Raw genomic sequence first — 144179 nt, 5'->3', positions numbered from 1 at the left:
ACCGTATTCACTGAGCTAGAAACCTTAGCTTTAACCTTAAAAACAGAAGTGAATAAAAGTCAAAGCAGATTACCATTAAAGTAAATATAGAAGAAAGCTCCCTACTGTGTTTGCTGCAGTGTAAGGAATTTACTGGAAGTGTTCATTTAGAGCTACAGGTTGTTTTTGACAGATAATCAAATATCTGTTGCTGAAATCACAATTTCTTTCTTAAATTAATTTGTTGTAATTGTCGGTTACTATGGAAGCAACTGATTTATATTGTACTTTATTATAAGAGCTCGCAAAAGTTTTCACCAGCTATGCAGATAAAGGGGAACTAGTGTTGCAGTAAAATTCGGTTTTCAAAACGTGTTCAAAGATAAAAAAGTTGACACAAAGCCAAGAACACATAGGGTGGAGAGTTAGCGAATGGTAAAAAAAAACTGAGGATGGGAATAAACAGAGAAATTTCAGATTTGAAGCTGGGGCTTGAACAACATCTATTTACAATCAACATACTGCTTTTCAATATATTACAGTTTACGGAGAAATCAAAACTGGATTTGAAAGAGTACACGAGAGGCTGCCAATGGCGCTGTCTATAAACAAGAAACGGCCCATCCCGACGCATTTCAAATTATAGTCGGCGATCTTAATATGTCCTGCATGAAGAAAACCCTGCCGAATTATCACCAGCACGTAATCTGTTGCACCAGGGTTCTCAACATACTAGAGCACAGCTACACTACGATAATGAATGCCTCTCGTTCCTTTCTGTGACCGCATTTTGGCAAATGAAAGATTTGGCTGCACACATGCTACCTGCAGACAGATAGATCCTAAAGAGCAAGCCTCCAGAGATCTAGACAACCAAGAGGTGATCGCAAGAGGCTGATGGACGATTACAGGATTGTCTTGAGCCAGTGGACTGGGCTGTTATCAAGAATTTATCTGAGGAAAATGTCTGAATGCCCAGCAGTAGTCAATGAAGAGCATCCTGATGTATGCACCTTTGTCATCCATATGTTCCTGCATTGACTGAAGAGCCAAGGAAATAGCATCTGCTGTGACCTGTTATGACTGTATGCAAAGTGGAGTGAATCAAAGTCATTTCTCAGGCAGGGGTTGACATGTTCATCACCAACCTTTCAAAGCACTTCACTTCAGTCAATGTAAGTGCTACTGGATTGTGAATGTGTAAGTGCTAAGTGATATTTAGCAGATTACCACATTCATCTTCGGCACCCGTGTGATTGAAGCCTGCAGTGGATACTTCAAACTGCTGAAATGTGTGGTTAAAGATGAACATTCCACCCAGTTATTCAACACTTCTCTAGCCAGATACTTTCACCCTTCTGAAGGCTGCTCTCAGGACAGCGTTTGGGTCTGAAATCACAAGGTCTTAAATCGCTGTGAGGGTGTTAGAAGGTGTATCCATGCTTTGAATGTCAAACCAAGCCCAATAGACTTATCTGGGAGCGAAGCCTTGTTGTCATCTACATATGTACAAATGTACCTGCACTTCAAATAAATTATGAGGATTATTATTGCATTTTATATTATCCTACACGTGGTAGAAATGAAGGAGCTACTCCTTCAATGATTACAGTTTTCTCTCTTGTTGTGGGGATACCAGATTAACAAACTGAATCACTTCTGAAGATTTGTTTGTACTACACGAAACGAGATATTGGTTACTTGACCAAATTCTGAAGTTTACATACAACTATTTTACAATAGATACAGAGTCACAAAGTCATAAAATACAGCACAAAAACAGACCCTTCAGCCAATCTAGTTTATGCCAGACTATTAATATTGCTATTCCCATTGACCTGGACACAGACCGTCACCCTCCGTACCCCTCCCATCAAAGTAACCATTCTAATTTATCTTGTATGTCGAAATAACGCACATACACTATTTTTCTCCTATTTCTATAGGTCTTCAGGTCTCTTATGGAGCTTAAGCACCAGCATGGTCTAAATCTATCTCAATGGTATATAGTGCAATGTAATATCTTTAGGATGTTTCCAAAAGGTGAGGGAAGATAGTAATTCATGTCATTTGCGCCTGTACAAAAATTCTGTCTAGTTATCCTAGTTTTAAAATCTTACTTGATCCAAACTCAGTGGTCTGAGAAGAATGACTTATGGATTTCTATTACTCTCCAGTTGAAAATGTGCCTTCTGGAAACAGTTCTGAATGGCCTTGCTCTATTTTTAAATCTATGCTCCTTTGATCCAGACTTTCTTAGACATCAAGTTCTTTAATCATTTCCCTTAGTCATATTTCATACAAGGAAACATGTGTAGTAGGTGCAAGTGATCCTCATTATTTGCCCTGTTTAGCAAAATTGCCTCTTTGATGAACCTACGCACACACTTAGGTGTTCTTATATGCATTGACCATAATTAAGCAATGGAGATATTTTTCTGGATACAGTAAGCAACCAGACACAGCAGCTAAGGACAGTTGATAGGAACTGTGAAGCTCAGTGTAGAGAAATGCACGGTGAAAGATGACTAGTCGTGTCTATAACCTCGCAAAGCTCTCCATTTGGTGCTCTTAGCTAAGGATGACCTCTAATCATTTTGTTTTAATTCTAGTTAACTGTGATCTTTATAAAAACCTCTAATAACAAGCCATCAACCGGAAACACCTTCCATAGATGCCACCTGAACATTTACAGCATTTTGGCTTTTCCTTCAGATACACAGCATTTTTCAAAATTTTCAGATGTTTTTTAAAAGTCCTCACATGTAGAATTTTACACACTTAATTACAAATTAAAAAGGTAGTAATTTGAAAATAAGGTTAACTCAGTGCCTATCAAACACAGACACATTCTGGGGGGCACTGAGCAGCTGCTAAGATATGTATCTCACTTTGTGTTTGATTCTCCCTCACACTTTTTGGGCTGAAAACTTGTATGTCATTTACAAGATCTCTGTGGTTGGAAATTTAACAGCTCGTATATAGATTTAGAGAATAACAAAATCTCCCTGGAGACTCTGCTCTTTAAATATCAGTGGTAAAACCTCATTCACTGTGGTTAGTGAGATCTGTGACCTCCTGCAAACTCGATGCAACCTGGTTTGTGCCTTGACTGCGTTGGCCGTGGAGGTCAGAGTACAGTCACCCCTTCCTGCTAGCATTATTATCATTCGAAATTGCCACTGCCAATGACTTCTGCCCGCATCGTAAGAGAAAGATGCTACTCAGGGAAACAATAATTTCCCTTCTTTAAGTGAGCCCACAGGAGCACATTCAATAAGCATACTTATATTGGAGGCATCCCCGAAGTACAAGCATTCAAATATGACATTCAATTCCTTTAAATCCCCCCCCCCCAACCGGTAAGCTGTCACCATTTTAAATTGTCAATTATGTTAATAATTTGCAGACTTAAGTGGTAAACCCTACATGACAATTGTTTCATAGGTTCGTGGCAAGTAAATCTACACATGTATATCTTTCAATGCTCGGGAATGAAACCAGGTTTCCAGCAATTCTGGCAATAGTCTACCGTTCCTTTAAGCTGTGCGAGTGCCCAGAAAGCTCTTTTTTTTCTGGAAGATACAATTATTGTAATTTGCAAACATTGGTGACAACAGTGTTTTCAACAAGATCAGCAACTTATTATGCATACAAGTTGATTAACAAAGGTTTCCCTCCTCAGCTTGCAAACAAGCCCAGGAAGAAACAGGATAACTCAATACCACACAGGATCCTCAGGTAAATCAACTAATGTATTTAGAGTCTTGTGTTATAAACCTGGCTGTTTGATTCCTGAACTGGGTAACTGTTAACAGAGGGAAAGGGAATGAGCAGTCAGTACAGAGTACCCCTGCGTCTATTCCTATCAATAATGTGTAGCATTTTAGATACTGTTTGGGGGAAGAAGAAGTAACATAAAATCAGAAGATGTAGAATCCTTGTGGGCAGAGTTAAGAAGCCTCAAAGCTAAAAAGACCCTGATGGGCTCCAGGCCTCCAAATAGTAGCCAGGAAGCCAGGATATGTGTTACTAATTACAAAGGGAGCTGGAAAAGGCATGTGAAAAGGGCAATGTTACGACAGTAATAGGGGATTTCAATATGCAGGTAGATTAGGGAAAATGAGGTTGTTACTGGATCCTATGAGAGAAAATTTGTAGAATACCTACGTGTTGGCTTTTTAGAGCAGCTTGTAGTTGAGTTCATTGGGGAAAAAGCAATTCTGGACTGAGTGTTGTGTAATGAACACAATTTGCTCAGAGAGCTTAAGGTAAATGAAGGCTTATGAGCCTTATGTGACAGTACAGTATTATGATTAAATGCACCCTGCAATTAGAGAGTGAGAAGATAAAGTCAGCTGTATCACTATTATAGTGGGGTGAAGGGAATTAGAGACATGGCTCAGGTGCTGGCCAAAGTTGATTGGAAAGGGACATAGAGCATAAGGTCATAAGTGATATGGACAGAATTAGGCCATTCATCCCATCAAATCTGCTCTATCATTTCATTATGACTGATCTAGTTTTCCTTTCAACTCCATTCTTTTGCTTTCTATCTGTAATCTTTCACACCATGGCTAATCAAAAATCTTATCATCCTCCACCTTAATGCACACGATAATCTGGCCTCTACAGCCACCTGTAACAATGAATTCCAGAGACTCACCACCATCTGGCTACAAAAATTGCTGTTTATCTCTATTCTAATCGGATATCCCTCTATTCTGAGACTGAGTCCTCTGGTCTTAGACTCCCCCATGAATAATCATTTTCACGTCCAAGCATTTAAGCATTTGATAGGTTTCAATGAGACTACGACCACCACACCCCCCAGCATTCTTCCTAATTACAGTGGGTACAGTCCTAGATCCATCTAACGCCCCTTACACAATCGCTGCATGTGGCACTAGAAGGGACGATGGCCGCAAAATGATAGATGGACTTCCTTGGGGCAAATGACAAGGCGCAAGGTAGATACATCCCAAAGATGAAAACGTCAAAGTTAGTGTAAAAGCAAAAAAAAGGGGGGGCGGCATAGAGTAAAGCAAGAATTAGTGGGAAGCTTTTAAAAACCAACAGAGGGCAAACTACAGTAAAAGAAAGGGAGAGAAGATGAATTATGAAGGAAGGCAAGCTAATAATATTAAAATCATACCAAATGTTTTTTTGTTTTTTTTTTGCAGATATGTAAAGAGTAAAAGAGAGGCAAAATTGGATATTGGACCACGGAAAAATAACACTCGAGAGATCGTGATGTGGGACAAATTAATAGTGGAGAACCTAATAAATAGTTTTTGTCACTCCTCACTATGGCAGACACTAACAGTATACCAGAATTACACGAGGGTCATGGGGCAGAACTGAGTGCAGTTGCTATTACTAAGGAGAAGGATATCAGGAAGTTGAAAAGTCTGAAGGTAGGTAAGTCATCTGGACCAGAAGGACTTCACCCCAGGATTTTGAAAGAAGTAACTGAAGAGATTGTGGAGGCATTAGGAACACTTGGACTGTTACGATACCAGAGGATGCGGAAAATGCATATGTCGCCTTACACTTTAAGAAAGGGATGATCCAGAAGAAAAGATATTATAGGACAGTTAGCCTGACTAGCATGGTTGGGAAGATGTTGGAGTCCGTTATTAAGGATGAGGTTTCAGTGTACTTGTTGGCAAATGATAAAATAAGCCAGAGTCAGCAGGGTTTCCTACTAGGCGAAAACCTTGCCTGAAATATTTGCTAGAATTCTTTGAGGAAATATGAATTATGAAGAAAAGCTAGTTTAAAAAAAATTAAAGAGGATACCAAAAGAATTTTTCAGATATATTAAGAGTAAAAGAGAGAGAGAAGTTGATATTGGACCACTGGAAAATGATGCTGGAGAGAGGGGACAAAGACATGACCGACAAACTTAATGAGTATTTTCTGTCACTGTTCAACAAGAGTTTGTCACAAATTTGATAGTGTCACAGGGCAGAAGTGAATGTATTACTAAGGAGAAAATGCTCAGGAAGTTGAAAAGTCTGTAGGTAGATAAGTCACTTGGACTGGACGGACTTCATCCCAGGGTTCTGAATGCGGTAGCAGGAGAGATTGTGGAGGCATTAGAAACAGTTCGTCTGATGTTTACAGAGTACTGGAAAATGCAAATGTCACTTCACCCGTTAAGAAAGGAAGGACACAGAAGAAAGTAAATTATAGGGCTGTTATCCTGACTACCTAGGTTGTGAAGATGTTGGTTCATTATGAAGGATGAGGTTCCAAGGTATTACAAGGCACATGATAAAAGAGGACAAAGTTAGCATGTTTTCCTTAAGTGGTAAACCTTCCGTGAAATATCTGTTGGATTTATTTCAGAATATAGCAAGTTTTCCTTTCAAATTAGTACGAATTACAGGTTTCTGGACATAGAGATCAATGCAAATTATTTTCACTGCAAGTACTTAAATTGGAAAAGTACGTTCATTGGTGTACTGAAGAAATAAATTAGCATTTATTATTGTTGAGAGAGAGAAATAGATGATAACAAATGGGAAGAGTGTCAAGTGAGAAGTGTTTTGGGTCGAGAAAGCCTTCTGTATATTCTCACTTAAAATAGACAATTCTGATAGGTCAAAAGGAAGGATGTTTCCATTGTGTGGGTCTTGAAACAGGGGTCAAATTTCCTGGAGCTCTGGCAAAACATTTGGGACTGAGAAAATGAGCATTTCCACTCCGCGGTTAGTGAGCTTTTGGAATTCTCAAGGAGATGATGTATGGAATCCAAATTACTGCTTATATTTAAGATAGAAAAAGAGAGGTCTACGGAAACGAAAGGCATCATGAGAGAAAATGGGAAGATGTATTGAAACGAAGGATCATCCATGATCTTGTTATCTGATACCACACGATAAAGGGGCCAAGTCAAAATGCTCCCTCAAGTTTTTTTACAACTGTGTGGGCCAATCATTGTTCTGAGCAATACATTTCTACATGGCCTGAGACATGCGTGGCACTTTATATTCGCATTATATAAAAGAAAATTCCAGCTGTGCAGCAATAAAGGCTATGTACATAGGGAATAGTTCAATTACTACGTGACGGCTCAGATTAGAGGGTACAGTGTCAAGCGGTCTGCTTCTGATCCTCTTTCACTACTTTTCTATGTAGACTGCAATTGGACCAGAAATAGCAGGTTTTATGCTAAGCAATATTCATTGCATTTTTAACCTAATCTCTGAACCTCAGATTCATATTCAAGGATTCTACCACTCATGTCTCAGTTATTTATTTATTTTTTTGTGTTTGCACAGTTTGTCTTCTTTTGCACATTGGTTATTTGTCAGTATTTGTATGTAGTCTTTCATTACTTCTAATGTATGTCTTTGTGCTACTATGAATGACTGCAAGAAAACGAATATCAGGGTATACATAGTGACATTTAGAAAACTTAATAATAATATTTCTTTTAACTTTGCTAGTGATAGGATAATGCTGGAGCAATGTTATTTTTACAGTTGGACTATAGCACCATTGTAGCAACTACATACCTGTATTGTTTTACCCTACTTAGCCAACACAAGGATTAATATATATGCAAGAATAAAGTTTGGAACTTGCTGAGTTAGAGATAAATGAAACAGAAATGTTAATAGAGATTAAACAATCTTCAAGTCCACTGCTGCATTCCGCCAATACAGAATTTGAGAATTTGAAAGAGCTGAAACCTCCTGACCAAAGAAATTGACTGAGTTGAATAGTAGAGTTATATTTTGTATTGTCATATAATAGTATAGGTAAGGAAGGACAGAATAGTATAGTATATGAATAGTATATGAAAAGAAGAAAAGGCTACGCTTGAGATATTGGGATGATCGAAAACAGAAGGTGACTGCAGTAGAACGGAAACAGTAGCACGGACTGGTTAGACTGCAGGGTGTTGTGCTCCATATCATATTTATATCCTCAGACAAACAGTACACTTTCATCGAATGAGGAATGCATTTCATCAATAATTCATGCTACATTGACAGCATATTGATCGGTTGGAAAAGTGCTGGAAGAATAGTATTGCAAGAAACAAACTGCAGAAGACAAACGGGCACACGCAAACATTTTGCTCGCATGGGACATGCAGTGCCGCCCTTCGATTCCTTAAACCACAGATATAATAAAAATGTATATAAAGGCTTTCTTTACTGCAAAATAAAGCAACATTTTTTTTTACAATCTGATAGAAGTAAGATATCTTCAAGGAAATGTCTTTCTCCAGCTTGGTGTCAGCTGGACAGTTGCAAGAGTATGTGACATTATCTGATATGTTCCAAAATCCCTGCAGTATTTGGCGGTAAATAGTTATAACAACAACTATATATTTAGAAATTATATCTTTGACTTTTATTTTTAAAGATTAATGTTTGAATAATTTTGAACAAGTTTTCTAAAATGATTCATTTATTTCAATCCTTCTGTTATGGTGTATTAATAGTAAAACAGTAATGCATCTAAATAAGCAACAGGAGTCATCGTTTTTTTCCCTGAAAAGATTGGCATTCGAGATTTGTTGAAATATGTAGCTTTAATCCTAGGGAATGATATTTTGATATAGTAAGTGCTATGAAGGGATGAAGTACATGTTTAGAAATTATCATTCGGTTTAATTATGTTGAGAAAATCCCAAATCAAGGAAATTTTCACTTGTCACTGTCTATAGAGAAATTAAAGCATAAGGAGAGTATTTCCCTTTGAGGTATTAACAACACATCTAACTCTATTATCAGCACTACACTCATTAATGAGATACACTAGGCTTCTGTATACACAAAAATATGTTCCTGCTCATCTAGTATTAATTTAAAATTTGTTGCACATATGTTCTAATCAGTGCCATCAGAAACAATGCTTCGGTTGTAATGTTTCTCTTTCTTTTTGACAAAGTGCAAGAGAGATAATAAAATGATTCAACTGATTTTTTTCGTAATCAGATTTGATTGATTTATCATCATATAAACCGAGGTGCGTTGTAATTCCTTGCACACATGAAACTGCAATTAATACCGCTGGGAAGAATATATTTTTTTTCAATACAGTCGATACAAGGAATGGTTTATTATCTGATTATCTGAATAATGTTAGAGATTATGCTCACTTAGCTCAGTCAAATATCAGATGTTTAATTCTTTGGTGCTTACATAGCCATATATGTTACAGATATTCTTGTATTCAGCATGCAAGAGACCTTCTCTTTGTTTCTAGTTTCCACCTGGAGCTCATATGAACTATGCAAATTTCAACTAATGTCTGCCCACAAAATAACTGACAAAATACCAAGTGAGAAAATACGAAATATACAGCATATGGGGGTGGGGGGGGGGAGTTAAACGTTTTCATGTAGATTAAGGTACTAAGAATGTAAAGGGCAAGCATGGAAAGTCAACTGTGAAATTTGTAATTGGTAACTTTTGCATTGAATGTGTTTGCAGTGTCTAGTTCTGGTTATTTGTGTGACATAGCGGCACATTTTACTGAGCTTTTTTGTATTGGCTTTTGTTTCATCAGATCTACAATATTGTGCTCTTTGATGAAAAGTGATCCGACCCATTTAGACGAATAAAATATTTGGTTAGTAATGCTAATGGGACACCACGGTAGCGTAGCTGTTAGTGTGAGGCTAATACAGCATGGGGTATCAGAGTTCTGAATTCAATTCTAACGCTCTCTGTAAGAAGGATGTATATCCTTCCTGTGAGTGTGTCTGAGTTTTTCCTGGGTCTCCAGTTTCTTTCCACATAACAAAAGCATACCAGTTAGTAGGTGAATTGATCATTGTATGTTGATTGCAAGGTGGTGTAACTTTTTGGGCTGGTATTTAAAACAAAATAATAAAATTGAGCATTGGGTTGTCTTTCAAAGAGGAGTAGTGGATTCAGGTACTAACTTACCTGTGAATACGAGTAAGGGTATCCACACAGATCTTTATGGGTGGTTGACAAATATAGAGATTGAAATAATTTAGAAAGCAGGTTATTATAACGATGTTTCTTGGTGTAGGAGTCAGCTAAAACAGTATAAGAGAGTAGTAGAGTAAGAGATAAGGAGCAAAATTAGGAAGGATGCATAAAAAGAATGTATTTTAAATAGTACTGGTCTGAAGAAATATCCCCCATTCAGGATGAGACACAAATTTGACGTTATTAGGGGAAGAAATGATATCTGTGATAGACTTTCGATCCTCTGTTGACAGTTTGGCTGAACTGCTAATGATAATTTAGTCATGCCTTTCAATCCTCCTTGGATGAAATCTCAGTGGACTGGAAGTATTTAAATACTATGTGCTCTCCTAAAACAAAAACGGTAGAGTGATAAAGTTGTCATTAACAGGTGAGTCAAGATTTATCAGTGGTGAATAAATAGTTATAATCAATATAATGAGTCAAAATTAATTGTAATATATTGGCAGGTAGCTAAAATACAGTGCAGATTCATTAAGAGCAACCTATGGTTTACTATCTCGATTGATATATTTGTTGAAACGAGTGAAAATATTACTGGGGCTATGTACTTGATATTTATTTAGAAATTCAAAAGAAACTGTCATAATTTACAGAAGATAGACAGAGAGTAGTGGTGAACAGTTACCTTTCAGACTGCAGGGGGCATTGCAAGAATGATATACGTGGATTTTCAGACCCTAATTGAAGTTTGGAAGTTTGGAAGCAAATACAGCAATGCGGATAGTATTAGAATGGAGATGAGGAGGGATTTTTTAAGCCAGAGTGTGGAGAATCTGTGGAATATGTTATAAGAGGTGGCTGTGAAGTACAAATCACTGGGTATATATAAGGCAGAGCTTGATAGATTCTTGGTTAATCAGGGCATGAAAGGATACAGGGAGAAGACAGGAGTTTGGGGCTGAAAGGGGAAATGGATCATCCATGATTGAATGGTAGAGTAGGCCGGATTGGCCAAATGGCCTAATTCTGCTCCTTTATCTCATGGTATTATTATATCCGTACTGGCAAAATGGGCAGATAATGATTGCTTATATTCAATGTACAGAAGTATAATGTGATACATTTTTCTGGGGAAAATTAGGTGAGGAAATATAGAGTAAATGGAATTTATTTAAGGAGCGTGTAGGAGTGGAGAGATCTGGAGGTTAATGTAAACAAACCAAGAAAACAAATGAAAAACAATATTGGATCCTTGGCTTTACCTTTTAGAAGAAACAAATACAGTAGCAACCATATTATGGCAGATCTGAATACTGGTTCATTTGCCAGCGGGAGGGTTGTGTTCACTTCCGGCTCCCACACTTCTGGAATATGACTATCCAATATAAGAAAAAAATTCCTGAGAATGAAGGGAATAAATAACGCTAACAGTTTGAGAAATTGCTGTGAGTCATGTTAGAACAGAGAAGTTATAGAACATGAAACATAGAATAGTACAGCACAGTACAGGCCCTTCGGCCCACAATGTGGTGCCGACCCTTAAACCCTGCCTCCCATATAAGCCCCCAACTTAGATTCCTCCATATACCTGTCTAGTAGTCTCTTAAACTTCACTAGTGTATCTGACTCCACCACTGACTGAGGCAGTGCATTCCACGCATCAACGACTCTCTGAGTAAAAAACCTTCCTTTAATATCCCCCTTGAACTTCCCACCCCTTACCTTAAAGCCATGTCCTCTTGTATTGAGCAGTGGTGCCCTGGGGAAGAGGCGCTGGCTATCCACTCTATCTATTCCTCTTATTATCTTGTACACCTCTATCATGTCTCCTCTCATCCTCCTTCTCTCCAAAGAGTAAAGCCCTAGCTCCCTTAATCTCTGATCATAATGCAAACTTTCTAAACCAGGCAACATCGTGGTAAATCTCCTCTGTACCCTTTCCAATGCTTCCACATCCTTCCTATAGTAAGGTGACCAGAACTGGACACAATACTCCAAGTGTGGCCTAACCAGAGTTTTATAGAGCTGCATCATTACATCGCGACTCTTAAACTGTATCCTTCGACTTATGAAAGCTAACACCCCATAAGCTTTCTTAACTACCTTATCCACCTGTGAGGCAACTTTCAGCGATTTGTCGACATGTACCCCGAGATCCCTCTGCTCCTCCACACTACCAAGTATCCTGCCATTTACATTGTACGCTGCCTTGGAGTTTGTCCTTCCAAAGTGTACCACCTCACGCTTCTCCGGGTTGAACTCCATCTGCCACTTCTCAACCCACTTCTGCATCCTATCAATGTCTCTCTGCAAACTTTGACAATCCTCCACACTATCTACAACACCACCAATCTTTGTGTCGTCTGCAAACTTGTCAACCCACCCTTTTACCCCCATATCCAGGTCGTTAATAAAAATCACAAAAAGTAGAGGTCCCAGAACAGATCCTTGTGGGACACCACTAGTCACAATCCTCCAATCTGAAGGTACTCCCTCCACCACCACCCTCTACCTTCTGCAGGTAAGCCAATCTGAATCCACCTGGCCAAACTGCCCTGGATCCCATGCCTTCTAACTTTCTGAATAAGCCTACCGTGTGGAACCTTGTCAAATGCCTTACTAAAATCCATATAGATCACATCCACTGCACTACCCTCATCTATATGCCTGGTCACCTCCTCAAAGAACTCTATCAGGCTTGTTAGACACGATCTGCCCTTCACAAAGCCATGCTGACTGTCCCTGATCAGACCATGATTCTCTAAATGCCTATAGATCCTATCTCTAAGAATTTTTTCCAACAGCTTTCCCACCACAGACGTAAGGCTCACTGGCCTATAATTACCCGGACTATCCCTACTACCTGTTTTGAACAAGGGAACAACATTCTCCTCCCTCCAATCCTCCGGTACCATTCCCGTGTACAACGAGGACATAAAGATCCTAGCCAGAGGTTCAGCAATTTCTTCTCTCGCCTCGTGGAACAGCCTGGGAATATTCCGTCAGGCCCCGGGGACTTATCTGTCCTAATGTATTTTAACAACTCCAACATCTCCTCTCCCTTAATATCAGCATGCTTCAGAACATCAACCTCACTCATATTGTCCTCACCATCATCAAGTTCCCTCTCATTGGTGAATACCGAAGAGAAGTATTCATTGAGGACCTCGCTCACTTCCACAGCCTCCAGGCACATCTTCTCACCTTTATCTGTAATCGGTCCTACCTTCACTCCTGTCATCCTTTTTTTCTTCACATAATTGAAGAATGCCTTGGGGTTTTCCTTTACCCTACTCGCCAAGGCCTTCTCATACCCCCTTCTTGCTCTTCTCAGCCCCTTCTTAAGCTCCTTTCTTGCTTCCCTATATTCCTCAATAGACCCAAATGATCCTTGCTTCCTAAATCTCATGTATGCTGCCTTCTTCCTCCTGACTAGATTTTCCACCTCACTTGTCACCCATGGTTCCTTCACCCTACCATTCTTTATCTTCCTCACCGGGACAAATTTCGCCCTTACATCCCGCAAGAGATCGCTAAACATCGACCACATGTCCATAGTACATTTCCCTGCAAATACATCATCCGAATTCAAACCCGCAAGTTCTAGCCTTATAGCCTCATAATCTGCCTTTCCCCAATTAAATATTTTTAATTAAATTAAATATAACTAGGTTCATTACCTAGTACTAGATCTAGTATGGCATTCCCCCTGGTCGGCCTGTGCACATACTGTGACAGGAATCCATCCTGGACACACTTAACAAATTCTGCCCCATCTAAACCCTTGGAACTAATCAGGTGCCAATCAATATTAGGGAAGTTAAAGTCACCCATGATAACAACCCTGTTATTTTTGCACCTTTCCAAAATCTGCCTCCCAATCTGCTCCTCTGTATCTCTGCTGCTACCAGGGGGCCTATAGAATACCCCCAGTAGAGTAACTGCTCCCTTCCTGTTCCTGACTTCCACTCATATTCACTCAAAAGAGGATCCTGTTAACATTCTGTTAAGATTTTCTCTGAGTGTTCCAAAATTTAAAAATTTAATAATTTTGATAAATTAAATGTTATCTCTCCTGCAGCTAAAACTAGTTGCCAGTAATGGTGTAAGGAAGTATGATTTCAGATCAAATCGTTAGTAATAACGAAAAACAAAAAAGTTAAAGAAAAAATTATCTAAAAGAAAATGATGATATTCACATGAAATAAGTATTCAATATAGGTTATAGAATAATAACTACAGTAGTAAGCACAAAACACAACCTTGAGCCTTTAAAAAACCTTCATCGTACGGTGGCAAAAACCTTTATCTGCTCAACTTGAACAGCATCGCCAAAGCCTTGATCAAGATTTAAAATCAATCACGGAATCTTTGAAATCTCTGGATTGCGAAGTTCAAAAACATGGACGTAAAATTTCTGAACTGGATAGTAAGTCTCAGAAGACGGATTCAAAAGTTGAGAACCTAGAGAAGAATTTAGCTTCGACTACTAAACAACTGCAACACCTTAAATCCAAAGTTATCGATTTTAAAAATCGATCGAGAAGACAAAACTTACGCCTAATTCGCTTACCCGAGGATGTTGAGGCTGGGGGCCCTGCAATATTCTTTGCTCAACTATTAGAGGATACGTTCAGTTCACTCTTTCCCAACGACCCTCCATTACTTGATCCTGCTCATCGTATACCGTGGATAAAGTCGGCATCGGCTGTATCTAAACCGAGACCAGTTATTCTTCGTTTCCATTATGTTAATGTTGAAGAACAGCTTCTCCAGGCTGCTCCTCGACAAGGGATGATCACGTATCGCCAGCATTCCTTCAGGATAGTTCAAGATTATAGTCCGGATGTGATGAAGGAGCGACTGACTTTTAAACCTCTAACGTCGGAATGTTATCAAAAAAATCTCAAACCGGCACTTTTGTACCCTGCACGTCTCAGAATTTCGCTCTCTGATGGATCTCGCCATGTCTTCCAGTCCATAACCGCCGCTCGAAGCTTTTTGGATGATAACTACTCATCTGACACAGATACCCTTCTTTAATTAATGCCCAGTGCTTTCTGCACCAGCCTTTTTCTCTGATGTTTTTCTTAAAAACAAACTTTTGCCACCGTACGAGGAAGTAGGATTTCAGAAAGTAACATTCAACCCGGAATATATTTTGTTTTATTGATGTATTTCTCTCAATGCTGCTCTTCCTGGAAAGACCATCCCTTAATGTCCCTGAAAGAAAAGCTGTTTTATTGAACCAGCCAATAATTCTGGTGAAGTTTTTTATACAGTTCTGTTGGTTAGGGATTTCCAATGTTTAGAAACAATCTTAAAATTGGACAAGTGTAAAAACACAATAGAAAACTCAAGGAACATTAAATATCATGGAACATTTGAATAACTCTTCCTTCAGATGAAATATCAATATTGAATGAAAATTTGTAAGCCGGTGTTTGTTCACTTTGTTGGAAAATGGTGATTTTTACGGTGCAGTGGTGCCAGACAGTCATGGGTCATTGACTGCAGCTTCTATCTCTGCAATTAGGACCAAGCAGACCTTTAAAATTGTCCAAAAAAGCAACAGCAGCAGAAAGAAATTGAGTGCTGGAATGATTGAATCCTTGCGAATCACTTGGTGAAGCTTCAGCATTACATCATTGCTTTCATAATCTAGTCCTATAACCATATAACCATATAACAGTTACAGCACGGAAACAGGCCATCACGGCCCTTCTAGTCCGTGCCGAACTCTTACTCTCACCTAGTCCCACCAATCTGCACTCAGCCCATAACCCTCCATTCCTTTCCTGTCCATATAACAGTCTAATTTAACTTTAAACGATAACATCGAACCTGCCTCAACGACGTCTGCTGGAAGCTCGTTCAACAGATATACCTCTCTCTGAGTAAAGAAGTTGCCCCTCATGTTACCCCGAAACTTTTCCCCTTTAACTCTCAACTTATGTCCTCTGGTTTGAATCTCCCCCACCCTCAAGGGAAAAAAAAACGGTCCACGTTAATTCTGTCTATCTCCCCGCCTCATTATTTTAAATACCTCTAACAAGTCTCCCCCCCCCCCAACCTTCTACATTCCAATGAATAAAGACCCAACTTGTCCAACCTTTCTCTGTAACTTAGGTGATGAAACCCAGGTAACATTCTAGTAAATCTTCTCTGTACTCTCTCTATCTTGTTGACATCTTTCCTATATTTCGGTGACCAAAACTGTACACAATGCTCCAAATTTGGCCTCATCAATCCCTTGTGCAATTTCAACATTACATCCCAACTCCTGTACTCAATGCTCCTCTTGAAATGATTGCTAACATTCATTTTCCTTCCTTACCACAGATTCCGAAAACTTTGGCAGCAGTCCTGCAATCTATAGAGAACCACTGGTCTACACTTTTGCCCGCCGGGTACATCAAACCTGGAGTTAGCAGTCATGGGACATCAAGATGGCTACAGCAGCCACTTAGTCATCATTCATACCCATGTACCCAAAGCATTTGCTCCTCACATAATGCATAAACCAGCTGACACATTGGGATTCAAAAACGTGATCTTATTGCAGACATTAGTATTTCAAAGCAAAGCAAAGAATAGTGTCAGTTCGACAACAGATGGGTAGCAGATGCAGGGGAAGCAGTGCATTGTGGTAGGTTTATGATCTGCATGAAAGCTGCAGAAAAACCAAGAAGTTCTGTCAAAAATGTTAATCATGGCAGTAAGTTTACTTTTCATTAAACTATTTTGCATGACTTTAAGGTGATTTTCTGTCCATGTGGGAAGCTAATGTTGAGTAACAACCTTTACGTAACTTAATAATTTCTATTCATCAGTTGCAGACTGGCAACTCAACTTGTGCATCCAAGTAAGTACCCCGGTTAGTACAGATGAAAGTCTATCCACCGTCTCCAAAAACCAAATCATGAATGCAATGGAATAGTCCTATTTTATCTGCATTCCTCCAATTCAAACAACGATCAAGAAATTTACGCAAACACGAGGAAATCTGAAGACGCTGGAAATTGAAGCAACACACGAAAATTGCTGGTGGAACACAGCAGGCCAGGCAGCATTTATAGCAAGAGATACAGTCGTCGTTTCGGGCCGAAACCCTTCGTCAGAACTAACTGAAAGAAGAGATAGTAAGAGATTTGAAAGTGGAAGGCGGAGGGGGAGATCCGAAATGATAGAACACAGGAAGCGGAAGGATGGAGCTAAGAACTGGAAAGTTGATTGTTAAAAGGGATACAAGGCTGTGGAAGGGAGAGGATCATGGGATGGGTGTCTAGGAGGAAACCGATGATCCCTTGTCCCGTCTTCAGCCCTCTTCCTCTTCATGGACCCCCAGCTCTGGTCTTCTGCCTGCTCCGGATGTCTTTATTGCTAACTGCCGATGGGACATCAACAGTCTCGACTTCACCACATTTTGTTCCAATTCCAAACTCACTCCTTCCGAACGCTCTGCTCTCCACTCCCTGCGCACTAATTCTAACCTTACTATAAAAGCCGCCGATAAGGGGGGCACTGTTGTAGTCTGGAATACTGACCTCTACCTTGCCGAGGCACAGCGAAAACTGGTTAATATCTCCTCCTAGTTACCCTCGATCATGAACCCACTAAGGAGCACCAGGCCATTGTCTCCCACACCATCACCAACCTTATTAGCTCTGGGAATCTCCCATCCACTGCCACCAAATTTGTAGTTCCCACACCCAGCACTTCCCGTTTCTACCTCCCGCCCAAGATCCACAAACCTGGTTGTCTAGGTAGACCCATTGTCTCAGCTTGCTCCTTCCCCAACGAACTCATTTCGATATACTTCGACACTATTTTATCCCCCTCCCCGCCCCCCCCCCGCCGTTCAAATCCTTCCCACCTATGTTCCTGACACTTCTCACACTCTGAATTTTTTCAATGATTTTAAGTTCCCTGGCCCCCAGGGCTTTATTTTCAACATGCATGTCCAGTCCCTATATACTTCCATCCCCCACCAGGACGGTCTCAAAGCTCTCCGCTTCTTTTTGGATTCCAGACCTAACCATTTCCTCTCTACCACCGCTCTCCTCTGCCTAGTGGAATTAGTCCTTACTCTTAACAATTTCTCCTTTGGCTCCTCCTACTTCCTCCAAACTAAAGTTGTAGCCATGGGCACCCGTATGGGTCCCAGCTATGCCTGGCTTTTTGTTGGATTTGTGAAACAATCCCTGTTCCAATCCCATGCTTGTATCCCTACCCCACTTTTCCTTCGCTACATTGACGACTGCATTGGCGCTGCTTCCTGCACGCATGCTGAGCTCGTTGACTTCATTAACTTTGCCTCCAACTTTCACCCTGCCCTCAAATTTACCTGGTCAATTTCCGACACCCTTCTCCTTCTTGATTTTTCTGTCTCTGTCTCTGGAGACACTTATCTACTGATGTCTGCTATAATATACGGACTCTCACAGCTACCTGGACTACTCTTTTTCCCACCCTGTCCCTTGCAAAAATGCCATCCCTTTCTCGCAATTCCTCCGTCTTCACCGCATTTGCTCTCAGGATGAGGCTTTTCATTCCAGGACGAAGGAGATGTCTTCTTTTTTTAAAGAAAGAAGCTTCCCTTCCTCCACGATCAACTCTGCTCTCAAGCACATCTCTCCCATTTCACGCACATCTGTTCTCACCCCATTCTGTCTCCACCCCATTAGGGATAGGGTTCCCCTTGTCCAGACCTACCAACCCACCAGCCTCTGGGTTCAACAAATAACGTCGGCCACTTCCAACGGGCACCACCATGAAGCACATCCTTCCCTACCACCTCCCCCTTTCTGCTTTCCGCAGGGATCGCTCCCTACATGACTCGCTTGTCCATTCGTGGCGCCCCCCCCCCCCCCGCGCTCCATCCCTTCCCACCGATCTTCCTCCCGGAATATTTTAGCGAGACCTGACGCAAGGCTGGGAGACGGTTTCGCTGAACACTTACGCTCTGTCCGCCAGAGAAAGCAGGATCTCCCAGCGGCCATACATTGTAAATCCACGTCCTATTCCCATTCTGATATGTCTATCCACGGCCTCCTCTACTGTCCAGGTGAAGCCACACTCAGGTTGGACGACAACAACTTATATTCCGTCTGGGTAGCCTCCAACCTGATGGCATGAACATTGATTTCTGTAACTTCCGTTAATGCCCCTGCCTTATTTATTTATCTACCTATCTATCTATCTATCTATTTATTTATTATCTTTTTATTGTTTCCGTTCTCTCTCTCCCTCTCTTTCTCTCTCTCTTTTTTCTCCCTCTGGCCCACACACTTTAACTCCTTTCCGGCTCTCCATCTTCCTCTGGTTCTCCCCTCCCCCTTTCTCCCCACCAGTCACCCGTCCCATCATCCTCTCCTTTCTCCAGCCCTGTATCTCTTTTACCAATCAACCTTCCAGCTCTTAACTTCATCCCTCCACATCCTATCTTCTCCTATCATTTAGGATCTCCACCTACCCCTCCCATTTTCTAATCTCTTACTACTTTCAGTTAGTCCTGACGAAGGGTCTCCGCTCGAACGTTGACTGTAGCTTTTCCTATAGATTCTGCCTGGCCTGCGGAGTTCCATCAGCATTTCGTGTGTGTTTCATCAAGAAATTATCACTATCCTGGTCAAAGTAGCCATTTCATTGACACCTCAAACCACCACCCCACAGCTTGTCCAAGAAATGTAATAGGGATAATACTGAGAATTATAGTCTTACATTGGTGTTGGGTAAACTCCCGGAAAGGATACATAGAGGTGGAGCTCAGGAGCATCTGGAGAATTATTGTGTTATTTGAGATAGTCAGTAAAGCTTTCTGAGGGTCAGGTCACGCTGCAGGAACCTAATTGTGTGTTTTGAAGAGGTAACAAATCAAGCCGGTGAAAGTAGCTTGGAGGATGTAGAATATATAGATTTTGGTAAAGGTGTTTGACAAGCTTCCCGTTGGTAGGGATATCCAGAAAGTTAAGAGGCATACAAACATGGCTGTGTGGATTTGGAATTGGCTTGCCCATAAAAGGCAGAATGCGGTAGTAGACGGAGCATATTCTGCCTGGAGGTCTGTGACTAGTGGTGTGTCGCAGGGATCTGGTGTAAGAACCTCGGCCTTTGTGAAATTTATAGATGATGTCAAATGGTGATTTAGTTATTTTCCAGTTGACACTTATGTTGGACGTGTTGTGGATAGTGTAAAGGGTTGTCATTCGTTACAAAGGGATACAGAGAAGACACAGACAAAGGTGATGAAGTGCAGATGGAGAGCCATTTGGAAAAGTGCGATGTAATACACTTGGGGATATTGAACTTGAAGGTGGAGCACAAAATTAAAACCAGGATTTTTAGCAGTCTGGAGGAATATTAGCATCTTAGGGTCCAAGTTAATGTTGCTATACACGTTGATAGGGTGTTTAAGAAGGTTTATCCTGTGTTGGCCTTTATTTGTCCTGGGACTGAATTCAAGAGCCATGAGGTAATGATGTAGCTCTGTAAAACTTTGCATGGACCACACATGGAGTATTGTGTTCAGTTCTGGTGCCTTTCTGGAAGGATGTAGAAACTTTGGAGAGGGCGTAGAGAAGATTTGCCAGGATGCTGCCTGATATATGAGGATAGATTAAGTGAACTTGGCCTTTTTACTTTGGAGTGAAGGGGAAAGAGAGGTGACTTTAGAGAGCTGTATAATATTATGAGAGGCATAAGAGTTTGAGAGCCAACACCCATGATTGCAATGGCTTATACTAGAGGACATGCACCTAAGGTCACTGGAGAGATGCCAGAGGTAGTTTTTTTTTTAATACAGAGAGCAGACGGCGCCTGCGATGCATTTCTAGAGCTGGTGGTAGAGGTTGACATGATAGGTACATTTAAGAGACTCTTAGATATGCATGTAGCTGTAAGAAAAATGTTTGGAAATGGGCTGTGTAGGAGTGAAAGGTTAGATTAATTGTGGAGTAGTTTTATATCGTTTGGCAAAACATCATGGGCTGCTGGGTCTGTACAGTATTGTACCGTGCTGTTGTACACACACTGTCAACTTTATTAGGTACTTCCTGTTCCTAAAAAATTAACCTTTGAATGTACATTTGTATTAGTCTATTGCTGGAGCCCATCTACTTCAAAGTTTAATATGTTCTGCATTCAGAGATGCTCTTCTGCACACTTCTGTTATAACGTGTAGTTACTTCAGATACTGTCGCCGTTCTATCACCTTGAACTAGCTTGGGTATTGTGCTCTCACCTCTCTCATTAACAAGGCTTTTTTTCTACTCACTTAAGTGTTACTCACTAGATGTTCTTTTCTCACCGTTGGAACCATTCTTTGTAAGCTCTAAAGATCATCCTGCAAGAAAACGCAAGGATATCAGCAGTTGCTGAGATCCTGAATCTAGCCTGTCTGGTACCAATAATTCCAGAATCAAAATCGCTTATTTCTTATTTCTTTACCATTCAGGTGTTTGGTCTGAATGAACATTTTTAACATGCTTTAACGAGGAAGTATGTAGTTGTGACTAATAAAGTGGCCACTAGGTGGATGTTCTACCATCTTCATTCCAAAACACAAGGAAAATGCAATGTATGAAAATAGGAGTAGGTTCAGACCAACAGCACCTTCAGTCCGGCTCCTGTCATTCATTATGATCATGAGCTATGTGAACATATTTTACCGCGTGTCTCTGGAGATGCGTTTGGATAGACCCTGGCTAACAGCCATCAGACTCAGCGGTGAGAAAACCAACTGTGGGCAAGCTCTGTACGTCTAGGTTCAATATGACTTGGGTGTGATGTCAGACCCATTTGAATCCCGATCTGTGTTAATCCTTTGTACCTACTGTCCCCATGTAACTGCCCCTCGGCAAGAAATAACAGATTGTACACTACATACAATTATAAATAAAGTGTATTTATAAATGTTAACTTAACCATAGTATATTAAAGTAGAAAGAAAAAGAAGTAAAAAACACAAAAGGGCTCATCATAACTAAGGCATGCTAATATGCACAGGTTGGAGCTGACACATTCCGCAAGCTGATCTGTCTGATGTACTCACGGAGCCAACTCCTATTCCCTGATCATCAGCTGGATTTCCCCTCCTGGGGTCCATCGAGTCATGCATTCCTGTTGGATCGAATCCTACGGTCGGTTTTCTCGAGCTACTTCTCTCTCCGTCTTCTGCTCAGAAAAAAAAACATTGACTCAGTTCAGTGTCCGTCACAAAGCTAAGTGTTCTCTGAAACTTTCTTCCAATTCTACTCTCCTATTTGGATGAAATGACATTGCAAAGCACGAACATCACAACCCCTTATTTTTTGGCGGTAACTCAGACACTACCGGCAGAGCACACTGGTTCTACCAAAAGCCATTAAATGAAATACTATACAACTTTAGCAGTAAAATCTTAACAGAGTGTTACATATGCTTCCCTTAATTCCTCTTCAGTGCCATTTTTCCCTACATATGCTTCCCTTAATTCCGCTTCAGTATCATTTCTCCCTACCCTTCCATTCACTGTTCCGTCAATCTAAAACTTTTCTTTAGTCTATCAGTTCCACTTTAAATGCTTCTAGTCATTCAGTCTCAACTACTCTCACACCAGCTTATTTACTACCTTTTGTGTATGTCTATTTTAAATGACCGACACCTTATCTTGTTTTTATGTCCCTTTTTTATTCAAGACTCGCACATTTGTGAAAGTGTCCCAACATCTGCCCTGTCAGAACTTCTTGGGATCATACGTATTTTCTTCTAAACTCCAAACAATACAGGCCCAAATAATTTAGTCCCTCTTAGTTAGGTAAACCATTTATTTGTATTTTACCATACCATATAACTTTTTGTTCATAAGTGCACCGCTTCACCTGATATTAGTGGTTAGTAAGCCAATTTTTAAGGAAGAACTTTTGGAGTATCCGGAGGCACACGATAACATACCCCATCAGGGGAAACCTTGCCTGAATTATCTGTTTGAATTCACTGACGAATTTACAGCTGGATAGACAAAGTAGAGTCACTGAAGGGATCACTCCTTCCGTGATTTTCTTGTTCATTCATTCCTCACCAGTAATCTCCCTCCCAGCTCTTATCCCTGCAAGCAACCAAAATGCTATAATACTCAGTCACCTCCTCCCTCTCCTCATTCAAATCCCCAAATAGTCCGTTCAGGTCAGGCAACACTTTACATGCAAATCTGAGGGGTTGTCTCCCATGGTTCACTCTCCTATTCTATCATAATCTTTCCTCTACCGACCGTTACCTTTACTACTCATCTGGTTTCACCAATCACCTTCTAGCTATCCTCCTTCCCCTCCCGATTCGGAAAATAGAAGTGCAAGGGAATTTAGGAGTCTTACTGCAGAATTCCTTAACGGTCAATTTACAGGTTGAGTCAATAGCAATGAAGGGAAATGTAATGTTGGCATTCATTTCCAGTAGACTAGAATATAAAAGCAAGGATATAATTCTGAAGCTTTATAAGGCATTTGTCTGACCACATTTGGACTATTGTGAACAGTTTTGGAGTTATATCTATGAAAAGAAATTGTTGACATTGGACAAGATCCTGAAGAGGTTTATGAGGATGATCCTGGAATGAAAGGGTTAACATATTAGGTTTGCTGAGGCGACTGGGGAGAGTTTATCTAGAATTCTTGGCGGGGGGTGGGCGGGGGTGTCGGGTTGGAACCGAACTGAAGAGATGGAGGAACGAGCGGTTGGCTCCCAAATAGAGAAAGCTGAGTGACGATGTGAGAGCGAGGATAGGCAGGTGATAGAGAAGGGATACACTCAGACTGTCTATTTTAATGCCAGCAGCATCATGAACAAAGCGAATGAGCTTAGAGCGGGGATCGGTACTTGGAACTGTGACGTTGTGGCAATTCCAGAGACTTGGATATCTCAGGGGCAGGAATGGTTACTTAAAGTGCTAGGCTTTAGATGTTTCAGAACAGACAGGTCGGGAGGCAAAAGAGGAAGCAACGTGGCACTGCTGATCAGAAATAGTGTCACGGCAGCAGAAAATGAGGAAGTCATGGCGGGATTGTTTACTGAGTCGCTGTAGGTGGAAGATAGAAAAATGGGGGGTTAATAACTCTACTGGGTGTTTTTGTAGACCACCCAAGAGAAACAGGGACATCAAGGAGCGGATAGGGAGACAGGTTCTGGAAAGGTGCAATAATAACAGGGTTGTTGTGGTGGGAGATTTTTATTTCCCAAGTATTGATTGGCATCTCCATAGAGCAAGGGGTTTAGATGTGGTGGAGTTTGTTCAGAAATGTTTCCTGACACAACATGTAAATAAGCCTACAAGAGGAGAGGCTGCACTTGATCTGGTATTAGAAATCAACCTGGTCAGGTGTCAGGCCTCTCAATGAGAGAGCATTTCGGAAATGGTCATCACAATTCTATCTCCTTTACCACAGTATGGCAAAGGGATAGGAACAGACAAGTTAGGAAAGCGTTTAATTGGATTAAGGGGAAATATAAAGCTATCAGACATGAGCTTAGAAGCATAAATTGGGAAGATATGTTCTCAGGGAAATGTACAGCAGAAATGTGGCAAAAGTTCAGGGGATATCTGAGTGGTGTTCTGCATAGGTACGTTTCAATTAGACAGGGAAAGGATGGTAAGATACAGGGACCATGGTGTACAAAGGCTGTTGATAATCTAGTCAAAAGAAGAGAAAAGCTTACAAAAGGTTAATGATACAACTGGGTAATGATAGAGATCTTGAAGATTATAAGGCTTGCAGGAAGGAGTTTAAGAACGAGAATATGAGAGCCAGAAGGGGCCATGAGAAGGCATTGGTGAGCAGGTTTCATACTGTTACTGTTACATACTTAAATACGGTTCGGGTCAAATTTGACACGTTTTGACATTTGACAGCAGTAAGAGCACCCTAAATGCCATTTTTAGCCTAAGTTTGATGACATTTCCTAAAGTGACCCAAAATGTGCAAAAATGAAAATATTTAAAAAATGTTATACTTTTGTACAGGTGCTACAATCTTTTGTACATCGAGGCTGTCCCGGATCAAATTTGACCCGTATATATTGAAATGGATTTTAGATTTCTGAAACATTAATTAAGCATTAACCACGCATTTATTAATGTCAGATAGGCTATGTATATATTCTAAATAGATCTGTGGTTCAAAATTGGTGTAAAGACTTCTTATGAGGGGATTCTTGGCCCGGGTAAAAATTAACCCGGACAATACTGTGAAGTTATAGAATATGAACAGGTTGCCTGGGTTAAACAGGACCAATCAAGTTTGAAAGTGGAAAAGTGTATATGGGACTAGAGGAGACAACAGAGGTATTTAATAAGTACATTGCTTCAGTATTCACGATGGAAAATGATTTTGGCGGTCGTAGGGATGACTTACAGCTGATTGAAAACCTTAAGCATATAGACTTTAAGAAATAGGATGTGCTGGAGCTTTTGGAAAGCATCAAGTTGGATAAGTCACAGGGACCAGACGAGATGTACCCGAGACTACTGTGGGAGGCAAGGCAGGAGGTTGCTGATCCCCTGGCAATGATCTTTGCATCATCAATGGGGACGGGGGAGGTTCCGGAGGAATGAAGGGTGGCAGATGTGTTCCCTTATTCAAGAACGGGAGTGGAGATAGCCCAGGAAATTATAGACCAGTGAGTCTTCCTTCAGTGGTTGGTGAGTTGAAGGAAAAGATCCCGAGAGGCAAGATTTATGAACATTTGGAGAGGCATAACAATGTTAAGAATAGTCAGCGTGGCTTTGACAAAGGCAGGTCTTGCCTTAGGAGCCTGATTGAATGTTTTGAGGATGTGACTAAATATCTTGATGAAGGTAGAGCAGTAGAAGTAGTGTATATGGATTTCAGCAATGCATTTGATAAGGTACCACCGAAAGTAAGCATGCATAGGAGCCATGGGGACTTTGCTTTGTGGATCCAGAATTGGATTGCCCACAGAAGGTAGAGAGTGGTTGTCAGAGATTACAGCGGGACATCGATAGGAGGCAAAACTGGTCTGAGAAGTTGCAGGATGAGTTCAATTCAGATAAGTGTGAGGTGGTTCATTTTGGAAGGTCAAATATGATGGGACAATATAGTATTAATGGTAAGACACTTGGCAGTGTTGAGGCTCAGAGGGATATTGGGGTTCGAGTCCAAAGCTGCTGCGCAGATTGCCTCTATAGTTAAGAAGGCATGTGGTACATTGGCGTTCATCAACCGTGGGATTGAATTTCAGAGCCGAGAGGTATGTTGCACCAAGAGAGTACCCTGTTCAGACCCTACTTGGAGTACTGTGCTCAGTTATAGTCACCTCGCTACTGGAAGGATGTGGAAACTACAGAGAGGGTGTAGACGAGATATACAAGGATGTTGCCTGGATTGGGGAGCGTACCTTATGATGATAAGTTGAGTAATTTGTTCTTTTCTCCTTGGAGCAGTGGAGGATGAGAGATGCCGGATAGACGTGCATAAGATGATGAGAGGCATTGATCGTGCAGAGATTCAGAGGCTTTCTCCAAGAGCTGAAATGTCTAATATGAGAGGGCAAGGTTTTGAGGTGCTTGGAAGTAGGTACAGAGGAGATGTCAGGGGGGAGTTTTTTTTAATGCAGAGAGCGGTGAGTGCGTGGAATAGGCTGCCAGCGATGGCGGTGGAGGCGGATACGATACGGTCTTTTTTTGAGATTCCTGGATAGGTAGATTGTGCTTAGAAAAATAGCGGGCTATCGTTAACCCTGGGTAATTTCAAAAATAAGTACATGTTCAGCACAGCATTGTTGGGTGTAGGGCGTGTATTGTGGTGTAGGTTTTCTATGTTTCTGTGTTTCTATATGAGGAGGATTTGATGTTTCTAGGCCTGGACTTGCTGGAATTTAAAAGAATGAGGCGGTTCTTCTTGAAACCTAACAAATATTGAAAGGCCTGGATAGAGTAGATGTGTAGAAGGTGATTCCAGTAGTGGCAGAGTCTAGTACCAGATGGTGCAACCTCAGAAAAGAATTACCTCTATTTAGAATGGAGATGGGCAGAAATTTCTTCATCAGAGCGTGGTGAATCTGTGGAATTCACAGCTGTGAAGCCAAGCTAGTGGGTATATTTAAAGTGGTGGTTGACAGATACTGAATTAGTAAAGGCATCAAAGGTTATGGGGAGAAAAGAGGAGTATGGAGTTTAGTTGGAAAAGAAATCTGGCATGATCAAATGGTGCAGAAAACAATGGGTTAAAAGAACTTATTCTGCTTCTATGTCTTATGGTCTTATGGACCAAAACTTCTGTTCTTCTTTTCTTAACTGAAACGCCTATGTCATGAAGACCAAAACATCTTCTGCCACCCGGCTACCTACTAGTCTTCCCTGCAATCATTTTATGATTCATCCACCGGAACTCCTACGTCCTTCCGCATTTCTCCCAGTTCCATATTGTCTCCATTTACTGTAAATAACAATATTCTTCTTTTTGACTTGCCTTGATAAAGTGCATGTCCTTTTACTTCCTGTTCTTAAACTTCATTTGCCAGTCTTGTACTTGTTGCTGAATCTCTCCATATTGCAGAATCATAGTATCCTTATTACAACATATCCTTCCCTGCACCTTTGGCAGACACTGACTACTGTTAGCACCATTCACAAAACACACAGTAATGATTTGCTTAGGTTACGTAGACATTACCCTTGATCATATGAAATGAATTTTTGCAGAAGGGGAACACCGCCACCTGCAGGCTCAGCCACAAATTAAACATGCTGACTGCAGTTTGTTCCGTACCAGAAGCACTGCAGCGTCTTCAAGACAAGAGGGTGGCTACTGCTACCTTTGCAAGAGAAATTAACAAGGACAAAATAGTATTTTTGTCTTCAAGATTATGTTACAACAATAAATAAATTCAAAGAAGAATATTTCTACTAAATCACAAAAAATCAGGAAACCTGAGAATATGAATGACCCCACCAGCCCAGGAATTTTCTCTTCTCCAGCGCAGACAAATTACTCAGCAGATCAAGTAGCACATACGGAAATAGAAACATCGAAACATAGAAAATAGGTGCAGGAGTAGGCCATTCGGCCCTTCGAGCCTGCACCGCCATTCATTATGATCATGGCTGATCATCCAACTCAGAACCCTGTACCAGCCTTCCCCCCATACCCCGATCCCTTTAGCCACAAGGGCCATATCTAACTCCCTCTTAAATATAGCCAATGAACTTGCCTCAACTGTTTCCTGTGGCAGATAATTCCACAGATTCACCACTCTCTGTGTGAAGAAGTTTTTCCTAATCTCAGTCCTAAAAGGCTTCCCCTTTATCCTCAAACTGTGACCCCTCGTTGTGGACTTTCCCAACATCGGGAACAATCTTTCTGCATCTAGCCTGTCCAATCCCTTTAGGATTTTATATGTTTCAATAAGGTTCCCCCTCAATCTTCTAAATTCCCACGAGGATAAGCCTAGTCCATCCAGTCTTTCATCATATGAAAGTCCGGCCATCCCAGGAATCAATCTAGTGAATAAACAGTCAATGTTTCGGGCTGAAATCCTGCTGAGTTCCTCCAGCAGATTGTGTGTGTTGTTTTGAATTTACAGCATCTGCAGAATTTCCATGTATAATATTTTATCATCCCTTATGGGAGAAGATACAAAAATCTAAAGCAGGTTGTGGTCCTGTTGTTATAATACCATTAAATAATCCTGAGCAGGATAAAATGGACTCTTGACCTCACAACTTGTTACGGCCTCCACAATACTTCATTCTGCATTCTATTATTGATTTACTTTGTACGACCTAAATGCACTGTTGTAATGAATTATTCTGTATGAAGATTATGCAGGATATATTTTCACTCTACCTTGGTATATGTGAAAATTATAAATCGATTTACCAATATATGTAAACCAAGTTGTTATGTGTGAGAGTCAGGGGCTCAGAGATCCCGAGTCAAACATAAAAATGGGCGTAACCATTAAAGCCACATGCAATGACTGTAGAAATGCAATGCCAGAAAGCATCAGCCCCTCCGTGGATACAGTTACTTCTGTGTAAGTTTTAGCTTGTAACATTTAGCTTCAGCTTTCAGATGGACCTACTCATATCGCTGAGCACCTGTGCTCCAGACCCTGAACCCTGCTCTGACTACACAGCTAGTCCACAATGTGGGCAGATCTCAGGCTCCAATTCTACCAACGTTCCGGATCCTCAGTGTTGCCAAACTCAATCCCAGCTCTGACTGCATCTGCAGCAAGGCAACGTATGCAATTCATGTCATGGCAATCAGGACTGCACAGAAAGGGGGGCAGGAGATATGAGGCATTTACCAATGCTCCCAATAATACATGGCCAACCTCTAGATTCATTGATTGTAAATTAGTGGATAACAAAGACTTTGAGGAAATAATGGTTGTGACGAGACCTATAGTTGTATATGAATTGGAATGTTAGTTTGCAGCTGTCGAAGATGTTGCTGAGAGTGCACTTGGAGGATTAGACACCGTTTAGGTTGCCGTATTGTTGGGGAAGCATCATTAAGGTCAAGGAATTCAGAGAAGATTTGAGTTTCATTCAGTTGTTTCCTTTTTCTGCCTTATGCTATGGATGTACAGATTATCAGGCTCATTTGTTACCAGTGTGTTAGTGCCTTGTGAAATATGGAGAGAGTTAATAGGAATGTGAGGACAATAAATTCGGATCAATGAATAGGGGTGTTTGGTGGTTGGCATAACCCTGATGGCTGAGGGGCCTATTTCTAGGTTGAATGCCTTTGGACTTTAAGCCATGTAGCTCATTATATATGTGCCTTGTGTGGCGAATGATGGAAACAATAGACTTTAACCAAAAATCAAACACTTACATAGTCCACTCACATCCAGTCAAAGATTTGCGTTCCTTGGACAAGGACAGTGGCATTGCAACGGTCCCTCAGTGATTTAACCAGTTAAAGATTCTTTTGAGTTTTGACCATGCTTCGTAAAACCAACAGATATTACGACAAATAAACTATATCCATGTAAAGCCACATGTTAGCATTCCAAAAACAGAATACAAGCAACATATTTGCTGAAGGCTTCAGACTTGCTGTATGCTCACTTCTGATACTAAGTCGTGTATACTCAATAGCCACTTTATTAAACACATTACACATTCACTCATTAACGCAAATACCTAATCAGCCAACCATGTTTCAGGAACTCAATTCATAAAAGCATATAGACATGGTAAGTCTGGATTCATCTTTGTAGTACCACAAACATCCGAATTTAATTCTGCGGGATACATCGACAAGCCATTTTTGTTTTGTTTCGAATGCCCGGGCACTTTATATTAGACGATGCAACTACCTCAGAGATGATTCAGTGGATTTAATAGTTTAGAAATTCAGACAGATTGTCATCATTGTACGGTTGAAATAATCTTTTATTTTGTGCCAAAAGCAAACGAAATAGGATACCAGGCTATGAATAATGCTAAGGACCATATAGCCCAAGATTAGAAGACTTCACATTTAAATGACAGTAAACATATTTTTCACAAAAGTAAAAGGATATTTAGCAGAAATTGCTAATGCTTCTCTGAACTTAGCCTGAGCCACAGCATAAATAAATGTATTTGTGCACGAACTCAGGCACTGAAGCATGTGTGCTCCATGGTGGCAAAAGGAACATTATAATCCGTGAGCATAAATTGAATACCGACAAGTTGTGTGCATATGAAATGTATAAATGTAACCAGCCACAGCAATAAGAAACAGCTTGATATAGAGAGCAGCAATATGATCGATTTTCTGCGATTCACAATTTCCGGATCATTATCATCTTCGAGACTCCCTTTTTCTCTTCGTCCTCTGCTTATTCTAGCGGCCCGTAGAATGTGTCTGGTTGTCAGCGCATTAAGCAGCGCAACCAACAGAAATGGTGCCAACGGTGTTAATGTAATGTCAACGAAAAAATATGCAACCCATATCGTTAAACTAGAGATATTTCTGACTTTGCAGAGATACGGTATATTGTGAATAATATCCAAGTGTTCGTTTGCAAAGAAAATTGGAATATTCTGTATAAAGCTTAGTCCAAACACATTCAAAATAACTTTTCTCCCACTCCGTTCTGTGCAATATTTGCTTCTCAGCTTCTGACACCCAATGGCGACGAATCGATCAACTGTGAAGGCAACAGTTAACCAGACGGAGCAATCGATGGCCGCAAAGACTAAGGCGATGTTAAGGCTGCAAATAGGTGTGTAATCCAGAATGAACGCGGAAAATACATGTCATTAACCTGTGACGAGAATACACATAAAATTAAGATGTTTGCTGGCCTGGGTTAGCATCAGTGACATCAGCAAGTGGTCTGCCACCTGCCCTCAGGGGAAGGAGAGATAAGGAACAATGGAGCAGCGTCTGGAGATGTGTAATGAAGGGACGGGGGAGAGAGAGCTGTCTGGAGCGGCTCCCCCCTTTGAACCCTGAACTGTTTGAAGTGGTGGACAGGCGATGCCCCAGCAGGGGGATAAAAAGGGACAGGTTCGCTAAGGCAGGACACACGCCACCCGAGGTAACGAGACCTCGGGTGGCGCAACTCACGAGTCGGTGGGCAGTACCAGACAACGGCCAGGGTGGAAAGGTACGATCAGCGGGAACCCGGTGTGTGTCCGCCCTTGCCTGGGTGCCGGTTTCACTGCAGAGGATCGACCGCATCTGGAGGAGGGGTCACAGTCGGTGACCTCAGGTGACATCACCAAGGACCTGCCCAAAAGCTGCTTGTGAGCCATATCGCCGGTCTGTGAGTGAAGCCGTGTCTGAATGATCAGTTGTTCCTGTTCCCTCTCTCTCTCCCCCCACGTTGTCCATCGCCATGGCAACGATTACTGCGAACTGAACTACTAAACTGGACTGAACTCTGAGTCACTTGGAAATTTGGTCATTTACCCCTAGACAACGATAGAGCTTGATTGATGCTGTTATCTTAATTCTGTGCACATGTGTGTTTATCATCGCTGAACTGTTGCATTTATTATCCTTTCGATTACTGTGTTGCTTGTTTCTTTAATAAAACTTTCTTAGTTCTAGTACTCCAGACTCCAACTGAGTGATCCATTTCTGCTGGTTTGGCAACCCAGTTACGGGGTGCGTAACATAAGTGGGGTTCTCGTCCGGGATTTTGAACGCTAAATTTGGGACGGAGTAAATTGATTGGGTTAAAATTCCCGAAAGAAAGAAAAGACAAGCAGCAGAAATGGAGGCTGAGGAATTTATAAAGGCGCCGACCTTGGAGGCATTAGAGGATGCCAGGAAATCGGAATTGATAGCTGTGACCAAACGGTTGAATCTTGCTAAGGTGAAGTCGACAATGAGGAGAGAGGAGATACACAGAGCTATTGTAGAGCACTATGTATCTAAAGGTGTGTTTCCCCAAGGTGAGCTGGGGGTGGTGTCTATTGAAAAACCTGCTGGAGACGCGGTACAGGTACAGCTTGAAAAACTGAGACTCGAGCACGAGTTCCGGGTACGACAGTTAGAACATGAAGAGAAGCAGTTAGAAAGGCGGGAGAAAGAGAAAGAGAGAGAGAGACAGTTGGAGAGAGAAGAGAAAGGGAGAGCGAGACAGTTAGAGAGAGAGGAGAAAGAGAGGCAATGGGAGCGAGAAGAGAGAGGGAAACAGAGGGAAAGGGAATTTGAGCTGGAGAAGTTAAAGATAAGGGCCGATCAGGGGCTCGTGCCGAACCAAGGTGGAGGGTTCCGGGCGACCCAGGAGGTTAGGCTGGTTCCCCCATTTGACGATACCGACGTGGATCGGTACTTTCTCCACTTCGAAAAAGTGGCTATAAGTCAGGACTGGCCGAGGGATAAGTGGGTTGTTTTACTTCAGAGTGTACTGAAAGGGAAAGCCCAAGAAGCTTACTCCGCTTTGTCCGCGGAAGATGCCCAGAGGTATGAGGTGGTGAAAGAGGCCATCCTCAGGATTTATGAGTTGGTCCCGGAGGCATACCGGCAGAGGTTCCGGAATGCGAGGAAGCAGTGGGACCGCACGTATTTGGAGTTTGCCCGAGAGATGCAGACATATTGTGAGCGTTGGTGCGCCTCAAAGCGGGTAGAGGGGGATTATGACAGACTGCTACAACTGATTCTGATTGAGCAGTTTAAAAGTTGTGTCCCTGAGGGTATGAGACCCTACCTCGATGAGAAAGAGGCAGCCACGTTAGCCGCAACTGCTAAGTTAGCGGACGAGTATGCGTTGACGCATAAAATGAAGTTTGCCCCGAGTAAAGGCTACCAAAAGGGTCGTCAGGACGGCGGGGAGAGTCCGCCGGAAAAGTCAGAAAGTAAGCCGGGGACTAGTGAAAGGGATAAGGTAGACCGGGAGCAGTCTGGTAGGAAGTCTCCTGGGGTCGTCTGTTATAATTGTGGGAAAGCCGGACACTTTACGTCCAGGTGCTTTGCCCCAAAGAAGGAGACGGGAAAAGGAAAAACGGCAATGTTGAATGGCTGTATCGAGCTGTTAAGCGAACCGCTAGGGAAGGACAGGTCTGAAAAAGTCCAGGAAGGGCGCGAGAGGTTTATCTCGGCCGGATTGGTGTCAGTGAAGGAGGGGTTAAAACTAGTTCCAGTGCGGATCTGGAGAGACACGGGAGCGTGTCAGTCACTAATACCGAAGAGTGTATTAGAGTTTAGCTCAGAGACCCAGACTGGGGAGGTAGAGGTCAAAGCTGTTGGGGAAGGGACAGAGTCAGTCCCTTTGCACCAGATACATTTACAGAGCAACCTGGTCTCTGGACTAGTCACGATCGGGGTGAGGTCCGAATTACCGATGAAAGACGTGGAAGTCTTGCTCGGTAATGACATCGCCGGAGGAATCGTGTTCCCAGTCGTGAGATTGACAGGTCAGCCTGCCAGCATTGAGGCCCCGCCCATGGACTCACAGGTTCATCACGGGACCGCGATAGTGAATTTAGCTGAAACGTTTCTGCCAACCTTGTATGAGACGGGGTGTAGTGAGACAAGAGGTAGTGAGGGAGCTGGGACGGACGTAGCAGTAGCCAGGAAAGTATTTGTGCAGACGCAGGAGCGAGACGAGGGGCTGATGGTTTTGGCAGAGACAGCTCTCTCTGATACAGACTTAACAAGGGAACTAGTAGGCTATTGTGCGGAGGAGGAAGTGCTAAGGAAGAAAGGGAAATCAAGTACAGTACCCGCAGATGAGGAATGGGGGGGTGGTGCGAAAGAGTTATGGGGATGAGGTTTTTAACATGGCCCACGAGGTACCCCCCGGTGGACATTTTGCGGTGCTTTAGGAAACAGTTGGTGGAATCATGAAAGAGATTTACCGGCTGCCAGGGGGAAGAATGTTATTGATCATGACCGACGGGAACTGAGACGGTCACCGGCTTTTGTATACTAACAAACCTAGTCGGTGTTAGCGTGGAAATCAATGAAGCTAGGGGCCCCCTGATAAGAGGAAAAAAACATTTTGAAAAGATTAGTATGGGATCGATCAGATGGGAGAAGGCTATTGTTTTGGCCAGGTCTACTGATAAGGTCTCTCCCTTAATCCCTGAACAAAGCGAATCTTTAGAAGAAGTAATTAAACGACTCGCACCCGTGTGTTTGATTGTCCCGAGGCAATGCAAAGAACTGGGACGTTGGGTGATTGTTGTTACAATAATTCGGCCTAGTAAACAACACTCATATTTAATGGTTAATTCAGTGACTAAAGGGCTGAGGAACACAGAGGTGTGTATTGGCAATTTAATACGGCTGTCTGAAGCCAGCTTGATAGTGAACCTTGAAAAAATGAATTCGGCCACACGAGGGTCACTTACCTGGGAATTGTGGTGACACAGGGGCAGCTGGCAGTGATGCAAGCTACAGTGCAGGCTATCGCTGACCTCCCAACCCCGACAGACAAGAGGGCTCTCCGAAGGCTCTTGGAGATGGTGGGGTACTGCAGGAAGTTTTGCAATAACTCTGCGGTCAATACCCGTTCCCCTCCTACTAAGCCATTGCGAGAGAAAACTGAGTCGAAATGGGACGACCCTTGTTATTGTGGTGCGGGACAAAACCAAATGAGAGGTTACATTGGTCGCAATTCATCAGTGTTTTTGGCCACTATGAAGTTTGCTGAGTTGGAGCCTGGTCTAAGGGATTATTAATAACACGTGTAAAAGGAACAGAAAATGTGATGACTGTCTGTCAAGGTGTTGACAGCTTCAAACTCGCTGTGTTAGCCAAATAGCTGATAAAGATGTATATTTGTCTGTCTATCAAATAATGTATTCATGTTTGTAATTTTTAACTCCCGGTAAAAAATCCTTAAAGGGGGGAAGTGTGACGAGAATACACATAAAATTAAGATGTTTGCTGTCCTGGGTTAGCATCAGTGACATCAGCAAATGGTCTGCCACCTGCCCTCAGGGGAAGGAGAGATAAGGAACAATGGAGCAGCGTCTGGAGATGTGTAATGAAGGGACGGGGGAGAGAGAGCTGTCTGGAGCGGCTCCCCCCTTTGAACCCTGAACTGTTTGAAGTGGTGGACAGGCGATGCCCCAGCAGGGGGATAAAAAGGGACAGGTTCGCTAAGGCAGGACACACGCCACCCGAGGTAACGAGACCTCGGGTGGCGCAACTCACGAGTCGGTGGGCAGTACCAGACAACGGCCAGGGTGGAAAGGTACGATCAGCGGGAACCCGGTGTGTGTCCGCCCTTGCCTGGGTGCCGGTTTCACTGCAGAGGATCGACCGCATCTGGAGGAGGGGTCACAGTCGGTGACCTCAGGTGACATCACCAAGGACCTGCCCAAAAGCTGCTTGTGAGCCATATCGCCGGTCTGTGAGTGAAGCCGTGTCTGAATGATCAGTTGTTCCTGTTCCCTTTCTCTCTCCCCCCACGTTGTCCATCGCCATGGCAACGATTACTGCGAACTGAACTACTAAACTGGACTGAACTCTGAGTCACTTTGAAATTTGGTCATTTACCCCTAGACAACGATAGAGCTTGATTGATGCTGTTATCTTAATTCTGTGCACATGTGTGTTTATCATTGCTGAACTGTTGCATTTATTATCCTTTCGATTACTGTGTTGCTTGTTTCTTTAATAAAACTTTCTTAGTTCTATTACTCCAGGCTCCAACTGAGTGATCCATTTCTGCTGGTTTGGCAACCCAGTTACGGGATACGTAACAAACCTCATAGAATATTATATCAAATACTATCACCAGCAATTCTGCCACAGCCATTGCAACCATATAACGAGTGATGCATTTGGAAAGACCACACGTCCCACGAGAGAGAATCACAATAGCCTTTAGATTGCCCAGAAAAGTAGACAATATATAATTATACTGTACAAGAATCATGAGAATAAAAGCTTACAGAGGAATAGAACTTCCGAGATTAAGTCTTTCGTATTGTCATGCAATTTATTATCACTTTGCATCGGGTAACAGTGAAAGCGAAGCAGAATTCCCCGCGAACTGAGACGTAGTTTTACATAGTGGCATTTTCAAAGTCGTCATAAATTGAGGAAGCTTTTCCACAGAAAGTAATTGACATTCCTTGATCAGCATCACTGGCGAGGATTAATTGTGGCTAGTAGAAGTGAGAAGGTCAATCGTAAATTTGGAGTAGTTTGGGGTGTTGCTTTGGCAGAAGTGACAAATTTTGTACGTATTTTAATGCAAGTTGTGTCAAAATCAAGCGAACTATAAAACTGAACAAACAACAATCACGGGCAAAACTGTACTAATGAAATTAATATCGTTAATTGGTGCACTATCACAACCAACAGAGCACTACATTTTGCAGTATTTGTGACCTTATCAAAAATTTAAATATTTTTGGGTATCGCATTTTCCCGTCTGATAAAAGTTGACTAATGTTCTCCACTGGATGCTATGGCGGAAATTACTCACTGAATTCCCCTCTTTAATTAATGTCTATGCAGTAGAGATTACTGAAAGCAATACATCAATTTACAATTAATGGTGCCGAAAAGATAGTTGAATCTCATACTCCGATCTGTTTATAGAGTGGCTAAATTGCCAGAGATTATTTTCGCCATTTTAGTGAGAGTGCTTTGTGTACATCTAAAGAAATTACATTCCCCATATTTACAGCAAAATCAGTGATATATCCAGCCTGCAAGAGAATATTATCAGAGAACGATTTCGAACTTACTAGGAACTCCAATCAGAGCAAGAATGGGATAGTAAATTTTCTCAATTTGTGGGATTAGAGGCTACGCTATTTCGTCTATCAGAGACTGTTTTAGTATGATTGTAAGTGGATGGGTTAGGTTATAATTATTGCATTTTGTACGTTCGATTGTTAATACATGACGTAATAGTGACTGCATTAACCCGTTCAACCAGGCGTGGTGAATGACACATTAACCACACTTGCTTGAAGAAGTTGATGAAGAGGTTATTTTTATTCCATTTCTCAAAGGGAAATTAAACTTGGTTTGCGCAAATTCGTGGAGTCCTTGAGTAATACAAACTGGCAAATATAATTCACTGCATTTCATTGGCTTTGTATCTGTACTCGGCACAATGACAATAAAGTTGAATCTAATCTAATCTAATAATTCTCTTCACTTTTCGAAATTAAACAGAGCCTTGAACAGGTAAAATTCTCCTCATGAATTGCGCAAACATTGACACCAATAGATGTTTATTGATTGAATTAGTTTACTTTGTTGTGAATATTTACGAAACCACAGTCCTCGCCAGGAATATTATTTAAACTCCTCTGAAAAATTTAGACTACACACTAAAGGTATAAAGATGAACTTTTCCCACTGCCAGTCAATACGAAATGAAAGCCATCTACTTCAACGAAAATGCAAAGGTAAAAGGAGGTGTAATTAAGAAAATCGACCTTCAAGATGGAATTTCCTTCCCTCATCCTCAGATTATAACTCCAATACTGACTCTTAAACGGATGAGTGAACCATTGATTGACCCAACCGTCGATGCTCACTTAAAGGAAGTCGTCCGCCAACACGAGAACAAAACCCAGATGCAGCAGGAAACCATCTGTCGGCCATTTGCATCCGTCAGCAACGTCGCGCCAGTCATCCCCCTCCCTCTGAGCCCCGGTTTCGCGTGCTCCAAGCCAATGCCGCAACTTTCTGTCCCGGTGCGTCTTGCACTTTGTGCTCAATATGTCTGTGCATTCATCAGATCGAGCCTTCCTCATCTCTCCCTCTCTTAAGTGGGCGTGTTCTGGCCTGGATCACTGGTAACTGGGGAAATAAGCCATCTTTTGCATCAGATATGAGCATATCACAACTGAGAAGCGCAGGGCAAGCCCATTAACATCACAGCCATTCGGAGCGCTGTAAGACCCTAGAAAAGTCCACCCGACAACGAAAGCCTCTTCATACTGGCTCTCCGTATTTACAAACGATTCCTGAAAAAAAAACCTTCGGATCATCTGCGAGGCACTATGTTCTGTTCGCAGAACCAGTTCAGGCTACAGGACCACCAGAACGCAGACAGATAAAGAGAGCTTCAGTAACACCCAAGGCCCTCAACACCGGCCCCTGCCATTCCCATCCTCTGGATCTCGAACTGCGGAGCAGCCGCCCACCAGTGCATTAAATGCTCTCTGCGTCCGGGAAAACGACGCCTCTCGGTAGAGACGTGGACTAGATTTAGCGCTTTACTAAGAAGTTGTTATTCGTTGTTCTAATTCATGAATGATATAGATGCGTGGGAATTTGGAAGTGTTCTCCTCTGCTGTTCTATTGGAAGAAGCGTTGCCTAGCAAAATTAGCCGGCTTTTATCCCCCCTATATCAGTCAGGTTCTGGGATATTGTGGGTCAGAACATAGAATTCCAGTTCATGTGGACTCCACGAAATCCAAACATCCGTAGCAAGCCAGAAGTTAGCAACAGCAGAAGGCGCAGGAGTCGAAAGTCCTATATTAACAGCCCCTTTCCTTACTATTCAGTTCTTCAACCAATCGGAAACCCCAACCGTTACATTTTTCAACAACACTATGTCTTAGTTGACCCCTTGTGTACTTTGTATACCAAAATGTACTTAGTTGTCTTTATTATAATTGTTTTGTTACGAAATACATATAATGCATGATTAATTTATGTATTTTGATGATCTCTTTTGTCTGTTGTAGTTCGAATGCTTTCACGTAGAAATTTTCTGGAAAGATCAATTCTAGCGTTTTATGCTTGCTTAATGCACTGAACGATGAGCCGGTGAGAAAAACACCTCCCCCCTTACCACCGATGATTAGGCAGTCTATTTGGCCGCAGCTGATATGAGGAAGACCCGAGCCAGGTCAACCGATGTAACACTGCTGATCTTGATAACGTACATGTCCGGGTGCTGAGGGACGGTGCAGCCTAGTTAACAGAGGTTCTAACGGATACCTTTATACCTGGAAGTGTCCAATGACAGGATGTTGTTTACTGACTTCAACTCAGCGTTTAGTGCGATAATTCCTCAGAAGCTGGTGGGTAAACAGTCTTCCTTGAGTCACAACACACCTCTCTGTAACCCGATCCTGGATTTTTTGACAGAAAGGAGAGTCAGTCGGTGTTGGTAGAATCTTCTCCAGCTCTATCACGCTGAGCACTGGCACTACCCAGGCTGCGTGCTCTGTTGATCATTTACACAGCAGACGCGCGACTGTACTGCTAGATCCAGTTCACACCGAAATATCAGATTTTCTGAATACACAGCAGTGTTGGCTCATCAATAACGACGATAAGACTGCGTACAGAGGTGAGGTGGAGCGGCTGTTCGAATGGTGCGAGCACATCATTTTGAATCCCAACATTGTGAGGAATGAAAAGAGATGATTGTGGACTTCAAGAAGGTGCAGGCGGACCACTCATCACATTACATATACAGTTCATATGTGGAGAGAGCTAGGAGCACGAAGTTTCTGGGAGTGCACATAACGGACGATCTCATCTGGTCCTTCAACAACACCTCTTTGATCAAGAAAGCACAGCAGCGTCTACAGTCCCTGGAGAGACTGAGTCAGTGAGATTCCCAACACCCATGCAAATCAAAGTTTACAGGAGAAACATCGGAAGTGTTCTGACCAGTTGCATTACAGTTTGGTACGGGAATTGCAAGACACCCGACCACAAGTGTTTCGAAGGGATGATCCGGACTGCTGAGAGAGAGAAAGAGAGGGGATAAACAGTGTCTGTCTCCCGGTCATCAGACATTTATCGGCAGCAATGCGTACGGAGGGTCCTTAGCATTGCCAATGATCCCTCCTATACGTCCAAGAATCTATTTCACCCCTCAGGAAGGAGGTACTGTAGCATTAAGACAGGAAATATTAGGTTGAAAAACAGCAACTTCCCCAGGCCGTAAGACTACTGAACTCCCTTTCACCAATCAAGTGTCATCACGTACGAAGAGCCACTTTACTCTTTTAACTTGTGTCATAAATGCACCTTAGTGCTTGTTACTTCATTTGTGGTAATACTACTTTTTGTGTTATGTCAGTGAATTGTATATACTCACCGTGTTGTGCACTTGGTCTGTAGAAACGTTGTTTCGTTTGGCGGTGCACATGCTTATGGTTGAATGACAATAACCTGCACATCAACTTGAACTACAAACGTTTGTCGATTAACCCAGATGGATGCTAACCTTTATATGCTGCATACTGTAGTAGGAAAGAATATTGAAACATACCAATTATCAAACTGAAGGTGGTAAGAAATACAAGGACACGATGCAGCTGGATTGGTTCAAACATTGTGAGATAAGATGTTCCAAAATTATTTTCACTGTTCTATTGTTTTCCAAAAAAAAACGCATGCAAAATCTTGAAGGGCAGTGAGATATATAGGTCAGGGAATTAAGAAATGTCCAGAACTGCGACATTACCTGAGTTGAACCCTGCAGTCCCGGATTTCAGTGAGGAGTCATTCTCCCGGTAGTTCCATTTTTCGGGTTGGGAACACACGGATTAACGCATTGTTACACAGCCCTCTGCACACTTGCGGATAACGTTCACTGCGGTCGACAAATGGAACAGTTGCTGAATGGAAATACGATAATATGGGAAATCCATGGACTCAAAACTTCAAATTCTAGTTTACTGTCATCTGACTATACCTACGTACAACCAAACGAAACACCTTTCCTTCGGACCACGGTGCACCCACAAAATATATAGCAGACACAGCACATAAAACAAAATATTATACAATAACTACGTTAATAAAATACAATTCAAATGCATGTAATAAAGGTCAACTCAGGTAAACAGTAAACAGTATGGTAAACAGCTCACTGTCTAAGTGACGGATACCTCCGCGATTGAGAGCCAAAGTGGCTGCTGCGTCCATTGGCGCCATTATCTTTTGATATACATCTGGGGGAATAATGGTAGACTATTGATTCTGGTAATGGCTAATGATGTCCTGAAATCTTTGCCTGAACGTTCTCGATTGCGTGCCAAAACCAGAATTAATTATCAATAAGTATAGGAGGAGATGCATCGGCATTTAGGTTGTTACAAACCAGTGGGAATCATTTCAGGAGCAGGCAACAGCCAAATCGTTCAACGAACTATGCTTCTACTGTGCCTGTCGTGGCAGTCTTGGCCCTAAACGTCGACTCTTTATTCCTCACCATAGATGCTCTCTAACCCACTGAGTACCTTCAGCGTCTCATGTGTTTCCCTAGTCTATTAGCTCCTTTCATGTAAATACATGTTAGCTCCATTCCTTGAATTTCAATTCAGTTCAATGTCGCTGGAACATTAAACAGATTTCCCAACACTACGTCCTGTTACGAGGCACTTCATCGAATGCAATATAAGCTGACTTGATTTATTAAATACAGAAGCAATTGCGAACTTGGATAAAACAGAGTTTGTAATGTGTGTGTTTGTGTGTGTGTGTGTTTGTGTGTGTGTGAGTGTGTGTGTGTGTGTGTGTGTGTGTGTGTGTGTGTGCGTGTGTGTTTGTAAATCTGTTGAATTATAATGCGCCCACCTCCCTTTTACTCCATCTTGATGTAAACTGGATGCATACCTGATATGTGCTGTTTCCCGCAACAGCTGCTGTGTTTTTGTATACATATCCTGTTCCAACGGAAAACTGATAGGATGCAAAACTGGGCTGAGAAGTAGCAGATGGAGTTCAACCCAGATAAGTGTAAGGTGGTTCATTTTGGTAGGTCAAATATGATGGCAGTACAGAATATTAATGGTAAGATCAGGGGGATTTTGGGGCCCGAGTCCATAGGACACTCAGAGCTGCTACGCAGATTGCCTCTGTGGTGAAGAAGGCATTGGCCTCCATCAATCGTGGGATTGATTTTAAGAGCCGAGAGGTAATGTTGCAGCTATGTAGGACCCTGGTCAGACCCCACTTGCAGTGCTGTGCTCATTTCCGGTCGCCTCACTATAGGAAACACGTGGAAAATATAGAAAGGGTGCAGAGGAAATTTACAAGGATGTTGCCTGGATTGGGGAGCATGTCTTATGAGAATAGGTTGAGTGAACTCGGCCTTTTCTCCTTGGAGCGACGGAAGATGAGAGTTGACTGGATGGAGGTGTACAAGATCATGAGCGGCATTGATCGTGTGGAAGTCAGAGGCTTTTCCTCAGGGCTGAATCGGCTAGAACAAGAGGGACCAGCTTTAAGGTGCTTGGAAGTAGGTACAGAGGAGATATCAGGGGTAAGCTTTTTTATGCAGAGAGTGGTGAGTGCGTGCCTTGAAAAGGGCCACTTTTAACATAGTTGTATAAGGGCTAAGAGTGTTTTAAAAGCGAGCCTGAAGACTTTGTGTGTCAATGCAAGGAGCATTCGTAACAAGGTGGATGAATTAAAAGTACAGATTGTTATTAATGAATATGATTTAGTTGGGATCACAGAGACATGGCTCCAGGGTGACCAGGATTCAGGGATATTCAATATTGAGGAGGGATAGACATGAAAGAAAAGGAGGTGGGGTAGCATTGCTGGTTAGAGAGGAGATTAACGCAATAGAAAGGAAGGACATTAGCCGGGACGATGTGGATCGAGATGGGTAGAGTTGCATAACACTAAGGGGCAGAAAACACTGGTGGGAGTTGCGTGCAGGCCACCTAACAGTCGTAGTGGGGTTGGGGCTGGTATTAAACAGGAAATTAGAAAAGTGTGCAATAAAGGAATAGCAGTTTTAATGGGCGATATCAATCTACGTATAGATTGGGTGAACCAAATTGGTAAGGGTGCTGAGGAAGAGGATTTCTTGGAATGTATGCGGGATGGTTTTTTGAACCAACATGTCGAGGAACCAACTAGAGAGCAGTCTATTCTAGACTGGGTATTGAACAATGAGGAAGGGTTAATTAGCAATTTTGTCGTGAGTGGCCCCTTGGGTGTGACCATAATATGGTGGAATTCTTTATTAGGATGGAGAGTGACATAGTTAATTCAGAAACAAAGGTTCTGAACTTAAAGAAGGGTAACTTTGGAGGTATGAGACGTGAATTAGCTAAGATAGACTGGCAAATTACACTTAAAGGGTTGACGGTGGATATGCAATGGCAAGCATTTAAAGATCGCATGGATGAACTACAGCAACTGTTCATCCCAGTTTGGCAAAAGAATAAAACAAGGAAGGTAGTGCACCCGTGGCTGATAATGGAAATTAGGGATAGTATCAATTCCAAAGAAGCAGCATACAAATTAGCCAGAAAAAAGTGGCTCACCTGAGGACTGGGAGAAATTCAGAGTCCAGCAGAGGAGGGCAAAGGGCTTAATTAGGAAGGGGAAAAAAGATTATGAGAGAAAACTGGCAGGGAACATAAAAACGGACTGTAAAAGCTATTATAGATATGTGAAAAGAAAAAAGATTGGTTAAGACAAATGTAGACCCCTTACAGACAGAAACAGGTGATTTGATTATGGTGAGCAAGGACATGGCAGACCAAATGAATAACTACTTTGGTTCTGTCTTCACCAGGGAGGACATAAATAATCTTCTGGAAATTGTAGGGCACAGAGGGTCCAGTAAGATGGAGGAACTGAGGGAAATACATGTTAGTAGGGAAGTGGTGTTAGTTAAATTGAAGGGATTAAAGGCAGATAAATCCCCAGGGCCAGATGGTCTGCATCCCACAGTGCTTAAGGAAGTAGCCCAAGGAAATAGTGTCTGAATTAGTGATAATTTTGCAAAACTCTTTAGATTCTGGACTAGTTCCTGAGGATTGGAGGGCAGCTAATGTATCCCCACTTTTTAAAAAAGGAGGGAGAGAGAAACCGGGGATTTATAGACCAGTTAGCCTGACATCGGTGGTGGGGAAAATTCTAGAGTCAGTTATGAAAGATGTGATAACAGCACGTTTGGAAAGCGGTGAAATCATCGGACAAAGTCAGCATGGATTGGTGAAAGGAAAATCATGTCTGACGAATCTCATAGAATTTTATGAGGATGTAACTAGTGGAGTGGATTGGGGAGAACCAATGGATGTGGTATACTTGGATTTTCAAAAGGCTTTTGACAAGGTCCCGCACAGGAGATTAGTGTGCAAACTTAAAGCACACGGTATTGGGGGTAAGGTATTGATGGGGATAGAGAATTGGTTAGCAGACAGGAAGCAAGGAGTGGGAATAAACGGGACCTTTTCAGAATGGCAGGCAGTGACTAGTGGGGTACCGCAAGGCTCAGTGCTGGGACCCCAGTTGTTTACAATATATATTAATGACTTAGAGGAGGGAATTAAATGCAGCATCTCCAAGTTTGCGGATGACACGAAGCTGGGCGGTAGTGTTAGCTGTGAGGAGGATGCTAAGAGGATGCAGGGTGACTTGGATAGGTTAGGTGAGTGGGAAAATTCATGGCAGATGCAATTTAATGTGGATAACTGTGAAGTTATCCACTTTGGTGGCAAAAACAGGAAAACAGACTATTATCTTAATGGTGGCCGATTAGGAAAAGGGGAGGCGCAACGAGACCTGGATGTCATTACACAGCAGTCATTGAAAGTGGGCATGCAGGTACAGCAGGTGGTGAAAACGGCGAATGGTATGCTGGCATTCATAACAAGAGGATTTCTGTACAGGAGCAGGTAGGTGTTACTGCAGTTGTACAAGTCCTTAGTGAGACCACACCTGGAGTATTGTGTGCAGTTTTGGTCCCCTAATCTGAGGAAAGACATCCTTGCCATAGAGTGAGTACAAAGAAGGTTCACCAGATTGCTTCCTGGGATGGCAGGACTTTCATATGATGAAAGACTGGATCGAGTAGGCTTATACTCGTTGGAATTTAGAAGATTGAGGGGGAATCTTATTGAAACATATAAAATCCTAAAGGGATTGCACAGGCTAGATGCAGGAAGATTGTTCCCAATGTTGGGGAAGTCCAGAACGAGGAGTCACCGTTTGAGGATAAAGGGGAAGCCTTTTAGGTGCAAGATTAGGAAAAAATTCTTCACGCAGGGATTGGTGAATCTGTGGAATTCTCTGCGACAGGAAACAGTTGAGACCAGTTCATTGGCTATATTTAAGAGGGAGTTAGATATGGCCCTTGTGGCTAAAGGGATCAGGGGTTATGGGAGGAAGGCTGGTACAGGGTTCTGAGTTGGATGATCAGCCATGATCTTCCTGAATGGCGGTGCAGTCTCGGAGGGCCGAATGGCCTACTCCTGCACCTATTTTCTATGTTTCTATGTTTCGATGTTCAAAAAAGATAGTACTGATAGTCTGGGTAATCATAGGCCAGCGAGCCTTACATCTGTGGTGGGAAAGCTGTTGGAAAAGATTCTTAGAGATAGGATCTATGGGCATTTAGAGAACTATGGTCTGATCAGGGACAGTCAGCATAGCTATGTGAAGGGCAGGTCGTGTCTTCCAAGCCTGATAGAGATCTTTGAGCAGGTGACCAGGCATATAGATGAGGGTAGTGCAGTGGATGTGAACTATGTGGATTTTTTAAGTCATTTGACAAGGTTCCACACAGTAGTCTTATTCAGAAAGTGAGAAGGCGTGGGATGTGTGGCCAGGGTGATTCAGAACTGGCTTACCTGCAGAAGGCAGAGGGTCGTGGTGGAGGGCGCACATTCGAATTGGAGTGTTATGACTAGTGGTGTATCACAAGGATCAGTTCTGAGACCTCTACTTTTCGTAATTTTTATTAATGACCTGGATGTCGGGGTAGAAGGGTGGGCTGGGAAGTTCGCAGACGACACAAAAGTTGGTGGTGTTGTCGATAATGTAGAGGATTGTCGAAGATTGCAGAGAGACATTGATAGAATGCAGAAGTGGGCTGAGAAGTGCCAGATGGAGTTCAACCCGGAGAAGTGTAAGGTGGTACACTTTGAAAGGACAAACTCCAAGGCAGAGTACCAAGTAAATAGTAGGATACTTGGTAGTATGGAGGAACAGATGGAACTGCGGGTACATGTCCACAGATCCCTAAAAGTAGCCTCACAGGTAGATAGGGTAGTTAAGAAAGCTTATGGGATGTTAACTTTCATAAGTCGAGTTTAAGAGTCGCGAGGTAATGATGCAGCTCTATAAAACTCTGGTTAGGCCACAGCTGGAGTACTGTGTCCAGTTCTAGTCACCTCGAGATAGAAAGGATGTGAAAGCATTGGAAAGGGTACAGAGGAGATTTACCAGGATGCTGCCTGGTTTAGAGAGTATGGACTATGATCAGAGATTAAGGGAGCAAGGCTTTACTCTTTGGAGAGAAGATGGATGAGAGGAGACATGATAGAGGTATACAATATATTAAGAGGAATATATATAATGGCTAGCCAGCGACTCTTCCCCATGGCGCAACTTTTCAATATAAGAAGGCATGGATTTAAAGTAAGGAGTGGAAAGTTCAAGGGGGATATTAGAGGAAGGTGTTTTACTCAGAGGATAATTGGTACGTGGAATGCACTGCCTCAATCAGTGGTGGAGGCAGATACACTTGTGAAATTTAAGAGAGTACTAGACAGGTATACGGAGGGATTTAAGGTGTGGTGTTCCATGGGAGGCAGGGTTGAGAGTCGGCACAACATTATGGGCCAATGGGACTGTAGTGTGCTGTACTAATCTATGTTCTATGTTCAACCCGACAGAACCTGGGATGGCTACTCAGACAAATATTTGTCCGGTCTTATTCAATCAGCTGTCTAGCATTTATTGGTGTTCTGTTTTCTTGACTCTCTATTTGGATGTCAATATTAACATAATTTAGACTTGATAGCAAACTTTGAGTTATATCTTTTTTCCTCTTGTTCTTGAGAAAGCAGTAAATACACTATTTACCTCATCACGATGTCCAAATGCAATTGCTTCAGCGCATTTCTTGATCACTGACTCTTGGAGCTGCTATAGTAGACTTTGTACTTGGACAGTGAATGCTTACATAACGTGAATATCACGAAATAATAATGATTTAAGTAGCAGGAAAGGAATTTTTTTTTTAAAAAAAGAGAAGTACTGGAAAAATAAACACGTGATATTCTGCAGGTGCTGGGAAACCAGAGTAACAAACACAAAATGCTGGAGAAACTCAGCAATCCAGGCAGCATCGATAAGGCAATCCCCCCAATCTACATCATTCTCCTCCATGTAGAAGAAGTCGCAGCTGGAGCACAGGATGCAGTAGATATCCCCGAAAACTTGCAGTGGAAGCGAAGTGCGATGAGGTGCGAGAGACTGAAGAGAATGAGGAACAAATATCATTTTTCGGCGACACCCAATCAGACGACAGATAATGAGGAGCTTTTTCTTCTATCTGAGGATTAGTGATCTGCATAACTATCAGTTTGTGGACTACATTTATCCTCTGAGAGGCAATGCAACAGGAAAACGACTCATGAGAGCAGACAAGAAATGGGCACCATGCGGAGCATTTATGATATCTTTGCTGAAGTGTTCCGGGCCAAATCATCGACACTTCATTCATTTCATCGATGCCGACAGGCTTTTTGTGTTCCACCAGCATTTTGTATGTGTTACTTTTAATTGCGAGAGGTTCAGGTGAACGAGGAAGATTAGTCTGACCTTAATGGCCTGGAAGATGCTGGAGTCTTCTATTAAGGAACTGGTGTCAGGGTATATGGAGGCATCTGCTAAAATAGGCTGTCGTCAGCATGGTTTCTTCAAGGAAAAATCTTGCCTGACAAACCTGTTGGAATTCTTTGAAGAAACAACAAGCAGGACAAACAAAGAAGCATTGGTGCATGTTGTGTAATTGGATTTTCAGAAGGCATTAGACAAGTTGCCACACATGACGGTGCTCATGAAGCGAAGCGCCCTTGGTATTGCAGGAATTATTCTAGAGTGGATAAAGCAGTGGCTGATTTGGAGGAGCTAAAGAGTGGGAATAAACGGAGCATTATCTGAATTGGCTGCCAGTGATTAATGGTGTTCCACAGGGGTCTGTGTTGGTTCAGGTTCTTTTTATGTTAAATGTCAATGATTTGGATGATGAAACTGATAGCTTTGTTGCAATGTTTGCAAACGATATGAAGATACGTGCAAGGGTAGGTAGCGTTAAGGAAGTAGAAATGTTACGGAAGGCTTAGACCTGGAGAATCAGCAAACAAATGTCAGTTAGAATATAGTGTCGGGAAGTATATGGTCTTGCATTTTGGTAAACTAAATAAAAGGGCTGATTATTTTCGAAATGGAGGGGAAGTTTAGAAAAAACTGAGGCGTAGAGGAACTCAGGAGAACTTGAGCAGGGTTCCCTAGAGGTTAATTTCCACGTTGGGGCTGTAGTGAGGAAGAGAAACGCAATGTTAGCAATCATTTCAAGAGGATTAGAATATACATGCAGGAATCTTCCCTGTGGCACCATGGGCTCTGTTTTGTTAAGTAGCCTAATGCGTGGAACCTAGTCAAAAGCCTTTGAAAATCCAAATGCAAACCATCAACCGATTCTCCTTTGTCTATCCTGCTTGTTATTTCGTCAAAGCAAGATTTTAGTGAATAACGTTTGCCACTTGATTGTGGCTGTGTAAGTAATCAGTTTGAGTTAAACTGCTGAAGTATCCTGTAATGTGTGGGATTGTTTCTGCTTTCTCACCGTATTTTCTGCATTTATTGTCTGGAATTTTTTGGTATTTGATTATGTATTTTTGACTTTTGTGTTAAACACTTGATATTGTATTGCAACAAGGAACCCTTCTGTTTCCAGGATTAGGTCTCCAACTCTGACCTAGGTGGTCGACACTTCCCTGTGGACATCAAGATTGCTCAGATTAGTTAACTTTTTCTTCTATAGTTCTAATTTCTTCATTTTCTGGGTTGTGCTTTCATTTAAAATTATTGGTGTGTACTTGTTATCGGAATTGCATATGCTCGCGAGGAGTGCGAAATCCCGTTTTTTTTATGAAAGTATATCCTTAGAAGTTTTGTTGTGTACCTTTTATGTTTGTTTTTTCTTCCCCTCTTCTAGGTAGAGTTAATTTATCGCGTTTGCTTTTACACCGTTGTTTTCCAAAAATGTCCTTTCCGTTCTTATTCTTCTGTGCAAAATTTTCCAGATCGGTTTCAGGCCAATATATTATGTCAGGAGAGGGAGATGGTGAACTGCTGCCTGCCGTCTCTGCCCGGTAAGGATCATGGAGTTAGGTAAGAAATTAATTCGATATTTCCAATACTAACTCTGTATTGGCGAACAGAACTGAAATTCTGTGACTTTCTGTAAGAACCCATTAATTCCTGCAAGACAACTTCCACACAAGTTACTAGCCTCTTTAATTCTTATTCATATTCCCATCCATATCTCCTTCGATTTACGTAGCTTCCCACACTTCTGTAATGAATGATGTAGAAACGAAACAACATCTCATTTGTATATTGCAAATTGCGTACATACTAATTTCTCATAATCGTAAGTTTCATGTTGCATCAAAACTAACAAGGGCTGACAACTTGTAATAATAACCTTTATTTGGGGTTTATACATATTCTACTTGATTTGTGAAGTATTCAAAGCATTTTCTTTCGTCTGAAATGTTCTGTATTTGTGTGCATTTCACTGAGAAATATTGCGCAGACGTCACGCCCGACCCTTTTGCAAACTGGTACTTCCACTGGATAGAGCGCCTGCAACTGTAAAATATTCACAGCGATATCTGAGCTGACATCAGCCCTACGTATGCCATTCTCAATCTCGATGCTAGGCAGAAATACCCTTTATGTGCCATCCACTTCCCTGCCTTTACAATACTTCAAAATGCGTTGGACTTTTAACCAGTGTAAAGTAAGTTCAACAGCCATGAATATTAAATTTCATTTGTCCATGGAAATTGTGTAGGATGCTGAGATCGCAACCATAGTTCCCTCCAGGCTCGACAAGAAGCTCAGAGACCTCGGCCTTCACTGTAACTTATGTAGCTGGATTCTGGATTTCGTGTCAATTCGCCGGCAGGTGGTAAGGGTGGGCTCCCTCACCTCTGCGCTCTGACTCTCAAAACAGGTGTCCCCAGAGCCGGGCTTTAGGGGGCCGAAATACAGAGGGGTCCAAAATAGGTAGCTATCATCACGGCGGACAAAAATAAATAAATAAATACGAATGTGGAGCACAGAAAAGAAAAAAATAAACAAGAAAAAGAGGACCGCGAGAAAGAAACATTAGCAAAGACATTGCAATTGATAGAATTTTTTTTAAAAAAAACTGTTCTCGATGATGCAGCAGTACCATTGCTCTTGTCACAGTCTTTCTTGGAAGATTTCCTGGAATGTATGCGGGATAGTTTTCTGAACCAACATGTCGAGAAACCAACTAGAGAGCAGGCCATTCTAGACTGGTATTGAGCAATGAAGAAGGGTTAGTTAGCAATCTTGTCGTGCGAGGCTCCTTGGGTAAGAGTGACCATAATACGGTGGAATTCTTCATTAAGATGGAGAGTGATATAGTTAATTCAGTAGCAAAGGTTCTGAACTTAAAGAAGGGTAACTTTGAAGGTATGAAACGTGAATTAGCTAAGACAGACTGGCAAATGATACTTAAAGGGTTGTGGGTGGACATGCAAAGGCAAGCATTTAAAGAACGCATGGATGAACTACAACAATTTTTCATCCCAGTTTGGCAAAAGAATAAACCAGGGAAAGTAGTGCACCCGTGGCTGACAATGGAAATTAGGGATAGTATCAATTTCAAAGAAGAAACTTACAAATTAGCCACAAAAAGCGGCACACCTGAGGACTGGGAGAAATTCAGAGTCCAGCAGAGGCGGTCAAAGGGCTTAATTAGGAAAGGGAAAAAAAGATTATGAGAGAAAACTGGCAGAGAACATTAAAACTGACTGTAAAGGCATTTATAGATATGTGAAAAGAAAAAGATTGGTTAAGACAAATGTAGGTCCCCTACAGATAGAAACAGATGAATTGATTATGGGGAGCTAAGACATGGCAGACCAATTGAATAACTACTTTGGTTCTGTCTTCACTAAAGAGGACATAAATAATCATTCGGAAATAGTAGGGGACAGAGGGTCTAGTGAGAGGGAGGAACTAAGGGAAATACATGTTAGTAGCGAGGAGGTGTTAGGTAAATTGAAGGTATTGAAAGCAGATAAATCCGCAGAGCCAGATGATCTGCATCCCAGAGTGCTTAAGGAAGTAGCCCAAGAATTACTGGATGCATTAGTGATGATTTTTCAAAACTCTTTAGCTTTTGGATTAGTTCCTGAGGATTGGGAGGTGGCTAATGTAACCCCGTTGTTTAAAAAAGGATGAAGAGATAAACCGGGGAATTATAGACCAGTAAGCCTGATATCGGTAGTGGGGAAAATGCTAGAGTCAGTTATGAAAGATGTGATAACAGCACATTTGGAAAGCGGTGAAATCATTAGAGAAAGTCAGCATGGATTTGTGAAAGGAAAATCGTGTCTGACGAATCTCATAGAAATTTTTGGCAATGTAACTAGTAGAGTGGATAAGGGAGAACCAGTGGATGTGGTATATTTGGATTTTCAAAGCCTTCCGACAAATTCCTACACAAGAGATTAGTGTGCAAAACTTAAAGCACACGGTATTGGAGGTATGTTATTTATGTGGATAGAGAACTGGTTGGCAGACAGTAAGCAAAGAGTTGGAATAAACGGGACATTTTCAGAATGACAGGCAGTGACTAGTAGGGTACCGCAAGACTCAGTGCTGGGACCCCAGTTGTTTACAATCTATATTAATGACTTAGACGAGGGAATTAAATGCAGCATCTCCAAGTTTGCGGATGACACGAAACTGGGCGGCAGTGTTAGCTATGAGGAGGATGCTAAGAGGGTGCAGGGTGACTTGGATAGGTTAGTTGAGTGGACAAATTTATGGCAGATGCAGTTTAATGTGGATAAATGAGGTTATCCACTTTGGTGGCAAGAACAGGAAAACAGATTATTATCTGAATGGTGGCCGATTAGGAAAAGGAGAGGAGCAACGAGTCCTGGGTGTCATTGTGCACCAGTCATTGAAAATTGGCATGCAGGTACAGCAGGTGGTGAAAAAGGCGAATGGTATGCTGGCATTCATTGCAAGAGAATTCGAGTACAGGAGCAGGCAGGTACTACTGCAGTTGTACAAGGACTTATTGAGACCAGACGTGGAGTATTGTGTTCAGTTTTGGTCGCCTAATCTGAGGAAAGACATTCTTGCCATAGAGGGAGTAGAAAGAAGGTTCACCAGATTGATTCCTGGGATGGCAGGACTCTCATATGATGAAAGACTGGATCGACTAGGCTTACACTCTCTGGAATTTAGAGGATTGAGGGGGGATCTTATTGAAACGTATGAAATTCTAAAGGGATTGGACAGGCTAAATGTAGGAAGATTGTTCCCAATGTTGGGAAGCCGAGAACGAGGGGTCACAGTTTAAGGATAAAGGGGAAGCCTTTTAGGACCGAGATGAGTAAAAACTTCTTCACACAGAGAGTGGTGAATCTGTGGAATCCTCTGCCACAGGAAACAGTTGAGGCCAGTTCATTGGCTATACTTAAGAGAGAGTTAGATATGGCCCTTGTGGTTAAAGGGATCAGAGGGTATGGAGAGAAAGCAGGTAGAGGGTTCTGAGTTGGATGATCAGCCATGATCATACTGAATGGCGGTGCAGGCTCGAAGATCCGAATGGCATATTCCTGCACCTATTTTCTATGTTTCTATGTTTCTATGTCAGAGACCGGAGGACAAATGGAGACTTGTTCAACAGCTAGCTCTAGAACCAGTGTTAGCACAAGACCACCGTCCTTGCCACAGTCAGCAGCTTAAGTTGAAGAGGAAGAGAGCATGCCTTTGGGATTCCCGACCACAGAGGCCTCCAAACTACCAAGTTGGGTCGCCATTAATGTTAACGTTACCGCTACTGAGGATGGTTACAGCACTGATCCTGCTCGCTGGGGAAAGGAAACGTTAGATGATTCAGTCCGAGCATTCTGGGCTAAGAAAGGGCCGGAGCCCTGCCAGTATAAGGATGTGGATATCAAAGCTTCGGAACGAGTGTACAAACAGCAGAGACGTTTCTTTCCCCCTGCAAATTTCACTTCAAATGCAAGCTCGTAAATGGTGAGTACATATCAAGGCAATGACAATTACATTCCCCTTCTACAGGCATTACATTCTTTAGCACTTTGAAAGTGCAAGTGTTGCATTGCAAGCTGTAAATCTAGACCTGTATAATGCTGTGGACTTGGTGAGTTCACTAGCGGATACACGGCAAGCTTGCGTGATCAATTTGATACTTTTGAGATCCAGGCTAAAACTATGTCTCCAACAGTCTCACAAGTGTACCAAGAAGACACCCAATGGAAAAGAAACCGTAAAGCCTTTCCGGTTGAATCCAGAACACCTGAAGTTGACTTGTCAGCCAGAAAAAATTATTCAGCTACTGTTTTTTTTTTGTCATGATGGTTAGGTTACTTGCAGAAATTGATTGCAGATTTGCATCATATAATGCTCTTAGCAACACATTTGGCATCCTACACAATATCCGTACTCTCTAGGGTTGCCAACTGTCCAATATATGCCGGGATATCCTGTATATTGGGCTAAATTGGTTGGTCCCATACGGGACCGCCCTTGTTCCGTATTTCTCTCGGTAAGGTAGAGCGTCCCTATGAAACCTTTCGTGCGCAAGTGGCGTAAAGCGAAGAAGCAATTACCATTAATGTATATGCGAAAATTTTTCGAGCGTAACCAGACCCAAAAAATTACCTAGTAAATCATACCAAATAACAGATAAAACCTAAAATAACACTAACAGATAGTAAAAACAGGACTGATATGATAAATACACAGCCTATATAAAATATAAATAATGTACGTACAATGTAGTCGGGAAGATTAAGGCAAAACCGATTGGGGGGGGTGGAATCGGCACGTACGCGGGTGCGCAGGTTACATATGCGCACACAGGTGCCCGTGCAAAGCTTCATGGTCATTGTGGTCTAACACAAGTGTCCTGTATTTGACTGCTACTTTTGTCCCCTATTTGAGAGCGTGAAATTTGGCAACCATACTTCTCTCTCTGTACAAGATCTGCGCAAGAGAGCATTTGATGTCACAAGTGCAAGTGGTGAGCGATCTTTCGCCAAGCTCAAGCTAGTGAAGATAGGCTCAGGTCCACAATGGGACAGGACAGGCTGAATCATCTTACTCTGATGTCACTTGAAAGAGATGTTGTTCAGAAACTGGATTTTTGTGATCTGATCAACGACTTTGCTGCGATAAAATCCAGAAGAAACAGACTTTAAGTTTGATAAACAAGCATCTGACTTTGTAAATAGCTATGCGTGTGTGTCAGTGCTGTTCCTGTTTTTGAGGCAATAGGCTAATAGTTGACTGTTTACAAACCTAGTATGTAATAAGTGGTCTTTACTTTGCAAGCCACACAGCACAACAATAGGTTAGTCTGTGCTAGATCTCATTTTTCAAAAAGATTGTTGGAGTATTGTCAAGTTTCCCAGTTTGCCACAGTGCCATCTCTTTTTGCCTTTTTGTCTCTCATTTCCATTTTACTTCCTCAGAATACACGGTTGAGAAAAATACCGAGATAAAAATGCTTTGGCATTGTTTGAGAAATAAGGCCTATGGTATGTGCAGCAATAGCTAAATAAAGATTTAAGATTGGGTACATCATACTTCGTCTCCCGCATAACTTTACTAAGCCAAGTAAGCCTAGATCAATTTTTGAATGCTTTAGATGCTGTCCTTCAAACTAAGAGTCTGCATTACTTTCTGTCCTCCCTCTTAAGGCCTGAAAGTTTATAGCCTTCGTATTGTACTAAACCAATGTCTTGGTCCACAGCTTTGATACTTAGACCAGTACAACCTTTGCTCTTGTTCTTGCCTTTTTGGCTTCATACAGCAGCATTTTACGCTGTCGACAGGGGCCCATCAGGGCCTCCAACCCAAGGGCCCTGACCCCACTAAATCCGATCCTGGGTGTCCCTCAGGGCTATATCCTCAGCCCCCTCCTTTACTCTCTGTGTACCCCAGACAGTGTCGCCACCCACAGCTCCAATCTGCTTATAAATTTGCTGACGACACTACACTAATTAGTCAGTCAGTCAGTCAGTCAGTCATACTTTATTGATCCCGGGGGAAAATGGTTTTCATTACAGTTGCACCATAAATAATTAAATATTAATAAAACCATAAATAGTTACATGGTAATATGTAAATTACGCCAGGAAGTAAGTCCAGGACCAGCCTATTGGCTCAGGGTGTCTGACCCTCCAAGGGAAGAGTTGTAAGGTTTGATGGCCACAGGCAGGAATGACTTACTATGACGCTCTGTGTTGCATCTCAGGGGAATGAGTCTTTGGCTGAATGTACTCCTGTGCCCAACCAGTACATTATGTAGTGGATGGGAGACATTGTCCAAGATGGCATGCAACTTGGACAGCATTCTCTTTTCAGACACCACCGTCAGAGAGTCCAGTTCCATCCCCACAACATCACTGGCCTTACGAATGAGTATGTTGATTCTGTTGGTGTCTGCTACCCTCAGCCTGCTGCCCCAGCACACAACAGCACACGTGATCGCACTGGCCACCACAGATTCATAGAACATTCTCAGCATCGCCCGGCAGATGTTAAAGGACCTCAGTCTCCTCAGGAAATAGAGTCGGCTCTGTCCCTTCTTGTAGACAGCCTCAGTGTTCTTTGACCAGTCCAGTTTATTAATTAGCCTAATCTCAAATAATAATGAGGCAGCCTACAGAGAATAAGTAATCACCTTGACACAGTGGTGTCAAGAAAACAAAGTATCCCTCAACGTCGCAAAAACAAAGGATCTGGTTGTGGACTACAGGATGAATGGAGACAGGCTAACCCCTTTCCATGGAGCTGGGGATGAGAGGGTGAACAGCTCTAAACTCCACGGCTTCACCGAGGATCTTACGTGGTCTCTTCATACTAGCTGTGTGGTTGAAAAGGCACAACAGCGCTTCTTCCACTACAGACAGTTGAAGAAGTTTGAAATGAGCCCACAAATTCTGAAAACTTTCTATAGGGGCACAGTTGAGAGTATCCTGACTGGCCGTATCACAGCCTGGCATGGGAACTGTACTTCCCTCAATCGCAGGACTCTGCAGAGTCGTGCCGACAGCCCAGCGCGTCTGTAAAAGTGAACTTCCCACTATTCAGGGGATTTACAAAGACTGGTGTGTAAAAAGAGCCTGAAGGATGGTTGGAAACCCGAGTCACCCCAACCACAAATTATTCTAGCTGTTACCTTTCAGAAAGTGCTACTGCAGCATAAAAGACAGGATCAACAAGATCCAGGACAGCTTCTTCCACCGGACCATCAGGCTGCTTAATCCATTCTGACACAGCTGTATTTCTATGTTATCTTGACTATCCTGTTGTACATAATCTTTATCATAAATTACTATAATTGCACATTGCACATTTGAACGGAGACGGAACGTAAAGAGTTTCACTCCTCGTGTATATGAAGAATGTAAGTAATAAAGTCAATTCAATTCAATTCATTTATTTTTTATTACGGATTCAGCTTTCCCTTTAGTCACCTGGGGAAATTCCTCTCTCTAATTGAAATTGACATTAAATATAAATTGCCCTAGAACAGTTAGGTGCCCCTGTATCATTCTTTTTAATTTCCTGAAATTTGATATAACATTGCTTCCAATATCTAGCAAAAGATAAATGCGCACGACTATTTCAAATCTCTGAGGATCTAGTCTGGGCCAACAGATCGACGCAGTTATACAGAAGGGGAGCCAGCTGAAGTTTTCCATGAAGCGTTTGAGGATATTTGGTTATTCACCTGAAACATCCGAAAACGGCATAGCCGTACAGTGTAGAGCTTTCTGACGGGCTGTACCATCGTCTGGTATTGGGGGTGGGGGGTGTGGTGGGGGGGGGGGTGCTACTGCACAGGATCACCTGCTGCAGAAAGTTGCAAAATTATCCATCATGGGTTCCAGCCTCCCTAGTATCCAAGACGTCTTGAAGGAGTGGTGCCTCAGAAAGGTGGCGTCCATTATTAAAGACTCCCATCACCTAGGAAATGTCGTTTTCTCATTGTTTCTCATTTTCTCATTGTGGAGATATAGAAGCCTAAAGGCTCAAGAACAATCTCCTCCCCTTTGCCATCTAACTTCTAAATGAACGTAAAACCCATGAAAATTACCTCACATTCATTATTTTTGTTTTTGCATTGTTTTCATTTACATATTTAATTTACATATACTGCATGTAATCTTAGGGTAATTCATTTATTTTTCTATATTTATCATGTATTGCATTGTACAGTGCACAGCTCAGGCTTACGATCAAGCATACTTTCTTCTGCCAGTGACTGGTGTATTAAGTATCAAGGCCGACCTGGATGGGAAAGGCAGTTTCCCGGAGCAAATATCTTTCACCACATTGCGTCCAGATATAATCGTATGGTCTGACACCAGTAGAGAAGTGGTTATTGGTGAACTCACAGTCCCCTGGGAAGACAACATTGATGAAACCCATGAGCGCAAGTTAACCAAGTATGCAGAATTAAGAGTGCAGAGACAGAGGGTGGAAAGTCTCAAGCTATCCATTCGAAGTAGGCTGCCGTGGGTTTATTGCGTTCACTTTCCAGATGCTGCTGCGTGACCTTGGCTTCACCAGAAGAGAGATCAGGTCAACAAGCAGGGCTGTAGCTGATGCAGCAGAGAAAGGATCAGCATGGGTGTGGACCAAGTATGTCCAGAGGGGCAGATAGTCAGACAGTGTACATATATCTTGCAAACCCTTCAGTAGTTGCATAGACACCTGAAGAGCAGACTATCTGTTGGCAGGAAGTGACCAACAACTCTGATAGAGGCAGAGGCCAAGTTTTTAAGCTCACCAGTGGGAGGTGGTGATTTAGCACTGCTGGCCCACCACCTGGAGGGAGTCTTGATCATAAGCAGGCCGAAACTCCTGAAGCCAGGTGGCAGATCAACTGATGATCCCACAGGTGATAGCACAGGACAGTCAACATCTTAGTCCACGTGTATTTTGTAACTCTACATATACTGCATGTAATCTTACTGTAATTCATTTATTTTTCTATATTTTTCATGTACTGCATTGCACTGTCGTGCAAAGTTAACAGATCTCACGACATATGCCGGTGATATTAAATCTATTTCTGACTCTATTTCAGAAACAAATAACAAAATAAATTATCTTTTTTTTGCAGATACAATGAGTTGATGTCGCAGCATGCCCTCATTATAGACTGATTTGTTGCAAATGTTCTGGGCTGGGCTTCCAGAAGTCACAAGGTCTGCCTACCAGACGCTTCCAGAGTTGGCTGCCTGATGAAACAACGCGATGTCTAAAAAGTCCCCTACCCTCCGTGTATTGAGACCACCATGATGTTTTTAGTAAACAGATGGCAGCAACGCTACAGACCCATCGGCGCGATGATTACGACAGAGTTATTGCCAGAGACCTGTCCATGACGAGAAAGAATATTTTCCCTAACAGGACTAAAAGTCGAGCCACGAACATGGGAATGCAAAAGTCACATGCCTCAGGATTCTTCAGAACCCCACCCCCCGCCCCCAACCGCTCTGCCGGGACCAGGGTTCTTTTTTTTTTGAAACCAAGGAAGATGGGAGACTGAGGTTTGGAATAGATCACAGGGACTTGAGCAAAATAACAGCTAAAAATCACCATCACTTCCTCCGGAATTAACACAGCCTTTGAATTGTTGCCAGAAGCAACTATTTTCGCAAAAGTGGACTTCAATTTGTATTTGTGAACTGGACGAGTAGAAGGCAGTTTTTAATACCCCGAAAGGTCAATAAAACACTTATTGAATCTCTGGGCTGGTAAACGCTCTACTTGCCTTTCAGACATTTAGTAATGACTTTCAGCGGGAAATGCTTAACTCGATTCTTTTTTTAAAATTTTCATTTTTATTGAAGGAATGACACAATACAGAATATATAATGATCTACGTTTTCCTCCATTTTGCTTTAGTATCGTACCCCCAAAACAAACCTCCTCCCCACCCGCCCTCCCCAAACATATCATGCAGCTAATATATTAACAACACAACAATTCACAAATACAAGTACGGACGTTTCACAACCGTACCCTCACACTACTTCAATACGACGGCTCATACACATCTGCAACATGTCAGATGATCCAAAATACACTCATATTTACAATTCATCAACCACCCTGTGAGGTAAATTATAAGCGTGTTAAATGGGAGGCAACTTCCCAAGTACAATCAAATGCCCTCAACTAGTAGGTAATTTCTTAAGACTCCCAAAATATGATAAGAAAGGTCCCCATTTCGAATAGAACTTTTTCACAGACGGCCTCAAAGTGAATTTAATCTTTTTCTAATTTCAGAAAAAACATTACATCTTCTAACGAAGCAGCAGCAGTTGGGGGAGTGGCAGATTTCCAAACCAGCAAAATTCTCCTACGGGCCAATAGCGATGTAAAGACAATGATATCCGATTGGCTTGCATTTAAACCCAAATCATCATCTGCCACAGCAAATACAGCTATAAGCGGGCAAGGTCTCAGTGTCACCCCCAAAACCTCACTGATAATTTTAAAAACCACTGCCCAATAGTCATCAAGCAGAGGGCATGACCAAAATGCATGTACTAAACCAGCCGGAGAAGGAACACCTGTCACTGCCAGCGTCTGTCCCAGGGTATATGTCTGCCAGTCTGGCTTTATTTAAATGTACCCTGTGTAAAACTTTGAATTGTATCTGCCCCAGTCTAGCACATGATGATGAGAAATGAACCCTATTCAATACTTTTGCCCAATATTCCTCCGCAAGGTCCATACCGAGGTCGTCCTCCCACCTCCTCTTAGTTTTGTTTAGATCTTGATTTCCCAAAAAACATCAGCTGAGAGTATAGTTCAGAAATCAGCCCCTTATTGTTAAAGCTAAGAGTGAATTTTTTCCCATAATATAGCAGGTGGTAGAACAGGAAAAGAGGGAAATTTTTCCTTACAAAGTGGCGAATCTGCAGGTATTTAAAAAATGATTATGCAGAAGGCCATACTTACTGCGCAGGTTATCAAAACTATCAAATATATTATCAGTATACAAATCCTTAATGCGCATAAGACCGTTTAAACCCCATTGTCTAAAAGCTGAATCGAATGTGGAGGGAGAAATAAATGGTTTTTACGAATGGGGCCCAAAACTGAAGCTGATATGAACCTATAGTGGCAGCGAAATTGATTAAAAATTTTGAGGGTGGACAGCACGACTGGGTTAGATGTGAATTGAGAGGATTTCAATGGTAAGGAAGAATACACCAAAGCTGGGAGAGACGAGGAGTGGCAAGACCGTGACTCAAGCAGGCACCAGATTATATCTGGCTGGTGAAGCCAAAATAATACTTTTTGAATGTTCGATGCCCAGTAATAATGAATAAAGCTGGGAAGACCCATTCCACCTACGTCACGACTTCTTTGAAGAATGCGCTTATTAACCCTTGGACCTTATTTTCCCAAATAAAGGAGGTTATAGCTTGATTAACTGATTTAAAAAATAACTTAGATAAGAAAACTGGCAAACACTGAAACAAATAGAGAAATCTAGGAAGTATAGTCATTTTCACTGACTGAATTCTCCCAGCTATAGTAAAGGGTAAACTGCGCGATCTCTCGAAATCAGCCTTCATTTGGCTAACCTGAGGCCTGTAGTTAGCTTCAAACAGAGATGTAAAAGAGCGAGTAATATGTATTCCTAGGTATACAAAAACATCTTGAGATAAAGGAAAGAGCAAGGATTCCTGTCGGATCTGTAGGGCCAAGTTAATAATGGGAAAGCATTTGCTTTTTTGAAAGTTCTGTTTATAGCCAGAGAAGGCTCCAAATTGACCTAATAATGACACAATAGCAGGACTACTACCTATAGGGTCGCTAACATAAAGTAAGAGATCATCAGCATATAGGGAAACACGGTGTTCCATGTCCCCTCTTCTAACACCTTGAAATAATGTAGTTGACTTAAGTGCAATAGAAAGAGGCTCAATTGCAATTGCAAAAAGAAGAGGGGACAATGGGCAGCCTTGGCGAGTGCCACGTGTTAATGGGAAATAGTCAGATCGAAAATAATTTGTCTGTATACATGCTAAAGGCGAGTGGTATAATAGCTTAATCCAAGCTACAAATATTCTGCCAAATCCAAATTTCTCCAAAACACTAAACAAGTATACCCATTCCACTCTATCAAATGCCTTCTCTGCGTCCAAGGCGATAACAACTTCTGGACTTGGAGAATCACTGGGTGAATAAACCACATCAGCCAGTCGACGGTTATTTAAAAAAGAATAGCGATTGTTAATAAAACCTGTCTGACCATCTGAAATTATCTTGGGAAGGGGACGTTCTGAACGACATGCAAGAACTTTAGCCAAAATTTTCACATTCACATTCAAAAGTGAGATGGGGCAATATGATACACATTGAGTCGGGTCCTTGTCCTTTTTAAGGAGTAGTGAAATAGCTGTCTGTGAAAGAGAAGGGGGTAAGGAGCCGTTCTCCAAAGATTCCTGAAACACTTCTAGAAGGACTGGTATGAGCTTATCCTTAAATTTCTTATAAAATTCTATTGGATAACCATCAGGACCTGGGGACTTACCACTATGCATAGCCATAATGGCATTATTAATCTCTTCCTGCCCAAGAGCCCGATATAGGTTCTCCACTTCCTCTGGTTCAAGAGCTGGTATTTCCAAATTATCTAAAAAACGTTCCATATTTGTTTTATCTGAGGGGAACTCTGAGGCATACAGAGAGGAATAAAAAGTTGTAAAGACGCTATTAATCTCTTTTGGATTGCTTGTCAAGTTCTGCTGCATGTGTCTTATCTGGGAAATAAGTCGTGATGCAGCTTGACGTTTCAACTGATGAGCCATAAGCCGGCTCGCCTTGTCACCATATTCATAATAGAGGCCACATGTCTTAAGAATTAATTGTTCTGATAGGTTTGTAGATAGAAGATTAAACTTCACTTGCAAATCAACCCGGCTTTTATATAATTCCGCAGTGGGTGCCTCAGACTATTTTCTATCCAGGTCCCAAATAGATTGCAATAACACCTGCATTTCCTTCCTACGCTCTTTATTGGCATGTGAAGTATAAGATATTATTTGACCCCTCAAGTAAGCTTTTAAAGTTTTCAAAGTAAAGAGTACGATACCGACTTAGTTTTGTTAGTCTCGAAGTATGTGTCAATGTTAGCCGATATATAACTACAAAATTTCTCATTAGAAAGCAAAAGGGGGTTAAGTCTCCACAGAGGCCGTTCTCTAACGTTTAAAGGAAAACATAGGTCCAGTTTCACGGGTGAGTGATCAGAAATAACTATAGCAGTGTATTCAATTTGTCTAATCATAGGTATCAAGGAATTATCTATAAAGAAATAGTCTAGCCTGGAACAGGAGTGGTGAACATGAGAGAAGAAAGAGAATTGCCTAACTGATGGATTCAAAAATCTCCAACGATCCATTTAACCATTTTGTTGAATAAACGTCGAGAAGGTCTTTGCCATACCAGAAAATGTTCCCCTAGGGCAAGACCTATCAAGCAGTGGGTCAATAGCACAGTTCAAATCTCCAGAAAAGATTAGCTTATGTATATTCAGGTTAGGTATTAATGACAAAACCTTATTTGCAAATTGGACATCGTCCCAATTAGGAGCATAAACATTTACCAAAATAACAGGTATCTGAAAGAGAGAGCCAGAGACTATAATAAAGCGACCATTAGGGTCACTGATTACATCAGATGGTGTAAACTGCATTCTTTTGGTGATTAATATTGCCACCCCCCTGGACCTACTATTAAATCTGGAATGAAAAACCTGACTAATCCATGTTTTACGAAGTCTATTATGGTCCTCCACTCTTAAACGTGTCTCTTGTAGAAATAGTATATCTGCTTTTAATTGTTTCAGATGAGGGAAAACTTTAGCTCTTTTAACCGGACCATTGAGCCCCTTTACATTCCAAGAAATAAACCTCACAGGGTGGCCTCCATCAGCTGCACTCATGTTAACCATATCAAAAGGCACAGAGGGCCTACAATCCAAAACAGTGCAAGGGTATAAGTTGCACACGATAACGCACAATGAAAAGAAAGTCTGATCAATCCGTAACACACAAAAGAATAAACTGCCATGATAATCCCCCAAAACACTCCCCCACCCCTTTACACAAACAAAAAAAACCCAATTAACCCCCGAAACCTAGATCTACCTCCTCAATTGAGGATGATCGCAGGCAGTACCCAACAAAAAACTTCCAAGGTGTTCCCCATACAACCCAACTTTCAATCTAATCGAGGGTGGCTCCCCTCCTTAACATTTATCCTATCACTTATACTACCTTTAATATAACATATATGCTAAAGATGACACAGGTCAAGCTAAGCATTAAAAACAAAAAAACAAAAAAACACTGGGCAACTTAAACACCCGAGATATAAATCCCAAATATTTACATTTTGCTGGTTGAAAGTTTTTGTTAATCAGTTTCGGCAGCATAGCAGTTCGACCCGATCGCGTTCCACAAATTAAACTGGAAAAAATGAACAAAGAAGTGGATTGTGAAAATTAACAGTTTGCCTGGGCATGAGGCCCCTTCCATGCTGCATGAATAACCTTAAAAAAAAAGTCATTGCTCTTCTCGTTCTTCTTCTCCCCAGCGTGAATGGTAAAACTCTTTGGCCGCCTCTGGTGTATCGAAATAATGCTTTTTACCTTAATACACGACCCGGAGCTGGGCGGGATACAAGAGGCCAACCCTGACCCCTTTCCCGTAAAGCAGGGATTTCACCTCCTTGAAAGCTGCTCGGTTTTTACACAGCTCCGCACTAAAATCTTCATAAAAAAACACGCGGTGTCCGCGGAAATACAGCTCCTGCTTCCGCCTGTTGATGATGCGCTCCTTATCTTGAAAGGAGTGAAAGCAAACTAGGAACATTCTTGGTCTCGTTTGCTTAGCTCCAGAGACACCCGATGGTTTACGTCCGTCTCGGTGAGCACACGAAATTATGAGAGGACTTGGGAAAAAAATCTGTCCTCAGCACTTCGTCAAAAAACTAGGTCATAAATTTAACAGGGTCCGAACCTTCCAAATTTTCAGGAATGCCGATCACTCTCAAATTGGATCTCCGCGACCGATTTTCGAGGTTATCTAGCTTTCGCTTCAAAAATGCGTTTTCGCTCTGCAACGCTGCAATGGCGGCTTCGGCTCTCACCAGTCGGTCACTGTAATCATTCAGGCCGTCTTCAACCTCACGAATGCGTTTGTCGTGTGACTCGTAAGCAGACATAATTTGTTCCATGGTAGCAGTCTCTGGTGATAAAGCATCTTCAAGTTCTCTTTTTAAGGCAAAATGCACCGCTTGTGTCATGTCAGTAATAAGTACTAAACGAAGCCTCTCCAAGTCATCGGGTAGGGCAGGTCCGGGTCCAGCTCCAGCAGCGAGCAACGGCGCCATTACTGTAACATCCGCCTTCTTGCTCGAGGCTTCGCTATCTTTTTCCCCAGTTTTACTTCGAAGGTACATTCTACTGGCCATTTCAATGTCCAGCTATGTCCCGCGTTGTTCACAATGGTAAATATTCAGTTATCTCGAGCATACGGCGAAGATAAACAGGTAGATTTTCAATAAAAATCGGGAGCCACACTCACACGCACCGACTCGCTCCATACTCGACCCCGGAAGCTTAACTAGATTCTGTTTGTGTACATCGATGACAATTTGATTTTTTTCGCACTCCTATCAGGAACAAGTAACACATGTACATACAGGACGAGACTGACCCCCATCTACTTCTGTTAAATTAGTTTAATAGTTTTTGGAGTTCCCAATTTTTTTTTCAGGTTCATTCGAAATATTAGCTCAATAGCCGACCCTCTGAAGAAATTGGCCAAAAGGGCATCGTGCTTTTCCGTTGGTACCCGGAGGCTAAGGCAGAGGCAGATTTTAAAGAGCTTCACAACGTTCTGTTGCTACCACAATTCTACGTCCATCCGATCCTGAACGACCCTTCGATGTTGAGGTAGATGCCTCTGATATTGGAGTGGGTGACGTTTTATCTCAGAAATGTGCAGCTGATCAGAATCGACATCCCTGTGCCTATTTTTCACGATGTTTGTCATCAGCTGAGGTGAATTACGAAATCAGGAGCTTGGTGGCGGAATTAGCTTTGGAAGAGTGGCGGCATGTGGACGGATGATAAAACTTGGCTTATCTTTAGGAGGCAACAAGCCTGAATTCTCGGCAAACCCGGCGGTTATTGTGTTTGATTTAATCGTTTAAATGTTATTATAACACATCGTCCTGGGTCTAAAATTTAGAAACCTGACGCCTTATCAAAACAAGTCGAGCCACCAGATCTGCTGGAGAGGTTGGAATCCATTATACCGGGAGAAAGATTAGTGGCCGCCTTCCCGTGGGATGCAGATTCTCAAGACAGACAAACTCTAGAAACGAATAACCAGGTTTGGGAAGGTGGTACACCTCGTCGATTATTTGTCCCGCCTGAGTTGCAATCTGAGTTTCCGAAATGGCGTCACACTTCGAGGATATCGAGTCAACCCGGCATCTCATGAACTGTAGAGATAAGAAGAAGATATTGGTGGTTCAATATAATTGTGCAAGCTTGTGACCTCTGTGCCCATAACGAAGATCCTAATGCCCCTCCTCAAGACCTGCTTCAGCCTCTTATACACTCCTTTCCGCCCCTGGCCTCCCCTTTCTTTAGATTTTAATATCAGTCTGACAGCATCAAACTACTTTACCACTGTTTTAGTTATGGTGCACAGATTTTCAAACACTCGACGATTCGTTCCTCCAATCAAAATGACGCCAGCCCGAGAGACCACAGAATTTCTAACGCCCCAGGTTTTCCGTATACATGGTTTTCCCTCTGATATTGCTTCGGACACCAGACCCCGATTCATCTCTTAAGTCTGGCAACCATTTTTCGTGTTGATTGAGGCTGCTGCTAGTTTTTCCTCGGGGATTCATCCTCGTACTGTGGAGGACTGAGAGGACGAACCAGGACTTGGAGCGAACCCTTCACTGCCTTGTTTTCGGTAAATCGGTCACTTAAGTGACCATTTCGTCTGGAAGGATTTCGCCCACAATACCCTTCAACTTTCAAGATTAATATGATCTATTTTAAACATTAATTTTGTTTTCAGGCGGCAAAGGTTGGGATCCTCTCAGCTGAACAATTTGTTCAGAGATGCAAACAAAGGTGGCTCAAGGCTAAATTGCCTCTGGCAGAGAATTTAGCCCGGCTACAGAACAAGGCTAGAGAAAGAAGCAGCTGGGTCTTTCTTTCTATATTGGTCAGCGAGTCTGTATTGGTCCAGTTTCCATTTAAACTGGATTCGCGGAAACTCACCAATCGCTTTATGGACCCCCTTAAAACCATTGACTGCGTAATGTACATGTTACAACTTCGCAGGTAATTCGTTCCACCTTTATGATTCCAAATTAAAACATTTCCTTTGTAGCTCCTTGGCCCCGATACCCTCCGTCGTCCAACGACCACAGACGGCGAAACTGTCCACACAGTCGGTAGACCGCTTAGTTTACGGAAATTAAGAGGGCAATTACAATACTTCGCAGACTCGGAGGTATATGGTCTGGAGGAACGGTGTGCAATTCCTTCCAGGGATATTTTGGATCCTGCTCTTATCTGAGAATTCCATCAATTACATCCAGGTAGCTCTGTGCAGTCTGGTGCCTGCCTTACGGAGAGAGATTTTGTCAGGTCGACCTGTCATCGGTAGAGCATTCTGAGGGCTCTGAGTTCTTTATTATTTTCTCTGCGTTTTATTAAGTTTTATTCTAATGTGTTTTGCCCTTCGGGTGTTTTATGTCTTGTAGTTAAGCGGTGTCTAGTTTACATTAAGTTGCAATTGTCCTCGAATACTTATAGATAATTCTCCCCGAGTCTTTGCAGGTGCTCAACTGAGGAATGTTGAACTTAAGCTGTAAATAGAATGGATATTATTAAGTTTATTAAGACTCTGGTATTTAATCTTCTGGGCACAGATTCCTTCACGCAGTGAAACGTATGTAAAGGAAAAGTGCTAACCCCCTCGTTGCTCCGTCCTCCTGATTCCTTCTGAGATATGTTCCTGCCAATTTGATCCGAGTTATCCAATGCACTGTAAGTTCCATTGGGTTTGAGTCTCTGTTGTTATTAGAATTTTTAATTTTGGTTAACCCATCCGAGACTCTGTGTGATCCTGCATTTGAGTCATAAGACCATAAGACCATTAAATATAGGAGCAGAAGTAGGCCATTCGGCCCATCTGGTCTGCTCCACCTTTCAATCACAAGCTGAACCAATTCTTCCAGTCATCCCCACTCTCCTGCTTTCACCACATACCCTTTGATGCCCTGGCTAATCAAGCACCTATCTATCTCTGCTTAAATACACCCGATGATGTAGCTTCTGCAGCCGCTCGTGGCAACAAATTCCACAGATTTACCACCCTCTGACACAAAGTAATTTCTGCGGATTTCAGTTCTAAAAGGGTGTCCTTAAATCCTGAAGTCGTGCCCTCTTGTCCCAGAATGGAATATCATGGGAAATAACTTTGCTATATCTAATCTGTTTAGGTCTTTTAACATTCAGAATGTTTGTATAAGATCTCCACTCATTCTCATAAACTCTAGGGAATACAGCCCAAGCGCTGCCAGACGTTCCTCTTACGGTAATACTTTCATTCCTGGAATCATTCTCTTGAATCTTCTCTGAAACCTCTCTAATGTCAGTATATCTTTTTAAAAAATAAAGAGCCCAAAACTGCAAGCAGTTCTCGAAGAGTGGTCTCACAAGTTCCTTATAGAGCCTCAACATCACATCCCTGTTCTTATATTCTAACTTCTAGAATTGAATTCCAACATTGTATTCTCCTTTTTCACAAACGACTCAATCTGGAGGTTAACGTTTAGTGTATCTTGCACAAGGACTCCCAAGACTCTTTGCATTTCTGAATTTTGAATTTTCTCCCTATCTAAGTAATAGTCTGTCCGTTTATTTCTTCCACCAAAATGTGTGACACTTTCCAACATTATATTTCACTTGCCAGTTATTTGCCCATTTCCCTAAGCTAAGTCTCTCTGCAGGCTCTATTTTTCCTCAACACTACCCGCTCTTACACCCATCTTTGTATCATCGGCGCAAAGATGTAGCATTACAAAATGTCAACTTCACCTCACATCTATATACTGTGTACTAGTAAAAGGAGATACAAATCTCTCGAATTCTCTACCCCAGAGATTTGTGATGGTTAGCTTATTATTTGTAAAGTAAACATGGATATTTGTTTGATTCTTAGTTACTCTAGATCCCAAGAGATAGACCGACTTCAGGCTATGGTGGAAAAATTTAGAATTCCAGAAACACACACAAAATGCTGGAGAATCTCAGCAGATCAGGCAACATCTGTGGAAAGAGATAAAGACCCCACGCCCGAAACGTCGACTTTTTATTCCTTATCGCAGATGCCGTTTGACTTGCTTAAATCCTCCAACTTTTTGTTCGTGTTACTCTGGATTTCCAACATCTGTAGATGTCTTATGTTTAAAGTTTCCATATTGTTCGTTTTCTCTTTGAAAGTGTTGGGTGTTAGGTTGCTTAAGATTGATTGAAATATCGATTTGAAATGAATCTGAGCTCGATCAGTCCTCCAGTGATCAACGGAAAAAACTCAGACCGTCATTCCCTCTCGTTCCCCCTTGCCAATGTAATTAAGGGTGGAACTGTCCTGAAATTGTTTTCAGTGCAATTCACACCACTGCAGCTTGAACCTCAACGGACACCAGCCTCATTCTGTCATCATGTCCTGCGTACTGCAGCAGTGATAACACACTAAAGATATTCAATCACAAACGTTTCGGCCATCCAGCAGTATATGGCTGGTTAGTTGCATTAATGCGGACATTCATTTGTCACGTTTTTTTTTTCTGATATCAGGCTGAAAGCCCATGAAAAGTACAAATGGTTAAAACAGATCTTACCAGTATGTCGCCTAGGTTGTACTGAAGCTATAGTCAGCGTTCCAGGAAGTAAAATTACCGTAGTGTCAGGACTCTGCTCATAGGGTTAAGCAACGCCCATTCATGAATATAAACCCGGATGTTGATTTGTTGAGGGCAAAGAACACCAAAAGTGTCCTGACCTAAATTCAATGTATCTTAACACCTAAACACAACCTGCAGAAAAATGCAACTTGTTGAGACTTCTGGAAAGGGCAACCCCTTTCTTTTCATTTTTCTCTTTGTTGTTAACGGTAAGAACTTCCACGTCTGACATATAAGATTATATATTTTAATACTTCTTGAGTATTTAGATGTGTTCATTGGAGTTAATACTATAATACGTGATCGACGTGCTGTTCTGGGATGAACTGTCAATTGAATAAATAGAACGGGTTTGCTAAAGTAACATAATGTAGAACTGCAGGGAAACGAGCGGGCGTGCGTGTCGGGGATGGGGAAGGCAGCTATCCTAAGCCGAAAGGTGTTTCAAATAACTATACCTGCTGGATAGACCGATTGAACTCAGTATGTGCTTTTTTTTCATTCCGAACTGAATCACTGAATCACAAATTACTTAATCAACACTGTCTAGAATAAATTAGGGACCTGACTGCGCACGTTATCAGTTTAGACAATCTCAAAACACCGTCGCAAGTTTCATGAGTTGATGCATACGGGAAATAATTTGGTATACCGTCAGGAATTAGGTGCCACACTTAACGGTCTTTCCATTGATTTCAGTCTATGATTAATAATAAATATTACTAGTGTCGGAGAACGTCTCAGCAAGTTCCACCGTAAAGCTCATCGGAGCTAAGAACATTACGTGGTGATGAAATATATGGAATGTTTGTTGTAGTTGGTTATACCATGGAATAAAGTATAACTTCGTTACGAAGATTTTGTTTATTTATACTAAAATAATTACTATATATCCCCCAGTCGCTGTAACACTGAGAGAGCACCCGAAACGTGTGAATGGGACCGTTGGCCAGTCCGTGTTTTTCTCCGCCGCTCATATAGTTTCAGATTTTCAAGCGTATATGCGGATCAGATTGTTCAGAAAAGGGATGACAATCGCGAATTATCGTTGCCCGGAGAAGAGAAACGATACTTTCACTGGATGTGAACAGGCTCCTTCCATTTCTGATGATTATAAAACTCGTATTGTGCTTTTTCCGGAGAATGCATCCTTGCTGCTGAGAGATTTACAGATCAGCGACAGCGGGATTTATGAATTATCCATCAGCCACTCAAAGGGTCCGGAAAATTGCAGCTTCACATTGAGAGTCCTGCCCCGGAGTGGAACCGACATAGACGGCAGGTCCCAAACTGGGAATGGAACCGACATTGGAAATACTAAAGGTTGGTACCTTTACTAGTAGTGAGGTAGTTCCATTCAAAGACCTTTTCAGCCCTTTGAGGCTGCTCCTGCATTGAATATGATCATGACAACTCATTTTCCATATCCCACTTTTCCAGCAAACCTTTGATTCACTTAAGAACCAAAACCCGACGGATCAATCTTCATTGCATTGGGTGGAGGATACTGAAGCTTCGTGTCCCTATTAGAAAAGCAATTCCCTCCTACAGCTCTTCGGGATGGGACTAGATTAGACATTCCAAACAGGGGAAAAAAACGTTTCTGCATTCATTCTGTCCAGTTCCATAGAAGCCTACTGAATATGTTTCGCTGTGATGATTTAGTGTTCTTCTAAATTCCAGCGTAGGCCTAGGCTGCTTAATCTCTCATCATATAACCAATCTTAAGGATCAGTCTGATAAACATTGATGAAATCTTTTCATCATAGGTCGTTATAGAGACAAAATCTCTATTCAATATTCCAGATGCAGTCTCACCAGAAATCAGTGGAAAAAGAATGATTTGTGTGGATAGGTGTCAAAATAATTGGCGGATTTATTCTGTTAAACCATAGTGGATGACATCTCTTTGTCCAAAGTTTTGAATTTTTTATACTTTGTTCTCCGAATGCTGCGAGAACTTTTCAAACACAAGGCTTTTTAAACTTTTCTAACACATATCCTTTCACAAATCCATTGTGGTGTATGGAAAGCAATCTGCATGAAAGTAGAATAATTTACCTCTTAAGTATTTTGATCGGATTGAAATGGAATAAATAAAGTTAATTTTACCTCAGAAAGAGCCATTTGGCGTATGATTTCTGCGTGAACTCCTTGAGATTAAATTCTTTGTTACGGCCCTTTTCAACAGCTCTGCGAGTGTTTCAACATCCTTTTGAAAATATTTGAAAATTGTTTAATTCTATCTTCACCACCAATCTTGTTCTACATATCTTTCTGCAAAAAAATGTCATTTTTCCTTATTTACTTTGTGAAATCATTTAAGATTCTGAGCATCATTTTCCATTACGGTAGGAAAATTAAGAAAAACGCAAACCTTAAAGGAACTGACTCCTTTGTTCCAGGGAACGTTTTCAGAATTCTTCAACACCTCTCAATGCTTTGACATTTTCCCTAGATTTTTGTTCTCAGACCAGAACAAATTCATATGTGTCTGGCCACTGTGCACAAATTTTGTTTGTTATCCTGCCCTGTAAATAAACCCAGAACCTTACAACTTCTCAATTTCTCCTGCCTCTTCAGATATTTTTCTAAATTACTTCTTTCATCTCTGTAATCTTGCACTATATTTAAAATGCTACCTTTCCTGCTTGCTTTTAATATTTCTGTTACATGTCATCTGCCTTGTTTCTGCCCGTGACGTTTTTCTATGTCCTTGTGCACTTTGGAACACCCCCTTGTTTATCAGATTCTCATGTCTTCTGTCTTTTGTGGACTTTGCAATCATGACATAATTTAGAAAAGGTATACTGACATTGGAGAGGATTCAGAGAAGATTCCTGAGAATAATTCCAGGAATGAAAGGGTTACCGTATGAGGAAAGTCTAGCAGCTCTTGAGCTGTAATCCCTGAAGTTCAGGAGAATGGGGGAGGGGGAGGGGGTCTCACAGAAACATTCTAAATGTTAATAAAGCCTGAACAGATTAGATATGGCAAAGTGATTTCCCGCAGTAGGGGAGTTTAGGACAAGAGAGCATGACTTAAAGGACATCCATTTAGAACTGAGATACGGAGAAATTTCTTTCTTCAGAAGGAGGTAAACCTGTGGAATTTGTTGCAACAAGCGGCTGCGGAGGCCAGGTCATTGGGTGCATTTAAGGCAGAGATAGGTAGGTTCTTGACTAGTCAGAGTATAAAAGGGTATGGCGAGAAGGCAGGGGAGTGGGGATGACTGGAAGAATTGGATCAGCCCATGATTAAATGGCGGAGCACACTGGATGGGCCGAATGACCTGCTTCTGCCCCTGTATCTTATGATGTTATGGTCTTATCTGATGGTTTTATGCTCACGTAAGCTGTTAATATACATCAAAGTCATTTTATTCTGCACACGAAACTGTTGGAATGTGCGCTATGTTTTAATCCAATTGTGTGATACCATAACCATATTTAAGCGATATTTACAAGATACCTGAACAGTTAAAATGAGGAAGGTACAGATCTAATGTGGCAAATGGTATTGTTGTAGATGGACAAAAACTTTCGCGTAGATATGGTGAGCTGAAGAGCCAGTGTCTGTGATACATCACTCTATCACTATTGTAAAATCAGTCTACATATTTGAAGTAAAGATTATGATTACGTGGATTCCACTACACTTGATAGTGAGCAGTTTATCGATTAGTGCCTGGAATATAAGTGAATTTGGGTTTTGCAGAAAGAAAGATGCTGTAATGAAGATAAATGAGCTTTGCTGGAAAGTTAATCCGTAACTAACCCTCGAGATATTTATGACTCAGTTAAAGAAGGGCAGAGGATTGCCTTAAGTTCAACAACATTGCATAATTAATTTTCTTTATACATTTAGGCATAAGTATTCACCAGAGAAAACTTTGTCAGAGGATTTATGCAGTTTTTTTTTGTGGTAGAATGAGATTTGTTTTTCCGTTGTCGTTGTGTTCCATTTTCTGGATGTCTGAGGCCTAATTTAATATTGTGTTCGCTATCATTGTGTGATAACTTGCAAATTTAATTCCGCTAACATATTTCCATTTTTGTGCCAGAAGTTGTTATAAATCTTTTTTTAAAAAACAGTGAATAATTGTTAATCAGATTAGCATTAAAGTAAATGCAGATGAAATGTAGGCTCAGTCAACGACGGGAACCCAGTACTCCGAGGAGGTTACTCGCATGTCGGGAAACCTTGTATAAAAGGAAAGTTTCTCGGGCGTTCGGACATTCCGGAGAACCAATCAGCGTCGGGAGCAGAGCGCTTCGAATCAAGGGACTTCGACAAGAAGAAGTTAAGGCCAAAGAAACAGATTGAAAGATTTGGTCTTGGTTACCCATTGTACAGGGCAGACAGTATGGCAGATATGGCAGTGGAATACTCCTCCTGTAGGTGTGGGAATTAATGGAAGCTGATAGTCTCCTCGGTTACTACACCCGCGGGAAGTGCAGCCAACTCCACCTCATGAAAGTCCGCATTACGGAGTTGGAGCTGTAGCTGGATGACCTTAGGATCATCCGGGAGGCATAGCAGTTGATAACTACGACTTCTAAGCAGGTGGCTATACCCAGAGTACAGTATTCTGAGACTTGATGGGTGTACACCGAGAGAGGTAAAGGGAGAAGGAAGTCAGTGCGGGGTACTCCTGTGGCCATTCCCCTCAGCAACAGGTATACCCATTTGGATACTGTTGAGGGGGATGACCTACCTGGACAAGACAGCCGCAGTCAGACCAACAGCACTGTGGTCGGCGCTGAGCCTCAGAAAGGTAGGGTAAAGTCAGCCGGAACAAAAACATAGCGGATTCGATAGTTAGGGGTTCTCCCAGATGCTAGGGTCTCGCAGTTGCAGAATAGTCATGAAGGAGAGGGCCTTGATACATGCTGGTACCAATGACATAGGCAGGAGAAGGGTAGAGATCCGACATAGTTTGTTTAGGGAGTTAGGGAGGAGGCTGTACAGAAGGTCCTCCAAGGTGGTAATTTTCGGATTACCCTCGGTGTCACTAGCTCGTGGAGGATAGCGCAGCTGAATGTGTGGTTGAGGAGATGGTGCAGGGAGGAGGGTTTCATGTTGTTGGATTATTGGTACAATTACTCGGGGATGGGTCATTGTACAACTGGGATAGGTTGCACCTGAACTGGGAGAAAAACAATACCCTGGGAGGGAGGTTTGCTAATGCTATTAAGGGGGGTTTGAACTAGATTTGCAGGGGCTGTGGGAACTGAAAGGAAGAGGCTGAGGATGAGGCTGTCGGCGCACAAGTACAGACAGCTTGTAAGATGTTTTTGAGGAAGGATAAGCAGATGGTAGATTAAAGATGCACTCAGCCAGATGGTTTAAAATATGCCTATTTTAGTGCAAGGAGGATTATAAGCACGACAGATGAATTTACAGCGTGGATCAATCTGTGGACCTATGATGTTGCGGCTATTACAGAGACTTCAGGGCATGAATGACTGCCGAATGTGACGGGCTTTAAATGTTTCAAAAAGTTCAAAAAGGAAAGGGAGGGAAGCTAAAGTGCTGGGGAGTGGCATTGTGTATCAGGGATGTTATCACGGCTGCAGAAAAGAATGAAGAAATGGAGGGATTGTATACTGAGTCATTATGGGTGGATGTCAGAAACAGGAAAGGGGCAATAACTTCCTGCTTTTATTGTCCCTCCCCAATAGTAACAGAGACATTGATGAACAGGTAGGGAGGCAGATTCTGGAATGGTGCAATAATAATAAGGTTGCTGTGATGGGTGATTTTAACTTTCTAATATTGACTGGCATCTTCTTAGAGCAAGGTGTTTAGATAAGGTGGCATTTTTTAGGTGTGTTCTAGAAGATTTCCTGACGCAATATGTAGATAAACCAACTTTGTCAGAGGCTGTACTTGATCTGGTATTGGGAAATGAACTTGGTCAGGTGTTAGATTTCTGGGTGAGAGAACATTTTGAAGGTAGCGATCACAACTCTGTGTCCTTTTACCGTACTGATGGAGAGGGATAGGAACACACAATTTGGGACAACATTCAAATGGGGTAGGGGAAAATATGGCGCTATTAGGCAGAACCTTGAGAACATAAATTGGGAACAGATGTTCTCAGGGAATTGCACAGCAGGTATGTGACAAATGTGCAGGGAACGTTTGCATGACATTGTGCATTAAGGCGGGAGAAGGACGGTAGAGTAAAAGAACAATGGTGTACAAAGGATGTAGAAAATCTAGTTTAGAAACGAAATGCTGACACAATGTTACAAGGGTGCCAGGAAGGAACTTATGAATGAAATTAGGAGAGCTAGTAGGGACCATGAGAAGGCCTTGGCGAGCACGGTTAAGGAAATCCCCAAGGTGCTGTACAAGTATATGCAGAGCCCGAGGATGAGCCTTTTGGGCGTAAGACCAATCAGGAGCGAGTGTGGAAACATGTGCATGGAGCCGGAGGAGGTAGCAGAGGTACTTAATGCTTCAGTAGTTCTCCAGTAAAAAGGACCTTGGCAATTGTGCGGATGACTTACAGTGGACTGAAATGTTTGAGTGAGCAGAAATAAAGAAATACGATACGCTGGAGCTTTTGAAAGGTATTAAATTATACCCCAGGCTGCAGTGGGAAGCGAGGGAGGAGATTGCTGACCTCTGGCGATGATCTTTGCATTGTCAAATGGAACAGAAGAAGTACCAGAGGATTGGGATGTAACAAACATTGTTCTCTTGTTCAAGAAAGGGAGTAGAGTTAACCCAGGCAATTTTAGAACTGCGAGTCTTACTTCAGTGGTGGGCAAGTTCTTTGAGATGATACTGTGAGGCAGGATTCATGAGCATTTGGAAAGACATAATTTAATTAGGGATGGTCAACCTGGCTTTGTGAAGGGCAGGACATGTCTTACGAACCTGACTGAGCTCTTTGAGGATGTACCAAAACACATTGATGAAGATAGAGTAGTACAGATAGTGTACATGGATTTCAGCAAGGATTTTGATAAGGTTCCCAGTGTGAGGTTCATTCAGAAAATAATGAGATATGGGTTCCAAGAAGACCTTCCATTGTGGAGCCAGAATTGGCTAGCCCTCAGAAGGCAAAGGGTAGGTGTAGATGGTTCACATTCTGCATGGAGGATGGTGACCAGTGGTGTTCTGCAGGGATCTGTTCAGGAACCCCTCCTCTTTGCGATTTTTGAAAATGACTTGGATGAGTAAGTAGAAGGATGGGTTAGTAAGTTTGTTAATGACACCATCGTTGGGGGTGTTGTGGATGGTCTGGAGGGTTTTTAGAGGTTACAGCGTGACATTGATAGAATGCAGAACTGGGCTGGTAAATGACAGATGCAGTTCAACACAGATATGTGTGAAGTGGTCATTTCAGAGGGTCAAACTTGAAGACAGAATATATTACTATGAATCATAATACTATGAATCTTGGCAGTGTGGAGGATCAGCGAGTTCTTTGGGTCCGTGTCCATAGGACACTCAAAACAGCTGCGCTGGTTCACAGTGGGCATATGGTGTATTGGCCTTCATCAACCATGGGATTGAGTTTAAGGGCCATGAGGTAATGTAACAGCTATACAAGACCCTAGTTCGAGACCACTTGGAATACTGTGTTCAGTTCTGGTCACCTCACTACAGGAACGATGTGGATATGGATACAATACAGAGAATGCAGAGGATATTTTATGGATGTCGCTTGGATTGAAGAGCATGCCTAATGAGAATAGGTTGAGTGAACTTGGCTTCGTCTCCTTGGAGGAATGGAGGATGAGTGGTGTCCTGCTAAGGGTGTATAAGATGATGAGAGGCATTGATCATGTGGATTTACAGAGACATTTTCCTAGAGCTGAAATGGCTAACACGAGGGGGTGTAGTTTTAAGGTCCTTGGAAGTAGGTACAAGGTGGATGTCAGAGGTAAGTTTTTCATACAGAGATTGGTGGGTCCATGGAATACATTGCCAATGATGGTGGTAGAGGTGGATATAATAGGGTCTTTTAAGTGACTCTTAATAGGTACATGGAGCTTGGAAATATAAAGGGCTATATGGTAGGGAAATTCAGTTTCTAGAGTAGGTTACATGGTCTACACAACATCGTTAGCCGAAGGATCTGTAAAGTGCTGTAGAGCTCTATGTTCTGCGTTCTCAAGCTTCTTCCCTACTGTATTTGCTGCAGATGAATTAAATTATTGAAAGTGTTCATAGAGAAACCATTTGAAAAATAAAATATAGAGATTCTGTTGCTGAAATTACAATTTCTTTCTTATATTAATTTGTTGTAATTGTCCGCAATGGCTGATGTCAGGAAAACGGCTGATTTCTGAAATGTTGTACATTATTATACAAGTTCTCACAGGTTTTTTCACCAGCCATGCAGATATAGGGGAGTTACAGATGCAGGCTAATTAGATTTTCAAAATTGATTCAATAATAAAAAGGTGAAATACAACTAGGAACTCGTAGGGTTGAGAGTTAGTTGATGGTAAAGAAAAATGTATGTGGGAATTAACAGAGCAATTACAGATTTGAAGGTGGGCTTGAAGAACATCTGAATCAATATATTTCCTTTCAATATATCAGAGTTTGCTGATAAAACAAATCTGGGTGTGAAAGAGAACTCTGAGAAGGATGCATCTAGGTTATAGAGTGAACAAGATATATTTCAAGTGTGTGAATAACAATGACAAATGGTGGATAATGCGCGCAGTTGTTTAATTTGATAGGAAGAATGGAAAATAAATGGTACATTTTCATGACAACAACTAAATGTCTGTGATGAAAGAGATTCTGGTGTTCTCACACTCAAGTATCAGGATGTTGCTCAAAACTTGGAAGGCAGATCCTTACTGTGAGGCATTTGTAGCCCAAGGCTTTAGTTGCCTTTAGTGTAACCACATTCGGATCATCTCAACTGTAAGACTGTAATAAAATAAAGGAGGAGAATTAAGCTATTTGGCTCATCAAGTCGGATCCACTATTTCATCGTGGCTGATCCAATTTTTCTCTTGGCCTCCACAGCTGTCTGTGGCAAGAGATTACACAGATTCACCACTCTCGTGCTAAAGAAATTCTTCCTCATCTCCAGTTTGAAAGGGTAACCCTCTATTCTGAGGCTGTGCCCTCTATCTTAGACATTCCCACCAGAGGAATCATTCTCAGCACGTCCACTCTATCAAAAGGAGATAGTAAATGAATGCCAGAAGTGAAATATTACAATATTCATGGGGAATTCAATATGGACGTGGAAAATCATTTTGGTTCTGGACTCCAGGAGGGGCAGTTTCCAGACTGTCTACACTATGGCGTTTTAGAGCAGCTTCTGGTTGAGCCCACTGGGATGTAATGCTGAGGCTTTATAAAGCACTAGAGAGTCTCATTTGGATTGAATGGTTTGTCATATGTAGAGTGTTTGATGTGTCTAGGCCCGTATTCAAAAGAATTCAGAAGAATGAGAGGTAACCTCATTGAAATTTATCAAATGGCGAAAGGCCGTGCTATAGTGAATGAGGAGGGGATGTTTCCAATGACTGGCGAGTCTAAGACCAGAGGACACATTCTCAGAATACACGGGTGTCCTTTTAGAATGGAGATGAGGAGGAATTTCTTCAGCCAGAGAGTGGGGAATCTGTCGACTTCTTTGCCATAGGCAGCTGTGGAGGACAAGTGTTTCTGGATATTCTGGAAAGTATAGACAAGGGTTAATATTTTCTTGATCGGTCAGGGCATGAAAGGATAAGTGGATAAAACAGGAGACTGGAGCTGAGAGGAAAATTGGAATATAGAACATAGACATAGAACATAGAATAGTACAGCACAATACAGGCCATTCGGCCACAAATTTCTGCCTACCCTTAAACCCTGCCTCCCATATAACCACCCACCTTAAATTCCTCCGTATACCTGTCTAGTAGTCTCTTAAATTTTACTAGTGTATCTGCCTCCACCACTGACTCAGGCAGTGAACTCCACGCACCAACCACTCTAAGTAAAAGACCTTCCTCTAATATCCCGCTTGAATTTCCCAACCCTTACCTTTAAGCCATGTCCTCTTGTATTGAGCAGTGGTGCCCTGGGGAAGAGGCGCTGGCTGTCCAATCGATCTATTCCTCTTAATATCTTCCATACCTCTATCATCTCTCCATTTATCCTCGTTCTCTCCAGGGAATAAAGCCCCAGCTCCCTTAATCTTTGATCATAATACATACTCTCTAAACCAGGCAGCATCCTGGTAAATCTCCTCTGTACTCTTTCCAATGCTTCCACATCCTTCCTATAGTGAGGCGACCAGAAATGGACACAGTACTCCAAGTGTGGCCTAACCAGAGTTTTATAGAGCTGCATCATTATCCCGCGACTCTTAAACTCTATCCCTCGACTTGTGAAAGCTAACACTCCATAAGCTTTCTTAACTACCCTTTCTACCTGTGAGGCAACTTTCAGGGATCTGTGGGTATGTGCCCCCAGATCCCTCTGCTGCTCCACGCTTCCAAGTATCCTACCATTTACTTTGTAGTCTGCCTTGAAGTTTGTCCTTGCAAAGTGTACCACCTCACACTTCTCTGGGTTGAACTCCATCTGCCTCTTCTCAGCCCACTTCTGCATCCTATCAATGTCTCTCTGCAATCTTTGACAATCCCCTACACTATCTACAACACCACCAACCTTTGTGTCGTTTGCAAATTTGCCAACACCCCCTTCAACCCCCACATCCAAGTCGTTAATAAAAATCACGAAAACTAGAGGCCCAAGAACCGATCCTTGTGGGACGCCACTAGTCACAACCCTCCAATCCGAATCTACTCCCTCCACTACGACCCTCTGCCTTCAATTCTGAATACACTTGGCCAAATATCCCTGGATTCCATGCCTTTTGACTTTCTGAATAAGCCTACCACGTGGAACCTTGTCAAATGCCTTACTAAAATCCATGTAGATCACATCCACTGCACTGTCCTGATCTATATGCCCGGTTACCTCCTCAAAGAACTCTATCAGGGTTGTTAGACATGATCTGCCCTTCACAAAGCCATGCTGACTGTTCCTGATAATACCATGATTCTCTAAATGCCCATAGATCCTATCTCTAAGAATCTTTTCCAACAGCTTTCCCACTACAAACGTAAGGTTCACTGGCCTATAATTACCCGGACTATCCCTACTACCTTTTTTGAGCAAGGGGGCAACATTTGCCTCCCTCCAATCCTCCGGTACCATTCCCGTGGACAATGAAGACATAAAGATCCTAGCCAGAGGCTCAGCAATCTCTTCCCGCTCCTTGTGGTGCAGTTGGGGAATATTCTGTCAGGCCCCGGGGACTTATGCGTCCTAATGTGTTTTAACAACTCCAATACCTCCTCTCCCTTAATATCAACAGGCTTCCGAACATCACTCAGGTTTTCCTCACCGTCATCAAGTTGCCTCTCATTGGTTATTACCGAAGAGAAGTATTCATTGAGGACGTCGCTCACTTCCACAACCTCCAGGCACATTACAGAGAGTTGATATCAATCATGAAATGGCAGAGCAGACTTGAAAGGCCAAATGACTTAATTCCTCTCCTATATCTTGTGATGTTATGCTCTCACCAGTGCCTTATATAGTCTTAAAATTATATCCCTGCTCTTATATCCAAGTCACCTTGAACTGAATGTTAGCATTGCATTTGCCTTCCTCACCACTGTCTCAACCTGCAGATTAACCTATATGGAATCTTTCCCAAGGATTCCCAAGTCCCTTTGCATCTCATATTTTGTATTTTCTCTGCATTTAGTAAATGGCCAGCTATTTCTTTCCTTCTACGAAAGTGCATGAGCATACACTTTCTGACACCGTATTCCATCTGCCACTTATTTCACCATTCTCCTCATCTGTCTAAGTCCTTCCATAGCCTTTCTACTTGTTCAAATCTACCTGAACCTCCACCTATATTCATATTATCTGCAAAAAATTGCAATAAGACCATTAATTCCATCATACAAATTATTGGCATATAACGTAAGAAGAAACAGTCCAAAGACAGACCATTGTGGAACAACACTGGTCACCAGCAGCCAGCCAGAAACGGCTCCCCTTGCCTCCTCCAATGCAGCCATTGCTTCATCCAGTCTAGAATTTTTTCTGCAATACTATGGGCTCATAGCTTGTTAAGCAGCTTCATATCTGGCACCTTGTCAAAGGCCTTCTGACAGTTCAAGTGCACAATATCAATTTATTCTCCTTTGCCTATCCTGCTTGTTACTTGTTCAAATAATTCTAACAGATTTGACACGCAAAATGTTCCTTTGAGAAGACCAAACCATGCTAGCTTTCAGAGCCATCGAAACAATATGATCCTCCATTGATTTCCCTTTTTCTCTTGCGCTCACACTCGTGATTTTTACTTCAATTGGGAAAGGTTAGACTCCAATCTGATTTCATTTTCTCTTTAAGATGTGCTCATATTCTGTTCTATCTCGATTTCTGTCATGTGATACATTAGGAAGTAAAATCCCAGAAATCATTTGGGGTTTGAAATGATTTGGAAATGATGTTTGCAAGTCCACAATATAACAGTATGTAAAATTATTGAATGACCAGAAACTCCTAAAGTTCCAAAGGATGACCAATCACAACTGTTTACTTGGATAGAGCTAAGTAGGGGCATGAACTCACCCAGCTTCATTAACACGAATCTATTCATAACAGTTTGCAGGTGTACTTATGGATAAAACTGACACTGTATTATGTCATGGTTATTAAGGGCGGCTGGGATGCAAAGTGTCAAACTTTATTTTATGGTATGCTGAGACCGAGTAAAAAAAGGAACAATTAGCATGAGAAAATATTTAGCCTGTTTTGGAGTATAGCCTTCAGAGGTTGAGGCCTGGTAAATTTGGGGGGTGGGGGGAAATACACAGATTTCAGGAAGAGCAAAGGATCAGATTATATTATACAGTGTTTTTTTTTGTACACTGAAGGTTGCTTCATACAATCTCCATTGTATAATTCCAAGAGAGAATCTGGGCCACTGAGCGTGCTTTTTGAATCTTAAACTTCACAGAAGATTTTATCTCCAGATCCCTGTTTGTTCATTGCCCACTAAATATTAATTGGCAACCTGTGGGAAACAGGCACCTGGACTTAAGTGTCTCAGGATAATATCAGGATAAGAATTAATTTATCTGGGATTGATGAAAGGAGCAAAGAATGCAGAAAAAGATAAAATTTATATCTCAAAGTGTTTGATTATTTGCAATTATCTACTCGGTAAGTTGACTATATTCAATTATTGGGCATTTTCACAGTGTAAGTCAATAGACTTTTAGATAGATAGAAATACTTTATTGATCCCGAGGGAAATTGGGTTTCGTTACAGCCGCACCAACCAAGAATAGAGCATAAATACAGCAATACAAAAACTACAAACAATCAAACAACAAAGTGAAAACTATGCCAGATGGAAATAAGTCCAGGACCAGCCTATTGGCTCAGGGTGTCGGACTGTCCACGGGAGGAGCTGCAAAGTTCGATAGCTACAGGCAGGAACAACCTCCCGTGACGCCCAATGTTGTATTTCGGTGGAATATGGCCGGAGACCAACAGCAGAAAGTTCAATATCCGGTCTAAAAACACGTTCCTCGATCGTAATATGACCCGGATTGCACCATGCGTTTTTAACCACAGCAGTAAGCACCTAACTGCTTAACGCTTGCCGCTCTCAGTGCACTTCCGTTCAGCCCGAACGACCTGGAAGCCGTCCATGGAAAAGTTTTGATCGGGTATGTTCTCGTGCAGCCCCGTTCCAGTAAAACACATAACACTGCACTCCCGAAATGTTCTCTGACGCCTGGCTAGCGCCGTCAACTCGTCCATTTTATTACCCACCGAACTCCTCTTCTCCATAAGTCTCTGTTGTCTCGACTCGGTCCTCTTTCCTCGCCTTTGTGATCCCCCTTTGCATCCTCTGTGTGTTTTCCTCCAGATTTCAGTCGGGGTGTCCGCCGCTCTGCTCGCTAAACCGGCCGGCATAAGCACAATCAGCTGGTCCCTGGAATAAACAATGTGACCATGCTTCTGCCCCACTAATGAGACGTGTCGGAATGTAACTATTTCCAGCGCTAAAAACCCAAATAAAACTCTCTCTACTAGCATGTTAGAGAGGGTTCAGTTTCAACGTGTTACCGTGAAAAAGAAATACGAAAAATAACGTAAGTTAAAAAAGTAAGAAGGAAAAAGTAAGAATTATTCGGAACGGCTATTACAGGCTGCATGCACGACCGGCGCATACGCACGGTCCAGGTAAACCAGATCAGTTTTATTACCAGGTAATATCCAGGTAAATCAAATCAGCTTTTATTTCACATTTTCTTTTCTTTTTCTGCATAGGTCTACACTCAACACTTGTATTCATCCTTCCAGCTATTGGTATTGCTGTTATTATTATCTCCTTGCATCTCACCATGAAAGTGAGAAGAGGTAAGCCATCATTTTGTAACAAGTTTCAGGAAACATCCTGCTTGTATAGTACTTTCTCGTTTAAAGTAAATTTAATGTCGCTTTACATATCCGTCAATATATACATATCTGAGATGCATTTACTTGTGGGCAATCCCATTAAATACAAGAAACACAAGAGAAATAATAAAAGACCAGACCGAAACAGGACTAACAAACAAACAATGTGCAGAAAAAAATCAAAAAAACTGCAAATACAAAAAGAAAGAAACAAAATATGATAATGGCTTACAATAATTAAGCAATAAATATTAAAATCATGAGATGAAGTGTCCCTGAAACAGAGTCCACAGATTGTGGGCAGAGTTCAGAGATGGGTTGAGTGAAGTTGAGTGACGTTATCCCCTTGGTTCATGAGCTTGCTGGTTGAGGGGTAATAATTATTCCCGAACCTGTTGGTGTGGGTCCTTAGGCTTCTGTACTACCTTCTTTATGGCAGCACTGAAGAGAAAGCATGGACTAGATGGTGAGGGTCCTTGATGATAGATGGTGCTTTCCTGCAGTAGCATTCTGTGTAGATGTGCTCAGTTATTGTGAGGGCTTCACACGTTATGAACTTGGGCCTATCCATTACATTTTGAAGTCTTTTCCGTGCATGGACATTGGAAATTACTTTAGTGGAGAAATCACATTAGTCAGAGGGTGGTAAATCTGTGGAATAGAAACATAGAAACATAGAAAATAGGTGCAGGAGTAGGCCATTTGGCCCTTCGAGCCTGCACCGCCATTTATTATGATCATGGCTGATCATCCAACTCAGAACCCCACCCCAGCCCTCCCTCCATATCCCCTGACCCCCGTAGCCACAAGGGCCATATCTAACTCCCTCTTAAATATAGCCAATGAACTGGCCTCAACTGTTTCCTGTGGCAGAGAATTCCACAGATTCACCACTCTCTGTGTGAAGAAGTTTTTCCTAATCTCGGTCCTAAAAGGCTTCCCCTCTAACCTCAGACTGTGGCCCCTCGTTCTGGACTTCCCCAACATCGGGAACAACCTTCCTGCATCTAGCCTGTCCAATCTCTTTAGGATTTTATATGTTTCAATCCGATCCCCCCTCAATCTTCTAAATTCCAACGAGTACAAACCTAGTTCATCCAGTCTTTCTTCATATGAAAGTCCTGCCATCCCAGGAATCAATCTGGTGAACCTTCTTTGTACTCCCTCTATGGCAAGGATGTCTTTCCTCAGATTAGGGGACCAAAACTGCACACAATACTCCAGGTGTGGTCTCACGGGTGGGCTGTGGAGGCCAAGTCATTTGGCGTATTTAAAGCAGAGATAGATAGGTTCCTGATTAGCCAGGGCATCAAATGGTATAGGGTGAAAGCAGGGGAGTGGGGATGACTGGAATAATTCGATCAGACCATGATTGAATGGCGGAGAAGACTCAATGTGCCGAACGGCCTACTTCTGTTCCTATATCTTATTGTCTTAGTGGTCTTATGGTATTTCCATGCCAGGCTATGAAGCAACCAAACAACCAGCCATCTATAGGTGTTTGTCAATGTTTTTAGAAAAGATGCTGAATCTTTGAAAAATTCTATGAAATAGAGGTGCTGCTGTGCTTTCTACATAATGGCACTTATGTGCTGAACCCAGTACAGATCCAAAGAAATGATAACACAAAGGAATTTAAAGTTGCTGATCCCCCAATGAATTCTGGCTTATGGATCTCCAGGTTCCTCCTCCTGAAGTCAATAATTATCTCCACAGTCTTGCTGACATTGAGTGAGATATTGTTGTCACACCACTCAGCCATGTTTTCAATCTCCTCCTTATATGCTGATTTGTCACCTCCTTTGATACGGAGAACAAAGTGGTGTAATCAGCAAATGATACATGTAATTGGAGCTGTGCTGGTCTTCACAGGTATAAGTTTAATGCAGGTAGAGGAGGGGGCTAAGCACACTGCGTTGTGCTGCCCCTGTGCTGATGGTGATTGTGGACGAGGTGCTGCCAACCCAAACTGACTGAGGTAGCTGGTGATGAAATTGAGGACCCAATCAAAAAAGGGGCGTATTGCAGCCCTGGTCTTGAAGTTTATTGATTAGTTTAGAAGAATGATAGTACTGAATGCTGAACTGTAGTCAATGAAGAGCATCTTGATGTAGGCATCCAGATGTTCCATTATTGAGTGAAGAGCCAAGGAAATGTCGGGTATTGATATGTTTCATTGCAAATCTCTCAAATCTCTTCATCTGTGTGGATGTATATTCTACTTGATGATAGTCATGTGCAGGTTACCATACTCTTCCCAGGCACTGGTATAATTGAAGCCTGCTTTGAAGCAAGTGGGTACTTCAGACTGCCGAAGTGAGAGGTTAAAGATATCGGTGAACACTCCAGCCAGTTGATCAATGCATGTCTTTAGTACTCAGCCAGGTACTTTTCTGGGCTGGGTTCCCCCTCCTGAAGGACGTTCTCATGCCAGCTTCAGAGACTGAAAGCACAGGGTAATTGGGGCTGTGGGAATGTATGTAGGTGCCTCCATATTTTGATGGTTAAACCCAGCATAAAAGTCATTTAGCTCATCAGGGAGCAAAGATTTGTCATCACCTATGTATGTACAAATGTACCTCAATATATAAATAATTTATGAGGATTATTATTGTGGTTAATGCAATCCTACATGTGGTGGAAATTAAGGAGCTACTGCTTCAATAACTACAGATTTCTCACTAATTGTGAGGAGAACCAGATTAACAATCTGAATCAGTTCTGAGGATTTGATTTAACTACATGGAACCAGATATTTCAACCAAACATCCTTGACCAAATTCTAAAGTTTACTTACAGCTATTTTCCAGTAGTTACAGGGTCATAGTAATGGAAAATTACAGCACAGAAACAGACCCATTGGCAGATCAAGTCCATGCCAAACTCTTAATCTTACTAGTCCGATCGATCTGGACAAAAACCTATCCCTCCATACCCCTCCCATCTGCATACCTATCCAAGTTTCTCTTAAATTGTGAAATTGAAACTGCATACAACACTTCTGCTGGGGGCATGTTCCACATTCTCAACACCCTCGGTGTGAAGAATTTTCTCCTCATGTTCTACTTAAACATATAACTTTCACCCTTAACCCATGGCCCTAATTCTTGTCTCTCCCAACCTCAGTGGAAAAAGCCTGCTTGCTTTATGTATAACCCTGATAATTATGTAGCATCATCATTATTGTGTGCAGTGTCGTATGACGCGGGTGATCATGGTTTTAACAATGACCATGATTGTTCTTGGCAAAGTTTTTGACAGGAGTAGTTTACCACTACCTTCTTCTTTACAGTGTATTTACAAGATGACTGACCCCAGCCATTTTCAATACTCCTCTGAGAGTCTCTGCCTGTCATCAGTGGTCTCATGAACTGGAATGATAATATGCACCAGCTGCTCATACAACCATCACCCACCTGGATATGGGATTGGGGCTGAGAGGGCAATGGATCAGCCATGATGAAATAGCAGAGCAGGTGCAATGGCCAAATGGCCTAATTCTGCTCCTATATCTGATCGTCTTTTGACCTCTATGGTCTAATCGAAAATGGAGCATGAGCACCAGCATGAGCAGATTTGTCTGAGTCTGTTTCAATGATATATAATCCCATGCAATATCTTTAGGAAGGTCAGTGTTTTCATTAGGTGAGCAATGATAGTCCTTCAAGCCATTTCCACCTGTACCATAATTTCATCTGGTTACTTTAGTTTTATTTTCAAAATTTTATGTGACTGGGTCTCAGTGGTCTGAGGAGAATGATATATAAATTTTTATTACCCACCAGTTGAAAATGTGCCTTCTGGAACCAGTCCTGCTCTATTTTTAAAGCTATGTTCCTCTAATCCAGACTTTCTGAGACATCAAATTGCTTAATCACTTAATTTAGTCACCTTTAATACAAGGGAACACGTGCAGTAGGTGCAAGTGGTCCCTAGAATTTACCCTGTTGAACAAAAGTGCCACTTTTATGAACCTATACACATTCTTAGATATTCCTGCCATGTTGTGCTCGGAATTAAGCAATGTGGAGATTTTTCCAGATAGAGCAACAAACAATTCAAAGGACCAGATGATTGGAGATGTGCACCCTCAGTATAAAGAGATGGATGATGGAAAATCACAAGCTATATCCATAATCACACAAAATTGCTCCTCTGTCTTTTGAATCTCAGCCAATTATGTGTTCTTATCCAAGGACAATGAGGTTAACTCAGTGCCTATCAAACATAGATACATTTTTGTGGTTCCGGGGAAGCTGCCAGGATATTTACCTCACTTTTGAATCGGTGCTTGATTATTCCTTGCATTCACTGAATGCAAAACTTAAATTATATCAACAGCAATTTAACAGAAATTTAACAGTTCATATAGAGACTCAGAGAATAATAACTTCTCCCTGGACACTCTGTTCTTTACAGATCAGTGGTTAAACTTCATTTGTTGTCGTTGGTGATATACGTGAGTTCACAGTTCACAGTCACTCTCGTCCTACCAGCATTTGTATCATTCCAAATTGTCACTGCCAGTGACCTTTGCCACATCTTGAGAGAAAGACCCTGCTCAAGGAGACAAGACTATATCTACCTATGTGAGTCTACAGGACGGCGCTAAATAAGAATAATTATATTGGACGCATCCAGAAATACAATCATTCACAGATGGTGCTAATGCCTTTTACGAGACCTCCCTGACAAACTCTCACTATTTAAAAATAGTCAATGGTATCAATAGTGTGCAAATAGAAGTGGGAAATCCCAAAAGACAACTGTTTTTAGGTTTGTGAGAAGTAAACCATGAATTTCCTCCTCCATTTTTTAAAACTGTTGGATGAAACCAGGTTCCAGAGATTTATCAATCGGTGGTCCAGACTACCTTTTAAGGTACGTGGGTGCACAGCCTCAGAGGAACTGAAATGCTTCCATGCACGTATCTGTTTGCTGTGCAGCTGGGATTTACTTTTTTATCATGTTAATATAACATGATTAATCACAGGATATTTCAGAATTATATCAATGTAGATTTCAAAATTATATTAGAAATATATAAAAGAATTTCTGCTGCATGGCAAAAGAAGCTCTAGACACAGGTGCATTTCAGTTACTGCATGGCTGCGCACTCGCTCAGCTTAGAGGGAATAGTACAATAGTCTCGTTATTTTGTTTATTAACTTATTTCAGTATTGTATTGCAGCTTGCTTTAATTTGCTTGCTTGCTTCACTTTTCACTTTCTGGCATTTTATCTCATCCACTGCTGTAATAACCCATGCAATGTTGGTATTGAGCACTTCAACCATTTTGAAATTATTGCTGTCTTCTTAAATAAAACCCTATTAAGCTTGAGGTACATTATTTACTCAAAATGATCAGAACATTCTATCATGCTCCTGTTCTAGTTGTGACTGTTCTGGGTTGCTAAACTCAGAAATGATTCAAGGAGTGTAGTCAATATTCTGGTTAAATATAAATAGATGAACTTCACCAAAGTTGACATTCAGCAAGCAATAAACATATGCTATTCCTCAGAAAAGGAAATTATCACTCATCATTACAATCCTGCAAGGAGCAACTAGGCTTTCCACAGACGTTCAATGGAAGCTAACAGAAGTAATCTGAAAAATGCACAACTATACACCCACATTGTTTCAGATTTTTCTTGTATGTGCAATTATTGCATGATTGTAATGCAACCAACAAGTGGTTATGCATACCCGATCATTAACAAAGGTTTTTCTCTTCAGGTTGCAAACAAGCCCAGGGACAAACAGGAAAAATCAGTACTCCACATTATCACCAGGTAAGTAAAATAATGTATTTAGCATATTGTTTTACAAACTTGGCTGTTTGGTTCCTGAATTATTCCCAAACTTTCAGATATGCTGGCATTGTCAAAGCACTAACACAAAGTTGTATTATGTATAACAAGTTGTAGGAAGCAGAAAAGTAGGACCATCTGGGTAGTAATCTATGGATTGCTGCTTGTGCCACATGCCAGAGAGGATAAGAATAGGATGATTTGGCTGAGCAATTGGTGCAGGTGACGGGATTTCAGATTTCTAGAACATTGGGATCTCTTCTGAGAATATGTTTCTGGAGCTTTTGGAGAGGGTTTAAATTCATTTGGCAGCCGTCTGTGAACTAGAGTGATAGGATTGCGGATGGAGAAGTTCGTGCACAAATCAGTTGATGCAGTGTGTAGTGAGACTGTGAGGAAGAGCATATGGTAGGGCAGTCTAACGGCCAAATCAGCAGCAGGAACAGACCACAGTGATGAGATTTCTTGTAGCTCGGCGTCACTTAATTAAAATACAGAAGGGACAAGCGGGAGTAGGCCAGTGGTGAGAGTAGGAGTGTCATGCTTTGGCTCAAAGGAGGTTTGAGCTCAAATGAGGTGCTGGCTGTTGGTAACCTTCTGTCAGGTTTCCCTTTCTTTTTCCCTTTTACTGTACCTAGTGTAGTTAATGGCTGTTGTGTTTCTTTATGCTGAACGTTAGAGTCCTCGGAGACCCAGAGTCTTCCAGGGAACTACATTTGTATGAAGAGTATCCAGCTGCAGCTCCTTGGAGACTGTGTTAGAGATCTGCAGCAGCAGCTGGATGACCTTTGGCTTGTACGGGAGAGTGAGGAGATCAATCAATCAGAGTTACAGGAATGTAGTCACCCCTAAGTTGCAGGAGGCGTGCAGTTGGGTGACAATAAGGAGAAATGGATATGTGAATAAGCAGTTAGAGCAGTTAGCGCAGTGCATCCCTGTGGACATACTGTTCTGGATACTGTTGTGGGTGATGACCTCCCGGGGAATGACATGGAGACCAGATTAGTGGCACTGATGTCTCAGATTGCATTCAGAGCATTTTGGAGAGGGAGGTAGAGCAGTCGGATGTCTTGGTACATATTGGTGCCAATGACAAAGGAAGGAAAAGAAATGAGGTCCTAGAGAGATAATTTAGAGAGCTAGGCAATAAGATGAGAAGCAGGACCTCCAGGATAGTGTTTTATGGATTGCTGCCTATGCTACATGCCAGTGAGGGTAGAAACAGATTGATGCCTGGCTGAGAAGCTGGTGCAGGGGGTAGAGCTTCAGGTTCTTGGATAATTGGAATCTCTTCGGAGAGGGTGAATGATCAGTTTAAAAGTGATGGGTTGCATCTGAACCAGAGGAAGACCAATATTCTTGCTGTAAAAGCTGTCAGGGAGGATTTAAACTAATTTGGCAAGTGGGTGGGAACCAGAGTGAAGGGACTAAGGATAGGATGGATGGCAAAAAAGCAAAAATAGCGTGCAATCAGACTGCCAAGAAGGATACAATTGCAGACCACAGGGTGAAGATCAGTGCATTAGATATGCAGAATCAACAAAGAGTAGTAAAAGTACTCATAGTGTTATATCTCATTACATTGAGTATAAGAAATAAGGTAGATGATTTTTAGCACTTTTACAAATGGTCAGATATGATGTTGTGGGCCATCACTGAATCCTGGCAGAAAGATGCTTGTAGTTGGAAGTGAAATGTCCGGGGTTATACACTGTATCGGAGGGCTAGGATAGTGGGCAAGGTGTGTGGCATGGCTCTTCTGGTAAAGAATGGAAGTTACATTTTTAGAAAATTGTGGCATAGAATCAGAAGATGTTGAATCTTTGTGGGTTGATTTCAGAAACTGCAAGGATAAAAGAAACCTGATGGCAGTTATATACAGGCCTCGAAACGTTGGCTGGAATGTGGAATGAAGATTACAATGGGAAGTAGAAAAGCATGTAATGTTGTGATAGTTCAATAGGTACATTTAATGTCAGAGAAATATATACAATACACAACCTGACATTGTTTTTCTGGGCATGGGAGATTTTAACATGCAGGTCAATTTGGAAAAAAAGTTTGGTAATGGATCTCAAGGATAAACTTGTTTAATGCCTACAAGATGTTTATTTAGAGCAGATTGTCATTGGCACTACGAGGGGTTCAGTCTGGTGGATTGGGTGTCTGGTAATGAGCAAAGGTGATTGGGGAGCCTACAGTAAAGGAGTGATCACAATATGATTGAATACAGCTTGAAATTTGATAGGGAGAAAATGCAGTATGATACAGTAGTATTTCAGTGGAGTAAAGTAAATACAGCAGCATGAGAGAGGATCTGGCCAAAGTAAACCGGAAACAGATGGCAGGGATGACAACAGAGAAGCAATGACATGAGTTTCTGGGAACAATAAGGAAGGTGCAGGATAGATATACTCCAAAAACTAAGAAATACTCAAATGGCAAAATAATGCAACCATGGCTGACAAGGGAATTCCAAAGCTCATAATAAATCAAAATTGAGAGCATAAAACAAAGCAAAAAATAGTGGGAAGATAAAGGATTGGAAAGCTTTTAAAAACCTTCAGAAAGCAACTGAAAGAATCGTGAGGAGGGAAAAGATGAAATGTGAAAGAAAGCCATCAAACAATATCAAGGTTTATGGAAAAAGCTTTTCAGATATATAAAATATAAGAGAGATGGGAGTGGCTATAGGACTGCTGGAAAATGAGGCCGGGAAAGTTCTGGGAACATGAGGATGGCAGATGAACGAAATGAGTATTTTTCATCAATCTTCACTGTGGAAAACACAAGCAGTGTGCCAGTTGTTGAACGGTCTGAGGGAAGAGAAGTGAGTGCAGTAAATATTACAAGGGAGAATGTACTGAAAAAGCTGAAAGTGCTAAAGGTATGTAAGTCACTCGGACCAGATGAACTGCACCCAAAGATTCTGAAAGAGGTAGCGGTAGAGATTGTGGAGACATTCGTAATTACCTTTCAAGAATCATTGGACATGTTTCTAGAGGATTAGAAGATTGCAAATGTCGCTGCACAGGTTAAGAAAGGAGGAAGCCAGCAGAAAGGAAATTACAGAGCAGATAGCCTGACGTCAGTGGATTGTAACATGTTGGAATCAGCTGTAAAAAGTGAGGTTATGGAGTACCTGGTGACACAGACAACATAGGACAAAGTCAGCAATGTTTCACTGATGGAAATTTTTGCCTGATGAACCTGATGGACTTCTTTCAGGAGATTACATGTAAGATAGATAAAGGGGATGCAGTGGGTGTGGTATATTTGGATTTTCAGAAGGCCTTTTGACAAGGCGCACACATGAGGCAGCTTGCAATTCAAGAGTCCATGACATTACAGGAAGGTTACTGGAATAGATAAAATATTGGCTGATTTGTAAGATCCAGTGAGTGGGAATAAAGGGGTTCTTTTCCGTTTGGCTGCCAGTGACTGGTGGTGTTCTGGAGGGGTTGGTGATGAGAGTGCTTCTTTTTATGCTGCATATCAATGATTTAGGTGATGGATTGGATAGATATGTTGCCAAGTTTGGAGTTGATACAAAGATTGGTGGAGCAGCAGGTAGAGTAAACAGGAAGGCTGCAGAAAGACTTAAATAGATTAGGAGATTGGGCATGACATTGTCAAATGAAATAAAATCTTGGAAAATGCATGGTCATGTACATTGGCAGAAGAAATAAATATGCAGGCAATTTTCTAAATGGGATGAAAATCCAGAAGTCTGAGATGGAAAGGGTCTTGGGAGTCCTTGTACAGAATGCCCTCAAGGTTAACTTGCCGGTCAAGTCAGTGGTGAGGTTAGCATTCATTTCAAGAGGTCTAGAATACAAAAGCAAGAATGTGATGCCGACGCTTTATAAGGCACTGGTGAGGCTTCATCTTGAGTATTGTGAACAATTTTGGTCCTGTTATCTAATTAAGGGTATGTTGACGTTGGAGGGTATTCAAAGGAGGTCTACAAGGATGGTTCCAGGAATTAAAGGGTTTATCATACGATGAACGTTTGATAGTTTTGGGCTAATCCTCGCAGGGCTTTAGAAGGATGAGGGAGGATCTCATTGAAACTTTTCAAATGTTGAACGACATAAACAGTAGACGTGGAAGGGATGTTTTCTCAGATGGGGGAGTCTAGGATAAAAGTGATCAGCCTCAGGATAGATGGGTGTCCATTTATATCAGAGATGCGGAGAAATTTCTTTAGCCATGGAAGGTGTATTTGTGGAATTTGTTAGCACAGGCAGCAGTGGAGGCCAGGTCATTGGGTATATTTCAGGTGGAGATTGACAAGCATCTTGGTTGGCCATGGCATCAAACGTTACGGCACGAAGGCCGTTGAGTGGAGCTGAAGAGGGGAAAAAGAAGGATCAGCCTTCATTGAATTGTGGAGCAGACTCTCGGCCAAATGGCCTAATTCTGCTCCTATACATTGTCTAAAATAAAATTGAGGAAGGTAAAGCGGTGTATGTGCATGTATGTATATCAGTAAATATTTGACATGGGTTCCCCGTGTAAGCACAATATGAAGGTCATAAGGCATGGAACACAAGGAAACTTGGATGTGTACGTTTGGAATTGGCTTGCCCACAGATGGCAGAGAGTGGTAGTAGATGAAACGTATTGTGCCTTGAAGTATATGACTGGAGCTGTACAGCAGGGATATATTCCGGGGCCCCTGGTCTTGTTGAATTTTATAAGTGGCTTAGTTAAGGAAGCAGAAGGGTGAGTTAATGTTTTTTTTTTTGCGTAGGACCCAATGGTTGGTAGGGTGGTGGATAGTGCAGATATCTGTCAGAGGACATTGTCAGGATCCCCAGCTGGGCTGAGAGGTGGGAGATGTAATTCAATCCAGGATAGTGTTCAACCTTCCAAAACTTGTAACTTAACTTGATGGCAGAATGTAAGGACAATAGCAGGATTCTTAAAAGTATGGAGGAACAGAGCGACCTTGCAGTCGAAACTCAGATTTCTCAGAGTGGCTGCACAAGTTGATAGGATGGTTAACAAGTCATATGGTATGGTGTCATTTATTAGCTGGGGAATTGGGTTCAGAAGGGACAAGGAAATGTTGCAATTCTATCAAACTCTGATCAGGCAACACTCAGGGTATTATATTGAGTTCTGTTTAACTCATTATAGGAAGGATGTGAAAGCTTTAGAAAGAATCCAGAGGAGATTTACCAGGATTCTACCTGGAGTAGAGATTTGTCTTCTGAGAAAGGTTGAGTGAGGTCAGGCTTTACCTATCGGAGTAGAGGAGGATGAGAGGTGACTTGACAGAGGTGTATAGAATGGTAAGAGTGGGCAGCCACTGCCCCATTCCCAGAATGGCAGTGGCTATTAGGGTGAGTGGAAAAAGTATGGGTTGAGGTATCGGAGCCAGTTTCTTTTTACACAGATAATGGGAAGTACTGCTGGAAATGATAGTAGATGCAGGGATATTAGAGAAATGTAAGATTCTTTCAGAGCAGCATATGGATGAAAGAAAAATAGAGGGCTATGTGGCAGGGAATGGTGAGATTGATCTTGGAGTAGGTTAAAATGTCAGCACAAAATTGTGGTCTGAGGGGCCTATACTGCAGTGCGCTGTTCTATGTTCATGTTCCTGTGACTAGAAATATCATCTATGGTTAGGATTTAACGTAAAACATTTGACACAGAAAATATGATCGCACTTGTAGTAACTGTTGGTGTTCTTTACAGATATTTTAAACGACTAGTTTTAAACTTATGGTTGAAAGAATGAAAAATACATGCTGTCTAATTTGTGTTAATGCAAAGGAAACTGACTAAAAATATATGTCAGCATCTTAAGCGATTGTGGTTGTCTCGCACGCATTGCAGGCATAAATAACCAGAAATCATTAGGTAAATAGGAACATATTATTGTTATGCTCCATTGTTAATTTGTAATTAATGCTACAGTTTACTCTGATTTCCCATTCTCTACAGATTACATGATGATTCACATCACTTCTTTATTAGACTTCATAAAGCAGATTGAATTACCATTTTGGCACAAGGTTTCCTATTCAAGTTAGTAAGAATTGTGAGTTTCTGGACCTGGGCATTAATGCAAATTATTTCCTTGCAGATGCTTAATTTCACAATGAATGTTTATCTACTTACTAAAGAAATACTGCTCCCCTTATTAAAATAAGTTTTATTGTTTTTGAGGGAGAGAAGCAGATGATTACAAATGGCAAGATTGTCAAATGAGGAGAGTTTGGGTCAACCAGGCCTCTGTATATTCTCACATAAAAATACAAATGTCTGATGTGATTAGCATGATGGATTCAATGAGGATGTTTCCTTTGTGTTGGTCTAGAACTGGGGGGGTGAAAACTAAGGAGATGAGGCAAAACATTTTGGACTGAGATAAAGGGAAATTTAGATTACTGCATAGCCTTGCTCCCACATAGTTTGGAGGGAAAAGTGCCAACGGTCTACTCCTGTTCTTCTTTTTCCACCTTTCTATGTAGAGTGCATTTGGACCAGAAATAGCAGGTTTCATGGTAAGAAAATATCATTGCATCTTTAAACTAATCATTAACATTGCATTATCTGTGTAACTCAGATTCACTTTCAAGGATTCTACAACTCATAGTTCAGTGATATTTATTTTTGTATTTGCACAGTTTGTCTTTTGCACATTGATTGCTTGTCAGTCTTTGTATGTAGTTTCTCATTGATCTGATTGCATTTGTTTGTTCTACTGTGAGAGACTGCAAGATAATGAACTTGGGGCAGTATATGGTAACATTTAGAAACTTTGATAATAAATTTTCTTTGAACTTTGAAATTGATAGGATAATACTCAAGCAATGTTATCTTTACAGATGGTCTGTAGCACCATTATAACACAGAGAACGTGGCCTCTACTGTAGTCTGTGGCAGAGCATTCCACAGATTTGCTACTCCCTGGCAAAATAAATTCCTCCTTACCTCTGTTATAAAGGGTCGCCCCTAAATTTTGAGACTGTGCCCTATCGTTCTGGATACCCCCACCACAGGAAGCATCCTCTCCACATCCACCTCATCTGGTCATAGCACATAGAACATGGAAATTTACAGCACAATACGGGCCCTTTGGCTACAATTTTGTGCCGACCACGTAACCTACTCTAGATACTGCCTAGAATTTCCCTAGCGCATTGGCCTCTATTTTTCTAAGCTCGATGTAACTATTTAAGAGACTCTTAAAAGACACTATTGTATTCATTTCCACCACCACCGCTGGAAGGGCACTGCACGCACCATCATTCTCTGTGTGAAAAATTTACTCCTGACACCCCCCAGGCACCTATTTCCAAGCACCTTAGAACTATGACCACTCGTGTTAGCCACTTAAGCTCTGCAAGAAAAGCCTCTGGCTATCTAGACGATCAGTGCCCCTGAACATCTACAGACCTCTATCAGATCATCTCTCGTCATCCGTCACTCCAAGGAAAAAGAGGCCAAGTACACTGAACCTATTCTCATCAGGTATGCCCTCCAATCCAGGCAACATGCATGTAAATCTCCTCTGCAGTCCCTCTATGGTATTCGTATCCTTCCTGTAGTAAGGTGACCAAAACTGAACACAATACTCCAAGTGCGGTCTGACCAAGTTCTTGTGTAGTTGTAAAATTACTTCACAGCTCTGGAACTCAATCCCACAATTGATGAATGCCAACACACCATACACCGTAACAACACTGTCAACTTGCGACTATTACCTGTATTGTTTTGCCCTACTTAGCCAACAAAAGGATAAAGAGAAATATAACATTTGAAACCGGCAAATTTAGAGATACATTAAACAGAAATGTAAGTAAAGATTAAATAAGAGATGAACTTGAAAACGCATTCGAGGCACTGCTGCATTCTCCCAACAGAGAATTTGAAAGAGCTGAAATTGTGCAACTCCTGACCAGATAGAGTGACTGAGTTGAATGGCATAGGTATATTTCGTGTAGCTTTATAATAATATAGGTAAGGAAGGACAGAATACTATATGAATGAGAAAGGAGAGGAGGCTCTGCTTTATATATTGGGAGGATTGGAAACAGAAGATAGCTGCAGCAGAATGGAAACACTAGCACGGACTGGTTATATTGCAGGGTGTTTTGCTCTATATTGTATTTTTATTCGTAGACTTACTGCAATACAAACAGTACACTTTGATCAAATGAGGAATGCATTTCATGAGTAATTGATACTACATTGACAGCAGACATTAGATTGGAAAAGTACTCCTGGAGCTTAAACAGACCTGTATAAGCTGGTAAATAATAGTACTGCAGGAAACAAAATGCAGGAGACAAGACAGCACACGCAGAAGTTTTGAAGGTATGTATCATGCAGTTCCACCCCTCGATTCTTTAAACCCCACATGGAATAAAAAGATATATAATGACTTTTTTTACGCAAACCCAAGTAACAAATCATTTTTCTAAACCTGAGAGCAGTGAGATATTTTCAAAAAGATAAGGCAGTGAAGAAGGCTAATGGAATATTGGCCTTTATTACGAAGGGAATTGATTACAAAAGCAAGGAAATCCTTTTGCATTTGTACAGGGCCCTGGTGAGACCACACCTGGAGTATTGTGTGCAGCTTTGGTCTCCAGGGTAAAGGAAGGACATCCTGGCTGTGGAGGAGGTGCAGCGTAGGTTCACTAGGTTAATTCCTGGGATGTCTGGACTGTCTTACGCAGAGAGGTTAGAGAGACTGGGCTTGTACACGCTGGAATTAAGGAGATGGAGGGGGGATCTGATTGAGACATATAAGATTATTAAGGGATTGGACAAGATAGAGGCAGGAAATATGTTCCAGTTGCTGGGAGAGTCCAGTACCAGAGGGCATGGTTTAAGAATAAGGGGTAGGTCATTTAGGACAGAGTTGAGGAGGAACTTCTTCTCCCAGAGAGTTGCGGAGGTGTGGAACACGCTGCCTCAGAAGGCAGTGGAGGCCAATTCTCTGGATGCTTTCAAGAAGGAGTTAGATAGGTATCTTATGGATAGGGGAATCAAGGGTTATGGGGACAAGACAGGAACCGGATATTGATAGTAGATGATCAGCCATGATCTCAGAATGGCGGTGCAGGCTCGAAGGGCCGAATGGTCTACTTCTGCACCTATTGTCTATTGTCTATATCTCACTCCAGCTTGGTGCCAGTGACAGTTGTGAGAACACATGACGTTGTGTAATACATTTTGAAATCCTTGCAGACTTGGTTACTCATCAGTATTTGCTGGTACATGGTTAGAATTACAATTATTTATAAATGATATATTTCGATGATCTTTTTAGAGATTAATAGAAATAAATTTGAACAATTTTTCGAAAATGCTTCATTTCTTTCAATCTGTCTGTTCTAGTTTTATTAATAGTAAAACTGTAATGCATGTAAATAAGACTCATCCTTTTTTCATTAAAAAAAAGGTTGACATTCAAGGTTTACTGAGATGTTTAGTTTTGATATCTGAGAGACAGAGAAATTTTCATATCGTAAGTGCCAATAAGGAATGAAGTACATATTTTAATAGTTCTTAGGATAAATTATCTTGAGAAAAACCCAAATCATTTTGAGGACATTTTCACTTGTCACTGCATTAGAGAAATGAAAGCATATGGAGAATAGTACCCTTCAAGTTATTTTGATGACACAATAGCCTCAGCTGTAAACACCATCCTTACACATCTGGAGAGGAGGGATGCTTATGTGAGAACGCTGTTCTAGGACTACAGTTCAGCATTCAACACCATAATTTCCTCCAGGCTCGACAAGAAGCTCTGAGACTGTTCCCTTAATCGCAGGACTCTGCAGAGAGTGGTGCCACAGCCCAGCAGATCTGCAGATGTGAACTTCCCACTGTTCAGGACATTTACAAATTCAGGTGTGTACAAAGGGCCAGAAGTATCTTTGGAGACCTGAGTCACCGCAACCACAAACTGTTCCAGGGGTTACCATCCGGGAAATGATACCGCAGCATAAAATGCCAGGACCAACAGGCTCTGGGACAGTTTCTTCCACCAGGCCATCGGACTGCCTAATTTATGCTGACACAACTGTATTTCTATGTTATATAGACTATCCTGCTGTACATAATATTTATGATAAATTACTATAAGTTGCACATTGCACATTTAGACCATAAGAGGAAGGAGCAGAAGTCGGCCATTCGGTCCACCAAGTCTGCTCCGCCATTTTATCATGAGCTGATCAATTCTCTCATTTAGTCTCACACCTCCGCCTTCTCACCATAACATATAATGCCCTGGCTACTCAGATACCTATCAATCTCTGGCTTAAGCACACCCAATGACTTGACCTCCACTGCTGTCCGTAGCAACAAATTCCACAGATTCACCACCATCTGGCTAAAAAAAAAAAATTCGTATCTCTGTTCTGAATGGGCGCCCCTCAATCCTTAAAACATGCCCTCTCGTACTAGACTCCCCCACCATGGGAAACAACTTTGCCACATTGAGATGGAGATGTAACGTAAAGATTTTTAGTCCTTATGTATCTGAAGGATGTAATTAATAAAGTAAATTCAATTAACAACACATCTAACTCTATCATCAGCATTACACTAATCAATTAGACACAATAGGCTTCTGTATATACAAAAATGTGTTTCTGCTTATCAAGTATTGGTTCAATATTTCTTGCATATATGTTCTAATCAGTGCCATCAGTGATAATGTTTTGTTTGGAATGTTTCTCTTTCTTTTTGACAAAGTGTAAATGGGTAATGATTCAACTGATTTTTTTTTCATAATTGGAACAGATTAATTTATTGTCATATAAATTAATTACACATATGAAACTGCAATTAATGCTGCATTGTATTTTAATATAGTGGCCACAAGGAATAGGTTGCTAAGGGAATGATCTGATTAATGCTATAAATTATTTCACTCAGCTCAGTCAAGTATTATATGTTTAATTCTTAGGTACTCACGAAACCGCGTATGTTACAGATGTTACTGCATTCAGCATGCAATAGATCTTATCTTTATTTCCATTTTCCGCCCAGAGCTCAGCTGATATCAGCCCACAAAGTAACTGAGAAAACAAGATGTGAGAAAATACTTAATATACTGTATATAGAGGGACTTCAAACATTTTTATGTAGACTAGGGTACGAAGAATGTAAAGTGCAAGAATGGAAAATAAATTGTAAAATGTGTAAAAGATAACTTCTGCATTGAATATGTTTGCAGCATCTACTGTGAGTTAGTGGTTTGACCACAAGGGTAGATTGTACAGAGCCGCTTTGCATTTGTTTCAGATGGCCAGGTCCGCAATATTGTGCTCTTTCTTTAGACGTAATCTGATCCATCTAGACGAGAATAAAATGATTGGTTAGTACAACAATTGGACAACATGGTAGTATAATTGTTAACATGGCACTATTACAGCATGAGACATCAGAGTTCAGAATTCCATTCTGATGCTGACTGCCAGAAGTATGTACATCCTCCCTGTGAGTGCTTGCGTTTTCTCTGGGTGCTCCAGTTTTCTTCCATGTTCTACAGGCCTACCAGTTAGTAGGTTAAAATGGTCACTGTAAATTATCCTGTAATTAGGCTAGGATTAAGTAACTGGGTTGCTGGGTCATGTAGCTCTTTGGGCTCATTTAAAAAAAATAATAATAAAATTGAGCAATGGGTTGTCCTTCAAAGAGGAGTAGAGGATTCAGGTACTAAGTTATCTGTGAAGACAAGAAAGAGTAACCACAAAGAGCTTTCTGGATGACTGAAAAATGTAGAGATTGAAATAATTAAGAAAAAGCAGGTTATTTCTTGGTGCAGGAGACAGCTAAAGTAGTTGGGATAAGACGCAAAATTAAAAAGGATGTATAAAGAGAATGTATTTTTAATAGTAGTGGTCTGAAGAAATATTCCCACATGACACACAATAAGGGAGGAAATTGTAACTCCGATGGCCTTTGCATCATCTGGTTGTTCACTCCTGATTATAGTTTGACTGGCCTATTAATGACAAATTGGTTCTGAATTTCATGCCTTCTTGGATGTCAGTGGAGTAGACAGATTTAAATACTATGCACTCTCCTAAGAAAGGGAAGTGTGATAAATTTGTCATTAACAAGTCAGTCAAGTTTTTATCAGTGGTGGATAAAAATTTGAAATCAATAAAATAAGTCAAAATTAATTAAAATATATAGGCTGGTCGCTAAAAATACACTGCAGATTTATTAATAGAAACAAATGTTTTACTATCTTCTTTGAGATATTTTTTGAACTGAGTGAAAGTATTATTCGAGCCATGAAGTTGAAGATGTTTATGTAGAATTACAAAACAAAATTGTCATAATTAACTGAAGGAAAAACAGTACTAGTGAACACTGTGTCACAATGGGGTGCTGGGAACGGACCCAAATGCGAGACAGTGCAAGGGGACAGGACTTGACTAGAGTAGGGACGTGACAGGATTCAGACCAGGAGCAGGGACAAGAACGCAGATCTGAGCCAGGGAAAGCCGGACCAGGACTAGATACCATGGAGTAGGAGACAAGGCTTCGACTCCGAGCCCAAGACTGGACAAGGACCCAGAACCTGGGTCTTGCCTCAGGATCGGAGCCCAGAACCAGGCAAGGAGATGACATGGCTTCAGGACAGGACGAGCCTGGGTTCTAGAGGCCTGAGCTTGGAAACAGGCTTGGTCTTTGCCCCTGAGGCTTGAGAGTGGGGTTTTGGATCGAGATTGGAGCTCGGAGGCCGGCTGGGGTCTTGGGTCTAGAGTCTGGAGCTTGGAGGCCGGCTGGGGTCTTGGGTCTAGAGTGTGGAGCTTGGAGGCCTGCTGGGGTCTTGGGTCTTCAGATTGGCAGCAGGCAACTTCAGTCTAGTGTTCTTGGACCTTGGATTGGGATCTTCGAGGCTTGGGTTGTTGGTGCTTGCCTGCGGGATCTTCAAGGCTCGGGTTCTTGGAGTTTGGCTGCGGATTCTTTGAAGCTTGGGTTCTTGGAGCTTGGCTGCAGGATCTTCGCCTTGAAATGCGGAGGCTGATAACTCGGAGACTGGATCTGAGAGACCGACTGGGAACTGAACATTAACATAGAGTCGGGACTTGTCCTTCGGAAAGCCAGGACTCATCGTTAACACGACACTAACATGAGATAGGACAGTACACAGACATAGAGCCGGGACTTATACTTAGACAAGCCGAGACTCAACCTCTCCACACTAAGGTGGGACAGGTCCACCTCTTGGTTAACGGCAGAACGGCCGGACTTACCCAACAGAGGCAAACACAAGACAAGACATGTCCCCCCGCAGGGCAATGGCAAAACGGCCTGACTTACCCCATGGAGGACAAGAAGAGACAAACACCAAAGAACGACCGACAGTTCCATCTCTGCTTCGCGGTAGTTCCGAGTCTCAGTTCGGCCAGCAGCCTCAGCTGGCTACGGAAACAGCCGGATCCCTACCTAGCTCGGAGCGGCTGGCAGACACTCTGCTGGTCCGGGAAATACCGCAAAGACAGCTCTGACTACTGACAGCAAGGCTCCATGAGGGGATGATTCCCCAACGCGGCCTAAAGATGGCAAGTGACCGCTCTAGCCTTCCACCGGCACGTTGCTCCCAGGGGATCTTGACAAAACAAACCAGCAGCTCACACTGAACCCCAAGGCTACTTATATTCCAAGCCCCAAGATGGGAATCAGGTGCCTATGATTAACTCAATCAAGGGACATCTGGAAGACCCAGAGTCCTGAGTCTACAGACCAGACCGTGAACCGGAATATTACTTCACGGACCGGACCATGACACAATGATTTTTCAGATTGCAGAGAACAATACAGAAATGCTCCCCAGACCACTGATCTTTATGCTGTACATAGACTATCGGCTCGAAACTTAAGTTCGTAAATGCCACAAAATTTACAAATGCAATAATATGTATAGTATTAGAATGGTGATGAGGAGGGATTTCTTTAGCCAGAGAGTGGAGTATCTGTGAAATTTATTGCAACAGAAGACTGTGAAAGCTAAATCACTGGGTGTATTTAAGGCAGAGATTGATAGGTTCTTGATTAGTCAGAGCATGAGGGGATACAGAGAGAAAGCAGGAGATTGGGTCTGAGAGGGAAAATGGATCAGTCATGATCAAATGGTTGAATAGACTCAATGGGCCTAATAGCCTAATCCTGCTCCTATATTTGATGGTCTTATTATATCTGTTCTGGCATAATGGGTGGATAATGATTAATCGAATTCACTCCAAATAAGTATAATGTGAAACATTTTTCTGGGAAAAATCAGACATGGTACATAGGGTAAATAGTAACTGTTTAAGGAGGTTGTAGGAAGGGCCAGATATGGAGGTAAATGTAAAAAAAAAACTGAGAAAACCAATTTAGAAAACAATATTGGATGCTTGGCTTTATTTTTAGAAGAAAGGAACATATATTATGGCATATCTGACTAGTGGGTCATTTGCAGACGGAGGGTGGTGTACATTTCTAGCTCCAACACTTATGAAATGATATCCAAAATCAGAAGAAATTTCCTGAGAATGAACGGTGTCCATATTGCTTCGAATTTCAGAAGTTGCTGTGGGGCATGTTAGAGCAGGGAAGTTATATTAAGATTTGTCAAAGTAATCCAAAACTGAACCATTCTGTTAAATTAAATATTACTTCTTGTAGCAGAAAGGTAGGTACCAGAGATGTTGTAAGGAAGTATGATTTTAGATAGCAACTTCCAAACTGGAATACAGTTTGTTTTATTTATGCTGATGTTTCTGCAAAAGACCATCCCATATTGTCTCTGAAAGAAGAGTTGCCAACTTGAACCACCCAAGCTTTCTGGTGAAGTTTCTCATACAGTGTTGTTGGGCAGGGATTTCTGAGGTTTGGAATCAATCTTCAAAGAAAATTGGATAATTACATAGATGCAAATGTAGAACCATGTGAAATATGTGAATTTAATGGAGATCTCTACCAAGGAACCAGCATGGGCAATGTAACCTAATGGTTCTCAGTGCTGGTTAATAGTGAGGTATTCTAATAGATGATGGATCTCCCTGCATCTTCTGCTCAGTCAGGGAGAAACAAATAGAGTAGCTTTGTTTTAGAAAGGGGAATAGAGATCGATTTGGCAACAATAGATTATTTCGAGTCGTACATCTGTGTAAAAGGATTTCAAACCATAATTTGTAAGAATAACAGTAAACGTTGAGAGTAACGCACAAAGACACAAATAGATAAATCAGTATCAATTTATGAAAAAAAAACTTTTTTAATATGACTTTATGCGGAGATAAAGAAATGGACGACATGTTCTATGGATGTCTTTTAGAAGGCAGTAAGACAAATCTTTCATCAGAGTTTGTTTCAAGTGTTGAGTTGCATAATATTAGAAGCGATACCAGGACACTATTTGAAAGATTGTTGGTTTGGAGAAGGTTGGAAATATAATACTGCAAGGACAATGTTGGGATCTATTTTGTTCTTTAGAACAATAGTTACTGTTTGGCAGACAGGATTTTCATGACTCATTTAATGAAACTCAAATGGGACTTTTTGGCAAGCATAGAGAATCAATTCTGAAAATGTACTTCCGACCACAAATTTACATCGTTCACTGAAACGCCTCCGCAACATTGGCTGATGCTGCTCCCACCTCAGTTGATATGTTGAAACACCTATCTTTGCTTTTAACTGCTAAACTTGACTAATGTAAAGATTTTTTTTGTGTTGCCTCCCACGTTTCACCAAAGTGAAGCAAACAAAGGCATCATGTTGATATTTTCCTCTTGTTCTTTTATAACCATGTGCTTTCCATAATCATCTAAAGTCCTTAACTATATCATACCTTCAATATCATAAATGTTCAGGAAACTCAGAAAAAAAAATCATAGTATTCCACATAAAACACGTGATTTAAAAAAACACAGTTAAAGCGAGTGTTTTAAAGAAGGGTGGTGTGCAGCGTAGGAGTATTTTGGCAGAGCTGTGACTGCCAATAGTTTAATCAAATTCAAGTTTATTGCCATCTGCATAAGTACATGCATGCAGAGGTGCTATGAGAAACTTGCTTGCAATAGCATCCCAGGCACATGGTATCGCATACATACCACTCACAAGAAAAACATATAATTTAATGTAAATTATATAGAATTTTTAATGAGGAAGAACACAGAACAAAAAAAGGTCAATTTTAGTGCAAAGTGATCAAAGTGATAATGGTGTTGCGAAACTGTAGTGATCATGCTGGTGCAGTTTTGTTCTAGGGCTGCGTGGCTAATGGTAAGTTGCGATTTTGACGCTGGTGGTGTGGAACCTCAGACCTCCACACCTATGACAGCTGTGAGAATGTTATCTGCACAATTTGTACATAACTTCATTATTTCAAAACATCTACTTCCTTGACTTTTCTTCACAAAATCATTCAGGTAGACCATAATATTGTATTAACACAGTATCTCTTGAAATTATTCAGTCTTGTTGTTAAAGTCTGTTAGTTGTAGGGGACGATCAGTGCTGCTTATATTGGTACAACAGGTTCTGCATAAGAACTTCAAGAGGAGAAAGTGACTAATTAATGGGTGATGAGGCTAGCATGCCCCAGTCACCTGGAGATACTGTGTCGACATCAACGCTGCTGGATATTATTTGATTGCAATATTTGCCACCCTCACTCATTAGTACAGGTGGTTTTGGCCCTAGACAGGTACCTCTATGTAGGAGTGATACTGAAAAATATTCACTTTTAAAGCAATTCACTCTTCTGGCATCAATAGTGAAGGACAGCTGACCACAAAGCAGCTGAAAATAATAATTCGTCACACACATGTATTTCTAAATTGTATCAAACGACTTCTGGACAGTATCAGTGGTTTGTGTGTCAAAGCATTTCACACTGCTTTCTTCACAGTTTAGCACATCATCTCTAAGGTGATAGGTGCCCATTTATAGATTAACATTTAAAAAGTGTTCAAGATGCATAGAATCAAACATTGAACACAGTCACCACAACAGCGAAAGCACGAGAGCAATGCTTTAGACAGGAAAGCTATAATTAAAGGAACTTGCAATATAAAATCCAAGGAACATTTTTTTTTGCACGTGAAGAACTCTTCCTGTAGATGAAATATCAATATTGAATGAAAATCTGTGGGCAAGTGTTTGCTCACTTTGTTGGAAAATGATGATTTTTAGGTGCAGTAGTACCAGACAGTCATGGGCCAATGACATCAGCTTCTATCTCTGCAAGTAGGACAAAGTGGCCCTTTTAAAACGATGCAAAAATCTATATCAGCAGAAAGACATTGAGTGCTGTAATCCTTGAAGTTATGAGACTCACTTGGTGCAGACTTAGCTTTACATCTTTGTTTTCATATACTAGTCCTCTTGAAATGAATGCTAACATTGTATTTGCCTTTCTCACCACCAACTTTAGAGACTGTGGCAACTGGCTTTCAAACTATACAGGACTACTTATCTACACTATTGTCTGATAAGTACTGTGAGCCTGGATTTGGCAGTCTTGAAATATCAAAATGCTTCTTGCAGCCAATTAGTAATTATTCTCACCGATGCATCCAAGACACTTCTTCCTCACGTAATGCAAAAAACAGCTGACACATTGTGATTCACCCATCAAAGGCATGAGATCATTATAGATATTATAATCTCCAAGCAAAGTGTACTGTCAGTTCTCCAACAGTTGGTAGCAGATGCAGGGGAAGCAGCACTTTCTGGTAGATTTATGGATCTGCATGAAAAGAACAGTAAAACCAAGAAGTTGTGTCACAAATGGTTAAGCCTGGCAGTAAGTGTACTTTCCTTTCAAATGTTTTGCATTACTTTAAGGTCATTATCTCATTGAGCGAAGCTAATGCTGAGTACAACAGTTAACGTAACTTAATGTTTTTTTTTATTCCTCAGTTTCAGTCCAACAACTAAACTGGAATATTCGATTTGGTAATCTGGCTAATATAGAATTTCGTGGTAGGGTTTACCGCAGCAGGTGAAAGGCCTTCCACCATCTTCAAAATACAAATCATGAATGAGATAGAATAGTCCTATTTTACCTGAATTCCTCATATTCAAACAACTACCAAGAAATTAATACTATCCCGGTTGAAGTAGCCAGTTGATTGACAGACCTATCCAACTCCCTAAAACTTGTCCAAGAAATGAAATATGGATAATCCTGAGAATTATAGACCAGTGAGTCTTATATGAGTGGTGGGTAACATTCTGGTAAGGATACATAGTCATGGGATTCATGACCACATGGAGAATCATTGTCTTATTCAGGATTGTCAGCGTAGCTTTGTGAGGGGCAGGTAATGCAGCGGAGGCCTAATTGTGTGTTTTGAAGAGGTGACAAATTAAAATGGTGAAAGTTGGTTGGAGGATCCTGTGTATGCAGACTTTGATAAGGTGTTTGACAAGTGTCCCCATGGTTGGACATCCAGAAAGTCAGAGTATGGAAGCATGGCTGTGTGGATTTGGAACTGGCTTGCCCATTGAAGACAGAAAGTGGCGGTAGATGAAGCATATTCTGTCTGGATGTCAGAGACTACTGATGTATCAGTGATCTGAATTAGGAACCCTGGCCTTTGTGCAATTTATAAATGACTTGGATAAGGAGGTGAAAAGGTGGTTTAGTTAGTTTGCTGCTAACACTAACATTGGGGTTGTTTGGATCGTGTAGAAGGTTTTCATAGGTTACAAGAGGATACTGACAAGATGCAGAGCAGGATGGAAATGTGCAGATGGAGATCCATTCGGGAAAAAGTGTGATAATGCACTTTGGAAGATCGAACTTGAAGGTGGAGGAGAAGATTAAGAACAGGATTCCTAGCAATGTAGAGCAACGTAAGGATCTGAGGGTCCATGTCAATGTTGCCACAAAAGTTGACAGGGTGTTTAAGAAGGTGTACAGCACTTTGGTCAACATGGGCTGCTTTTAAGTGTGCTTTATAAATGAATTTGACTTGACTTGACTACGATGTTGGCTTTTATTAGTCTGAGATTGAATTCAAGAGCCTAGAGAGAATGATGTAGCTCTGTAAAACTCTGCACGGGCCACACATAGAGGATTATGTTCAGCTCTGGTTGTCTTATTTGAAAGATGTAGAAGCTTTACAGAGGGTGCGAAAGAGATTTAATAGGATGTTGCTTTACATAAGGATAAGTTGAGGGAACTAGGGTTTTCTTTATGGAGTGAAGAGGAAGGATAGGTGACTTGATAGAGATGTATAAGGTTATGCTAACCATGGAGTGGAGAGCCAATACGCAGAATTGCAATGGCTCATACTAAAGGACATATATCTTATCCCAGTGGAGGAAAGTTTAAGAGAGATGCCAGAGGTAGTTTTTATAGTTTTTGTTTTTTTTTAAACACAGAGAGTGGTAGGTGCCTGGGATGCATTTCTATAGCTTGTATTGGTTATTACGATACTGGCCATTTAACGGATTCTTAGATATAAATGTAGCTGTAATTAAATAGGGGAAATGTGCTGTGTAGGAGTGAAGGGTTAGATTATTGTGGAGTAGGTTTATATAGCTTACACTACATCATGTACACACACACATCCAGTTTATTAGGTACTTCCTGTATCCAATATAGTAGCCTCTGAGTGTATGTTTGTACTCATCTGCTGCTGTAGCCCATCCACTTCAAGGTTCAACATGTTCTGTAAACCAACTTGCCTGGTACTAACAATCACTGGCAAAATCACTGGGATCATATTTATTCACCATTCTGAATTCTGATGTTGGATCTGAATAACAACTGGCGCTCTTGACCATGTCTGCATGCCTCTATTGTCACAATTGGGCGTTGGGAACGGACCCAACTGCAAGACACTGAAGTACAAGGAACAGGACTTGACTAGAGTACGGACCTGACAGGATTCAGTCCAGGAGCAGAGAGAAGAACGCAGACTTGGGCGAGGGAAAGCGGGACCAGGACTAGAAACCATGGACTAGGAGACAAGGCTTCGACTCCGAGCCCGAGAGTGGACAAGGACCCAGAACTTGGGTCTTGCCTTGGGCTCGGCCCCAGAAACAGGCAAGGAGATGACATAACTTCAGGAGAGGATGTGGCTGGGGTCTGGAGGCCTAAGCTTCGAGACAGTCTGGGGTGTTTGCTCTTGAGGCTTAAGGCTGGGGTCTTGTGTCTAGAGCTTGGCTGCAGGCTGGGGCCTTGGGTCGTGAGCTTGTAGACTGGGGACTTCAGGCTTGTGTGCTTGGAGCTTGGCTTGGGATCCTCGAGGCTTGGGTTCTCGGAGCTTGGCTTGGGATCCTCGAGGTTTGGGTTCTCGGAGCTTGGCTTGGGATCCTCGAGGCTTGGGTTCTCGGAGCTTGACTGCCGGCCAGGGTCTGGGATCTTGAGCTTGGTTGCCGGCTGGGGTCTGGGGTCTGGGGTCTGGAATCTTGAGCTTGGCTGCCGGCTGGGGTCTGGGATCCTGAGCTTGGCTGCCGGCTGGGGTCTGGGATCCTGAGCTTGGCTGCCGGCTGGGGTCTGGGATCCTGAGCTTGGCTGCCGGCTGGGGTCTGGGATCCTGAGCTTGGCTGCCGGCTGGGGTCTGGGATCCTGAGCTTGGCTGCCGGCTGGGGTCTGGGATCCTGAGCTTGGCTGCCGGCTGGGGTCTGGGATCCTGAGCTTGGCTGCCGGCTGGGGTCTGGGATCTTGATCTGAGAAGCTGGGGACTTGGTCTTGAGGCTTGGAGGCTAATAACTCGGAGGCTGGAACTGAGAGATCAACTGGGAACTGAACATCAACATAGAGCCGGGACTTCTCCTTCGAAAAGCCGGGGATCATAGAACATAGAATAGTACAGCACAGTACAGGCCCTTCGGCCCATAATGTTGTGCCGACCATCAAACCCTGCCTCCCAGATAAGGCCCTACCTTAGATTCCTCCATATACCTGCCTAGTAGTCTCTTAAACTTCACAAGTTTATCTGCCTCCACCACTGAATCAGGCAGTGCATTCCATGCACCAACCACTCTGAGTAAGAAGCCTTCCTCTAGTATCCCCTTTGAACTTCCCACCCCTTACCTTAAAGCCATGTCCTCTTGTATTGAGCAGTGGTGCCCTGGGGAAGTGGCGCTGGCTATCCACCATCTATTCCTCTTATTATCTTGTACAATTCTATCATGTCTCCTCTCATCCTCCTTCTCTCCAAAGAGTAAAGCCCTAGCTCATCATTAACAAGGCATCAAAATGAGACAGGACAGTACATAGACATAGAGCTGAGACTTGTACTTAGACAAGCTGGGACTCAACCTCTCCACACCAAGGTGGGAGAGGTCCACCTGTTGGGTAACGGCCGGACTTACCCAACAAAGGCAAAGACAAGACAAGACCTGACCACCCGCAGGGCAACGGCAGAACAGCCTCACTTACCCCACGGAGGCGAGAACAAGATAGCACAGATCCCCCGCAGGGCAACATCAAAACAGTCTGTCTTACCCCACAGAGGCAAGGACAAGAAGAGACAAACACCAAAGAACAACGGACAATTCCACTTCTGCTTCGGGGTTGCTCCGAGTCGCAGTTACATCCAGCAACCGCCGCTGGCTACGGGAAGAGCTGGATCCCTACTTAGCTCAGAGTGGCTGACGGCCACTCAGCTGACCCGGGAAACAGCCAAATCCATACCGCAAAGACTACTCCAACGAGTGGCAACAAGGCTCCATGAAACGGTGGTCCTCCAACCAGGCCTAGAGATCACGAATGGTTTCACTAGTCTTCCACCAGCAGTTTGCTCCAAGAGGGACTGACAAGACAAACCAGCAGCCCACACTCGACCCCAAGGCTACTTATATTCCAAGCCCAAAGATGAGGATCAGGTGCCTATGATTAACTCAACAAAATGAGGGACTGCTGGAATACCCGGAGTCCTGAGTCCATGGACCCGGAGTGCAACTTCACGGACTGGACCATGACATCTATACATTGAGTTGCTGCCACAAGTTCAGCTGATCAGATATTTGTTTTAACAAGCAAGTATGCTGATGTGCTTAATAAAGTGTCCATTCAGTGTATGTTCTAACTTATTTATTCTAAAACACAAGGAAATGCAATGTGTGAAAATTAGACCAACGTCATCTTCAGCTCTTTTCCTGTCATTCAGTATGATCAGGCCTGATATATGTGAAACCCCTTTATACCGGGCATCTCTAAATATGCAACTCGTTAGTTCCTTGTTAACAGCCACCAGACTTACAGTGAGAAAACCACCTGTTTCAGGCTCCGTACATCTAGGGTTGATATGACCTGGTACCTACCAAATCTGAGAAGTTGGGATGTCTCGCAATCCGTGTTAATACTGTGTAACTACTGCCCCCATAAAATTGTCATTTGGCAAGAAATAACAGACCATACACTCCATACAATTATAAAGTAATTATATTTATAAATGTTAACTTAATCAAACCACTATTAAAGAAAAAAAGAAAAAAAGAAACAAAAGGGCCCAACATAGCTAAAACAAATATGCACAGGTTAGGGCTCAAACCTTCCACAATCTGATGTGTCTGATGTACTCATGACACGAACTCCTATTCACTGTTCACTGGTAGGAGTTCCCCTTTGGACTCCATCGAGAACTGCATTCCTGTTGGATCTAATCATACAGCTGGCTCTCTTGAGCTTCTTCTCTCCTTCTTCCACCAAGAAAGACCTCGACCCAACTCAGTGTCCATACAATGTTCCTCTACGTAGCGTACTGTAGAACCTTCTCCGAGTTCCATCATCCTGATTGGAGGACACGACATTCCTAAGCATAACCATCACAACTCCTTGTATTTAAGAGTAACTCAAATACAACCAGCAGATCACACTGCTTCTACAGAAAGTCATTCAATGAAATATCCTACAACGTTAGCAGTACAGTCTTACATAGGACCTTAGCGTTACATATGCCTTTACATAAAGTCTTACGTAAAGACATAAAGACATAAAACTATTGCATATGACTTTTGAACACAGCGTTAAATATGTTTCCTTCAATTCCGCTTCAGTGCCATCTCTCCCTATCCTTCCATTCATCCATCTGTCAATCTAAAACTTTTCTTCACTCTATCATCTCTACTTTAAAAAGTTCTAGTCATCCAGTCTCAAACACCCTCAGGCAAGAGTATTTCCAAATGTTTACACCCTCAGTGAGCAGAATTTTTGTGCATGCCAATTTTAAATGACCGACTCCTTACCTTGTTTTTATATCTGTTTTTCTCAAGAAAGTGGGAAAGTGTTCCAACATCTGCCCTGTCAAATCCTCTTGGGATCATAGATATTTTAAGACATAACCCTCATTCTTCTAAAATCCAACCAATACAGATTTAAATTATTTCGTCCCTCTTAGTAAGATAAACTACTTGTTTGCATTGAGGCTCCAGTTTTACTACATTGCATTTTTGTTCTTAAGTGGAACACTTTGCCTGAAATTAGTGGTCAGCAACTCAATTTTTAAAGGGGTTTTGGGAAAATTTGAGCCATACAATAAAATGATCTATAATTGGAAACATTTCCTGAAGTATCTCTTGGAAATCACTGAAGAAATTACAAGCTGGATGAAGAAATTAGAGTCACTGGAAGGATCACTCCTTCCATGTTTCCCTTGTCCATTCGTCTCTTCCCACCAGTCTCCCTCCCAGCACCTATCCATGCAAGCCACAAAAGCGCTTTGTCCTCCCATTCACCTCCATTAAGGTCCACAAACACTTCTTCCACTGAGGAAACGCTTTACAGGTAAATCTGCTGGAGTTGTCTCCCACGGTCCACTATCCTCTTCTATCAGTATCTTTCCTCTCCAGCAGTTTTCCTTTCCTGCCCACTTGGCTTCACCTGTCACCTCCCTTCCATGACTTCGATTAGAATAGTGATGAGTAGGAATTTCTTCAGTGAGAGGGTGGTGAATCTGTGGAATTAATTGCCACAGACAGCTGTGGAGGCCAAGCCAGTGAGGATATTTAAAGTGCTGGTTGGCAGCTACATAATTAATGAAGGCAACAAAGGTTATGGGAGAAGAGAGGAGAATGTGTTTGAGATGGAAAATAAATCAGGCAAGATCGAATAGTGGACCAAGCACTAGTGCATTGAATGACCTAATTCTGATCACATGCGTTATGGTCTTTTGTACCAAAACTTTATTCAGTACTCCAGTGTGGTCTCATCAACACTCTGCACAAATTGGAAAATAAATCATTTTGTTTTTTTTTTACTCAAACCCCTTTGCCATGAAGGCCAAAATACTTTTTGCTACTTGCTACCTGCCATCATTTTATAATTCATGCACCAGAACACCTAGGTCCTTTCGAAATTCTCCCATTTCCACATTGTCTCCATTTACTGTAAATATCAATCTTCCTCTTGTGGCTTATCTTAATAAAGCGCATGTCCTTTTACTTCATGTCCTTAACCTGCCAGTCTTGTACTTGTCCATGAATCTCTCCACATCACAATGTAGAATCACAGTATCCTTATCACAACATATCATTTCCTGCACCTTTGGCAGACGCTGATTGCAGTTAGCACTATTCAGAAAACACACAGCAATGACTTGCTTAGATTATGAAGACATTCAGCTTCCACATTCACAGTCTCGAACTTCGAAAGGAAGAATTGCAGAAAGGGAACACCGCCACCTCTGGGCTCGGCCACAATTTACACCTGCTGACTGTTTCAGTATCAGGGAGCATCTACTTCAGAAGCATTGCAGAGATTCAAGAGGATGGTTCACTGCTATCTTTGCAAGGCCAATTAGCAATGACAAAATAATAGCCTTATCATCGAGACTATGTTACAAGGATAACTAAATTAAATGAAGCTTATTTTTACTGAACGACAATAAGTCAGGACACAGTTGCAAAGTTTTTGCAAGTGTTACTATTTCAGAGTTGGATGCAACTTCTTTCTTCTAGCTGCGAGCTGCAGAAATACTCACGTGATCCCTTTTAAATCCTCAGAATCAGATTCACAGTCAGATTTGTTTATTTATCACATGCGGATCGCAACTTATAACAGGGTGCATTATTGGCATCACAACTGACACAGATAAGAGTGTGCTGGGGACAGCCTGCAAGTGTTGCCACACATCCCAGTACCAATATAGTATGCCCATCATCTTCTCAGAACTGAAAAGCAACGACAAAAGAACACCATCAACACAAGTCCCTTACCTGCCTCTGATACAAGCGCATACTGTTGTCTACGCCCAGGTAGCATATCGTGGGTCTTCTGGCATAGGAGATTCAGGCTGAGTGTGCCCTTACACCATATTCTCCTTCCTTCTCATCAGTGACAGCAGGATCTTTGCTCTACTGTTCTTGTCATCTTTCTGACTCCCTTGCTGCTCCTGTAAAGTCAGTAGCTCAGTTCCTCTGATAATTGACATTCTAATGCAGGTGAATTATTGGACCAACTACAAGAATCCTGAAATATATAATCCACAGTTTGATTCATTCTGAGGGAAACAGTCTTATAATCAAATATACCTGAAATTGCAATCGCAAACCTCGTAAGTGGTAACTATAACATGAGACTAATGGTAACTATGGACTCAGATGAACTGTTGTTAAAATCTCAGTTCAGATGAACTGTGAGCTGTTTAATTCCCTCTACAAGTGCTGCCTATTTCTTTGAGTTTCTCTAGCAGCTTGTTTATTGTTGTAGAAATCCAGATTGTTTACTGATGTTCTTCAGAATTTATTCAGTGAAGAATTGATGGCTTTGAACATTTCAGTAATGTGTCTGTCTTTTTAACAGAAAACACAGGAAGAAGCTGGCACACAATATGCTGAACTGGAGTGGCCTAAACATACCAAGGGAAAAAGGAACATCCACATCCCCAAAGAAATGGTAGAGTATGCTACAGTGCGGAACACAAGTAGAATTGTTTTTTTCATTAGATGATCGGCACCAACCATAAGAACTGAAAACTTCATTCTCTGCACAGAGATTTTAATCTATTGGAGCCTGAGATAGGAATATTTGAGAAGTGTTTACTTATGCTACGCTTAAATATGGTTTTGCTGCCCAGTGAGGGATGCTTCATGTAATACATTTGCCTTAGTATTCCGATGAAGATTTGGATTTAAAAAATTGGAAGAATTTAAGAACCACCTGTCATCAAAGCTTTCTCTTCCATATGCATTCATCAATGAAAACTGTATTCTTCGCCATCTTTGCTTAGAATTAAAGAAACTTGTTATATATATTCTGAAAATCAGAATTAGGATCAGATTTATTAACATTGGCATCAGGGTAAAAAGATGTTATTTTGTGCAGCAGTACAGTGAAGACACAGAGATTTACTATGTTACAAGAAGTAAGTAAATAAATACATCAGTACCATAGAGGAATAACACATTGACAGTTCATAAATCTGATGGCACAGGTGAAGAAACTGTTTTTAAAATACTCTTGATGGTAGTAATGAGTAGAGAGCATGTACATGATGGAGAGGATTCTTAATAATGCATCATAGCTTCTTATGTCACCACCTTCTGAAGATGTCCTAAAAGGTGGGATGCTTGTGTCCAACATAAGACCATGTCCATCATAAGATATAGTAGCAGAAGTAGGCCACCGGCCCATCGAGTCAGCTTCACTAATCAATCGTGTGCTGATCGAATTTTTTCAGTGATCCCCTCTCTCCTCCCTTTTCTCCATAACCTTTGGCGTCCTGGCTAGTCATAAACCTGTCTATCTCTCCTTTAATAAGCAAACAAGAGGAATTCTGCAGATGCTGGAAATTCAAGCAACACACATCAAAGTTGCTGGTGAACGCAGCAGGCCAGGCCGCATGCCTAGGAATAGAAACATGGAAACATAGAAAATAGGTGCAGGAGTAGGCCATTCGGCCCTTTGAGCCTGCACCGCCATTTATTATGATCATGGCTGATCATCCAACTCAGAACCCCGCCCCAGCCTTCCCTCCATAACCCCTGACCCCTGTAGCCACAAGGGCCATATCTATCTCCCTCTTAAATATAGCCAATGAACTGGCCTCAACAGTTTCCTGTGGCAGAGAATTCCACAGATTCACCACTCTCTGTATGAAGAAGTTTTTCCTAATCTCGGTCCTAAAAGGCTTCCCCTCTATCCTCAAACTATGGCCCCTCGTTCTGGACTTCCCCAACATCGGGAACAATCTTCCTGCATCTAGCCTGTCCAATCCCTTTAGGATCTTATACGTTTCAATCAGATCCCCCCTCAATCTTCTAAATTCCAATGAGTACAAGCCCAGTTCATCCAGTCTTTCTTCATATGAAAGTCTTGCCATCCCAGGAATCAATCTGGTGAATCTTCTTGGACTGAAGGAAGAGTTAGTCAGAGATTTGAAAGTGGGAGGGGGAGGGGCAGATCCAAAATGATAGGAGAAGACAGGAGGGGGAGGGATGGAGCCAAGAGCTGGACAGGTGATTGGCAAAGGGGATATGAGAGGATCATGGGACAGGAGGCCCAGGGAGAAGGAAAAGGGGGAGGGGGGGAACACAGAGTATGGGCAATGTGTATAGGGAGAATAAGGAGAATGAGAGAAAGAATGTGTGTATAAAAATAAATAATGGATGGGGTACGAGGGGGAGGTGGGACATTAGCGGAAGTTAGAGAAGTCAATGTTCATGCCATCAGGTTGGAAGCTACCCAGACGGAATATAAAGTGTTGTTCCTCCAATGAGTGTGGCTTCATGTTTACAGTAGAGGAGGCCGTGGATAGACATGTCAGAATGGGATGGGATGTGGAACTGAAATATGTGGCTACTGGGAGATCCTGCTTTCTCCGGCGGACAGAGCGTAGGTGTTCAGCAAAACAGTCTCCCAATCTGCGTCTGGTCTCGCCAATATATAGAGGGCCATATCGGACGCACCGGATGCAGTATATCCCCCCAGCCGACTCACAGGTGAAGTGTCGCCTCACCTGGAAGGACTGTCTGGAACCCTGAATGGTGGTAAGGGAGGAAGTGTAAGGGCATGTGTAGCACTTGTTCCGCTTACAAGAATAAGAGCCAGGAGGGTGATCAGTGGGGAGGGATGGGTTGGGGGGGGGGTGAATGGACAAGGGAGTCACGTAGGGAGCAATCCCTGTGTAAAGTGGGAGGGGGAGAGAAAGATGCGCTACATGGTGGGATCCCGTTGGAGGTGGCGGAAGTTATGGAGAATAATATGTTGGACCCGGAGGCTGGTGGGGTGTTAGGTGAGGACCAGGGGAGCCCTATTCCTAGTGGGGTGGCGGGAGGATGGTAGAGGGGAACTGATTAGGTCTGTCTATGTTCCGAACCTATTCTGGCCCCACTTCTTTTTAGATTCCAGACCTATCAATTCCCCTCCACCACCACTCTGCTCCATCTAGCTGAATTGGTCCTTACTCTTAGTAATTTCTCCATTGGCTCCTCCTACTTCCTCCAAACTAAATGTGTAGCTATGGGCACCCATACAGGTCCTAGCTATGCCTGTCTTTTTGTTGGCTTTGTGGAACAATCTATGTTCCGGACCTATTCTGGTATCTGTCCCCCACTTTTCCTTCGCTACATCGACGACTGCATTGGCGCTGCTTCCTGCACGCATGCTGAGCTCGTTGACTTTATTAATTTTTCCTCCAACTTTCACCCTGCCCTCAAGTTTACCTGGTCCATTTCCGACACCTGCCTCCCCTTTCTAGATCTTTCTGTCTCTATCTCTGGAGACAGCTTATCCACTGATGTCTCCTATAAGCCTACTGACTCTCACAGCTATCTGGACTATTCCTGTTCTCACCCTGTCTCTTGCAAAAATGCCATCCCCTTCTCGCAAATCCTCCGTCTCCGCCGCATCTGCTCTCAGGATGAGGCTTTTCATTCCAGGACGAGGGAGGTGTTCTTTTTTAAGGAAAGGGGCTTCCCTTCCTCCATCATCAACTCTGGTCTCAAACGCATCTCCCCCATTTCATGCACATCTGATCTCACTCCATCCGCCCGCCACCCCACTAGGAATAGGGTTCTCCTGGTCCTCACCTACCACCCAACCAGCCTCCGGGTCCAACATATTATTCTCAGTAACTTCTGCCACCTCCAACGGGATCCCACAACTAAGCACATCCTTCCCTCCCCTCTTTTCTCTGCTTTCCGCAGGGATCGTTCCCCAAGCGACTCCCTTGTCCAATAGTCCCCCCTCCCCCCATCCCTCCCCACTGATCTCCCTCCTGGCACTTATCCTTGTAAGCGGAACAAGTGCTACACATGCCCTTACACTTCCTCCCTTACCACCATTCAGGGCCCCAGACAGTCCTTCCAGGTGAGGCGACACTTCACCTGTGAGTTGGCTGGGCTGATATACTGCGTCCGGTGCTCCCGATGTGGCCTTCTATATATTGGCGAGACCCGACTCAGACTGGGAGACCGCTTTGCTGAACACCTGCGCTCTGTCCGCCAGAGAAAGCAGGATCTCCCAGTGGCCACACATTTTAATTCCACATCCTATTCCCATTCCAACATGTCTATCCACGGCCTCCTCTACTGTAAAGATGAAGCCACAGTCGGTTGGAGGAACAACAACTTATATTCCGTCTGGGTAGCCTCCAACCTGATGGTATGAACATTGACTTCTCGAACTTCCGCTAATGCCCCACCTCCCCCTCGTATCCCATCCGTTATTTATTTTTATGCACACATTCTTTCTCTCACTCCCCTTTTTCTCCCTCTGTCCCTCTGACTACACCCCTTGACCACCCTCTGGGTTCCTCCCCCTCCTCCTTTTCCCTCTCCCTGGGCCTCCTGTCCATGATCCTCTCATATCCCCTTTGCCAATCACCTGTCCAGCTCTTGGCTCCATCTCTTCCCCTCCTGTCTTCTCCTCTCATTTTGGATCTCTCCCACCCGCTTACTATCTCTTCCTTCAGTTAGTCCCTCGAAGGGTCTTGGCCTGAAACGTCGACTGTACCTCTTCCTAGGTATGTTGCCTGACCTGCCGCGTTCACCAGCAATTTTGATGTGTGTTGCTATCTCTCCTTTATATGGAAATTCCAGCTGAGTCTCTGATCGATGGTAATTCCCCAGGATATTGATAGTGGGGTGTTCACTGATGGAAATGCCATAAACATCAGGGGGTGAGAGCTGGATATTCTCATTGGAAATCACCATTGTCTCAATGTTTATATTAGTGTTTAGTCCAGTGATCCTCCCCCTAACATCAATTCAGTTCAAGTGTAATTGTCATTCAACCGTATATGAATACCCATTAATACGGCCAAATGAGACAGCGTTCCTCCAGGGCTTGTGTTCTTGCAGCTTAGCTTGGGATCCTCGAGATTAGCGTTCTCGGAGCTTAGCTTGGGATCCTCGAGATTAGGGTTCTCGGAGCTTGGCTGCCGGCCGGGGTCTGGGATCTTGAGCTTGGCTGCCGGCTGGGGTCTGGGATCTTGAGCTTGGCTGCCGGCTGTGGTCTGGGATCTTGAGCTTGGCTGCCGACCGGGGCCTGGGAGCTTGTGCTTGGCTGCCGGCTGGGGTCTTGGATCTTGAGCTTGGCTGCAGGCTGGGGCCTTGGGTCTTGATCTGGGAGGCTGTGGACTGATCTTGAGGGTTGGAGGCTTATAACTCGGAGGCTGGACCTGAGTGACCAACTGGGAACTGAGCATCAACATAGAGCCGGGACTTGTCCTTCGAGAAGCCAGGACGCATCGGTAACACGACACGAAAATGAGACAGGACAGTACGTAGACATAGAGCCAGGACTTATACTTAGACAACCCGGGACTCTACCCCTCCACACCATGGTGGTACAGGTCCACCTGTAGGGTAATGGCAGAACGGCCGGACTTACCCAACAGAGGCAGAGACAAGACAAGACATGAAACCCCGCCCCCCGCAGGGCAATGGCAGAACGGCCTGACTTACCCCGCGGAGGCGAGGACAAGACAAGACAGATCCCCCCACAGGGCAACGTCAGAACGGTCTGCTTCCTCCACAGAGGCAAGGACAAGAAGAGACAAACACCAAAGAAGGACAGATAGTTCCATCTCTGCTTCGGGGTTGCTCTGAGTCGCAGTTACAGCCAGAAACCTCCGCTGACTACAAAACAGTCAGATCCGTGCGTAGCTCGGAGTGGCTGACGGCCACTCAGCTGGCCCGGGAAACAGCCGAATCCATACCACAAAGTCTCCTTCAACGAGTGGCAACAAGGTTCCATGAAGTTGTGGTCCTCCAACCAGGCCTAGAGATCTCAAATGGTTTTAATAGCCTTCCATTGCAGTTTGCTCCAAGGGGGACTGACAAGACACACCAGCAGCCCACACTCAACCCCAAGGCTACTTATATCCAAGCCCAAAGATGGGAATCAAGTGCCTATGATTAGCACAACCAAACAAGGATCTGCTGGAATACCTGGAGTCCTGAGTCCATGGAACCAGAATGCGACTTCACGGAAAGGACCGTGACATCTATGCATTGAGTTGCTGCCACAAGTTTGGCTGATCAGATATTTGTTTTAACAAGCAAGTATGCTGATGTGCTTAATAAAGTGGTCATTGTGTGTATGTTCTAATGTATTTATTCTAAAACACAAGGAAATGCAATGTATGAAAATTAGACCAATATCACCTTCAGTTCTTTTCCTGTCAATCAGTATGATCAGACCTGATCTATGTGAAGCCCCTTTATACAGGGCATCTCTAAAGATGCAGCTCGTTAGTTCCTTGCTAGCAGCCACCAGACTCAGCAGTGAGAAAACCACCTGTTTCAGGCTCCGAACATCTAGGGTTGATATGTCCTGATACCTACCAAAACTGGGGAGTTGGGATGTCTCGCAAGCCGTGTTAATACTGTGTAACTGCTGCCCCCAGGCAATTGCCATTCGGCAAGACATAACAGACCGTGCACTTCATACAATTATAAAGAAAATATATTTATAAATATTAACTTAATCAAACCACAATTAAAGAAGAAAGAAAAAAAAGAAACCAAAGAGCCCATCATAGCTAAAACAAATGTGCACAGGTTGGAGCTCAAACCTTCCACAATCTGATGTGTCTGATGTACTCATAACACGAACTCCTATTCACTGTTCACTGGTAGGAGTTCCCCTTTCACCTCCATCGAGAAGTGTATTCCTGTTGGATCGGATCAGACAGCTGGATATCTTAAGCTTTTTCTCTCCTTCTTCCACCAAGAAAGACCTCGACCCAACTCAGTGTCCATACAATGTTCCTCTGCGCAGCATACTGTAGAACCTTGTCCGAGTTCCGTCATCCTGATTGGTGGACACGACATTCCTAAGCATAAACATCGCAACTCCTTTTATTTAGTGGTACCTCAAACACAAACAGCAGATCACACGGCTTCTACAGAAAGTAATTCAATGAAATATCCTACAACGTTCACAGTACAGTCTTAGATATAACCTTACCATTACATATGCCTTTACATAAATTCTTACATAAACACATTACGTAACCTAATGCATATGACTTTTGAGCAGAGTCTTAAATACCCTTCCTTCAATTTCTCTTCAGTGCCATCTCTCCCTATCCTTCTATTCATCTGTCAGTCTATCTAAAACTTTTCTTCACTCTATCATCGCTGCTTTAAAAGGTTCTAGTCATCCAGTCTCAAACACCCTCAGGCAAGATTATTTCCAAATGTTTACATCCTCAGTGAGCAGAATTTTTGTGTATGCCAATTTTAAATGACCGACTCCTTACCTTGTTTTTATATCCCTTTTTCTCAAGAAAGTGGGAAAGTGTTCCAACATCTGCCCTGTCAAATCCTGTTTGGATCATAGATATTTTCAGACATCACCCTCATTCTTCTAAAATCCAACTAATACAGATCTAAATTATTTTATCTCTCTTAGTAACATAAACTACTTGTTTGCATTTAGCCTCCAGTTTTACTACATTGCATTTTTGTTCATAAGTGGAACACTTTGCCTGAAATTAGTGGTCAGCAATGCAATTGCTAAAGGGGTTTTGGGATACTTGGAGGCACACAATAAAATAACCTATAAGTGGAAACATTTCCTGAAGTATCTCTTGCAAATCACTGAAGAAATTACAAGCTGGATAAAGAAATTAGAGTCACTGGAGCGATCACACCTTCCAAGTTTCCCTTGTCCATTCGTCTCTTCCCAATTATCTCCCTCCCAGCACTTATCCTTGCAAGCCACAAAAGCACTCTGTCCTCCCATTCACCTTTATTAAGGTCCGCAAACATTCCTTCCAGTGAGGGAACGCTTTACAGATAAATCTGCAGGGGTTGTCTCCCATGGTCCACTCTCCTCTTCTATCAGTATCTTTCCTCTCCAGCAGTTTTTCCTTTCCTGCCCACTTGGCTTCACCTGTCACCTCCCTTCCATGACTTCGATTAGAATAGTGATGAGTAGGAATTTCTTCAGTGAGAGGGTGATGAATCTGTGGAATTAATTGCCACAGACAGCTGTGGAGGCCAAGCCAGTGAGGATATTTAAAGTGCTGGTTGGCAGCTACATAATTAATGAAGGCAACAAAGGTTATGGGAGAAGAGAGGAATGTGTTTGAGATGGAAAATAAATCAGGCAAGATCGAATGGGGCACCAAACACCAATGCATTGAATGACCTAATTCTGATCACATGCGTTATGGTCTTTTGGATCAAAACTTTATTCAGTTCTCGTGTGGTCTCAACAACACTCTGCACAAATTGCAAAATAAATCATTTTGTTTTTTTTTACTCAAACCCATTTGCAGTGAAGGCCAAAATACTTTTTGCTACTTGTTACCTGCCACCATTTTATGATTTATGCACCAGAACACCTAGGTCCTTTCGAAATTCTCCCAGTTCCACATTGTCTCCATTTACTGTAAATATCAATCTTCCTCTTGTGGCTTATCTTAATAAAGCGCATGTCCTTTTACTTCCTGTCCTTAACCTGCCAGTCTTGTACTTGTCCATGAATCTCTCCACATCCCCTTGTAGAATCACGGTATCCTTATCACAACATATCATTTCCTGCACCTTTGGCAGACACTCCAATGAGTTAGCACTATTCAGAAAACACACAGCAATGACTTGCTTAGATTATGAAGACATTCAGCTTCCACACTCACAGTCTCGAACTTCGAAAGGAAGAACTGGAGAAGGGGAACACCACTGCCTCCAGGCTCAGCCACAAATTATACCTGCTGACTCCTGTTTCAGTATCAGGGAACATCTACTTCAGAAGCATTGCAGAGGTTCAAGAGGATGGTTCACTGCTACCTTTGCAAGGCCAATTAGCAATGACAAAACACTGGCCTTATCATCAAGACTATGTTACAAGGAAAAATAAATTAAAAGAAGCTTATTTTTACTGAACTGCAATAAGTCAGGACACAGTTGCAATTTTTTTTGCAAGTGTTACTATTTCAGAGTTTGATGCAATTTGTTTCTTCTAGCTGTGAGCTGCAAAAACACTCACGTGATCCCTTTTAATTCCTCAAAATCAGATTCACAGTCAGATTTGTTTATTTATCACACGCGTATCAAAACCTATAACAGGGTGCATTATTGGCATCACAACTGACACAGATAAGAGTGTGCTGGGGACAGCCTGCAAGTGTTGCCACACATCCCAGTACCAATATAGCATGCCCATCATCTTCTCAGAACTGAAAAGCAACGACAAAAGAATACCATCAACGCAAGTCCCTTACCTGCCTCTGATAGATGCGCACACTGTTGTCTACGCCCAGGTAGCATATCGTGGGTCTTCTGGCATAGGAGATTCAAGCTGAGTATGTCCTTCCACCATATTCTCCTTCCTTCTCATCAGTGACAGCAAGATCTTTGCTCTACTGTTCTTGTCGTCTCTCTGACTCCCTTGCTGCTCGTCTAAAGTCAGTAGCTGAGTTCCTCTGATAATTGACATTCTAATGCAGGTGAATTATTGGGCCAACTACAAGAATCCTGAAATATATAATCCACAGTTTGATTCATTCTGAGGGAAACAGTCTTATAATCAAATATACCTGAAATTGCAATAGCAAACCTCGTAAATGGTAACTATGACATGAGACTAATGGTAACTATGGACTCAGATGAACTGTTGTTAAAATCTCAGTTCAGATGAACTGTGAGCTGTTCAATTCCCTCTACAAGTGCTGCCTATTTCTTTGAGTTTCTCTAGCAGCTTGTTTATTGTTGTAGAAATCCAGATTGTTTACTGATGTCCTTCAGAATTTATTCAATGAAGAATTGATGGCATTGAACTTTTCAGTAATGTGTTTGTCTTTTTAACAGAAAACATATGAAGAAGCTGGCACACAATATGCTGAACTGGAGTGGCCTAAACATACCAAGGGAAAAAGGAACATCCACATTCCCAAAGAAATGGTAGAGTATGCTACAGTGCGGAACACAAGTGGAATTGTTTTTTCCTTAGATGATCGGCACCAACCATAATAACTAAAGACTTCATTCTCTGCACAGAGATTTTAATCTATTGGAGCCCGAGATACGAAAATTTGAGAAGTGTTTACTTATGCTATGCTTAAATATGGTTTGCTGCCCAAAGAGGGATGCTTCATGTAATACATTTGTATTAGTATTCCGACGAAGATTTGGATTAAAAAATTGGAAGAATTTAAGAATCACTTGTCATCAAAGCTTTCTCTTTGCATTCATCAATGAAAACTGTATTCTTTGCCATCTTTGCTTAGAATTAAAGAAATGTGTTATATATATATTCTGAGAATCAGAATTAGGATCAGATTTATTAACATTGGTATTAGGGTAAAAAAAATGTTATTTTGTGACAGTAGTTCAGTGAAGACAGAGAATTACTACGTTACAAGAAATAAGTAAATAAATACATCAGTACAATAGGGGAATAACACATTGACAGTTTGTCAATCTGATGGCACAGGTGAAGAAACTGTTTTTAAAATGCTCTTGATGGTAGTAATGAGTAGAGAGCATGTACATGGTGGAGAGGATTCTTAATAATGCATCATAACTTCTTATTGCACAAAGTTCTGAAGATGTCCTAAAAGGTGGGATGCTTGTGTCCATCATAAGACCATATCCATCATAAGATATAGTAGCAGAAGTAGGCCATCCGGCCCATCGAGTGAGCTTCACTAATCAATCGTGTGCTGATCCAATTTTCCAGTTATCCCCTCTCTCCTGCCTTCTCCCCATAACCTTTGACGTCCTGGCTAGTCAAAAACCTATCTATCTCTCCTTTAAATGGTTATTCCAGTTGAGTCTCTGGTCGATGGTAATTCCCCAGAAGGTTGATAGTGGGGCGTTCACTGATGGAATTACCATAAACGTCAGGGGGTGAGAGCTGGATTTTCACATTGAAATCGTCGTTGCCTGAATGTTTACACTAGTGTTTAGTCCAGTGATCCTCCCCCTAACATAAATTCAGTTCAAGTGTAATTTTCATTCAACCGTATATGAATACCCATTAATATAGCCAAATGAGACAGCGTTCCTCCAGGGCCAAGGTATGAAACACAACACCAACAGTAATACACAGACCAAAGCACATATAACACACACAAGATAGAAAGCAGATAAAGATTCAGTTGGATGTATAAAATGTAGATAGTGAAATAGTGTTTAGGGTTCATTGTCCACGCAGAAAACTGATGATAGAGGGGAAGAATCTGTTTCTAAAACATTGTCTTCAGGCTTGATCCTGGGTGTCGGGGGTCCTAAATCACCGATGCTGCTTTTTTTTTTGTGGCAATGCCTTTTGAAAGTGTTCTCGATGCTGGGGAGGCTAGTGCAACTTTCTGCAGTTTTTTTCCAATCCTGTGCCATGGTCCCTCAATACCGGACGTGCGATGCAGACAGTTAGAATGCTCCCAACGGTCTATCAGTAGAAATTTGCCAGTTTCTTTGATGACATACTGAACATCCTGAAGCTCCTAGTTAAATCCTTTGTAATTTCACCAATATGTTTTGGCCTCAGAGCCATGTATGCCCAGGAACCCTTGAGCAGTCAATCATTGAGATTCTAGTCCTGATCGTCCTTCAGCCGTGTTTCTCTACGAGCTGCACTTGAGGGATTGTTTGTGGGGACTCTGCTCAAAGTACATTTACTCTTGATGTATGTGCTTGTGATCCTCAGGTTCAGCTAGTAGCTTAATCTAGGGGAAGACAGCCTCCGGCCCGGCTAAACTTGAGGAATCATGTCTGGGTGGATGCTGCATGATGTGTTCCCCTGTTACAAATCAGTACCCCGAAATGACAAACGGTACACAATATGCAATTAAATGATTGAGCTTTATAATTCTTAATTTGACTACATGTTAGTAAAGAAACAAAAAAGAAAAAAGGCCCATTCTCGTTAAACAATCTAATGTGCAACATTGGAGCTCACTATTTTCCAGTCTGTTAGTTATCCATCGATTTTCCCCTCGGGCGTCAACTCCCGACCCCATTCCACGTCCACTCCGTCCTGCAGACTACGGCTTCCCCATTCTGGCATCATCTCTCTCTACCTTCCGCTGAACAAAAGCCCGCGAAAACTTCGCTCAGGCCCACAAGAAAGAAAACATCTTCCCTCATTGCCCAGCACACATTCCAAAGCCCCCGTTATCTCTAATCACAACCCAACCACTGCTTTTACAGACAAACCATTACACGAGCATGAAACATTACAGCGTGTTACAGGTTCTTGAGTCAACATAGACATCACTGTCAGTCGGTCAGCAGTACTTTCATGGGTCTGTTCAAATCCCACTGGATCAGGACAGGGGATCCCATCCTTTTTTTTTAAATGCCATGGAACCTTACCATTAACCAAGGGGTCAGTCGACCCGAGGTGGGGAGCCCCTGCACTAGAGGCTTAAGAATGAAACGCACAGCATTCACTGAAGAAACTCAGCGGGTCTGGCAGCGTCTATACAGGGAAATAAAGAGTCCACGTTGCAGCCCATTACCCTCCATCTGGAAGCACAGACTGATCCTTTGGTGATGCTCCATTGGTGCAGGTGATGTGTGGTTGCAATGTTGAAAACGGTGCACGTGTCCTCTCCCGGATGGAATTAAAACGTCACGTCTTTTCCGAAATGATAATGAAAGTTTCACCTTTTTTGTTATGGTGCATTTCAAAGTTCAGATTTAAAAGTAAATTTATTCTCAGAACACGACTATGTTACTATATATTAACTTCAGGTTCATTTTCTTACAGATACTGTATATACATGAAAAATACGAAATTGGAGTAGACTGGTTCATTGCTTGGCACCGACTAGATGGGCTGAAGGGCCTGTTTCTGTGCTGTGCTTTATTATGATTAAATGCACCCAATGACTTGGCCTCCTTATCCACTTGCAGCAAGATTTACATCCCTTTGACTAAAGTAATTTCCCCACATCTCTGTTCTCAATGGACGTCCTTCAATCCTGAAGTCGTGCCCTCTGGTCCTAGACTCCCCTACCATGGGAAATAACTTTCAAATATCTAATATTTTCTGGCCTTTCAGCATTTGGAATGTTTCTATGAGATCCCGCCTCATTCTCATTCTCCAAATTCCAGGCAATACAGCCCAAGAGCTGCCAGAAGTTCCTCATACAGTAACCCTTTCATTACTGAAATCATTCTCATGAATCTTCTCTGAAACCTCTCCAATGTCAGTATATCCTTTTTTTAAAATAAGGAGCCCAAAACTGCACAAAATACTCTAAGTGCAGTCTCACGAGTGCCTTATAGAGCCTTAGCATCACATCCCTGCACTTATATTCTATACTTATATTCTATTCTAGAAAGGAATGCCAACATTGAATTTAGAGAAGGTTTGTTCTGGCAACCCAACCCGTTCTAGACTCTTTTGAGTGCACATTGGAGCTACCATACCAGGCAGCGATACAGTGGATGGGAATTCTCTACATGGTACACCGGTAGAAATTTGACAGTTTGAAAACCTCTACAGCCTCTCTTTATCTTGTGAATTGGAGCCTCCATATCAGGCAGTGATGTCATCAATGGGAATTGTCTCCACAGCACACTGTTAGAAATTTGCAAGAGTATTTGATGACATATCCTATCTAATCAAAATACTCATGATGTTTTGTCACTGCCATGCCTTCCTCGTGACTTATTCAATATGTTTGGTCTAGGAAAGGCTCTGTGAGAAATTGATATCCAGGAGCTTGATGCTGCTCACCCTTTCCTCTGCTGACTGCTCCACAACGACTGGTGTGCGTTCTCGTTACTGTCCCATGTGTCCTTTCCTACACTAGATGGGTGCAAAAAAGGATTTCAGTGATCATGCCCTGAAATTTGAAATTCAGTCTGAGTGCTATCAAATGGCTATAGGTAAAACGAGATGCTGTTCTTTAAACTTCCAATGAGCTTCATTAGTAAATGAAGAGATTCATGCAGTTAAACCAAGGAAAGAGAGATTAGTTATCATTGAATCTGGAACATAATGTCAGGAGCCTGGACACTTGGGTCACACCCATGCTGATTTGTGGACAGTAAGCACGGTGTTTGAAAAAAAGAAAAACATAAGCTTCTGATTCACCGAAAGATGATCAGGATGGTGAGGTGTTGTGAAGGACCATGGGCAGCTGTTAGATCCTGGAGGGCCTGTACAGGAAGAAGGTGAGAGTGCTGGGTGTGAATGGGAAGGGTGTTGTGGATTTTCTTAACAAAACATCTAAACGAACAAATGAGATGAAGAGAGTGGAGAGATAACCCAGACATTTAAGCCATGTACATTGATAAAATGTACGCGTCACGGTCGTGTAGTGGTTAGCGTGACACTATTAGAGCTTGGAGTTCTGAATTCAGTTCCAGTGTCATTTGTAAAGAACCTCTATATCCTCTATGGAATGCATCGGTTTTCCGCGGGTGCTCTGGTTTCTTCCAACAATTCAATGACATTCAGGGCAGTTTAATTGGTTATTGTAGGGAGTCCTGTGATTAGGTTAAGGTATAATTGTGGTGCCGGGGATTGCAGGACAGAGTGGTTTGAAGGGCCTACTTCACACTGTATCTCTAAATTTAAAATAAATAAATACATTCTTCAGAATATAATTGTAGTAAAGGAAAAGGTACTTAAAATTCTGGTGCACTATGGAAGTTGGAATGTTGGAAGAGTGTTAGTGTGTTGGAACAATGGATAATCTGACCATTAAAGAGGTACATGTCTAACCATTCCTGTTGGCTTCGATGTTCACATTTAGAGATTTCCTAAGAAGTTTGTGAAGTTCATTATGTTAATAGAAAACGATATCACTCAAAGAAATAGGGGAATACAAACAGTAAAAACCTGTATTATTAATGCTAGTGCCAAGGACAATTGCTCTACCTCTGAATGCAAGAAACTGCAACGAGCTGTGGCACCCACCTCACTCCATGGCCTCTGTCTCCACTTCCTGCTGTCCCAGTAAAGTAGATCCCATAAGCCAAGACATTATTTCTTCTCCAGCACAAACACATTGCTCAGCAGATCAGGTAACATCTATGGAAATAAATAAACAGTCAGCGTTTCAGGCTGAGACCCTGCTGAGTTTCTCCAGCACTTTGTTTGTGTTGCTTTGGAACTCGAACATCTGCAGAATTTCATGTGTTTAAGATCTCTCTTCCATGCCTTCCCTTAGGGAAGAAGATTCAAACGCCTGAAACATATAACACCAGGCTCTTGTCCTGTTGTTATAAGACTATTAAATAATCTTGAGTAGGATAAAATGGACTATTGACCTCACTACTTGCTATGGACTGCAAAATACTTTATTCCGCATTCTACCATTGTCTTACCTTGTACTACCTTAATATACTGTTGTAATTAATTAATCTCTATGAAGATCAAAAGTCCATAAGACTATAAGATATAGGAGCAGAAGTAGGTCATTCGGCCCATCGAGTCTGCTCCGTTAGTCAATCATAGGCTGACCCAATTCTTCCAGTCATCCCCACTCCCCTGCATTCACCCTATACACTTTGATGCCCAGCTGATCAAGAACCTACCCATCTCTGCCTTAAATACATCCAATGACTTGGGCTCCACAGCTGCTCCTGGCAATAAATCCACAGATTTACCACCCTCTGACTAAAGTAATTTCTCCACATCTCAGTTCTAAATGGATGTCCTTCAATCCTCTTGTCATAGAATCCCCTACCATGGGTCATAACTTTGTGATATCTAATCCATCTCTTAAATAATCTTCAACTTTTAAATAATCCGTCTTTTAACATTCGGAATGTTTCTATGACATTCCCCCTCATTCTCCTGAACTACAGAGAATACAGCCCAAGAGATGCTAGACGTTCCTCAGTCAGTAATCCTTTCATTCCTGGAATCATTCTTGTGAAACTTCTCTGAACCCTCTCCAATGTTTGTATACCCTTTCTAAAATAAGGAAACCAAAACTGCACATAATACTCCAAGTGTGGTCTCTTCAGTGCCTTATAGAGCCTCAACATCACAGCCCTGGTCTTATATTCTATACCTCTAGAAATGAATGCCAACATTGTATTCGCCTTCTTCACCACCAACTCAACCTCCAGGTTAGCCATTAGGCTGTCTTGCACAAGGACTCCCAAGTCCCTTTGCATATCTACGTTTTGAATTCTCTCCCCATCTAAATAATAGTCTGCCCGTTTATTTCTTCCACCAAAGTGCATGATCAGACACTTTCCAAAATTGTATTTCATTTGCAACTGCTTTTCTCATTCCCCTAAACTATCTAAGTCTTTCTGTTTCCTCAACACTACCTGCTGCTCCATCTATCTTTGGATCATCGGCAAATTTAGCCACAAATCCAGTAATACCGTAGTCCAAGTCATTGTCAGGCATCGTAAAAAGCAGTGGTCCCAATTCCGACCCCTGTGGAATTCCACTGGTAACCAACAGCCAGGATCCCTTTATTCCCACTCTCTGTTTTCTGCCAATCAGCTAATGTTACATCCATGCGAGTAACTTCCCTGTAATTCCATGGGCTCCTATTTCATAAGAACCCTCATGTGCCGCATCCCATCAAAGTCCTTCTGAAAATCCAAGTATACCATGTCTATTGCATCTCCTTTGTCTACCCTGCTTGTAATTTCCACCAAGAATTACAGTATGTTTGTCAGGCAAGATTTTCCTTTTAGGGAGCCATGCTGGCTTTGGCCTATCTTGTCATGTGCCTCCACGTACCCCGTAATATTATCCATAACAATCGAATCCAACAACTTGTCAACCACTGATATCAGTCCGACAGGTTTATAGTTTTCTTTCGGCTGGCTCCCACCCCTCTTAATTAGCGGAGTAACATTTACAATTTTCCAATCATCCGGTACAACGCCAGAATCTATCGATACCTGAAAGATCATCGTTAATGCCCCCACAATCTCTCCAGCTACTTCCTTCAGAACCCGAGTGTACGTTCCATCAGGTTCAAGACGTTTATCCACCCTCTGAATATTAAGCTTCTGTGCACCTTCTCAGTCATAATTTTCACTGCACGATCTTTTACTTACTTAACACTCTGAATATCTTGTATACTGCAGACGTCTTCCACAGTGAAGAATGATGAAAAATACACATTCAGTTCCTCTGCCATTTCTGCATATCTCATTACAATATCTCCAGTGACATTTTATTTTGGTCCTATATTTTCCCTCGACTCCCTTTTGCCCTTTATATACTTCAAAAAGCTTTTAGTATCTTCTTTGATATTACTTGCCAACTTCCTTTCATAATTCATCTTTTCCTTCTTGATTACCTTCTTAGTTTCCTTCTGCAAGTTTTTAAAAGCCCCCAATCCTTTATCTTCCCACCAGCTCTGGCTTCCTTGTATGTCCTTTCTTTTGCTTTTACTTTAACTCCGACTTCACTTGTGAGCCACGGTAGTGTCCTTCTTCCATAAGACCATAAGACCATAAGACAAAGGAGCAGAGTACGCCATTCGACCTATCGAGTCTGCTCCGCCATTTTATCATGAGCTGATCCATTTTCTCCTATTTAGTCCCACTCCCCTGCCTTCTCACCATAAACTTTGATGCCCTGGCTACTCAGATACCTATCAATCTCTGCCTTAAATGCACCCAATGACTTGGCCTGCACTGCTGCCCATGGCAACAAATTCCATAGATTCACCACCCTCTGACTAAAAAAATTTCTTCGCATTTCTGTTCTGAAAGGGCACCCTTCAATCCTTAAGTTATGCCCTCTCGTACTAGACTCCCCCATCATGGGAAACAACTTTGCCACATCCACTCTGTCCATGCCTTTTAACATTCAAAATGCTTCTATGAGGTCTACCCTCATTCTTCTAAACTCCAAGGAATACAGTCCAAGAGCGGACAAACGTTCCTCATATGTTAACCCTCTCATTCCCGGAATCATTCCAGTGAATCTTCTCTGTACCCTCTCCAACGTCAGCACATCCTTTCTTAAATAAGGAGACCAAAACTGCCCACAGTACTCCAAGTGAGGTCTCACCAGCGCCTTATAGAGCCTCAACATCACATCCCTGCTCTTATACTCTATTCCTCTAGAAATGAATGCCACATTGCATTCGCCTTTGAAAATTTTCCCTTTGAAAATTTATTCTTATTTGGAATATATCTGTCTTGCCATCCCCTCATTTTTCACAGAAACTCCAGCTATTGCTGCACTGTTGTCCTTTCTGCTGGAGACCCTTTCCAGTCAAGCTTGGTCAGTTCCCTCTCATGCCATTGTAATTTCCTTTATTCCACTGAAATACCGACACACTGGATTTTATTCTTTCCCTTTCAACTTTCAATGTGAACTCGACCATATTGTGATCACTGTTCCCTAAGGGTTCCTTAACCTTAAGCCCTCTTATCACCCGTGGATCATTGCACAACACCCAATTTAGTCTAGCCAATCCTATGTTCGGCTCAACAAAAAGATGTTCTAAAAAGCCATCCCTTAGACATTCTACAAATTTTATCTCTTGAGATCCAGTACTGACCTGGTTTTCCCAATCCACTTTTATGTTAAAATCCCCAACATTTATCAAGACATTGACTTTCTGTCACGTTTTTACTATGTCCTGCTGTAATTTGTAATCCACATCCAGGCTGCTGTATGGAGGCCTGTATACAACTGCCATTAGGGTCATTTTACCCTTGCCATTTCTTAACTCAACCCATTGAGATCCTACACCTTCCAATCCTATGTCATCTCTTTCCAATGATTTAATATTATTTCTTATACACAGTTCAAAAATTAAAAAGATGTACAAACTTTTCATTCAAGCTACGTGTTTTGCTTTATCTCGGTACATGTAAAAATATCGATATATCAATATATGTAAACTGTGTTGTTATATGTGAGAGATAGGGGTTCACATTTCCAGATTCAAACATTAAAATGGGCATAACCATTAACGCCACTTCCAATGAAACTAGAGATACAATGAAAGTAAGCTTCATTCTCTGCATGGATACAATAAGTTCTGTGTAGCTTTCAGCTCTTAACATTTAATTTCAGCTTTCAGGTAAACCTACCCATATTCCTGGCCCCTGTGGTCCAAACTACACATCAAGCCCACAATACTGATAGATCTCAGGATCGAATTGTACCAACATTCCTGACTCTCAGTTTTGCCCATCTGAATCCCAGCTCTGACTACACATGCAGCCAATGCTTTGGACCCTGGTTCTGACTCCATACTGACTATTCATACTTCACTTCTTCCAAGAAGATGGCACTGAATGCAAATCTTTTAATGGCAAACAGGACTGCACAGAGAGGGAGACTGGAGATTTCAGGCATTTACCAAGCTCGCAGTAATACATGGCCAACCTCTTGATCCATAGATAATTAACTAGTGGATAACAAAACTGAGTAATTAATGGTAGTGACAAGATCCATAGCTGTATATGAATTGGAATGTTAGGTTGCAGTTGTCGAATATGCTTCTGAGAGCGCACTTGGAGGATTAGATACTGTTTTGATTAACCTACTGTTAGAGAAACATCATTAAGCTCAAAAGACTGCAGAGAAACTTTGAATTTGCTTCAGTTGTTCCTGTTTTCTCCCTCATGCCATAGATGTGCAGACCGGTAGGTTAATTTTCCACCAGCGTGTTCGTGTCTTCTGAAATATGGAATGAGTTACTGGGAATGTGGAGAGAATAAATTGGGATCAGTGAAAAAGTATGATTGGTGGCTGGCGTAAATCTGATGGTGGAAGTGCCCATTTCTCGGCTATACATCTTTTTACCTTCAAAACTCTTTTGATCCTAAGCCATGTAGCCCACGATATGTTTGTTGTGTGTAGTAATGATGTAATCACTAGACTTTGGCCCCAAATCAAAATATTAAAATTGTCTACTACGCCATCATCTGGTCAAAGAATTGGCTTCTTTCGATATTTGGGACAGTCACCAAGTGATTCAACAACCTAATGATCCTTTAATGTTTTGAGTTTGCTTCATAATACTAAAGTACATTACAAAAATTAACTATATCTATGTAAAGGCTAATATTAACATTCCGAAACTGAGTGCTAACGACATACTTTCTGAAAGCTTCAAGCTCCTGCATGCCCACTTTTGCCAAGGGAATTAAGTATGTTGTGTGATGTTGCTGTAAAGGTTGGAAAAGAAATCTTCCATGTCCCGGTATTATATATTTTATACTTATACACTCACTTGCCACTTTATTAGTTGCACTATTCACCTGCTTATCAACACAAATCCTAATCAGCCTGCTTACTAATACAAAACCTAATCAGCCAACCATGTTTCAGAAACTCAGTGCATTAAAGAACATGCAGTCATGGCCAAGAGTTTCAGTTGTTGTTCAGACTAAACATTGGAATGGACAAGAAAGTGATCGAAACGAGTTTGTCTGTGGAATGTTTGCTGTTGCCCGACGGAGTGGAAAGTTGACAAAAAACTGCTGTGTTTTTTTTTACATTTTCATGCACAACCGGCTCTGCAGTCTTTACAGAAAATGTTTCGAAAAACAAACAAAAATATCAAGTGAGCGACAGTTCTGTGGTTGACAACACCTTGTTAATGAAAGAGGTGAGAGGGGAATTGCCAGACAGGTTCAAGGCAGTAACTCAAGTAACGGAGTGTTACAACAGTGATGTGCTGAGGATAATCTCTAAGCGCAAAACAAATTGACCTTGAATTAGATTTTACCGACAGCAGCAATATAGCCCGAATTAAGTGGCCACTGAGGGCAAAACAGTAGCAGGTTCTCGCTGGATCTGCCCTGATACCTTGATCGTTTGATACTAAGCACAACACCCAATGTTTTGAAAAAATAATGTCTTCGCCACAACTGTAGTAACAGTTTCCTCAGATTCACGATTTCTGTTCAATACCGAGAGCAGAACGTAAAAATTGGCATCACCTTACGGGATCCAAAGAAAAATATGCACCTTGTGAAATTTCCCGTGGTATGTCAGAATTTCTGTCGAAGATAATTTACACCTCTGTTGCGTCAAATTAAGATTCATTGCACCGGAGCTGCACACATTTTTTATTGTTTTGATGGGGATGGCAAGAGTACAGCAAATTTGATTATTTTAGTGAGAGCATTCTTGCATCGTACAATATTACCTCTATGCAAACTCCGGATTCATCTTTGTAGCAAAACAAATGTGGACATCCATTCAGTGATCTCCATGGGGACAATTCAAATTTAATTCAAACGAATAACATTGGCAAGTCATATTTTTTTTTTTGAATGCCCGGGTCATATAAATTAGATACAAGTACCTCAACAATGATCTCGTGGTTTTAATAGTTTTAGAAATTCAGAAGGCCTGTCATCATTGGGCTGTTGAAACATATTTCGTAATGTGTCAGAAGTAAACGAATTTGGATACCAGGCTATGATTAATGCTAAGCGACATCTAGTATGAGGTTTGAATGACTTGAAAAATATTTTTAACTAAAGTGAAAGGATATTTAACAGATTTCGCAAATGCTGCTCTGAACTTAGCCTGAGCCACAGCATAAATAAATGTATTTGTGCACGAACTCAGGCACTGAAGCATATATCCAGTGTGCTCCATGGTGGCGAAAGGATCGTTATAATCCGTGAGCATAAACTGAACGCCTACAATTTGTGTGCATATTGAATGTACAAACGTTACCAGCCATAGCAGTATGAAACAGCTTGATATAGAGAGAAGCAATATGATCGATTTTCTGCGATTCACAATTTCCGGATCATTGTATTCCTCGAGGCTCCCCTTTCCTCTAAGTCCCTTTCTTATTCTAGCGGCCTGTAGAATGTGTCTGGTTGTCAGCGCATTAAGCAGCGCAACCGACAGAAATGGTACCAACGGTGTTAATATAATGTCAACGAAAAAATATGCAACCCATATCGTTAAACTAGAGAGATATGATTTCACTTTGCAGAGATACGGTATATTGTCAATAATATACACGTGTTCGTTTTCAAAGAAAATTGGAATATTCTGTACAAAACTTAGTCCAAAGACAATCAAAATAACTTTTGTCGCAGTCCGTTCTGTGCAATATTTTCCCCTCAGCTTCGGACAACCAATGGCGATGTATCGATCGAACGTGAAGGCAACAGTTAGCCAGACGGAGCAATCGATGGCCGCAAAGACTAGGGCGATGTTGAGGCTGCAGATAGGTGTATAATCCAAGAGTGAGCCCGGAAAATACGTGTCATTAATCTCATACAATAGTACATCAAATATTATCACCAGTAGATCGGCCACGGCCATTGCAACCATATAGCGAGTAATGCATTTAGAAAGACCGCAAGTCCCTCTCGAGAGAATTATAATTGCCATTAGATTGCCTATAACAGGAGACAAAATATAATTATACACTATTCAGATGAAAAAAAAACGTTTACAGGTGAATGTAACGTCCGAGATGAAGTTTACGTAGTGGTCGTTTTAAAGTTGTCAGCGAGAACTTGCTGTCATAAATTGGAGCGACATTTCTACAGAAACAAGCTGTCGCGCAGGAGATTCTTTGATCGCCGCACTGGCGAGGATTAATTGTGGTTACTGGAAGCAAAGTCGTTGATCGAAAATTTGGAATAGTTTGGAGTGTTGCTTTAGAAAAGGTGACATATTTTGTACGTATTTCAAATCCTGTAGTGGCAAAAACTGATGACTCTACGACGTAGAATAACAAACTCGTGTGAATCTGGACTTATTAAATTAATACCGATATTTATATTTACGATTTTCAGTTTTATTTAAATTAATTTAAGATTCTCCTTGCTTCAATGCTACCTTTTCAAACACGCGGTGTACTGGATAATGTGCACACACTAATCCTTAAGCGAAAATTATCTTGCAACGCAATTTTACGGAAATTTAATAACTCGAGAGTGCAAACTATCATTGAAATGGCTCAGTGTTCTGCATAGACTGATGTAAGCACAGAATAAATAAATGTACAAGTACATCACATGGTGTCCTCTATCCGAACCGGACTCAACTGATCATGTTGAAATTTCATTTCTTTTATGCACTAAACATATTTCACCAGATATATCCCATTGTCCAATGTGCGCATGTTCATTTTACCCGTATTTCATCACTCCAGAACGGAAGTGGGATTATGAGGACCAAGCCATAGCATATTATGAGACATTCTGACAGCTGTTAACTGTAATTCTTCCTGTTTAGTAATAATTAGAAATTAGAGTATTCTGGAAATTAAATGCTGCCGTTGCTGACTTTCAAACTCATATTGCCTCATGGCTGCCACACAAATTTCAGTATCCCAGCTCAGTTTAAAATGCAACATTGTCAATAAATGACAAGGTCTTTGTTTCAGTTCATGAGTCCTCATCAGATCTGTCAGTCTCTGAATCAAAAGAAAATACGTACTTGCCAAATTAATATTTTAAATTATCTTGGTTGTGTTTCTCAATTTCATATAAACGTATAGTTTCGTCCGGATTGGCTAAAATACTAGTTTGATTTTACGCAAAGGAACAAAGACTTCCAACGACAACAATTCAAACACAATGTAACCACAATAGAAAGAAAATGGTTCAGGACAGATGCTCTGTACCTCGATTTATCAATAACGTGAACTAGTTCACGATGACAATTAGCAGAGCATTTATAGAAACATAGAAAATAGGTGCAGGAGTAGGCCATTCGGCCCTTCGAGCCTGCACCGCCATTTATTATGATCATGGCTGATCATCCAACTCAGAACCCCGCCCCAGCCTTCCCTCCATACCCCCTTGACCCCCGTAGCCACAAGGGCCATATCTAACTCCCTCTTAAATATAGCCAATGAACTGCCCTCAACAGTTTCCTGTGGCAGAGAATTCCACAGATTCACCACTCTCTGTGTGAAGAAGTTTTTCCTAATCTCGGTCCTAAAAGGCTTCCCCTCTATCCTCAAACTGTGACCCCTCGTTCTGGACTTCCCCAACATCGGGAACAATCTTCCTGCATCTAGCCTGTCCAATGCCTTTAGGATCTTATACGTTTCAATCAGATCCCCCCTCAATCTTCTAAATTCCAACGAGTACAAGCCCAGTTCATCCAGTCTTTCTTCATTTGAAAGTCCTGCCATCCCAGGAATCAATCTGGTGAACTTTCTCTGTACTCCCTCTATGGCAAAGATGTATTTCCTCAGAATAGGGGACCAAATCTGTACACAATACTCCAGGTGTGGTCTCACCAAGGCCTTGTACAACTGCAGTAGTACCTCCCTGCTCCTGTACTCGAATCCTCTCGCTATAATTGCCAGCATACCATTCGCCTTTTTCACCGCCTGCTGTACTTGCATGCCCACTTTCAATGACTGGTGTATAATGACACCCAGGTCTCGTTGCACCTCCCCTTTTCCTAATCGGCCACCATTCAGATAATAATCTGTTTTCCTATTTTTGCCACCAAAGTGGATAACTTCACATTTATCCACATTAAATTGCATCTGCCATGAATTTGCCCACTCACCCAACCTATCCAAGTCACCCTGCATCCTCTTACCATCCTCCTCACTGCTAACACTGCCACCCAGCTTCGTGTCATCCGCAAACTTGGAGATGCTGCATTTAATTCCCTCATCCAAGTCATTAATATATATTGTAAACAACTGGGGTCCCAGCACTGAGCCTTGCGGTACCCCACTAGTCACAGCCTGCCATTCTGAAAAGGTCCCGTTTATTCCCACTCTTTGCTTCCTGTCTGCTAACCAATTCTCCACCCACACCAATACCTTACCCCCAATACCGTGTGCTTTAAGTTTGCACACTAATCTCCTGTGTGGGACCTTGTCAAAAGCCTTTTGAAAATCCAAATATACCACATCCACTGGTTCTCCCCTATCCACTCTACTAGTTACATCCTCAAAAAATTCTATGAGATTCGTCAGACATGATTTTCCTTTCACAAATCCATACTGACTTTCTCCGATCATTTCACCGCTTTCCAAATGTGCTGTTATCACATCCTTGATAACTGACTCCAGCAGTTTCCCCACCACCGATGTTAAGCTAACCGGTCTATAATTCCCCGGTTTCTCTCTGCCTTCTTTTTTAAAAAGTGGGGTTACATTTAGACTATTTGTGACTCAAAAATTTTAATGATCTTATTGAACTACCACTGACTGCGCGTTGTCCAGCATTTTAATGATTAGAAGATTCTTGTCAAAGTCGATTAATGTTCTTCCCTCCGTGCATTGTAAGAAACTATACTGCGATCCCCAATCTTTATTTGCAGTCTGTGTAGCAGAGATTACTGAACGGAATACATCCATATGCAATAAATGGTGCCGAGAAAGTAATTGAACCTCCTGCTCCGATCTGTCTATATAGTGAATAAACTACAATGTATTATTTTCATTATTTTAGTGTTTTTTTGAGTAAGAAGAAATGACATTCCCTTGGCTGACAGCGAAAACGGTAGTGCAGCTAGAAGGGGAAGAAAAAAAGTTATGCAATAACTATTTCGAACTTACCAGGAACGCCAATTAGAGCAAGAATGGGGTAGTAAATTTTCTCAATTTGTGGGATTAAAGGCTGCGCCATTGCAATAATCAGCGACTGTTTCAGTATGATCGCATATGGAGAGTTGGGTTCTAATTATCGCAATTTATGCTTTCGAGTGGTTCTGCATGAGGTAATAGTGACTTTATTAATCTGTTCAACCAGGCGTAGTGAATGAAGCATTAATCACACTTTCTTGAATAAGCTGATGAACAAGTTATTTTCATTCCATTTTTTCCAAAGGGAAATTAAACTTGTTTTGCGCAATTCATAGGGTCCTTGAGTAATAAAACTGACAAATATTTTAATTCAGAATTTTCCTTAGTTTTAAAAGTGCAACCTGAGTTTTGAATACTTAAAATAAAGCGTTACGTTTTTTCCCTATATCAATTGTGCAAATATTGACACAGATACATGTTTATTAGTTGAGTTTGCTTACTTTATATTCTTAAACGCATAGCCATGAATATTTATGAAACCACAACCTTCTCCGTAAATTTGATTTAAACTCCTCCGGAAAATTCGTAGACTGCATACCAAAGGTTGACCACATATATTTTCACTGACGGTTAATAGGAATTGAAAAAAGCGTCTGCTTCAACTGAACTGCAATATAGGTCCAATTGAGAAAATGAATTCTCAAGATGCAACTTTCTTCTCTCATCGTCACATTATAACTCCAATAATGACTGTTAAATTGACTGGTGTAAATTTTATGAACCACATTGTCCAATTGTGAGTTTACAATCCACAATTTATTTCACCCCCTTTGTGCACACACACTCTTTGATTGAAATGAATTCAACACCGATCAATTTCTTTATATTAGTACCATCCACTGGTGGTTTGCCCAGTTGGCTGAGAAGTAAATCAGTCATGTTCACTGTGTAGAGACCTTTCTTATTTTTCTTACTGCCAGGCGTTCTCCTCTGAAACCTCCGAATCTGCACATGCAGGTACATTCCATTCTCCACCCGCTAGAAGGGTTGTCCTGCCACTCCTTCTAGCCTCTTCAACAGCAGCATATTTAACCTCAGTTCTCAACAACAGTTCTTGCTCACCGAACCAACCAGCCTCAACTATTTACTCTAACCTTCAAATATCTAGCTGAAGCTTAGCTTGGTGTCTGTCGTATTTAGTTCTGTTCCATCTTGGTTTGTTTCCCCTCATGGCTTATTATTTTGTGCCCTATTATTCAAATTATTGTTCTGCGCTGAATTACCTGGGAATTGGAAGGAAGGATGCATCCTGCGCCATGGATAACGCTTTGTCCTGCATAACGTTGTGGAATTCAAGACCCTCGCGGAGGATTACAGATAGAATGCAGAGGTGCTTCTGGCCCGTTACCATCATGGGCACTCAGAGCGCTTGAAGGGCACGAGAGATGCCAATCGACTTCGAAAGCCATATTACACTGGCTCTCCATATTGATATGCATTTTCTGAAAAGATCATTTACATCATAAACTAGACCTTAGGTTCCGTTCCTAGAACCACTTCAGACTGCAGCTCCAACTCCATAGAATCCAGGCAGTTAGCGAGAACTTGCATAATCAACTTCCCTTCCACGAGCAACCCTTCCCGACTAAGAGCGCGAGCCACTGTTTGTTCGCCCACAGCGGAGCAACTGCCCAATAACATATGAAAGGCCCACTGCATCAGAGATAACTGCGCTTCCAGTTAGAGACACGGGACTTCCTATCTGGCAAGGTTTCTCTGGCTCCTTCTTCCAGTACCACAGCTCGTCACACTTTCTCTGTACTTCTACACACTCAGTCGGTTCTACACGGGCAGGAAGCTGAGGTGGAGTTTGGCGCAGCTGACAACTTTTTAGGTCAGACACTGCGTATTCAGCTTCAACTCCTTCCCGAATCTATTTTACTCCACTTCAACATCGTGATGATTGGTAAATAACCCTTGGAATATGGGGTAGACTGTGCGTGCACACGGCCTTTGCACACGAGCGTCGGAATGCTCCGCGAGTGCATGCAATTCCTCCAGATCGATCACCAAACACTCCTCTCTTGGTTCCCAACTCACGATACTCACCTGGCCTGGCCATCCAGTACACTGTTGAGTTGGTGATCAACCTGCCGGACCACCTGCCGCACCCTCAGCTAATTTCATTCCGAAATCCGCTGAGACGACGGAAGACCTCGATCTCAACAAACTCCCAGAGAGGCCAGCACCCTGCTGTCTTACAGACAACACGATAGCGAGTTCGAACAACCCTCCCAGAAGTCATCTGTTCTTCCATTCCTCTCCGCAGTAGCGCCATGGCACGGCTTCATTTGACCTTTCCAATCCCCAGCAGGTGCAGGATTCTATTTTGTCAAAAAGAAAGATCGGGGTCTTCAGCCCTGCATTTCTCACTGTGACCTCAACAAAACCAGCATTTAAAATCTCTACCCTACCCCCTGATGGATAGCGGATTTGAAACACTCCTCGGGGTCAGAGATTTACCAAACTGGATCTACGGAGTGCGAACATCCTGATCTGCATCTATTAGGGAGATGAGTAGAAGGCATTGTTCATATCGCCTACTAACATCTACGAATACGAAATGATGCCTTTCGGACATTACAACAGTCCGATCGTTTAGCAAGCCTTCCCTATAGCGATCCTCCCAGAAATGCTACACAAGTACGTGTTGATCTACTCGACGACAGCCTCATCTCCCTGAACGCCAAAGACTACGTCTATCACGTCCGTTCAGTCCACAACATCTTCTGAGAAACTAACTCTACCTCAAGTTAGAAAACTGACAATCCCACACCTCATTTGTCTCCTTTCTGGGATATGTCTTTTCATCCTCATGCATAACTTTGGATCAAGGAAAAGCGAGCACTGTCATTGACAGGTCCTGAACGCGCACCATGAAACAGCTCCGGCGCCCCATGGGCGTCTCCAAATTCTACCTCGGTTTCATCAGAAACTTTAGCTGAATAGCCGCTCCACTCTCCTCCCCTACCAAATCACCTTGCTTGCGGATAACCTGGTTTGATGTTGCGGACTACATTTTCCAGGAGCTCAAGGGAATCTCCACCACTGCTCCAATTTTCATTTAACAGAACCCGTCCAGAACTTTTATGGTAGAGATGTATACAGTTGGCGTGGATTCCGGGGCCATCCTGTCACAATGAGGACTGGATGGGAAGACACAGCCTTCTGTCCTGTTCACGCGTAAATTCAACGCTATACAGAGCCATTATGCAGTAGGAAACAGGGAGCTACTCGCTATTAAATGGGTCTTGGGAGAATGGAGACATTGGCTGATGGGAAAGACAGAGCCGTTCCTGACCTGAACTGACCACCAGTTCCTCAAATCCCTACAACAGACCCGCCAGCTCCCACGTCGTGCTCTCTGCCTCTTTTTCGAACAATGCATCTTCTCAGATACAGTTCTAAAACAACAAAGGCGGAAGCCCTGTCATGACATTTCGATCCAGATGAAACTGAGACCGACCCTCAGCCCATCATTCCATCCTCTCATATCCCCGCTCCCCTCTTTGGAGACATTGATAACTAGGTCCTCCAGGCCCAACAGCACGAGCATGCACCGTCCGACACTCCTGACAGATGCATATACATGCGGGAGGCCGTGCGCTCTGACGCATGCA

General features: G+C 42.0%; 2 protein-coding genes across 2 annotated transcripts; one reads left to right on the top strand and one right to left on the bottom strand.

Annotated features, from left to right (window-relative positions):
- The first annotated feature begins 37704 nt into the window (after nt 1–37704).
- On the top strand, nt 37705–125243 carry LOC134347292 (uncharacterized). Its single transcript, XM_063049692.1, has 8 exons — nt 37705–38028; nt 66518–66786; nt 69558–69628; nt 70320–70742; nt 83772–83861; nt 89640–89695; nt 115464–115556; nt 124925–125243. Exons 1-8 carry the CDS (start codon nt 37705–37707, stop codon nt 125084–125086), a joined length of 1488 nt encoding a protein of 495 aa, XP_062905762.1. The 3' UTR covers nt 125087–125243.
- Nucleotides 125244–136469: 11226 nt separating this feature from the next.
- Nucleotides 136470–137324, bottom strand: LOC134347291 (probable G-protein coupled receptor 139). Its single transcript, XM_063049690.1, has one exon. It carries the CDS (start codon nt 137322–137324, stop codon nt 136470–136472), a length of 855 nt encoding a protein of 284 aa, XP_062905760.1.
- Between the last annotated feature and the right edge of the window lie 6855 nt (nt 137325–144179).

The sequence above is a fragment of the Mobula hypostoma genome, chromosome 5, assembly GCF_963921235.1.
Source record: "Mobula hypostoma chromosome 5, sMobHyp1.1, whole genome shotgun sequence".
NCBI lineage: Eukaryota > Metazoa > Chordata > Chondrichthyes > Myliobatiformes > Myliobatidae > Mobula > Mobula hypostoma.
This window is presented reverse-complemented; position numbering and strand designations above follow the sequence as displayed.

Bases quoted from the DNA above. Each gene is read 5' to 3' on its own strand.
- LOC134347291 (XM_063049690.1), bottom strand. From the start codon at position 137,324: ATGGTTGCAATGGCCGTGGCCGATCTACTGGTGATAATATTTGATGTA.
- LOC134347292 (XM_063049692.1), top strand. From the start codon at position 37,705: ATGAAAGCCATCTACTTCAACGAAAATGCAAAGGTAAAAGGAGGTGTA. The intron at 69,629-70,319 runs GTAAGAACTTCC...TATATCCCCCAG, and splicing joins TTTTCTCTTTGTTGTTAACG to TCGCTGTAACACTGAGAGAG. The intron at 83,862-89,639 runs GTAAGCCATCAT...TTTTCTCTTCAG, and splicing joins CACCATGAAAGTGAGAAGAG to GTTGCAAACAAGCCCAGGGA.